Genomic DNA, 126,309 nt, shown 5'->3' with positions numbered 1-126,309 from the left:
TTTATATTTTTTTTTCTATTATTGGACTAGTTTAACAGTTTTTTCGGACTTCAAATATGTTTGCGCGACGAATAGAGTCGTTGGAAAGGATTTTACGCGACGAACATGTCATTCTCCGTCGCGGCAACATGGTCTTATAATTTTTGGAAATTCATTATAATTTTTATTATTGTGAAGTACCTTTTGCGACGAGCATATTCGTCGCGCAAAGTCATCATTGCGACAAGGGTTCCCTATCCGTCGCGCAAAGAGTTTCCTTATAAATTTTCCATATTTTATATATTTTTGCGCAACGACTGATATTCGTCCCTAAATCTGTCATCCTGCGACGGAATAGGGGCCTCTCGTCGCGCAAGGGTCACTAAGAATTTTCACCATTTGGAGATATTTTCTATTGTGCGCGACTAATCTCTACGTCCCGCAAACCATCCATGCGCGACGCAATAATCTTCTTCGTCGTAGGAAATAGGCAACCGGTCGGAGAGACGCGACGACCGGTCGATTTTTTACAGAGTCTACGGGGAAAATTCACTTGTATGTCAAAAAATTATGTTATTGCGCGATGACGATATTCGTCCCGCAAAGTCATCTAGCGCGACGCTAACACATTGTTCGTCGCGCAAAAAGGTCATTTGATTCTTCCCGCAAAGATTTTGGCTCCTTCGCTGTTAGTGATTCTTGCTTAGAAGCATGATGTACTGTTTTGCTGATTTTCTTAATGAGGTTCTACGATTTTGATAAATTAAAATAAATACATAAATATAAACAAGAGGACAACCTTCAAATAATACTATTGTTCACATGATATTGAAAAGGACAGGAAATTTGACTTCAATTTTGAATTGACGATTCAAACGTAAATTGAACTGATATAAAGAATTCAAATAATACTATTGTTGACATGATATTGAAAAGGACAGGAAAATTTCACTTCAATAATCATTATTTTAGTTGAAAGGGAAAAAGGGAAAATTTGCTCTATTAATGTGCGTGCTAGAAGCTCCAAATACCGTATAAAAGACGTTAACTTCTTTGTAATGTGAAGCTTACAAAGACCTTGACCAAAACATGTTCAATCAATGTGCGTGCTAGAAGCTCCAAATTATGGGGGTGATAAAAAAGACTTGGAATTAATCTCAAAGACTTGGAAAGGTGGAAGAAGACTCTGAGTAAATTAACAAGGCAATTGCATTTGCTTCCCTTCTAAATTAGTTTATTTCCTTTAATTTTCTTCCCTTTTTTTTCTGCTTTCCACAATGGCTAAGTTCAACCTAGTTGGCAAAAGTCCTTCCATGGCAATTCGCACAAATAACAAGTATATATATTCAAACAAGCATACGTTGCCAAAATCTTTACACTAACATTATGAAATTACAAATAATTTCACATTACTATGTTTTACATGGCAATTCGCAAATAAATTACATTATTCATCATCCGAACTATAGTAATCTTCGTTATCGTCGCTGTGATCACTTTGGGTCTCCCAATCCTCGTCCTCGTCCTCCTCCTCATCCTCCTCCTCATCCTCATCCTCCTCCTCCTCCTCCTCCTCCTCCTCCATAAGTACATCATCATCGTTGTTCGGGGCCGTGGTTGGATCGTATCGCGGAAGAAAACCGAGGTCAATTGTAATTGACTGAATCGGTATTTCTCTTGAAGACACTCCTTCAAGCTGAAAGGGTTCTTGTACGACATTTGTATCTAGAAGTGTTTCTGCATCATGTTCCATGGAAGATTCGAAACGTTGGTCAGCGACGTCGTTGTCAGATGGGTCTTGTTCTGGTATAGCATACACATTCCTCTGATCCATCTGCTGAACAACTTTCCACCCGCTCCCTGATTTAGGGTCATCTAGATAGACAATCTGTTTTGCCATGTTTGCCAAAATATAAGGGTCGTCATCATACCAAGTTTTGTTGATGTTCACAGATAGTAACCCATGATCAATTTTAACACTTCCCTGCCTATTTGGGTTCGTATCAAACCATCGACACTTAAACATGATCACTTGGTATCGGTCTTTGTAAAGCAATTGCACGACAGTTGTGAGTTTGCCATAGAAATTAATGTCCGTACTTTCGCCTCCACCCGGAACAAGGACACCGCTGTTTTGCGTACACAACTTGTCATCTTGTGCAGTCCCCAAAAACTTGACGCCGTTAACATGACAACCCGAGAACAATTCAGCCATAATTGGGCCGAATGCTAAGTTATATAACTCTTCACTGTAAGAGGGGGAATTCTCTGATTTCAACTTATTCACCTAATATTAATTAAAAACATTCACATATTAGTTTCAGAAAAATAAATACTACAATATATATGTCAAATACAAAACACTTATAACTTACATATTCCAAAAACCATTTTGGAAACAATTCACGGTGTTTCTTGGAATACAAATGTGATGGATGTTCTCGCTTCATCATCTCTTCATGCTCCTCTAAGTATGCTATTATCTCATCACAATTGTTCAATACGAACCAATGAGCTACCTCCATGTCATTCCTGGAAAACGACTCTCCTCGTACAGGATCTCCAAAGGGTCGTGCACTTTGGGCAAAAATAGAAAGTTGCTCATTTCTCACACCGCCGTCATTATTGCGCTGAGGTCGATTGAAAGCTGTGTCTACATCCTTTAAATACATTGCACAGAAAGTAAGCGCCTCATATTGAACCCAAGCCTCTATAATGGATCCTTCGGGCTTCGCTCTGTTGCGTACGGTTTTTTTCAACTCACCAAGAAGCCTGTCAAATTAAAACGAAAATATGCAAATTAGCAAGTAACAAACATGTGATAAACATGCATACAGAAATAATAATGATTATATACCTTTCTACTGGATACATCCAGCGATAGTTGACTGGACCAGCGAGCAATGCCTCTTCTGGCAAGTGAACCATCACGTGAATCATACTCGTGAAGAAAGCCGGAGGGAATATCATCTCAAACTTGCATAAGACTTGGACAATGTCATGGCGCAATTGATCAATGTCTGTCTTTCGCAACGTTTTTGCCGTCAGTTGGGAAAAAAATCTGGACAACAATATGATTGGCTTGACTACATCTTCCGGCAATAAGTGTCGAATCCCCACAGGAAGTAGGCGTTGCATAAACACATGGCAGTCATGGCTCTTGAGTCCAGTAAACTTACCCCCGTCAACATTCACGCAACGGGCGATATTAGAAGCATACCCGTCAGGAAACTGTACAGACGATACAAACTGTAGAAACTCTTTTTTGTCATTCGGTTTCATGGAAAAAAATGCAAGATCCCTTATAACTTTATCACTGGCTCTTTTCAGCCATAAACCTCTTCGTATGCCCATTCTTTCTAAATCAAGACGAGCTTTTATCGTGTCCTTGGTCTTCTCCTTGATATCTAGAATCGTTCCAATCAATGTGTCAAACACATTTTTCTCAACATGCATAACGTCGAGATTGTGCCTCATTTTTAGTTTCGACCAATATGGGAGCTCAAAAAACATAGACTTGTGCGTCCAGTTCATATGTGTAGCAGGTCTGGTCCGACTAACTGTTTTCCCGAACGGAGCAAAATCCAAACGGTTCAGCTGTTCCAAGATCTGATCACCGGACGATTCTCTAGGTCTTGCGCGACGCTCTTTGTTCCCGTCAAACTCTTTATCCTTTTCCCGCCACTCGTGGTCCCATGGCAACCATCTTCGATGTCCAAGATAACACACTTTTCCAGCGTGCCAACCAGAAGTGACATCTTTCTTGCATACAGGGCATGCCATATAACCCTTTGTGCTCCACCCCGACACCATTGCATATGCGGGAAAATCATTCACAGTCCACATAACTGCCGCCCGCAAAGTGAACATCTTCCCGGTGGATTTATCGTACGTGCGCACACCGTTTATCCATAAATTCTTGAGCTCATCAACCAACGGCCTTAAGTACACATCGATTGACCTGCCAGGATCCTCAGTTATCAAAACAGTCATCATCATGTACTCTTTTTTCATGCATTTCCAAGGCGGCAAATTATATGGGAATACGAAAATCGGCCAAGTGCTGTGGTGTTGGTTTAGAACCCCGTACGGATTGAATCCGTCTGTGGCAAGTCCCAATCTAACATTCCGGGGATCAGCAGCAAACTCGGGGAACGTTCGATCGAACTCTTTCCATGCCTCCCCATCTGCAGGATGCCGCATCACATCGTCGTCTACCTGTTTTTCCTTATGCCATCTCATGTCTGTGGCAGTATGCGTCGACATATACAATCGCTGCAATCTTGGTTTTAGGGGCAAATAACACATGACTTTTTGGGGAACCTTAGTCATTCTATTATGAGACGTCTGTTTGAACCTCGACTCATTGCATATAGGGCATGTATCCAACGTTTCATACTCTTTGTAGAATAACATGCAATTATTTTTGCAAGCGTGGATTTTTTCATAACCCAATCCAAGACCACTCAACATCTTCTGCGCCGCCCTGTGGTCTTTCGGCAAACAATTGTCCTTTGTAAGCATTTTCTTGAAAACCCCCAAAAAGTAATCGAAACACAGATTCGACATACGATACTTTATTTTTCCCTGCATTAGCTCCACAATCGCCGTCAGAACGGAAAAGCTCTCGCACCCCGGGTATAACTCTTGGTTGGCATTTCTTAACAGGTTTTCATACTGTTCGAACTCTGCACTGTCCATTTCTGTAGGCACGTCATCTTCCCCTTCCTGATTGCTGCTGGTCGATGCAAATGGAAATGCATCATTTATAATATCCCTAACTTGTTCATTAGGATCAACACTAGCTTCAACATTATCACTGGCTCTTGTGGCCCTTGAAGACGAAGCAATGTCTAATTGTTCCCCGTGATGGTTCCAAGTGATGTATGTCTCAATCATTCCATTACTCACTAAATGAAATCGAACATTTTCAATTGTGTCCCACAACGTGTTGTTACAGCTCCTACAAGGACAACGGATTCTAGTTGCACCCGGGTTGTGTGTCCGTGCAAAGTCAATGAAATCCTCGATTCCATCCAAGTATTTGTCTGCGCACCTATTCGGGTTCTGTATCCACCTTCTGCTCATAATTCCTGGAACCACAATCACAATACAACAATTATGTTGTATTCTTAGAAAATCATAACGTCACCTTATGCCTCCGGTAAGGGCCCTATCCCATTCGGAAATGCATAGTCATGCCACGTAATTTACAGCTACATGAGATTAGATTTCGACGTGGATGAATTTCGGCAGCATCTCGCTACAGTTCTTGAGGTGTACTGTAGATATCAAATACCTACGTACCACCCGAAGAACGTACCGAGATGACACCAAAATCTCCACAATCGAAACCTAATCCTGTAGCTGTAAACTACGTGACACGACTATACATTTCCAAACTGTCCAAAATATGGGACAATTCAAGAATTAATTGGACCGTAGTCGTGGTTTACCCACCCATGCGCGGTCCAACTAACCTCGAACGGGAACTAAGCTTTACAATAAAAAATGTATGAAGTTAATTTCAATTAACTTCGTACATTGCCGTGCATAATTTAACAACAGAATACAAATATATTTTCACAAAAACAATATATAAATAAATTAAATTGATATTTTAAATAAATACAAAACTAATAAAATACCTTCTTTAATATGTCCTGAACTGATTTGCAGCTGAGAAAATGGAGAAAACGGAGAGAGAGAGGGGCAGAAGCAGAGGAGGCAAAACTGATTTTTCAGTTTGCCTCTGCAATGGCTGAAATGAATCTGTTAAAGAAGACGACTTTGCGCGACGAACGATTAATTCGTCGCGCAAAGACATAAGTCGCGCAAATTCCACTTCAGCGACGTGCAAACTCGTGCCGCCATCACATCTTTGCGCGACGAACATTTTTTCGTCGCACATAGAAATTCCGTTGCGCAAAATCGACATGCTTGGCGCGTAAACACGTGCCGACATCACACCTTTGCGCGACGAACATATTTTTTCGTCGCACTATGCAACTTCCGTCGCGCAAAATCTACATGCTTGGCGCGCAAACACGTGCCGACATCACACCTTTGCGCGACGAAACAATCATTTCGTCGCATATGATCTTAGTCGCGTAATTGAGAATTTCCGTCGCGCAAAAGCCCAGTTTGACGCCAAGATAACCACCGTGCGCGACTAATTTTCAGTTTCGTCGCGCAAAGTTGTGGCGTGAAACAACTGGAACACTGTTTGTTTTCCCGCTATTTATCTTGTGCGACGTCTTGGTTTTTTGGTCGCGCTAATCATCATTTGGCGACGAACATACATTCGTCGCGCAAGGATTTGCCGCGCAAACGTCATCATTTATAACCATTGAGTATTTTGTCCCATTTCTAGATCTCTGAATATTTGTTATTTGCGATTTTTGGGGTATACAATCTCACAGTATATACAAACACGTTTAACGGTTGGATCGTTGAAATTAGTTCTGTAGAGTTGAATGAACACTTTTTAGTTTCAAAACATATTTCGTGTTGTTCTCTTTGTAGGGAAATTGATAACCCTGAAATTTATTCGTATGGAGGTTGATAACCATACAAAAAGATTCTCCTCTACCATTCTCATAATTAAAAGGGTATGAATGATGATCTTCACTAAAATCAATGAAAAATATATGATTTAGATGGCAAAATTAAAATTAAGGCTTAGGATTAATGGGTTTGTATATCGTACCTTGCGCGACGGATATTGTTTTGTCGCACAAAGATGTCATGTGCGACGAGTTTAGTCGTCGCGCAAGAATTAGGCGCCAGAATATTTGTTCGCGGTGTTTTCCCCTTGTTTTACGCGACGGTCGTTTTTTTCTTGTTGCGCGAAATTGTTTTGCGCGATGACAGTTATTGGTCGCTCTGTTTTGCGCTACGCATATTATTGTCCGTCGCGCGATGATCTTTTATACGACGAAACTTTTTCGTCGCGGGAGTGAGCGCTACACATATGATTGTCCGTCGCGCGATGATCTTTTATGCGACGAAATTTCTTCGTCGCTCTATTCTACGCTACACATATTATTATTCGTCGCGCGATGACCTTTTATGCGACGATTTGTCCTTCGTCACGCAAACTATCGTCGCGCAAATAGAAAAATGTAGTAGTGATCCCACATCGCTCGGGGAGGGAAAGGTGAAGTGCTTTATATGTGTGGGCACTTCTCTTCCTAGCAAGAGGCCTTTTGGGCAAGATAGCATTAGCTTGAGCCCAAGAACAAAACCGTGAGGGGGGAGGCCCAAAGCGGACAATATCTTGCTAGGGGAGTCGGGTCGTGACATACCCCGCTTCACACAGCAGCCCTTCAACTTGTACAATTAATTTTATTGGTGGGTCATATTTATTGGGGGAATCTTACAATTTTCTTCCCTCAATTTGTTGTTATTGAAATTTGGGGATGTTTTAAGGGTTAGGGATTTGCAATTAGGTTTTGTATGTATGGTAAATTTTGTTAAAAATGTGCCATAGGAGCCAATACATTTGATGTAAAAAATACATTTCGTACATGATGTATAAAGGGCAAACTTATTTTGTTATCTTTTACATCGGTTAAAGAAACAAAGTCCGGGGAATACTAAATATGAGATAAAGCAATCTAAAGAAGATTAGATTCAAGAGACCTTTGATCTCTAACTATAGTATCCCAAAATATTCCTAATCATAGGATTATCAAATGAGCATTGATAAACCGTCAACATTAGCAGATATTATGTATGCTCAATAAGGGGGATGGTTAGTCTCAAACCATTTGTGTAGTTGACACGAATGCAAGTGTGTAGGTGCTCATAAGTGAATGAGTACACTGAAAGCGATCAACTGTAGTTCTCGTATGGAGTTTTATCTACATGTCAAACGAGAACTCATAGTTGCAATAATGCAAATTAGTCCTTAGACCTAAGGCATCATGGTTGTCCTGTGATGCATTATTGATCTTTAATAGCTCTTAAAGGCAAGCCGTAAAAAATTTGTCTTAAGTGTTGTTGGGGTCTCTTAATTCATCATAGGGGCATGTGAATGCACAATAATGAATCTCTACCTTCGATAAAGAAGGAGAATATTTCAAGATTTGATTCAACAAATCTTTAGCCAAAGTATTTTGAGCTTGATTTAGAATGTTGTTCTTAAACATGTTCTTTTGGATCACATGAGGTTATGGGTTTGACATAATCAATCTGTACCCTAATAATATGATTTGAAACATTGTATAAGAAAAGGACCATATTGCATTGCAATTCCAACTGAATAGGTTCTTCATCTATTATGGTTAGCTTGGGTAGCCTTGATATATTGCTAGATGTCACTCTTGGCTTGTGGAAGTCCTAGGATTGATTGTGATCAATTCATATAAAGGAAGAATTAAAATGGGGTTTCAATTCCAGTTGATAAGAAAGAGTTTTAATATTTTTCCAGTGCCTTGCTAATTAGAACCTAATAGATCGCACACCTTAAATGGTTAACTTTGAGTAATACAAATCAGAATGAGGAAATCAATTTGATTGATTTGATGTGGATGATTTACTATGTGTAAAACTGTATTTGGGCCTCAGTAATAGTTAACGGGAAGCCCAAATGGTTGGGTATCAAGCCCAAGGGCTTAAGACACCTAAATATTATGATTTAAGTGTCACAAGGCCCAAAATTGGAAGCCCATTGGGGTTTGGCTAAAAATTCTTAAGTAAATGTGTATGAGAATTGTTTCCATAAGCTAATGGACACACAAACACAATCCAATATCAACCAAATAAGTTTGGGAGATCAAAGAGAGATAAAAGAGAGTTTTCAAGAGTGAAACACTTTCATCTTTCAAAGGGTTTAGATTGAAACCAATCTTGAGAATCATGCACTAGCATCCTTGTATTCTCAAGATACTTCCTCTCATCTCAAGGTTCCATTGGTGTGGAGACTTAGAGGCCATATACTTTTGTGGCTCACATGGAGGAGAAAGATCAAGGGGCAAAGATCAAATATCAAAGAGGAAATCATCAAGAGAAGAGCAAACACAAATTGGTTCATATAATTGCTTCGGCTAATTAGATCTTATCATTTCTCTTGAACTTTCTATTTATGAAAAATATATCAATGTTCATGGCTTAAGATACTTGGAAGAAGTTTTGTTTTTGAATTTAAACAACCACCATAGACTTCGGCTGCGATTAATTTGTTTTAATGCATGTTAATATTCAAATGAACTTCTTAAAAATGTTTTAAATCCTACAAATTTAGCCCACCCCATTTTGAAATCATGAGTCCGTCCCTTATATTGGAGCTTTTCAAAATAAAAACAACAAGGGACCGGTCACTGGTAATAGACGACTGGTCGGTATCGGTTCTGTTTGATCGACGACCGGTTGATTCGTTGCTGGGTTGCCTTTTTGAAGCACCTTTTGAGTTTTTGGATGTGTCTCTTGATGCCTAAATGTTTGAAACAGTTCATATACAATTTAAACATAAAGACACACTCTTACATGAAGAGAACTGTCCTTATTGAAGAGTTGCAATCCAAGAGATGCATAGTTTCTAAATTAAACTTACACCAATTCAGAAAAGACACAAACACCTTTATAAAAATAGGAGAATTCTCTGCAAAAAAGTAGATACATTCAATCTTGTTCATTCAAAAATCTCATCCTTCATATTTCATAAAGCAAAAACCATCTATAGACTATAATCTAGACATTCTTGAGTAATATCCTTGCCAATTCTAAAGTGTGTTTGGAGTTTGTCTTCGAGTGTGCAACTCATTGACAGACAACACAGTTATAGGCCAGGCTTCATTGTATCCACAAGACTTATTTGTGTATCCCTTTGCACCCAAGTTTTGAGGCCAAATAAAGTCTGAAAGATAGTGTTTACGTGCCTTGAAGCAACCTTTCATAGCTTTCATCTTCCATAGCCATTCCCATAAGAGATACACATATCTAACACCTTATTCAAAACCAATGAGAAGTTGCTTGCGTATGCTTGTGTGGATCCAGCTGTTGTTTAATTGCTATGTATTAATAAATAAAATGTATGTTATAACAAAGATGAATCGATAACACTAAGTGGCAATGTTACAATCACACTGTAAAATTTCTACTTCTTAATGCTATCTCTCATTGTACCAAAAGAAATAAAATTGAAAATGTAACATCCTGACCCAAAAATATAAATATTCTTGAGTTTAATTAAATTTAAATCTGAATTTACAATTTTGCCCTCGGGGTAGAGGTAATTTGGTCACTTTTAATCCGGAAGAAATTTGGGGAAATGACTGGTATTTTTGTGTAGCTCGTACCGAGATTAGTCCGTAGACACGTAGTGGGCTCGAATTGGAGTTGTAACGAAAAAGATACAATCAAATTACACTCAGTGGCATAACTGTAAATAATTCAAAATTGATTTTAATAAAAATCAGAAATCTCTCTCTCTCTCTCTCTCTCTACCCGTGCGCAGCTTCCCTTCCCTTTCGATTTTTTTTCCTGCATAGCCGGTGGCTCGGTGAGCCACCGCCACCACCACCACCATCGACCTCCATTCTTGGCGGCACTAGTCCCAAAAGGACCTCATCACTCTCCTCTTCTAGTCCCAACCCAGCCTAGCCGCCATCACCGCCGGTTTTGGCCGGAAAAACGAGAAAAGTGGTCGGTTTTAACTCTTTTTTTCTCAAGCTCGTTCGAATGATTTCGGGCACCAAATCTTGCAATCTACGTATGATTTCTCATCCTCTCGAGGTGTTTATAGCTGCTGGTTGTGGTATTTAGGAGAAATTTCTACATTTTGGGGGTTAAATAAGCGATAGAAGTTTTGGCCGGTTTCAGCCTCCGATTTTGGCCACTTCCGTCGACTTTTGGGGATAGGTCCAAGAACAAAAGTTGCTCCACTCTATGTGCTGATCATATAGGTATAAGTCTTGACCGGCGGTTTGGAGATTTTCTGATCGCCATTATCGCTTTAGACACCCACGCGCTGCCGGAGCGTGTGATGGACCGTGGGCCACTTTTTGGCCTCTCCTTGAGTCCTAAAATCATCCCGAGCATGACAGTATGCTCAAATATGAATTTGGTTATCGTTTGATCGTCGATCTGATATCTCATATTAGGCGTTAGCCAGGTTCGATACGTTCGGACCGTGGATCGACTCTATTTTATTATATGTTGATCTAGACATCCCTAAGATTGTGTAGGAATTCGCATATTGCGAATCGGAGCCCCGGATGTCCCGATTTAATAACTTAAAGTTTGCGTTAAATGATAACCGTTCGATCTTGCGATCGCGAGTGATTCGACCATTCGATTCGGACCAAACGTGCAGGACGAGTATTCTAAACCTTGTTGAACCCATAAGAACTTTGGGATTGTAAATCGGAGGTTGTGGGCCATGTGGGCTCGGTTGACCAAGTTTGGGCAATTTGACCCTCGATTGACAGTGAGTCTTCCGAGATAGTTTCACCTTTCGAGGAGTACTAAAACGACCTTATTGATGAGTCTTGACCGTTATTTGAGTTATGTTGATTACGTGGGATTATGAGATTATTTTATTGTTTTAAATTGGGGGATTATCATATGTTATATTGTTATTTGAAGTTTATGCAATATATATGAAATTTGGAATATATGATTATTAAGAAGTGAGTGGACTTTGTTTTGAAAGTGCATTGATTTTATCGATTGAATTAATATGCATTAAATATAGATTGTTCGGATTATGGGATACATATATATATATATATATATATTGCTTAAAAAGTGGAAGTTTTACTCTTTCGATTTTGAGGATCTTGGTTGGTTGGAATATGGATTTATGCTTGAGTAATTGCGTTCCATTTTATGATGAAGTATTTGGGCAAAATATTAATATGAGTTTGGGGTACTTTATTGATTTGGTTATGTGAAACTGTGATTACACTATGCTAAGTACCCTCCCTTGGTTGTTGGACCCACACGTGGCGTTGGATGATTCCGACGTGTGATAAAGTTGTTTGCAAGCTTAGAACTTAGTTTTATGGTACCCACATGTGGCGTTGGAGGATCCAGCATGCGGGCATATGTGGTTTGGTTGGGCCACACGTGGCGTTGGATGTTCCGGCGTGTGTGCTCATTGGGACATTGGCTACTTTACCACACGTGGCGTTGGATTATCTGGCATGTGGTAAAAGATCCGTACACTTGGGTTACTGTTACTTTACTATGCATGGCGTTGGACCTTCTAGCGTGTCGTAAAGTAACAGGGAGAGGAAAAAGGGACTCTGATACTATGCCGGGGAAAGTTTAATGTTTAAAAAGGATTATGATGGGTATGACGTGATATAAAGTAAAGGGAAAGGGATAATTCTAGAATTTACTTATTAGTATTGCTAAAATTGATTGTATGTTATTTGAACCGGGATTTTTGTATGCAGAACTACGTGTAGCTTGAACCCTCAGTAAGGGTACGTAAGTAGCCTGGGGTCTCACCTCTAGGTGCAGCCATGAGATAAACTATATTTTTGGATTAGTTGAGTTTGGTGAAAATGTGTTGGTGGTAGTGACGGGGCTGAAACCCGTTTTGGATTGTTGTATGATTTGGGCCGAGTCCTTAATCTACTTGCGATTGTGTTTGGTTGTTATACATCACATGATGGATTTTGGGAGGATATTTTATGTTAGTTTCGGAGAGCATGCATAAATTAATTTGAGTTCATTAATTGCTTTGTTTAAGTTCATTTTTGACTTAAGAGCATTGCTGGTGGTTCTGCTTCAAATTATTTGAAGGCTAGAGGCCATCTAAGTAAACTGCATGAATTTATCTTGTGCATGCTGCCGGTTGGTGATATTAAATGTGTTTTTAACAGGTTGAGAAATTTTGGCAAATGTCCGTTTTTCAAGGGAGACTTTGTCGAAATTTTGGCAGAAAGTCTTGACCCTCTTTTCCTCTGTTTTTGGAGAAGAGGATAATGTTAGTAAGTAGGTCCGGCATCGGGTGGATGTCGGAAATATTACAAGATTCGCCGCAGATTCCAAGGAATTCGAGGCGAGTCCTGTCAGAAAACGGGTGCTTTCATTACATTATGTACTTTTTCCCTTATTTGGTCCCGTGCTCAACCGCTGTGCAGCCAAGCTTAAGTTGTAGCTAGTAGTGCCAGACATGACAATGAAGAAGAAAGTTTTATCATGGTATTTTACTAATGCCAGACACAAACACATCTATAAGAAAAACCCTTTTTACTAAGCAAAGGAAAATCCCAATGTATAGGATAAATTCTTGGCAACAACGTTTGTATACAACATTTCTACTCACGAAATACTAGGCCAACCTCAGACTTGATTGACGAATTAGTTAACCAAGAACTTGATGATGAAACAAAACTAATTATAGGACTGGATTGGAAGAAAAACTGAAACTATTAGAACTCAATTGAAAAAGAATATCAGAACACAAAATGGATGTTCTACCCAATTTTTATGTCGTTTTCGCATATGAAAATGTATAGTGAAAAATGGAAAGGGGTTGACTAATTAGTATATGCACACATAATCTAACAATACTGGAAAAAAAAAAAAGTAAAGTGCAAGTCGCTTTCAAAGTTGACTAATTATAAAGTGAAGACTCTACATCATATATATGTTTCTTTAGTCGCATTGTAGCATATGACGTATGACATGCAATTTGGACTGCACAGGCAGGCAGGATGTGTCGTTGCGGGGGGAGGCATTTGTTATGAAACTATCAACTTGTCTGTTTCTTTATCAGCTTTCTCTCGACGTTTGTTGTGTGCCGGCCATTACTGTCTTTTATTCCATCATCATCTAATGATAGAAGATTGTATTTCATACGTTTCTTTAATGCCATATGGCGCCATATAATATATTCGGGTAATTAGCTGAATAAATTACCTGAACTTCACATTGCAAAGGATGTGTAGTTGTGGGGGAATTCTATGTGTCTTATATGAAGGGGTCAAGGTTGTGGTGTTTGTTATGAAACTCTAGTGTCGAGCAAGATGGGTTTAGGGATCACGGTTGAAGTCATTCACAAGGAAACAATTAAACCATCATCTCCAACTCCTCACCACCTTAAAAACACCAACCTCTCTGTTTTTGATCAGTTTCTTCCAGACATTTATGTCCCAATCCTTCTCTTCTATCCCAACAATAATTGTGAAGAGGTCAATAATACTACTAATCACCATTCTAATTTGGTAGCTGAGAGATCCAAGCTTCTAAAAACATCATTATCTGAGACCCTCACTCACTTCTATCCCTTTGCAGGAAAGTTTCAATATAATGATTCAATATGTTGCAATGACCATGGGGCTGCATTTCTTGAAACCCAAGTCAACTGTCCCGTATCGAAGATTTTGGAAAAACCCGATTTCGTGATGCTAAAACAGTTTCTTCCAGCTGATATGGAATCCAGACAAGAAGGCGCAAGCTATCTGGTACAAGTCCAGGCCAACTTCTTTGGCTGTGGTGGAATGGCAATTGGAGTATGCATTTCGCATAAGGTATCTGATGCATCTACAATCAGCAAATTCATTAGTAGCTGGGCTGCAATTTCCCTTGGCTCCAATGGCACTACTCCTTTGGTGCTTCCTGCAGAATTTGGTGTTGCATCTTCTCTCTTCCCACCACTAGATTTCCTAAACACACCCCAACCCCCCATCGAGTATGATAAAGAAAACTGGATCACAAGGAGATTTGTGTTTGATGCCTCAAAGATCGCTGCTCTCAAGTCCAAAGCTGCCACTGCCACTGTGCCAAACCCAACGCGTGTTGAAGTTGTGTCAGCGCTCATTTGGAAGTGTGCCTTCGAAGCATCGAGATCAAACTTGGGTTCTGTAAGGCCATCAGAGTGGTTTCAATTTGTGAACATGCGAAAAATATTGGTGCAGCCCTTGGCAGAAAACGTAGCGGGGAATGCCTTGGCGTTGGTTTCAGCAAAGACTCATGGAAGTAAAGTAGATGGTAATGTTCAAAGCTTGGTTGCTAAACTCAGGAAATGCTTTAAGGAGTATAAAGTAAAATATGCTAATGCTGTCAGTGGGGAAGATGTATGTGAATTCTTCAAAGATTATTGGAAACTCATCGATCAGGATGATGTAGACACCTATACTTGCAGCAGTTGGTGCAGATTTCCTTTCTATGCCATTGATTTCGGATGGGGAAGGCCATCATGGGTGAGCCAGAGCATGGAATACAGGAATCTCATTGTATTGATGGATACAAGAGATGGGGATGGCATAGAGGCATGCTTGACTCTCGATGAAGAAGAAATGGCCATATTTGAAGTAGACAAGGAATTGCTTGAATATGCAGCTTTGAATCCAACTTTAGTTTAGTTTGCTTACTTTAGATGGATATTGCTGGACCTTTGATGATCTCTCAATGTTTGATGCTTGTATTCAGTTTGTACCAAAAATAAATTTAAGACGTGTGCTTTCATAAATTACAAAAAGCATGTCATTAGTTTGGTCACTAAATTGTCGGAGGTGAGATTCGAACGAAGAGAAAGAGAAACCCCCTGAATTAGTCACTAGTTGGTACAACCTATAATTTCAGGGCTCATTTGCTAGTGCTTCTTCAATGCTTATAAACAGGAGTGCATTTGCTAGTGCTTCTTCAATGCTTATGAACATGAGTGCTTCCTTTAGAGGCAATCCCAAATGAGCCCTGAAATTATATTTCTTGTAGTGTTATTAACTTTGTTGAATAAAGTGGAGGCTGCATGCTAACTATACCAAATGATCTTATTATTATTATTACTGATTAAAAAAAAAAAATTTAAAACCTTTTGTTCCGAAATGAGCAATGAATTTTTCAATTGGCCTGGTTATTTCAAAATGGGATCATAATCAATCTAGAAGGCTTGTTTAATTATTAACTTTAATTACTTTATTATTATATGAGAACAGTGGAATTGCGATCGGAGTCTACATTAGTCATAAGGTCGCTGATGCGTCTACAATCAGCAAATTCATTACTAGCTGGGCTGCAGCTTTCCCTGGCACAGTCAGTGCTACTGATCAAGTAGTACTTCCTGCAACAGATTTTGGTGCTGCAGTTTCTCTTCTCCCACCACTAGGTTTTCTCAACTCACCTCTACCCATGGTGGAATTTGCTGAAGAAAAGTGGACAACAAGAAGAATTGTGTTTGATGCCTCAGAGATTGCTGCTCTCAAGTGTAAAGTTTCCACTGCCATCCTGCCAAAGCCTACACGCGTTGAAGTATTGTCCGCGCTCATTTGGAAGTGTGCCACTGAATCATCACGATCCAAATTGGGTTCTATAAGGCCATCAGTGTGGCTTCCATTCGTGAACATGTGGAAAGTATTGGTGCAGCCCTTAGCAGAAAACTTTGGAGACGAAAATATTTGCTCCCACAGGGATGGCATAGAAGCGTCCATGACTTTGAATGAAGAAGTCATGGCCATATTTGAAACAGACCCACCCCCCTTCTTGTTTTTTTTTGTTGCGACGGCAGCAACTTTGCCAAGCCACTGCCGCCACCACACGCCTCCACTTGGGGCGGCACCGGTCCCAAAAGTGTTGGAAAAATGGCTCACCTAAAAGGATACAAAGTTTTTTGGCGCTCAAAGGATGATTTTGAATCTGAGCGACCGGTCGCTGGACATTTGCGACCGGTCGTTTTGAAGCAGATTCGAAGTCTCGTAAGAAATCGACGAGCGACCGGTCGCTAGTTCTTTGCGACCGGTCGCAGGAACACGAGCGACCGGTCGCTTGACATTTGCGACCGGTCGCTTAGAAGCAGATTCGACGTCTGTAGGAAAAACTTCTGGCGACCGGTCGCCCATTCCTGACGACCGGTCGCTTCAGTCGTGCTGTGATGTTTTGCTTACGTATTTTCAACTGTCTTTTCAATGGCTATCGCTTTCCACAAGTTTGCAGGTGCTTAATGGGTCACTTCTGAGGTAAATGAAGGTTGACTACTTGCTGGATAGTTGGGAGAGCACTCATGGCTAATTGGTTATCTTGTTTTGAATAATCTCCTCTCCATTTTCTGGTTTAATGGAGGTGGCTGAGTGAGATTGTATTACCTACCTGATCTGACCCTTAGTCTAAGTGGTGACTAAAAGGAAAGAACGTGGAGGACAATCAGATATCCTATCTCTTGTCCATTGGCTTGTGTAGGTAATGGAATGAAGTAAGATAACACAAGGGAGAAAGCATGTTGAACATATGTAGTGGCAAAAGCTGGAAACAATTAGAGTTTTCTGTGAGAGTTTCAGAAAAGCCAAGGGTGAGAGCAAGAGAGTTCTCTACGTGTATCAAGGTGTTGAGCAAGGGTGTGAGAGAAAAAGATTGTGAGGGTAGTGTTCTAAGGGGGTTTCCTTTGTAAACCAAAGTTGTAACATATCTTCATTAGTGAAATTTCTCAAGGTGATCACCAAAGAGGATGTAGGCAATTTGCTGAACCTCTATAAACACTTGTGTCATTTGTGCTTGGTTAATTTCTGTGTGTGTGTGTAAGACTCATCCATCATTGAGTTCTTTGTCTAAAGTCCATCAACAACAAGATCTTAAAAGGGCAGTGAGTTAGTCATTAATTCACTACAAGTGGTATCAGAGCTGTGTTTGGCAGCTGGAGCTAGTTCTTCTCTTGGAGTGCTAGTGTGTTGAAGATGGCAAGTGACATGGAAGCTGAGAGTGGTAGCAGTTCACAGCATATGAAGCAACCACAAGTAGCAAGCATGAAGGTGGAGTTAAAGCCTTTCACAGGGAAGGAGAACTTCACTCTTTGGCAACGAAGGATGAAGTCAGCTCTTACACAACAACAACTCCATGTTGTGTTGGTTGGCAAGGAGAAGAAGCCAGCAAGCATGACGGATGATGAGTGGGGAGTTCTTGACGAGTTAGCCAGATGAGCTATCGAAAACTATCTCTCCGATGAGGTGCTCATCAACGTGATAAAGGACACAGCGAAGCAAACATGGGAGAAGCTCGAAGAGATGTTTGCAGGGAAATCGTTGTCCAACAAACTCTTCCTCAAGGAAGAGCTCCTGAATCTTAAGATGGAGGAGGGAGGAAATCTAATGGAACATCTAAGTAGTTTCAATAGATGTGTTGCTGACTTGCAGAGAATGGATGTGAATTATAGTCCGGAGGATAAGGCTCTCATGTTGTTGACATCCTTACCTTCGTCCTATAAACACTTCCGAACCACTCTTATGTTCGGAAAGGTTACTCTTGATTTTGAGCCTGTGGTGCAAGACATCATGACACACCATAGGATGACTCAACGTTCGGGAGAAAACTCTCAAGGCGAAGGTCTAGTTGCAAAGACCGGAGAGAGAGGTCGTTCAAAGAGGCGTGAAGGCAAGAAAGGCAATAGAGGAAGGTCCAAATCCAAGGCGAAAGATGGTTGTTTCGAGTGTGGGTCAAAGGAGCATTGGAAAAAGAATTGCCCCATATGGAAGGAGAAGAAGAACAAAGGGAAGAATGCAGCAAACACAGCGGAGGATGTCACGGAAAGTGATGGTGAGCTTTTGTGTGTTAATAGCAATGTTAAAACAAATGCATTGGCTAATTCTTCAAGGTGTTCCTCTTCCGATTGGATTTTGGATTCCGGATGCTCATATCATATGTGCTCAAACAAGGAGTGGTTTGACACGTATGAGAAAGAAGATAGCAGTGAAGTGATGATGGGGGATGGCTCAATGTGTAGAGTCAAAGGAACCGGTACAATCAAGGTGAAGATGCATGATGGGGCTATTAGGACGCTTGGAATGGTAAGGCATATTCCAAAGTTGCGTAAGAATCTCATTTCCCTTGGAACTCTTGATAAGAATGGTTATTCATTCAAAGCAAATGGAGGGAAACTCATAGTCTCAAAAGGTTCACTTGTGATTATGAAGGGAGATATTCAACCTAATTGTCTATATAGGTTGTGTGGTACAACAATCATAGGTGGAGCAGCTGTATCTACAAGCAAGGACTCGGAAGATGAAACTCAGCTTTGGCATTTGAGGCTAGTGTTGTTAATATTATGTTAACTCGCAATTGTACGGGGCAATTAGTAGTATAGCAAGACAAGTACGAGGTCGTACCCACGAAGACTGAGAAGTTAAAACTAGTTATGTACTTAGATTACCAAATTCAAGAAAGTAGGAGGTTATGTCTAAAACAGAATTTAAAACAAGAGTGGTTGTGATTGTTGAACAAAAGAAGCAAAATGAAATTGCAAACAAAAACAAGTAAACAAATGTAACAAAGAGTGGTTTTAAGAGTTGGAAAACAGATTTTGAGACTAGGGCATTCGAATCACCATAACAATTCAATTCTGGGTTATAAAGATTCAAGTAACAAGTCTAATTCAGATTCAAAGATTGATTCTAGCTAAAGTATGATTAGGCCATGGTGTTTGGTCCTAACCTTGTGTTCCTAATTCCCTAATTTGATCATTTGTTGTCTAACCTAAAATTAAGCATTAGGAACCCATTAAGCATAGAAGAACATTTTAAACAACCAAGTATGTATCTAATCCCTGTTGTCGAATGTCCATACATACTCTTCCTATTCATAGTTCAATTCGAATTAAAGCATGGTGTATACTCTTAATTCAAACCAAGATAGTTAACAAACAAGTTCTAATGGTGATCAATCATTCAAACAAGCATGTTAACTTATAAGCATAATGAATAAGAACATGAATCATGAATCAAACTTGAAACTCCAAACTTATAAACCCAGAATATTCATGTTAGGTTACATCGAAGCCCTAGTTATGGATTTAGCTACTCATAATGGAAAAGAGACTTGAACAGAAATGAGAAAACATAATGAATACAATAAGAGTAGAAAAACCCTTTTTCTGAAGTTCTTGTGGTGTCCAAGGCTTCTCCAAGTGCTTCTCCACTTCTAATGCTTCTCCAAGAGCTTCCCCACTTCTAGAAAGATGTATGAAGGATATGGAGGTGATTTGGGATGAGTTTGAGTGAGTGGTGATGGCTAAGGAAGATGAAATTCGTAGGGAAATGGAAGAGAGGTTTGCTGGAGTTGTTTTGGTGATTGTTGGAGTGTTTGGGATTTTGAGAGTGTTTGAGGATGGTTGGAGTGAATTGTGGGGGTTGTGAATCTCAGGATTTGTTGTGTCTTGAATGTGGAATGGATGTGGCATTTATAGGGAGAGGGGAGTGACAAATCTGAATTCAATATGGCTAATGCATACAACACTTGCATTATAAAAGATGAATTGGTTGATGCACTTCACTAATGCATACAACACTTGCATTATAAAATCTGAATTGGTTGATGCACTTCACCAATAGATCCCACCAGCAGCCCTAGCTCATCTTCATGTCACCATGACCAAGCTTCCAATCAGAAATGATAGCTCATACCTAGCTCACCATGACCAAGCATCCAACCAGCACATGCTGAGGTCAGCATAACCAGCAACTTCAAGGGCTTACAACTTGGGCTTCTCTTAATCAAATTAGGACTTTAAGCACTCGAAATTGAAGTTCAGAATGTCTTCTTTCCAGCCATATATCATTTGGGCCAATCCAAGGTCGGAGGAGGAAGTTAAGGCCAAAACAAATTGCTAACTCATTTTGCGCGCTGATAAAATCCATCCTGAGCATGAATCTGTGTTTGCTAGGTAACAGACTCCATATTTATCCAATGGGGCTGACTTTTGGATATGTTATAGTACACACCCATTGGAACAACTTTCATGAAGAATGCTGCCTCATCCGAGCTGTGTAGGTTGCTGAAACAAAGCTTGCAATATGACCTACGGAACTGGACTGGCAGGGGGCTGTAGCCAAAATGAGTTTGTCTTTTAAGCTCTTCTTCCATTCATCCAAATTAGGCCTTAACATGCTTGAATTGCATGAATTATGCTCTCTTGCTCTATTGGCCTACAAAACACACAAAGGGAGGGAAATAACTTAGAATTATAGGAACTAAGCAAAAGAAGTAAGTAAATTGGGCATGTATATGTATGAAATTATGAGCTTAACACACCCCCAAACTTAGATTTTGCTAGTCCTCGAGCAAAACAAAAGAGAAACAAAGATAAAAACAAAACAAGAAGTTAACTAGACCACTTTCGTAGGTAACTCGATTGCATTGAGCGTATGCAACAAGCCTTTAAACCTCTAGGCATCCCTAGTAGGAGGAGTTGTGTCTCCTGAGGGTTTAACAGATACGATACCCACAAACGTTTTTCTAACTCTACAAAACAAAATGGTTAGAAAAACAACTTTGAAATCAACTAATGAAAATGAAAGAAAGTTTTAGTCATACCTCCAACACCATAGAGTTGCCAAGATAGGTCATCAATCAGTGTGTACAAGTGGAAGCTATAGCTCAAAGGCACACAGTTTCAAAGCAAGCACACTCAAACCTTGAATAGAGAACATGCTTCGACTCTAATTCTCACAGATAACACTCAATCACTCAGAACCTATGTTTTAATTCTCTCAAGAAAGCATAAGTGAGTGTATGAAATAGAAGCACAAATTTGGTTAGATCTCATGAAAGGAATTAAATACTAAGAATAGAGATACACACATACTTACCAGCACCCATGAATACATCCTCAAAGATCAGCTAGGTCTTTCACAATGTTGTAATGAAAGGCTAAGGTTTAGGGGAAATGGAAGAATTGGAAGGAAAAACAAATAACTTAAGAACATACCAAGGTTGCATGCTTCATTAATCTGCAAGGCATCATTGATTTAGATTGGCATGGCAGCAAACTTCATGGTATCTCCTGGCATAGACTTTATTTTTCACACTTAGATCAAATCGAAACACTTTCATCTTCGTTGATTTGATCTGCATCTTCATTAACTTCATTGCACAGATTCACATCATCTTTATTTAGGTACATGGCTGCAACTTCCTTGCTTCAAACTTTATCTTGGCACACCTTGGTATATTTCTAAGCTATAGGGTATGGCTACAATAGGTCAAGTATCTCAGATTGAGATACAAAGGTTGGGAAATGATGAGGGTGATAGAAGAAAAGGCTTTAAGTGTTTGGCTTCAAGAGGGTTGATGGAACACACATATAGGTAGGGTGAAAAGAAAGCACATAGAATGGTTATGCACACATAGCCTAGCATCACTTCAATGAGTTCATTCATGAATGAGAGCAAGCACATGATATCTGCAAAAGAGAATCATCCTTAGTATTCAATCAAAATGGAATAATGAGATCAATTAGAGTGAATTGAAGAAAATAAGTATGGATTAGAAATAGAACACTTTAAACCCTCTCAAGAAAGCAATTAGGCTCGATATAGCTCACTAGGGTAGTCTCCACTATTTTCCTTCAAGAATTTGAGCGTGGTACTTTAGCCACCAGAATTCTAAGAGCAAAAGCTTTGTGAAGTGCAAAATTCTGATATGAAAACCTCAAATAGCAGCTCCATAGCATTGATTGTATGACATTCTTTAAAAAAAATAAAAATAAAAAATAAAAAAAATAAAAAAAATATAAAAAAAAATTGTGACAAGAGAACGAAAATTGAAAACACAAATGGATAAGAAAATTGAAATTGAAAACCTTCCCCCCCAGACCTGAATTGAACATTGTCCTCAATGTGAAAGCATACAAAAGATGATTGAGAACAAACAAATGATAAAGGGAAAAGTTTAGAAGAAGGTTTAGGAAAAATAAAAAATAAAAAAATGAATATATAAGCAACTCATGGATGACCAGTTAAGGGCCTCAGAAAACACAGCCAGGGGATCCGGGAAGGTTGGAGGGGTCACAATGGTCCCGCTTAAAACCCAAACTTCTTAGACACCGAAGGTGTCGCCTAAAGAACTCCTAGACACTGTATTGACGGAAGTGCTCACTGGAGTTACCATAAGTTAGCTCATATGAAAAATCTTTTTAAATTTTTAAAATTTTTTATTTTTTTTAAATTTTTATAAAAAAAAAAACAGAAATTTAAAATAATAACAAGTAAAGAGAAAGGATTGAAATGCTCCCCCTTGATGCGATTAGGTCGATTGCTACCAAGCACCTTCTTCTTGAACACATGGGTTGCCTCCCAAGAAGCGCCTTAGTTACTGTCTTGGCAAGACATTGTGCAATCAGCTAAGTTGATGGTACGAAGGGAAGTTGATCTACCACATGGCCAGTTTGGATGCCAGCTGAAACTCCCTCATAGAATGGCTTTAAACGTTGTCCATTTACTTTGAAAGTCGAGCCATCTTTAGGGTTTTGAATCTCCACAGCTCCATAGGGAGAAACATTGACCACGGTGAATGGGCCTTGCCATCTAGACTTCAATTTTCCTGGAAAGAGACGCAAACGTGAGTTAAACAAAAGAACTGACATACCTTTGGAGAACTCTTTCCGTTGAATGTTTCTGTCATGGTAACTCTTGGTTCGTTCTTTGTAAAGCTTTGCATTCTCATAAGACTCATGTCTAATTTCTTCCAATTCATTCAGCTGAAACTTTCTTGCATGGCCTGCCTTGTCTAGATCAAAATTTAACTTCTTGATGGCCCAAAAAGCATTGTGTTCAAGCTCCATTGGCAGGTGACAAGCTTTCCCAAACACAAGACGATAAGGGCTCATTCCAATGGGAGTCTTATATGCTGTCCTATAAGCCCATAATGCATCATTGAGCTTGGCTGCCCAATCTTTCCTTGTATTGTTCACCACCTTCTCCAGGATGTGCTTAATTTCTCTATTGCTTATTTCCACTTGACCAGAAGTTTGCGGATGATATGGTGTAGAGACTCGATGGGTGATGTTGTACTTCTTCATGAGTGCTTCGAATGGCTTGTTACAGAAGTGGCTGCCTCCATCACTAATGACAGCCCTTGGAGTACCAAACCTTGTGAAAATATTATCCTTCAAGAACTTCAGCACCACCTTATAATCATTGGTTTTGGTGGCTATGGCTTCCACCCATTTAGACACATAATCAACAGCAACAAGTATGTAAGTATAACCAAAGGAAGATGGGAATGGTCCCATGAAATCAATACCCCACACATCGAAGAGCTCCACAACAAGCATGTTATTCAATGGCATTTCATTCCTGCGACTTATGTTCCCCATCCTTTGGCACCTATCACACTTAACACAAAAATTAAATGCATCTTTAAATAGAGTGGGCCAAAAGAAACCAGATTGCAGAATTTTAAGTGCTGTTTTCTTAGCTCCAAAGTGACCTCCACAGGCCAATTCGTGGCTATGCCTAAGTATGCTTTCTTGCTCTTCTTCTGGAACACATCTTCTGATGAGTTGATCCGGGCAATGCTTGAATAAGAAAGGTTCATCCCATACATAATGTTTCACCATGGAAAAGAACTTCTTCTTATCCTGAGAAGTTAGATCATTTCTAAGAACACCACAAGCAAGATAATTAACAAAATCAGCATACCATGGCTCTTTGACTTGGGCAGCATATAGTTGTTCATCAGGGAAAGTCTCATTCAAGGGTAGCACAGCTCCTCCTTTTTCTTCAACCACAATTCTGCTCAAATGATCAGCTACCACATTCTCACATCCCTTCTTATCTCGAATCTCCAAATCGAATTCTTGCAGCAAGAGAATCCATCTAATCAAGCGTGGTTTGGCATCCTTCTTAGTGAGCAAGTATCTAAGGGCTGCATGGTCAGAATAAACAATTACTTTAGAACCAACAAGGTAAGAACGAAATTTTTCTAAAGCAAAAACCACAGCAAGCAACTCCTTCTCTGTTGTGGAGTAGTTGATTTGAGCATCATTCAAGGTCCGGCTAGCATAATGAATCACATGGGGCAGCTTGTTCTTCTTTTGACCTAAAACTGCACCAATAGCAAAGTCAGAGGCATCACACATTATTTCAAATGGTAAAGACCAATCCGGAGCTATGATAATAGGGGCTGAAGTTAGCTCCCTCTTCAAGGTAGAAAAAGCTTCCATGCAAGCTTCATTAAACTCAAAAACAGCATCCTTAGCAAGGAGATTACACAATGGCCTTGTAATGCTTGAGAAATTTTTGATGAACCTTCTATAGAATCCAGCATGACCTAGAAAGCTTCTAATTCCTTTAACAGAGGTAGGGGGTGGAAGATTTGAGATGAGGTCGATCTTGGCTTTATCCACTTCGATTCCCTTGCTTGAAATCACATGGCCTAGTACAATGCCTTGTCTCACCATGAAGTGACACTTCTCCCAATTCAAAATCAGATTTGTTTCCTGGCATCTTTTAAGCACTAGAGACAAGTGGTGAAGACAATTATCAAAAGAGGAACCAAAAACTGAAAAATCATCCATAAATACCTCAATGAATCGTTCCACCATATCTGAAAAGATTGACATCATGCATCTTTGGAAAGTTGCTGGGGCATTGCATAAACCGAATGGCATCCTTCTATAAGCAAACGTACCAAATGGGCATGTGAATGTGGTTTTCTCTTGGTCTTCCGGAGCAATGGGAATTTGATTATAACCTGAAAAACCATCAAGAAAACAATAGTAAGCATGGCCAGATAAACGTTCAAGCATTTGATCAATAAAAGGTAAGGGGAAATGATCTTTTCTAGTGGATGTGTTCAACTTCCTGTAATCAATGCAAACTCTCCAACCAGTGACAGTTCGTGTAGGAACTAGCTCATTCTTCTCATTCTTCACAACGGTGATTCCGGACTTCTTTGGAACAACTTGCACAGGGCTCACCCACTTAGAATCTGAAATTGGGTAGATGATTCCTACATCGAGTAGCTTTAAAACTTCAGCTCTAACCACCTCTTTCATGTTGGGATTTAGCCTCCTTTGGGCATCACGAGATGGTTTGCTGTCTTCTTCCATTAAAATCCGGTGCATGCACATGCTTGGACTAATTCCTTTGATGTCTGCTATGGTCCACCCAATGGCTGTTTTATGCTCTTTTAGAACTTTAATTAAGCTCTCTTCTTCATGTGAGGAGAGACCTGCAGCAATTATAACAGGGAGAGTTTCGTTAGCACCCAAATATGTATATTTAAGATTATTGGGAAGAGGTTTAAGTTCTAGCTTTGGTGGGATGACAATGGATGGCTCCAATTTCGTGGATGATGGTCCAAGAGGCTCGATTGGTGGCCTAAAGGATGGTGGGTATGGCGGAAACACTTCTAAGGCAGCCACCACTTCTTGGAACTCCGGTTCACAAAGATCTTCCTCTTCTTGTGTTAAGACAGCTTCTAGAGCATCATTAGACTTTCTCTGCAAAATTTTGGAAGAAACCTCATGATCCACAACATCAATTGAAAAGCAAGAATCAAGAGAGATAGAAGGTTGAGATAGAGCATTAAGCATTTTAAATTCAACAGTTTCACCCAAAACAGTCATGGAGAGAGTGCTATCTTTCACTTTGATGATTGTGTCTGCAGTGGCCATGAATGGCCTGCCTAGGAGAATGGGATCAACACGATCTCCATTTGGATTGTCTTCCATGTCCATCACTACACAATCAGCAGGGAGAATTAGTGTATTAACTTGAACTAGAATATCTTCTACAATACCTTTTGGATATTTTATAGAATGATCAGCTAGTTCAAGTCGCATTGAAGTCTTCTTCATCCCTTCTAAGCCAAGCTCTTGATAAACTGAATATGGCAAAACATTGATGCTTGCTCCCAAGTCCAACATGGCTCTTCCAACCTTCTTGCCTCCAATGTTAATGGGAATGTCAAAGCTGCCAGGATCATCTAGTTTTGGTGGAAGCTTCCTTTGCAATACAGCACTTACATTCTGGTCGAGCTTTACTCCTTCATTTGGAGCGAAATTGAGCTTGTGAGTTTTCAAGTCCTTGATGAATTTTCCATATGCAGGAATCTGTTCAATAAGATCAAGCAAAGGCAAATTGATATTAACTTTACTCAAAATATCATAAATCTCTTTAAAAGCCTTATCTTGCTTTGCTTTCTTAAGACGGCCTGGAAATGGAATCTGTGGAACATATGGAGCGGGTGGCACGTATCTATCTTCTTGAAGATGTGGTGGCACAAATTTGTCATCCCTTTTATGCAATTGGAATTGATCGGATTTCTGAGAATCTGATTTGGCCTTAGGAGCAGATTGAGAAGTTTTGAGTTGTTCTCCTTCCGTGGCCATGGTCTCCTCCTCTTCATTTTCTACAATCACAACATCATTTGAAAGATTAGAATCATCTTTATTATCAATGATCTTACCTGATCTGAGCACATGAATGGCCTTGGCTTCTGGGTTCTTTGGATTGATCTCAGTTTGGCTTGGCCATTTCCCAGGCACTCTTTGAGTTATTTCAGCAGCTATTTGGCCTAATTGGACTTCCAATTTGGAGATGGCAGCTTGTGTAGTTTGCTGAAAATTGGATTGGTTGATTGCCATCTGCTTCACTATATCTTCCAATGATGATGATGATTGTTGTGGCCTTTGGAATGAAGGGGGATTTGCTTGATTCTGGGTATTTCTCCATGAAAAGTTTGGATGATTCCTCCAACCTGGATTATAACTTTGAGAGTATGGATCATTTCTTGGACCTTGGTTGTAGGAATTTACCAACTTAGCTTGCTCTTGCACAAATTCTGGATATCCAGCCCCAAGTGGACAAGCTGTGGTAGCATGGTCATGAGATTCACAAATGCTACACACTTCCTTCGGAGGGCTTCTTGAGTTTAATGCAAGAAGAGCATCTAGCTTTTGTTCCAGTTTTGAAATCTGCACACTAGAAGCATCATTAGAACCACTAATAACACGTTTACCTCTTGTATCCGTATGTTGGGTCTCCATTGCTATCTCCTCAAAGAGTTCGTACGTTTCTTCTGGAGTTTTGGTTTTAAAAGAACCACCTGCAAAATTGGTGACTATATTATGACTAGAAGGGGTTAGTCCTTTATAAAACATACGCATTTGAAGCTTCAATGGAATCCCATGATGAGGACATTGGTTGAGCAACCCATTGAATTTCTCCCATGCTTCACAAAACGATTCATCATCTTGCTGTGCAAATAACAAGATCTTGTCCCTAAGCATGTCGGTCTTTTGCGTGGAGAAGTATTTTTCCAGGAACTTCTTTTGAATGGCAGACCATGTAGTGAGTGAACCAGGCTTCAAAGAATTCAACCAATACTTCGCCTTATCCTTTAAAGTGTATGGAAACACTCTCATTCGAAGTTGATCTTCTGTCACACCTGTCAAGGGAAAAGAACTCACAACATTAAAAATATCCTTTATATGAGTCAATGGATCTTCATTAGGTAAACCATAAAAGGAAGGCAGCATATTAAGATGAGAAGATTTAAGCTCATAATTTCGAGCTACAGTGGGCAGCAAAATGCTTGAAGGAGATGCTGGAATTGTTGGGATATCAAGTTCTCCCATGAACTCAATGGCAGCCATCATTTCTTCTTCTTCTTGGTCTGAACTTGCTTCCGAATTTGAAAGTGAAGAACCGGGAAGTTCAGTGTGGAGAGCAAGACTTGTAAATGTAGCAAGAGCTTGCTCTTTTGCAGTTGACAACTCCCTTTCTAGACGATTCTGAATTTCAGAGGTCACTCGTCTGGGTTGCAATGATGGTCCTGCGTTCAAAGATCTAGAACGTTGGAACGAAGACCTCACTTGTTCAAGTAATGGATTTTTAGACATAAACTACCTGAAACAGAAAATTAGATTAATTAGAAACACTAAAAAGAATAGGGTAACCTTGGGCACATAACCAGGGAAGAACTTTCGTTCAGTCCCCGGCAACGGCGCCAAAATTTGTTGTTAATATTATGTTAACTCGCAATTGTACGGGGCAATTAGTAGTATAGCAAGACAAGTACGAGGTCGTACCCACGAAGACTGAGAAGTTAAAACTAGTTATGTACTTAGATTACCAAATTCAAGAAAGTAGGAGGTTATGTCTAAAACAGAATTTAAAACAAGAGTGGTTGTGATTGTTGAACAAAAGAAGCAAAATGAAATTGCAAACAAAAACAAGTAAACAAATGTAACAAAGAGTGGTTTTAAGAGTTGGAAAACAGATTTTGAGACTAGGGCATTCGAATCACCATAACAATTCAATTCTGGGTTATAAAGATTCAAGTAACAAGTCTAATTCAGATTCAAAGATTGATTCTAGCTAAAGTATGATTAGGCCATGGTGTTTGGTCCTAACCTTGTGTTCCTAATTCCCTAATTTGATCATTTGTTGTCTAACCTAAAATTAAGCATTAGGAACCCATTAAGCATAGAAGAACATTTTAAACAACCAAGTATGTATCTAATCCCTGTTGTCGAATGTCCATACATACTCTTCCTATTCATAGTTCAATTCGAATTAAAGCATGGTGTATACTCTTAATTCAAACCAAGATAGTTAACAAACAAGTTCTAATGGTGATCAATCATTCAAACAAGCATGTTAACTTATAAGCATAATGAATAAGAACATGAATCATGAATCAAACTTGAAACTCCAAACTTATAAACCCAGAATATTCATGTTAGGTTACATCGAAGCCCTAGTTATGGATTTAGCTACTCATAATGGAAAAGAGACTTGAACAGAAATGAGAAAACATAATGAATACAATAAGAGTAGAAAAACCCTTTTTCTGAAGTTCTTGTGGTGTCCAAGGCTTCTCCAAGTGCTTCTCCACTTCTAATGCTTCTCCAAGAGCTTCCCCACTTCTAGAAAGATGTATGAAGGATATGGAGGTGATTTGGGATGAGTTTGAGTGAGTGGTGATGGCTAAGGAAGATGAAATTCGTAGGGAAATGGAAGAGAGGTTTGCTGGAGTTGTTTTGGTGATTGTTGGAGTGTTTGGGATTTTGAGAGTGTTTGAGGATGGTTGGAGTGAATTGTGGGGGTTGTGAATCTCAGGATTTGTTGTGTCTTGAATGTGGAATGGATGTGGCATTTATAGGGAGAGGGGAGTGACAAATCTGAATTCAATATGGCTAATGCATACAACACTTGCATTATAAAAGATGAATTGGTTGATGCACTTCACTAATGCATACAACACTTGCATTATAAAATCTGAATTGGTTGATGCACTTCACCAATAGATCCCACCAGCAGCCCTAGCTCATCTTCATGTCACCATGACCAAGCTTCCAATCAGAAATGATAGCTCATACCTAGCTCACCATGACCAAGCATCCAACCAGCACATGCTGAGGTCAGCATAACCAGCAACTTCAAGGGCTTACAACTTGGGCTTCTCTTAATCAAATTAGGACTTTAAGCACTCGAAATTGAAGTTCAGAATGTCTTCTTTCCAGCCATATATCATTTGGGCCAATCCAAGGTCGGAGGAGGAAGTTAAGGCCAAAACAAATTGCTAACTCATTTTGCGCGCTGATAAAATCCATCCTGAGCATGAATCTGTGTTTGCTAGGTAACAGACTCCATATTTATCCAATGGGGCTGACTTTTGGATATGTTATAGTACACACCCATTGGAACAACTTTCATGAAGAATGCTGCCTCATCCGAGCTGTGTAGGTTGCTGAAACAAAGCTTGCAATATGACCTACGGAACTGGACTGGCAGGGGGCTGTAGCCAAAATGAGTTTGTCTTTTAAGCTCTTCTTCCATTCATCCAAATTAGGCCTTAACATGCTTGAATTGCATGAATTATGCTCTCTTGCTCTATTGGCCTACAAAACACACAAAGGGAGGGAAATAACTTAGAATTATAGGAACTAAGCAAAAGAAGTAAGTAAATTGGGCATGTATATGTATGAAATTATGAGCTTAACAGCTAGGGCACATGAGTGAGAGGGGCATGCAGGAACTACACAACAGAAAGTTGTTGAAAGGTGTTCAAAGTTGCAAGCTTGAGTTCTGCAGATTTTGTACCATGGGAAAGCAATCAAAAATAGCTTTCAAGCAGCGAAACAAAGAGGAAGAAAGCACGGGTGTGCTAGATTATATTCACACGGATGTATGGGGGCCATCACCGGTTAAATCGAAGGGTGGAGCTCGCTATTTTGTGACTTTCTTGGATGATTTTTCCAGGAAGGTTTGGGTCTACTTCATGAAGGAGAAATCTGAGGTCTTCACCAAATTCAAAGAGTGGAAGGCGGAAGTAGAGAACCTAACCGGAAGAAAGATCAAGATCCTAAAGAGTGACAATGGTGGTGAATATAAGGACAGCAAGTTCCTTGAGTTTTGCAAAAGTGAAGGCATTAAGAGGCACTTTACCGTGAAGAAGACACCCCAACAAAATGGAGCTGCGGAGAGGATGAACCAAACTCTCATGGAGCGTGAGAGATGTATGAGAATTCATGCAGGGTTGCCCGAATCTTTTTGGGCAGAAACGGTTAACCACGCTGCCTATTTGGTTAACCGATCGCCTTCAAGAAATCTTGAGTTCAAGTGTGCAGAGGAGGTATGGTCTAATAAGTCAATTGATTATTCGAATCTTAAGGTGTTTGGGTGCAGTGCATTTGCACTTATTCCTAGTGATGAAAGATCCAAGTTGAAGCCAAAGTCTCTTGAATGTATTTTCATTGGATTTGAGAGTGGTGTGAAGGGCTACAAGCTGTGGGATCCAGTGAACCACAAGAAGATACTCAGCAGAAATGTTGTGTTTGATGAGAAGACCATACCTATGAACAAAGTCAAGAATTCAGAGGCAAAGGAGGATGTTGTTGAGAAAGAAACAACCATTGAAGTTCCACTCAAGAAGGTGTCAAGAAAGACTTCACGGAAACAGCCAACTGAAGACGTTCAGGAGGAGGTGGAGTCTGACATTGAAGAGGAAGAAGCTGGGCAGCTTCAACAACACACTCAAGAAGAAGAAGAGGCTCAAGAACAGGTGGAGCCATCATCTATAGCTCGGTCCAGACCCAAGAGAACCATCAAACCACCTCAAAGGTTTGGATGGGAGACGGATGTAGTTCACTATGCCCTAAATGCTAGTGAAGAAGAACCAACCACGTTCCAAGAAGCTGTTGAGAACAAGGAACGGGAAAGTTGGATGGAAGCTATGATGCAAGAGATGGAATCTCTACACCAAAACTCAGTTTGGGAGTTAGTTCCTAAACCCAAAGGTCGCAAGGTTATTGGCTGCAAATGGGTGTTTAGGAAGAAAGAAGAAATGCATGAGAAGGGTGCCACTTTATTCAAAGCTCGGTTGGTGGCAAAAGGATTCTTACAAAAGGAGGGAGTTGATTATGATGAAATCTTCTCTCCGGTGGTGAAACATACTTCTATACGACTACTACTCTCCATAGTAGCACAAGAGGACATGGAGGTGGAGCAAATGGATGTGAAGACTGCTTTCCTTCATGGTGAATTGGAGGAAGACATCTACATGAGCCAACCTCAAGGGTTCATTGAAGCAGGGAAGGAAAATCTGGTTTGCAAGTTGAAGAAGTCTTTGTATGGGCTGAAGCAATCTCCAAGGCAGTGGAACAAGTGCTTTGATTCTTACATGATAAAGATTGGGTATAGAAGATGTGAATCTGATTGTTGTGTTTACTCTCATGCATTCAAGGATGGTAACTTCATCCTTTTGCTTCTTTATGTTGATGACATGCTAATTGCATGTAAGGACATGTCAAAAATCCAGAATTTGAAGACATTGCTTGGAAAGGAGTTTGACATGAAGGATCTTGGTGCTGCACAAAAGATCCTAGGAATGGAGATAAGGAGAGACAGAAAGGAAGGCAAGTTGTGGCTGTCACAATGCAAGTACATTTCCAAGGTACTTGAAAGGTTCAATATGATGGATTGCAAACCGGTGTCTACTCCTTTGGCGGAGCATTTTAAGTTAAGTGCAAAAGAATGTCCTTCTACGAATGTGGAGAAGGAAGAAATGAGTAAAGTTCCATATGCAAGCTTGGTAGGGTGTCTCATGTATGCAATGGTGTGCACACGCCCCGACTTAGCCCAAGCCGTTAGTGTGGTGTCAAGGTATATGGCGAATCCTGGAAGGCAACATTGGACAGCAGCAAAATGGATTCTCAGGTACTTGAAGGGCACCAAAAGGCTTGGGATATTGTTTGAAAGACAACAAGGAAATGCATGTGTGTCGGGGTATGTAGATTCTGATTATGCAGGAGATTTAGACAAGAGGAGATCCACCACAGGATATGTCTTCACTTGTGGTGGAGGACCGATTAGTTGGAGAGCAGTGTTACAATCGGTTAGTGCCTTGTCTACTACGGAAGCGGAGTATATGGCGTTAACGGAAGCTTCAAAAGAAGCGGTATGGTTGAAGAGATTGGCAAAGGAATTCGGGATAGCTCAAGACTTGGTGGTGATTCTAAGTGACAGTCAAAGTGCTATTTGCTTAGTGAAGAATCAAGTGTTACATGGGAGGTCCAAACACATTGATGTGAGATACCACCGGATAAGGGATTGGGTGAATGATGGAGACATCACAATAATGAAGGTTCATACAAATGAGAACGCTTCAGATTGCCTAACAAAGCCAGTCACAACAGCAAAGTTCAAGCGTTGTTTGAGCTTGCTCAATCTTGTTACATGCTAAAGATTGAGGTGGAGTTCTTGAGAGTTATCAGGGCGATTCTCAAGACATTACAGATGTCCTGGAAGGCAATGATGTCCACAAGGAGTATTAGGCTCCCCATGGTGGAGATTGTTGGAAAAATGGCTCACCTAAAAGGATACAAAGTTTTTTGGCGCTCAAAGGATGATTTTGAATCTGCCTAAAAGCGACCGGTCGCTGGACATTTGTGACCGGTCGTTTTGAAGCAGATTCGAAGTCTCGTAAGAAATCGACGAGCGACCGGTCGCTAGTTCTTTGCGACCGGTCGCAGGAACACGAGCGACCGGTCGCTTGACATTTGCGACCGGTCGCTTAGAAGCAGATTCGACGTCTGTAGGAAAAACTTCTGGTGACCGGTCACCCATTCCTGACGACCGGTCGCTTCAGTCGTGCTGTGATGTTTTGCTTACGTATTTTCAACTGTCTTTTCAATGGCTATCGCTTTCCACAAGTTTGCAGGTGCTTAATGGGTCACTTCTGAGGTAAATGAAGGTTGACTACTTGCTGGATAGTTGGGAGAGCACTCATGGCTAATTGGTTATCTTGTTTTGAATAATCTCCTCTCCATTTTCTGGTTTAATGGAGGTGGCTGAGTGAGATTGTATTACCTACCTGATCTGACCCTTAGTCTAAGTGGTGACTAAAAGGAAAGAACGTGGAGGACAATCAGATGTCCTATCTCTTGTCCATTGGCTTGTGTAGGTAATGGAATGAAGTAAGATAACACAAGGGAGAAAGCATGTTGAACATATGTAGTGGCAAAAGCTGGAAACAATTAGAGTTTTCTGTGAGAGTTTCAGAAAAGCCAAGGATGAGAGCAAGAGAGTTCTCTAAGTGTATCAAGGTGTTGAGCAAGGGTGTGAGAGAAACAGATTGTGAGGGTAGTGTTCTAAGGGGGTTTCCTTTGTAAACCAAAGTTGTAACATATCTTCATTAGTGAAATTTCTCAAGGTGATCACCAAAGAGGATGTAGGCAATTTGCTGAACCTCTATAAACACTTGTGTCATTTGTGCTTGGTTAATTTCTGTGTGTGTGTGTAAGACTCATCCATCATTGAGTTCTTTGTCTAAAGTCCATCAACAACAAGATCTTAAAAGGGCAGTAAGTTAGTCATTAATTCACTACAAAAAGGACTACCACACTTCCCTCTTCCAGTTCCAGCCTATCCTCGCCCTGATCCGCCGTTGTGGTCGCTGAAACAGGCGGGTTTTGGACAATTTTTTCACAAACTTTCAGGAGCTTGTTCGGACACCTCCGGCCACCAAATCTTTCAAATTTGGTATGCTTTTCTATCCTTTCAATGTAATCTAGCTGCTGGTTGTGTTATTTAGGATAAATTTCTGCATTTTAAAACTAAAATAAGCGATAGAAGTTTTGGCCGGTTTCGGTCTCTGATTTCGGCCACTTCCTTCAACCTTTTGGGGTAAGTTCAAGAACAAAAGTTGCTTCACTCTATGTGGTGATCATGTATGTATAAGTCTTGACCGGCAGTGTGGAGTTTTTCCAATCGTCGGAATTTGATTTGGACACCCACGCACCCAATTTAGTCAGTAAATTTAGTCAATAAAATTGTTAACTTAATGACATGACAAGGGCTTTTTAGTAATTTAAGCATTTAAAAGTTTTAATAAAATAATTTTTTTGTCTAAATTTAAATAAAATATTAAAATTAATTTTTTTTTTTGCAATAGTTTAAAAAAAACAAAAAAACACCCAGCAGCCCCTCCTCCCCCTTCCCCCCTCTCCACCCTCCACCCTCCTCCCCCCTCTCCCCAACCACCAGCCGCAACCACCTTTCCCCCATCCACCTCTCCACCTGTGCAACCCCTCCTTGGGCCCCTCCCCAACTCATTAATCAAAGAGATAAGTTCATATATGGTCGAAGGACTAACTGGGGTCGAACTCAAGTCCCCAACTAAAGTCCAGAGCTAATGGGGTTGAAGGAACGATTGGTTGTAGTTGTAGGAGATCAAGTCCAGATTTGGTCGGGGTTTGGGGTGAGGGTGCTGGGTTGTGTTGGCGAAGAGGGTTGGGGGCAGAGAGGGAGAGAGAGAGAGAGAGAGAGAGAGAGAGAGAGAAAGTGGGGATGGAGGGTGATGGGTGGTGGGTTGAGAGTGATGGAGGTGGCTGGGTGGAGAGGTCGGGTCGTTGAGAGAAGGGGAGTTGTTGGTTTTTTTTAATTAGTTGTGATAATGTTATTTTATTTTGTTTATTGATTTGTAACTAATAATTTTTTGGATTCTAAAGAGTAAAAAGAGATTAAAACTATTTTAAACTGTTTTTAATATTTAATTAAACATATTTTTAACTATTATTTATATTTAATTTGAATTTTAAAACTTTTAAATACTAAAATTATTAAAAGAATACATGCCACGTCATCAAGTTAACAGTCTTAACGACCAAATTGACAGAATGGGGGAATGGAGGACACGAAACTAAAGCACAAAGGGCATAATGACCCAGTTTGGATTGTAGGGTCAACATGGGATTTTCGGTGAAGCACATGGCACATTGATAATTAAACCTATATTATCCACTTACCCAAAAAAAAAAAAAAAATAGCGTCCCTGTAGATATGATGAATGTTGCACGTTCAGCCAGTCACTTTCCAAAGAGGACAATTAGACAATTATGATAATGGTCAGATTTTTCTAATATTATTGTTAACAGATAATAATGTCCAGCAAGAAAGCACATGCTTTGAAGTTGTGCCAATTAGAATATCTATATATATAAAGCAAAAAGCAGAGAATAGTGAAACATTTAAAATACCAAAAAATGCCCTTGGTTATTAATGTAAATATTAAGAATTGAAATTCTTAATTAAATGAGGATAATATGGTAAATTCATACTTTTTTATATTAAAAAAATAAAAATAAAAATCAGATAATGGATCCTATTTTTATAGAACACAACTACCCATCAATAGCCTATTATCAAACAAAATCTAAAAGAGATCAGTATCGCACTTTAGATAAAAATTCGAAAAAATACAGATGGATCCTCCTTTAATAATTTTTCCTTTCCGCGAGTCACGTATGGAAGAGTAAACAATGGACGGTGCCATAAATGATAGAAGTATTTCCAATTACAGAGGAGCTGCCGTTGACTCTGCATCTTTATGTGAAAGGTCTTGTTATGAAAATCTAGGTGTGGAGCAAAAGATGGCTTCAGAGATCAAGGTTGAAATCATCCACAAGGAAACAATTAAACCATCCTCTCCAACTCCTCACCATCTTGCAAATTCCAAGCTCTCTATTTTTGATCAGATAACTCCTGAAATTTATGTCCCACTACTTCTCTTCTATCCCAGCAACAAAAGTGATGATGAGTTTGATCACCATTCTTTGTTTTCTGAAAGATCACACCTTCTAAAAACATCATTATCTGAAGCCCTCACTCACTTCTATGCCTTTGCAGGGGAATTTGAATATAATATCTCAATCAGCTGCAATGACCATGGGGCTGGATTTATTGAATCCCAAGTCAGCTGTCCCATATCGAAGGTTTTGGAGAAACCCGATTTCGGGATCCTGAAACAGTTGATTCCAACTGCAATAGAATCCAAACAAGCTGAGGCTGGCCATCTTCTTCTAGTCCAAGTCAACTTGTTTGAATGTGGCGGATTGACAATTGGGGTCAGCATTTCACATAAGGTCGCCGATGCCTCGACACTGAGCACATTCATCAAAAGCTGGGCTGCAATTGCCCTTGGCTTAGCCAGTACTACTGATCGTGTTCTGCTTCCTACAGAGTTTGGTGTTGCATCTACTCTCTTCCCACCACAAGATTTTTTCAACTCAAGCCAACCAACTGTGGAATTCGCTATAGAAAATTGTGTAACAAAGAGAATTGTGTTTGATGCCTCAAAGATTGCTGCTCTCAAGTCCAAAGCTACCAGTGACACCGTGCCAAATCCCACGCGAGTTGAAGCAGTGTCGGCACTCATTTGGAAATGCGCAATGCAAGCATCAAGATCAAACTTGGGTTATATAAAACCATCGGTGTGGTGTCAAGTGGTGAACATGAGGACAAGATCAGGACTGTCCTTGACAGAAAACATATTGGGGAATTTTGTGTGGTACTTCGCTGCAACGACCATAGAGAGTGAATTGGACTTTAAAAGCTTGGTTGCTAAGTTCAGGAAAGGCATTGAGGAATATAAAGAAAAGTATCCTAATGGAGTTACTGGGGAGGATGCATTTCAATTCATCAAAGAGTCTGGGAACCTCTTGGCGAAGGATCATGTAGAAACCTACAGTTGCAGCAGTTGGTGCAGGTTTCCCTTTTACGAAGCCAATTTTGGTTGGGGAAAGCCGTCATGGGTGAGTATCCGTAGTATTGAATTCAAGAACACGATTATGTTAATGGACATGAGTGATGGTGTAGGCATAGAAGCGTGCTTGACTTTCAAAGAAGAAGACATGGTCCTAATTGAAAGCAATGAGGACCTGCTTGCCTATGCTTCTCTGGTTTAATTAGTCTCTCCTCTTGTGCTTCTTAGATGAATGCTATGGCGGATCTCTGACGATGATCACTTAAAACAGTTTGTATGCTTGTATTGTTTGTGCTTTCATTGCATTTTCCCTTTCATTGGTGCTGTACTGTTTTTCAATAAAATTGTTTGTTTTTCAATAAAATTGTTTGTTTTTCAATTATGTACTACGGTATATATGAATGATGAGATTTGTTTCACCCCTTGAGCATGGATTAAATCATGACCTACCGAACTTGTTAACCAAATCCTACAAACCTCATTTGTAACTAATAAATTATTATTAGCTACGTATGCTTTAATTCTGGTTGGCATTACATTTTGATTGAATTCAATAGGTTAAAGAAATAAGAAAAGAATTGCAAGAGGTGAGCCAGATCCAATCACATACTTCTTTAATGCTCTAACCACATGGGGCATATGGGAGACTGGCCATACAATAAATGAATGAAGTTGACTTCCAGAAATCAACAGTGCTGAATCTGGGTCTTTTTATAATAGGGAGGGTCTTTTTTATGAAACTCAAGTTTGGACTGTTGAGGAAGAGATGGTTTCAGAAATCAAGGTTGAAGTGATTCACAAAAAAAAACAATCCAACCATCCTCTCCTACTCCTCACCACCGTAGAAATGCCAACATCTATGTTTTTTTTTATCAATTTCAACCTGAAATTGATGTCCCACTAATTCTCTTCTATCCCAGTACTAGTGATGAGGTCCATTGATCACCCTTTTTTTGTTATCTGAAGCCCTCACTCATTTCTACCTCTTTGCAGGGGAATTCGTATATAATGTTTCGATCACCTGCAATGATCATGGGGCTGCGTTTCTTGAAGCCCAAGTCAAAGATTTTGGACAAACCAGATGTTGGGTTGCTAGAACCATTGCTTCCAACTGATACATGATCCACAGTATCAGACATAGTCTATCTTCTAATTGTCCAGGCCAACTTCTACATAAGGTCGCCGATGCCTCTACCCTCGGTACATTCATCAGAAGTTGGGCTGCAATTACACTTGGTTCAGCAAGTACTAGTGAGCATGTAGAAATTGGTGGTGCATCTTCTCTTTTCCCACCCCAAGATTTGTGTTTGATGCCTCAAAGATTACTGCTCTCAAGTCGAAAGCTTCCAGTGCCACAATGCCAAACCCAACTCGCGTTGAAGTAGTGTCAGCACTCATTTGGAAATATTTTATTTTTATATCCTATGTGTATTGGAGTATATTTCCACATGTCTCATGTGTATTGGATGGTGCACCAGACAGCTGGTGTACCCGAAACATACAAAAATTACTCCACCTCTAGTATATATAGCTAGTAAAGTGGTGTGTTTAATAAGCCACCAAATTGTGGCTGAAAACCTAGCCCATAACATGGTCTCACATGACTCACTTAAAGACCACCATATTATGGGTACCAATTTGGCCCAAAAATCAATAGAAAGGCATTGAGGAATATAAGGAAAGTCCCAAAGGTGTTACTGGTGAGGATGTACTTCAAACCGCTGAAGAGTCTAGTGACCTCATGGAAAGGGATCAGCCGAATGTGGATTGGGGAAGCCATCATAGGTGAGTACTCGTAGACTCGTAGTGCAGTGAAGAATACAGTTCTGTTGATGGATTTGAGAGATGGGGATGGCATAGAATCGTCCGTGTCTTTTTTTTTTTTTTTAATCAAGTCAGCGTCCATGAATTTGAAAGAAGAAGACATGGAAATAATTGAAAGCAATGAGGAGATTCTTCTTGCAGATGCTTCTCTGAATTCGACCGTCATTTAATTAGAAGTAATATATATAGAGTAAGGATTGGAGGACACACATTTTTGACACACATTATGACACCCATTTTAGGCTATTAGATTAAAGCACATTCAATGGCTCAGATTGCATCCATTATAATAATTAATTGTGATTAATGTCTTTACTCTCATATGTGTCCCAAACGTGCTAACTTTTTTTTAAAATTAAAAACGATAATATAATTTTATTGATAACACAATAAAAAGTACAAAGTAGCCGCAATGCCAAATATGAGTACAGCATATTCAGTGACCAAACACAAAAACAAATTGGTTTGATCTGGAGAAAATTACGCATGCCAAAAAAACCTAAAACCTTCAATTCGGCAGGGAAATTTAAGATAAATTGGATTGCAACAAGTAAGCTATAAGACTAAAGTGGAACTTTGCCCAAACTATAGGGGCCAAAAACATAATACGACCTAGTATGAAGGGATTGGAACTAAAAAAGAGTGAGATAACACTACATCTGTGAATTTTTTATTGTCTAATTATTGTTATTATATTAATATTCTATAGTTACTTTTTACAAGAGGAAATTAGGAAATTTTACAATTTCAACTTAAAATGATAATTGTCGGTGGCAATATAATAATTGTCACGCAAGGAAACACATGCTCTTCGAAGTTGTGACAGTAGAAATTAGAATATACATTTTTAAGATCAATAAGGCTCTTTATATAATTCAAAAAATACAGATATGGATCCAACTTTCAAAAGTCCTCTAATATTTTTCCTTTCCACGAGTGACATATGGTATACTAAAGAATGGGCAATACAATAAATGAATGAAGTTGACTTCCATTGCTCGATGAATCTGAGTCTTTTTAAATAGAGGGGAAACTCAAGTTTAGACTGGAGCAAAAGATGGTTTCAGAGATCAAGGTTGAAGTCATTCACAAGGAAACAATTGAACCATCCTATCCAACTCCTCACCACCTTAAAAAAATCAACCTCTCTGTTTTTGATCAGTTTCAACCCGAAATTTATACCCCACTACTTCTCTTCTATCCCAGTACTAGTGATGAGGGCAATATTGATCACAAATCTTTGTTTGCTGAAAAATCCAAGCTTCTAAAGAGATCATTATCTGAGGCCCTCACTCATTTTTACCCCTTTGCAGGGGAATTCGTATATAATGCCTCGATCACCTGCAATGACCACGGTGCTGCATTTCTTGACGCGCAAGTCAACTGTCCCATATCAAAGATTTTGGAGAAACCTGATTTTGAGGTCCTAAATCAATTTCTTCCAACTGCTATAGAATCCAAACAAGCCGAAGCAGGGTATATTCTACTAGTTCAGGCCAGCTTGTTTGAATGTGGTGGATTGGCAATTGGAGTCAGCATTCTACATAAGGTCGCCGATGCCTCTACCCTCAGCGCATTCATCAAAAGATGGGCTGCAATTGCACTTGGCTCGGCAAGTACTACTGATCATGTAGAATTTGGTGTTGCATCTTCTCTTTTCCCTCCCCTGGATTTCTTCAGCTCACCCCAGTTTTCAATAATACTTTCTAACAAAAACTGTATAACAAAGAGATTTGTATTTGATGCCTCAAAGATTGCTGCTCTCAAATCCAAGGCTGCCACCACAGTGCCAAACCCCACAAGGGTTGAAGTAGTGTCTGCGCTCATTTGGAAATGCATAATACAAGCATCCAGATCAAAGTTCGGTGTTATAAAGCCATCTATGTGGTGTCCGGTTGTGAATATGCGCAAGAGATCGCTGCAGGGCTTGGCAGAAAACATATTGGGGAATTTTGTGTGGGTGTTTGCAGCAATGGCAATGGAAAGTGAGGTAAAATTTGAAAGCTTGGTTGTTAAACTCAGGAAAGGCATTGAGCAATACAAGGAAAAGTATCCGAATGGTGTTACTGGTGAGGATATATTTCAAGCCATTAAAGGGTCTGGCAACCTCGCGGAAAGGGATGATTTAGAAACCAATACTTGCAGCAGCTGGTGCAGGCTTCCCTTGTACGAAACAGAATTTGGATGGGGAAAGCCATCGTGGGTGAGTACTCGTAGTACAGTCAAGAATACAATTATGTTGATGGATTTGAGTGATGGGGAAGGCATAGAAGCGTCAGTGACGTTGAAAGAAGAAGACATGATCATAATTGAAAGCAATGAGGAGCTGCTTGCATACGCTTCTCTAAATCCAACTGTCATTTAATTATTAGTAGCAAAAAATATGCCTGCAATTTAGTTTCCTTGGGTAGTTGTGTTGTAGCCTTTCATTTCTTCTAAGCAATCAATTAAAAAATAAACTTGAGCTTTCTCACTTAAACACTGAGCAAAGAATGCATGGCCTTGTTTGAGAGCAACTCGGAGCTGCTTGCATATGCTTCTGCAAATCCAAGTGTCACCTGGTGACATAGAGCCTCCTCTGCTATTAATTGTCTATGCGTGTTTGAATAAAATTGCAGTGTTTTGGGTTTTGAGTTTTGATGCATAGGATGATCTTGTCTTTGTGGTTTAAAAATGTGATCCAAAGAATATTAGTGATCAACTTACCTCACTATACAGAACAGAAGACAAAAAAATTTAGAGAATATATTTGCACTACATCAATTGAGATTAATCGGTGGTTTGCAACATCACTACAACAACCATGTGTTGTTAGATGACTTTTACTTTTAGGATTTGAGGAGTGGATAGATTAAATCAGACTCATCCAATACTATCATGATGCTCATCATCATGACCAATTAATAGTGGTGACCAACTCTATTTTCAAAATTTTAAAGAGGTTGGCAATGTTAGGTAAATACTCTTATGGAAAATACTTGCATCATGCCCATGTAAGTAGAACTTGTACACATGTATGCAAATTTTGTTTTTGTGTGTGTGTTTTTTTAATGAATTATTTTGCATGTGTCAAACTGTGATTAATTTACATGAATGAGGCAAGCAATGTTCAAATCTTATTGCGCATAAAACGTATCTACATACAATTAATGATAATGGCCAACTAGCTATTAGCCTAAGAGTTTCCTTTTCACAATGTCAAAAAAGGTATCATATTCGAATCCCGCCCTCTCAAGAGATTAAAAGAAAACTGCTAGCATATGGATTTTCGGTAGTGATTAGCCATAATAGCCAAGCAACTGCTAGGGACTGCTACCTATATAGCACAGCCGCCTAATTGCTCCAGAAATTAACTCAACTGTCCAGTTGACTTAATTGTATCCCAGTGCAATTGGATAATCAACTACAAAATTCCACAAAAGTAGGTAGTTCTTCAATGTTTAAGGCAGGCCATGCCGCGGTCTAATATTCATGACATTATTTTCCACACTTTACAGAATCTACTATCAAGATACGGCCACAGAGCATCAAGGTTGAAATCTTTAAGAGGCAGCCAGTAGTGGGGCTTTTGCCTACAAAGTAGTTCTAGTTATATTCAATTCAATGTTGAACCCGATCCATTATAAGGTAGACCATCCCCATTGTTCCAATTCACAGTTTGTGCTTGCATCACTTGAAATCAAGGTTGAGCAAAATGGCCACAGAAATCAAGGTTGAAATCATCCAGAGGCAAACAGTTAAACCATCCTCCCCAACTCCTCATCACCTTAGAAATTATAAGCTCTCTATTTTGGATCAGATGGCCCTTCAAACCTACATCCCAATCCTTTTCTTCTATCCCAATGCTGCTGATGCTACTAGCAACAATGTCATGGCCACCAATGAAAGATGTCAGCATCTAATGCAATCCTTAGCTAAAACTCTCACTCACTTCTACCCTTTGGCAGGAAGAATCAAAGGTGGTGCCGTGATTGAATGTAACGATGATGGAGCTGAGTTTGTGGAAGCCCGAGTCAAGTGTTCCTTATCGGAGATTTTCGAACACCCAGATGCCGAGATGTTAAGACGATTCCTACCAGTTGAACCCGAATCCAGAGAAGCGGGCACAGGCACGTTGCTTCTTGTTCAAGTCAACTTGTTTGAGTGTGGTGGAATGGCAATTGGGTTTAGCATTTCTCATAAGTTTGGTGATGCCGCAACATTAAACACGTTCATCAATTGTTGGACTGCAACTGCCCATGATCAGTCAAATATGTTAATGCTTCCCAAATTTGGTGCTGCGTCTCTGTTTTCACCACTAAATTTCTCTAACTCGGACCCACTGCTATCCGTGGAAGTCAAAAAGGAAAAGTTCATGACAAGGAGGTTTGTGTTTGATGCCTCAAAGATTGCTGCTCTCCAATCTAAGGTAACCAGCTCAGTTGTGCCCAAACCAACAAGAGTAGAAGCAGCTTCAGCACTCATTTGGAAATGCAAAATTGAAGCATCAGCCAGATCGTCATGAAACATGCTGGGGACTAGTCTAATAAGGCCATCAGTCTTCTCTCACACTGTGAACATGCGTAAAATGGCAGTGCCAGCGTTGCCAGAAAACTTGGTTGGGAATCTAGTAGATTTTTCGACAACAAACTATTCTCACTCTGGAGAGAATACCACTGTGATAGATTTGAAAGGCTTGGTGGCAAAAATAAGGGGAGGACTTGAAGAAACAAAAGAACGTTATGCTGCAGTAGTAGTATTTGATTCTATCGAAGCAGGGCAAAAAATGAAATGGTACAAAAACCTGTTGAAAAATGATGACATAGACAAGTTTATCTGCTCAAGTTGGTGTAGGTTTCCATTTTATGAAGCCAATTTCGGGTGGGGAAAGCCATCATGGGTGAGCTACGTTGCTGTTGCACAGAAAAATGTAACTGTTTTGATGGACAAAAGAGATGGCAATGGAATAGAAGCTTGGGTGACTCTGAGCCAAGAGAACATGGCCTTATTTGAAAGCAACAAGGAGCTGCTTGCATATGCTTCTCTGAATCCTAGGGTCACCAACTGAGTACTGATAAGAGAGCTGGCCATTAGTACCGTCCTCCTCTGCCATGGTTGTGATATCAATAAAATTGTAGGCTAGCCTTTGATAGCTTGCTTATTTTCTAGCACAATAAAACAGTAGAATTGTTGGAAACTTGGAGTCAAGTGAATGGAGTCACTAGTCATGAGAAGTAACGCACTTTCATTATTCATTTGGCATCAAATCTTTTTTTTTTTTTTTTTTTTTTCAGGGAGAGAAACTTATTGATAAGAAAAGTAGAAAATTTGGCATAAGTCCAATTATGAGGAGAGATTTTGGGTGCAATCCACACAGAAATTGTTGTTGATCCAAGTTCTTTGACTTTTGCGCCACATAAGATTACATGCCTTTTTCAATTTATTGATATTTACTTTTTTTTATTTTTTTATTTTTTGTTCCAGTTATGCACCTAAAACATAAATAAGGTAAATTATGAATTCGTAAAACTGGTAAGTTATTGATTTGTAGGATATTAATTATCATATTTGATTTGAATTTAATTGCAAATCTATTTATTGAATTCTGAAATTTTCCCAAGGTATACCTACATCAAAATTTGTAATAAGAGTTCATAAAAACTTCATACCTTAACAATAGGTAAGGTACCTATGCATACACCTCGTATGCAGTATGCAGGTAATTAAACCCATAAATTACCTCTGGTCCAGGTAATTAAATCCATAAATTACCTCTAGTCTAGGTAGTTATACCCTCTAGCCTAGCTAATTGAACTCATATAATATCTTGGTATGGATCTTTAAACTCAACTGAGATAAAAATCCATACAAAATTTCTTTAGGAAAAAAAAAAAACTATTAAATGGAAGACATGTACGTATGTATATAAATATGAAGCTCCAGAAAAAACTGCTTAATAAAACTCAAGAGATTAAAAGAAAACTGCTAGCATATGGATTTTCAGTAGTGATTAGCCATAATAGTCAAGCAACTGCTAGGGACTGCTACCTATATAGCACAGCCGCCTAATTGCTCCAGAAATTAACTCAACTGTCCAGTTGACTTAATTGTATCCCAGTGCAATTGGATAATCAACTACAAAATTCCACAAAAGTAGGTAGTTCTTCAATGTTTAAGGCAGGCCATGCCGCGGTCTAATATTCATGACATTATTTTCCACACTTTACAGAATCTACTATCAAGATACGGCCACAGAGCATGAAGGTTGAAATCTTTAAGAGGCAGCCAGTAGTGGGGCTTTTGCCTACAAAGTAGTTCTAGTCCCACTTGTTGTGCGAAAACACTTCCAAGACCTTGTCGTTGATGGACTACGCAACAATCACAACACAAGCTACGCAAAGATAAATCGCACACGAAACCACAAAAGCAAACACACATAAGAACACACAAGAATTTATAGAGGTTCGGCGTCGTGCCTACGTCCTCTCCGGTGATCCCCGAGAAAATTCACTAGTATGAGTAAAATCCACGAAACCACAAAAGCAAACACACACAAGAACACACAAGAATTTATAGAGGTTCGGCGTCGTGCCTACGTCCTCTCTGGTGATCCCCGAGAAAATTCACTAGTATGAGTAAAATCCCTTTGGTTACAATAAAGAACTCCCTTTGATCTCTCTCTCTCTAGATCTCTTTTTCTCTCACCCTAGGTTTGTATATCTTGAACCTCTCCTAAACCCTAGTCTAAAGTACCTATTTATATGTATAGGCCTTTAGCACAATCATACAAGGAATAGGAAACTAAAAAACCTCCCAAAACTAGGCCAAAAACCGACCTGTTTTGAAACAGGAAATCGCGATCCGCTCAAGCGCCTGCAGGTCCGCTCGAGCGCCTGCGCCAAGATGCCTCTGCCGCTCGAGCGCCTGCAGTTTCCGCTCGAGCGCCTACATGCTGGGCTGCTTCCTTCTTTCCTTCGTTTAGTCGAGCCAACTCCAACAATCTCCACCTTGGCGAGCCTAAACACCTTTGTGAAAACCATTGATCCCTAGAACATCTTCAAACCTCTTGGAAATCGTTCTAGTAACTCCCAAGAGCTCCACCTCAATCTTCAGCACGTAACAAGATTGAGCAAGCTCAAACAATGTCTGAACTTCTCAGCTGTAACTGGCTTGGTCAAGCAATCTGAAGCGTTCTCATCTGTATGAACCTTCTCTATCGCAATGTCCCCATCGTTCACCCGATCCCTTATCCGATGGTACCGTACATGAATATGTTTGGATCTTCCATGATACACTTGGTTCTTGGCCAAACATATAGCACTTTGATTGTCACACTTAATCACCACCAGGTCTTGAGCTATCCCGAACTCTTGTGCCAATCTTTGCAACCATAATGCTTCCTTAGAAGCCTCCGTTAGTGCCATATACTCCGCTTCAGTAGTAGACAATGCAGTGACTGATTGTAGCACCGATCTCCAGCTAATCGGTCCTCCACCACAAACGAAAATATATCCTGTGGTGGACCTTCTCTTGTCTAAGTCTCCCGCATAATCTGAATCCACATATCCCAACACACATGCCTTTCTTTGTTGTCTTTCAAACAAAATCCCAAACCTCTTGGTGCCCTTCAAATACCTGAAAATCCACTTCACCGCATTCTAGTGTTGTTTGCCCGGATTTGCCATGTATCTTGAAACTACACTCACAGCTTGAGCCAAGTCGGGACGTGTGCAAACCATTGCGTACATGAGACACCCTACTGCGCTTGCATACGGAACCTTACTCGTCTCATCCTTCTCTTTGTCAATAGAAGGACTCTCTTGGGCACTTAGCCTGAAGTGCTCCGCCAAAGGAGTAGACACGGGCTTGCAATCCAATATATTGAATCTTTCAAGTACCTTAGCTATGTACTTGCTTTGTGACAGCCACAACTTGCGCTAATCTCGGTCTCTCCTTATTTCCATTCCTAGGATCTTTTGTGCGGGTCCAAGATCCTTCATGTCAAATTCCTTCCCAAGTTGGATCTTCAACTCTTGAACCTTTGACATATCTTGACACGCAATCAGCATATCATCCACATAAAGTAGTAACAGAATGATCTTCCCATCCTTGAACACATGAGAATACACACAGCAATCCGATTCACATCTTCTATACCCAATCCGCAGCATATAAGTGTCAAAGTGCTTGTACCATTGTCTTGGAGATTGCTTGAGCCCATACAAGACTTCTTCAACCTGCAAACCAGATTTCCCTTACTTGCTTCAACGAACCCTTGAGGTTGACTCATGTAGATATCTTCCTCTAAGTCTCCATGGAGAAAAGATGTCTTCACATCCATTTGCTCCACCTCCATGTCCCACTGTGCCGCTATGGAGAGCAATAACCGTATAAAAGTATGATTTACAACCGGGGAAAAAATCTCATCATAATCAATTCCTTCCTTCTGTAAGTATCCCTTCGCCACTAGACGAGCTTTGAATCTAGTTGGCTCCTTCTCACATATTCCTTCCTTCTTCCTAAACACCCACTTGCAGCCAATCACCTTTGTCTTTGGGTTTAGGGACCAACTCCCAAACGGAGTTCCGGTGTAGAGATTCCATCTCATCCATCATAGCACTCATCCAACTTTCCCGCTCCGCACTCTCAACTGCTTCTTGGAACGTAGTTGGGTCTCCTTCACTTATGTTTAGAGCATAGTGAACTGCGTCCGTCTCCCATCCAAACCGTTGAGGAGGTTTGATGGTTCTCTTGGGCCTGGACCTTGCTATGGATGGTGGCTCCACCTGATCTTGAGCCTCTTCTTCTTCTTCATCTTGAGTCTGTTGTTGTTGCCCAAATTCCTCCACCTCAGTGTCGGACTCCACTGCTTCATGGACGTCTCCAATTGGCTGCAAACTCGGAGTACCCCCGAACACTCTACTAGATGATTCTGTAATGGTTGTTTCTGTCCCAACAACATTCTCCTTCACCTCTGGTTTCTTGACTTTAATCATAGGCATAGTCTTCTCGTCAAAGACAACGTCTCTACTGAGTATCTTCTTCCGGTTCATTGGATCCCATAGCTTGAAACCCTTCACACCACTCTCAAACCCGAGGAATATGCATTCAAGAGACTTTGGCTTCAACTTGGTTCTCTCATCACTAGGTATAAGAGCATAGGCACTGCATCCAAATACTTTCAAAATAGAATACTCAATAGACTTGTTAGACCATACCTCTTCCACACACTTGAAATCATGATACTTTGATGGTGACCGGTTAACCAAATAGGAAGCGTGGTTAACCGCCTCCGCCCAAAATGGCTCGGGCAAGCCTGCATGAATCCTCATGCACCTCTCACGCTCCATGAGAGTTCTGTTCATCCTCTCTGCGGCTCCATTCTATTGGGGCGTCTTCTTCACGGTAAAATGCCTCTTGATACCTTCGCTCTTGCAAAACTCCAGAAATTTGCTATCTTTATATTCCCCCCCATTGTCACTCCTAAGGACCTTGATCTTCCTTCCTGTCAGGGTCTCTACTTCTGCCTTCCACACCTTGAATTTTGTGAAGACTTCGGATTTCTCCTTCATGAAATAGACCCAAACCTTTCTAGAAAAATCATCCAAGAAAGTAACATAGTACCGAGCTCCACCCAATAACTTAATTGGCGCGGGCCCCCATACATCCGAGTGAATATAGTCAAGCACTCCCATGCTCCTCTTTTCCTTGTCTTGCAGCTTGAATGTCACTTTCGACTGCTTCCCCATGGTACAATACTTGCAGAACTCAAGTTTGCAACTGTGCACGCCCTTTTGAAGCTTCCGTTTGTGCAACTCTTGCATGGCTCGCTCACTCATGTGTTGTGAATTGAGCACGAAACTCAACTCTACACTCCCCTAAGGATCTTGTTGTTGATGGACTTAGTGACACACACAATGAATGGATGAATCACATACACACACTTGAGAAACTAACCAAGCACAAAGTGACACAAGTATTTTAGAGGTTCAGCAAATGCCTACATCCTCTTGGTGATCCCCTTGAGAAATTCACTTCATGAAAGAATAAGTTACAACTTTGGTTTTACACAGAAAACCCCCTTAGAACTCTATTCTCTCTCTAAGCTCTCTTTTCTCTCACACCCCTTGCTCAACACTTTGATACCCTTGTGAACACTCTCACAACCCTTGGTGTTTTCCCCCTTTGGTGTCTAGACACTTAAGACTACAACTCAGCTCTAACTTGAACTGATTGCTCTCTCTCACGTTCTCCCTTGGTGAGATAACCTCCCTTTGCACACAATAGCTCCCAGCTACTTGACAACTTTGAGATTAACCACTTATGCACTTAACAACTTATTAACATTCTCTTGCTTCCTCTTCTCTCTTATATAAGCCTTTGGACTCCAAGATAAGGTATCATTAAGTTATGCACGTTCTTGCTTTAGTTATCCAACTTTAGACACCTGTTATGGCAGCTCACAAAGCAAGTGATCAATGGCTGCTATAGCTGCCATCAATCTCTTGAACCAAGAGAGAATTCACTCATTGAAGCAAGTCATCAATTTGCCAAAGTGTTCTCCCCAACTTTCCAGCTGCTTGCCACCTCTTATTACCTCAGAAGTGATCAGAAAAATCCTTGCAAGTCGATAGAAAGTGGTAGTACACCAAGGAGGACTTGAAAACGCGTAGGAAAAAACAGCACAGCACGTCTGGCGACCGGTCGCGGATACCTTGCGACCGGTCGCTGATACATTTTGGATACCTTGCGACCGGTCGCGGATACCTTGCGACCGGTCGCTTCTTGCGATTTCTCCAGACTTCGAATCTGTGGAAAAACGACCGGTCGCCCAAACCTTGCGACCGGTCGCTCACTCCTTCACTTGCATACTAAATGTGAGCCATTTTTACAACAATCTCCACCTTGGCGAACCATTTAATCACCCCGTAAACCATTGTTGACCTCTAGAACCTCTTCAATCTCTTAGAAATCGTTCTAGTAATTTCCAAGAACTCCACCATGGCAATACACCTCTTGCCTCAATGCACCTTTGGTGGAAGGTGCTCCTCTCAAGCCTAGACTTGAGTAACCTGGACCTCTTGTGCAGAAAAGAGTTCCCCCATGCCAAATTCGTTGCTCCTTGCCTCCTTGGAACCTTGAATCATGGACTTCCTTTGATATGCAAACCACATACCAAACCTTTGTTCACTAAATCCCCACTTAGCACTCCTTGCTCTTGGATTTAAGAACACCTTTCTTTTCATCTATGCACCTCTCCAACTTTCCCGCTTCATGCTCCCTTCAGCACTCCGAAACGTGGCTGGAACTTCTTGGTCCATCCATCCAAAACCTAGGGATGGTTTGATGGATTCCTTGGGCCCGGACCTTGCACTTGATGATGGCTCCACCTCAAGTAGAACCACTTTGTGAGTTGTTGTTGTTGCCCTCCTTCTTCAGCCCTTATGTCAAGCTCCACCTCAAATGGAGACTCCTCCATGACCACCTTGGCAAGAAGTTTCCCTTCAACAACATTCTCCTCCTCATCCCTTGTCTTGACTTCACTTTCTGCACCTTTGAAATCAAGCACCCTTGATGATGAACTTGCATGCAAGAAGAACTTGCTATGACTTCCTTTCCTCATATGTGTCAAACATCAACTTATTTGCACACACATGATATGAGCACCCGGAATCACAAAATCCAACTTGAAGTAGAACTTGAACCCTTACCCGAAGAGCTAGCCATGACTTCCCCGTTACTCTCCTCCGTAACCGTCAAGAGTTCATCATATGTGTCCTCATCACACACGTTGACTGAACCTTTGGCTTTCTTCATCTTGTTCAGCTTCTCCTTCCATACTGGACAATCTCGCCTCCAATGATCAGTAGATCCACACTCGAAGCACCCTTCATTGTCCTTGGACTTAGCATTCCACCCTTTGCTACCCTTGCTTCCACGCTTGCTTGAACGGCTCCATGCGATCAATCCAGCATCTTGAGAGTTCTCCTCCGAACGTTGAGACATCCTGTGGTGCGTCATCACATCTTGCACCACGTCCTCAAACTTCAAGGTACTCTTTCCGAACATAAGCGTCGTTCGGAAATGCTTATAAGACAGAGGCAAGGATGTAAGAAACATGAGTGCCTTATCCTCCGTATTATACAACACTTCCATTCTTTGCAAGTCAGCAACACATCTATTGAAGCTGCTCAAATGCTCCATTAGATTACCTTCTTCCTCCATCCGAAGATTTAGGAGTTCTTCCTTGAGGAAGAGCTTGTTGGACAGCGACTTCCCTGCAAACATCTCTTCGAGCTTCTCCCATGTTTGCTGCGCTGTGTCCTTCATCACGTTGATGAGCACCTCATCTGTGAGATAGTTTTCGATGGCTCCTCTAGCCAACTCGTCTAGCACACCCCACTCCGCATCTGTCATGGTTGCAGGCTTCTTCTCCTTGCCTCCCAAGACAACACAGAGATTTTGTTGTGTAAGGGCTGACTTCATCCTTCTTTGCCACAAGGTGAAGTTCTCCTTCCCTGTGAAGGGCTTTAACTCCACCTTCATGCTGACAGATTGTGGCAGCCTCTGCATAGAGCTACTTTCAACTTCAGCTTCCTTGTCACTTGCCATCTTCAACACACTAGCAACTTGCTGCTCCAACACAGCTCTGATACCACTTGTTGTGAATTGAGCACGAAACTCAACTCTACACTCCCCTAAGGATCTTGTTGTTGATGGACTTAGTGACACACACAATGAATGGATGAATCACATACACACACTTGAGAAACTAACCAAGCACAAAGTGACACAAGTATTTTAGAGGTTCAGCAAATGCCTACATCCTCTTGGTGATTCCCTTGAGAAATTCACTTCATGAAAGAATAAGTTACAACTTTGGTTTTACACAGAAAACCCCCTTAGAACTCTATTCTCTCTCTAAGCTCTCTTTTCTCTCACACCCCTTGCTCAACACTTTGATACCCTTGTGAACACTCTCACAACCCTTGGTGTTTTCCCCCTTTGGTGTCTAGACACTTAAGACTACAACTCAGCTCTAACTTGAACTGATTGCTCTCTCTCACGTTCTCCCTTGGTGAGATAACCTCCCTTTGCACACAATAGCTCCCAGCTACTTGACAACTTTGAGATTAACCACTTATGCACTTAACAACTTATTAACATTCTCTTGCTTCATCTTCTCTCTTATATAAGCCTTTGGACTCCAAGATAAGGTATCATTAAGTTATGCACGTTCTTGCTTTAGTTATCCAACTTTAGACACCTGTTATGGCAGCTCACAAAGCAAGTGATCAATGGCTGCTATAGCTGCCATCAATCTCTTGAACCAAGAGAGAATTCACTCATTGAAGCAAGTCATCAATTTGCCAAAGTGTTCTCCCCAACTTTCCAGCTGCTTGCCACCTCTTATTACCTCAGAAGTGATCAGAAAAATCCTTGCAAGTCGATAGAAAGTGGTAGTACACCAAGGAGGACTTGAAAACGCGTAGGAAAAAACAGCACAGCACGTCTGGCGACCGGTCGCGGATACCTTGCGACCGGTCGCTGATACATTTTGGATACCTTGCGACCGGTCGCGGATACCTTGCGACCGGTCGCTTCTTGCGATTTCTCCAGACTTCGAATCTGTGGAAAAACGACCGGTCGCCCAAACCTTGCGACCGGTCGCTCACTCCTTCACTTGCATACTAAATGTGAGCCATTTTTACAACATCATGTGCCCTAGCCTCAAATGCCAAAGCTGAGTATCATCTTCTGAGTTCTTCTTGGTAGATATAGCTGCTCCACCGGTCACTGTTGTACCACATAGTCGATACAGGCAGTTAGGTTGAATCTCCCCTTTCATAATCACGAGTGAACCCTTCGAAATTATGAGCTTTCCTCCCATACACTTATACGAATAACCATTCTTGTCAAAAGTACCCAGGGAGATGAGATTCTTCTTCAGCTTAGGTATGTACCTAACCATACCCAATGTTCTAACCACGCCGTCATGCATCTTCAATTTGATTGTACCTGTTCCTTCGACTCTACAAACTAAGCCGTCCCCCATCATAACTTCGCCGCCAATGTCCGTCTCATATGTGTCAAACCAAGACTTGTTTGAACACATGTGATACGAGCACCCGGAATCCAAAATCCAATCAGAAGCAGAAACCCTGGAAGTAATAGCAAGTGCATCAGTATTAACAATGCTATTAGTAAGTAAAAGCTCACCGTCGCTCTCTTCCGCGACCCCGGCTTCATCCGGCTTCTTCCCTTTGTTTCTCTTCTCTCTCCATGTAGGGCAATTCTTCTTCCAATGATCCTTTGACCCACACTCGAAACAACCATCTTTCGCCTTGGATTTTGACCTTCCCTTATTGCTCTTCTTGCCCTCACGCTTGCTCGATCTACCTCTCTCTCCGGACTTGACCACAAGACCTTCACCTTGAGAGACTCCATCGGAACGTTGAACCATTCTGTCATGTGTCAGGATGTCTTGCATGACCTCTTCATACTTCAAGGTTCCCTTCCCGAACATAAGCGTCGTGCGAAAGTGTTTATAAGACGGTGGCAAGGATGTCAACAACATCACGGCCTTGTCTTCCGACTTATAAACCTCATCCATTCTCTGCAAGTCAGCAATACACCTATTAAAGGCGCTTACGTGCTCCATCATGCTTGCGCCCTCCTCCATCTTAAGAGAGTAAAGCTCTTCCTTCAAGAAAAGCTTGTTGGACAATGATTTTGACGCAAACATCTCTTCTAGCTTTTCCCATGTTTGCTTTGCGGTGTCTTCCATCGCATTACACAACACCTCATCGGTTAGATGTTGTTCGATGGATCCTCTAGCAAGCTCATCTAGGTCATCCCACTCTGCATCTGTCATGGTTACCGGCTTCTTTTCCTTGCCTTCCAAAACTTTGCTGAGACCTTGCTGCTTAAAAACATACTTCATTCTTCTTTGCCAAAGCGTGAAGTTCTCCTTACCGATGAACGGCTTTAACTCCACCTTTGTGCTTGATACCTGTTGTGACTTAGTACCGGAACATTCTTCGTCCTTGTCACCTGCCATCTTCAACACACCGCCGCTCTTAAAGTTATAAGAGCACTTGGGCATAAACCAATGCCCGCCGCAACCAGGCTCTGATACCACTTGTTGTGCGAAAACACTTCCAAGACCTTGTCGTTGATGGACTACGCAACAATCACAACACAAGCTATGCAAAGATAAATCGCACACGAAACCACAAAAGCAAACACACACAAGAACACACAAGAATTTATAGAGGTTCGGCGTCGTGCCTACGTCCTCTCTGGTGATCCCCGAGAAAATTCACTAGTATGAGTAAAATCCCTTTGGTTACAATAAAGAACTCCCTTTGATCTCTCTCTCTCTCTAGATCTTTTTTTCTCTCACCCTAGGTTTGTATATCTTGAACCTCTCCTAAACCCTAGTCTAAAGTACCTATTTATATGTATAGGCCTTTAGCACAATCATACAAGGAATAGGAAACTAAAAAACCTCCCAAAACTAGGCCAAAAACCGACCTGTTTTGAAACAGGAAATCGCGATCCGCTCGAGCGCCTGCGCCAAGATGCCTCTGCCGCTCGAGCGCCTGCATGCTGGGCTGCTTCCTTCTTTCCATCGTTTAGTCGAGCCAACTCCAACAATATTCAATTCAATGTTGAACCCGATCCATTATGAGGTAGACCATCCCCATTGTTCCAATTCACAGTTTGTGCTTGCATCGCTTGAAATCAAGGTTGAGCAAAATGGCCACAGAAATCAAGGTTGAAATCATCCAGAGGCAAACAGTTAAACCATCCTCCCCAACTCCTCATCACCTTAGAAATTATAAGCTCTCTATTTTGGATCAGATGGCCCTTCAAACCTACATCCCAATCCTTTTCTTCTATCCCAATGCTGCTGATGCTACTAGCAACAATGTCATGGCCACTAATGAAAGATGTCAGCATCTAATGCAATCCTTAGCTAAAACTCTCACTCACTTCTACCCTTTGGCAGGAAGAATCAAAGGTGGTGCCGTGATTGAATGTAACGATGATGGAGCTGAGTTTGTGGAAGCCCGAGTCAAGTGTTCCTTATCGGAGATTTTCGAACACCCAGATGCCGAGATGTTAAGACGATTCCTACCAGTTGAACCCGAATCCAGAGAAGCGGGCACAGGCACGTTGCTTCTTGTTCAAGTCAACTTGTTTGAGTGTGGTGGAATGGCAATTGGGTTTAGCATTTCTCATAAGTTTGGTGATGCCGCAACATTAAACACGTTCATCAATTGTTGGACTGCAACTGCCCATGATCAGTCAAATATGTTAATGCTTCCCAAATTTGGTGCTGCGTCTCTGTTTTCACCACTAAATTTCTCTAACTCGGACCCACTGCTATCCGTGGAAGTCAAAAAGGAAAAGTTCATGACAAGGAGGTTTGTGTTTGATGCCTCAAAGATTGCTGCTCTCCAATCTAAGGTAACCAGCTCAGTTGTGCCCAAACCAACAAGAGTAGAAGCAGCTTCAGCACTCATTTGGAAATGCAAAATTGAAGCATCAGCCAGATCGTCATCAAACATGCTGGGGACTAGTCTAATAAGGCCATCAGTCTTCTCTCACACTGTGAACATGCGTAAAATGGCAGTGCCAGCGTTGCCAGAAAACTTGGTTGGGAATCTAGTAGATTTTTCGACAACAAACTATTCTCACTCTGGAGAGAATACCACTGTGATAGATTTGAAAGGCTTGGTGGCAAAAATAAGGGGAGGACTTGAAGAAACAAAAGAACGTTATGCTGCAGTAGTAGTATTTGATTCTATCGAAGCAGGGCAAAAAATGAAATGGTACAAAAACCAGTTGAAAAATGATGACATAGACAAGTTTATCTGCTCAAGTTGGTGTAGGTTTCCATTTTATGAAGCCAATTTCGGGTGGGGAAAGCCATCATGGGTGAGCTACGTTGCTATTGCACAGAAAAATGTAACTATTTTGATGGACAAAAGAGATGGCAATGGAATAGAAGCTTGGGTGACGCTGAGCCAAGAGAACATGGCCTTATTTGAAAGCAACAAGGAGCTGCTTGCATATGCTTCTCTGAACCCTAGGGTCACCAACTGAGTACTGATAAGAGAGCTGGTCATTAGTACCGTCCTCCTCTGCCATGGTTGTGATATCAATAAAATTGTAGGCTAGCCTTTGACAGCTTGCTTATTTTCTAGCACAATAAAACAGTAGAATTGTTGGAAACTTGTAGTCAAGTGAATGGAGTCACTAGTCATGAGAAGTTACGCACTTTCATTATTCATTTGGCATCAAATCTTTTTCTTTTCTTTTTTCAGGGAGAGAAACTTATTGATAAGAAAAACAATTACAAGGAGAGGTAGGCCACAGTGTGGCCTAAAATCAACTTAAATTGCAAAAGCGTCAAGAAGCCTTATAGGTTTTAACGCCAACTATTTTTTCATAAGCTTCAGAAGCAAACCGAACAAACTGAACCTGACCTGAGCTTCATTAGTTTGGTTTGGGTTGGTTTCTTAATAACACTTGCTCAATTTCGGGTGTGAAATGTTACAACCTGATTGAATCGGGCTAGTTGATGAATTAAGCACAAACTTGCAGAACCGACCCGACCCGTACCCACCCTTCGTCGAAGGGAGGTGTTGTTGTGAAAAAATGGACAAACACTTTCACTCACTCCCCTAATGATCTTGTTGTTGATGGATGATCGGTTCATAATTGTATATCATTTTGTACCCTTCTAGCTTATGATTTGGTTATGTTATTGAGTTAAACTTGTGCTTTTAATCCATTTTCTGTTTTGATAAGTCCATAATTTCATACACTTGCTTGCCTTCTTTACTTGGTGATTTTGCTTAGTTTCTCTTTATTTTGAGTCACTTACCTCTATTTGTGTGTTTTGTAGGTTAAGATAGCAAGAGATCACATTTGATGCAATCCATGCATGTTAAGGGCTGATTGGCAAAGAGCAAGAGCTTAAAGACAAAACCAAAGTTGGGCCACACTTCTTGTCAGTCCAGTTTCGTAAGTCACCTTGCAGGTCTCATTTCGGCAATCTGCACAACTCGGATGAGGAGACATTCTTCATAGAAGTTGTTCAATTGGGTGTCTAGTATAACATATCCAAAATTCAGCCCAATTGAACATATGTGGAGTCCTTAGCCCGTCCAACACTGAACCATGCTTAGGAGGATTTGCAGCTGCCAGCTTTGAGCCTTGTCTCCTCCTTTAAGCCATGTGCCTCACCCATGCTGCAACTGACTTTGGATCCAACATAATGAGTGAAGTGGGGAGGCATTCCAGCTATGAAATTCTAAAGGAGCAAGTTGGTACATGCTGGAGCTATTATAGAGAAAGCATGTGCATGCATGTAAAGCAAAGAAATGAAATGAAGTCAATTCCAGTCTCTGTTCGGCTGCCAACTTGCAAGGCCCAAAACGCACACTTCTACTGCTCCGATGGGAATACTTTCTTCATAGAAGTTGTTCCAATGGGTGTCTAGTATAACATATCCAAATTTGAGCACCATTGGATACGTTTTGAAACCTCTGGCCTTCCTACACCAAGACTGGTTCAGAAAACTCGTTTTTCAGCAACCAAAAGGCAACCACATGGGTTGGCAACCAAAAGGAAACCACATGGGTTGGCAGCAAAGGCAGCCACAACTGATCACCTTTGAACCCATGTGAAGATGCTTGAGGTGCAGCAGCAAAAGATGAAGGATGGTGTGGGAATCCATCATGATGTTCCTCCCTCTTAGCCCTATAAATAGAGAAGCCTTCAAGCTTCAAAACACACCCCAAGGGGGGGAGCTCTCAAACACTTCTCTAGAGCTCCCTTCCCTTCTCTCCCTCAAATTCTCTTAGTTTCCTTTCTAGTTTTCAATTGTTGTAATGAAATATTTGTGCTGAAATTCTCCTTAAGTTTTTCAAGTTCTACTTTACTTTTATTTGTAATGTACATTCTTTCTTAAGTATTCAAGTTTAATTAGTTTCCAAGTTTCAATTATGATTTTTGTTCTTATTCATTATGCTTATAAGTTAATATGCTAGTTTGAATGATTGATCACCATTTAGGCTTGCATGTTAGCTATCTTGGTTTGAATTAAGAGTAGACACCATGCTTTAATTCGAATTGAACTATGAATAGGAAGAGTATGTATGGACATTCGACAACAGGGATTAGATACATGTTTGGTTGTTTAAATTGTTCTTCTATGCTTAATGGGTTCCTAATGCTTAGTTTTAGGTTAGACAACAAATGATCAAATTAGGGAATTAGGAACACAAGGTTATGACCAAACACCATGGCTTAATCATACTTTAGCTAGAATCAATCCGTTAATCTAATTGAACTTGGGAACTTATTTGCTTGAGTTATTTCATTCTTTCTTGTTTTATTTATTTTCTTTTTTTTAATTTCTATTTTGTGTAGGGGAAACAAATTGGATCATTCAATCACCAATCCTCGTGGGATCGACCTCGCACTTACATATGCTATACTACCAAACGGCTCGTGCACTTGCGAGTATCACAAGTTGAGGATGCAGTTGAAACCATTTTGGTGCAGCTGAATCGAAGCAACAATGGACTTTGTGAAACACACAATGATGGATGAATCACACACACACACTTGAGACAACAACCAAGCACAAAGTGACACAAGAATTTATAGAGGTTCAGCAATTGCCTACATCCTCTTGGTGATCCCCTTGAGAAATTCACTTCATGAAAGAATAAGTTACAACTTTGGTTTTACACAGAAAACCCCCTTAGAACTCTATTCTCTCCCCAAGCTCTCTTTTCTCTCACACCCTTTGCTCAACACTTTGATGCACTTGTGAACACTCTCACAACCCTTGGTGTTTCCCTCCTTGGTGTCTAGACTCTCAAGACCCCAACTCAGCTCCTAACTTGAACTGATTGCTCTCCCTCACGTTCTCCCTTGGTGAGTTAACCTCCTTTGAACACAATAGCACCCAGCTACTTGACCACCTTGAGATTAACCACACCTAACTTCAACTTGCTTTCTCATCTTATAATGTCTTGCTTCATTCCCCATTACTTACACAGACCAATGGACATAAGATAAGGCACCATCTTGTCTTCCACGTTCCTTCCTTTAGTCTCCCACTTAGACTAAAGATCAGATCATGCAAGTAAACAACTCCCACTTCAGCCACCTTCCACTAAAACAGAAAATGGAGAGTGAATCCTTCAAAGCAAGACAAACAATTGGCAATGAGTGCTCTCCCAACTATCCAGCAGGTAGTCCACCTTCTTTTACCTCAGAAGTGACCCATTAAGCACCTGCAATCTTGTGGAAAGCGATAGCCACCGAAAAAGTAGTTGAAAACACGTAAGAAACCATCAGCACAGCACAGGGGCGACCGGTCGCGGATACCTTGCGACCGGTCGCTGAGACATTTTGGATACCAAACGACCGGTCGCAGATACCTTGCGACCGGTCGCTTCCTGCGAATTTTCCAGATTTCGACTCTGTCCAAAAACGACCGGTCGCCCAAACCTTGCGACCGGTCGCTGCCTCCTTCACTTGCAACCTTAATGTGAGCCAAATTTCCAACAGGTGTCACTTTCAAATTTAGTCATGACTTCCTAACGTATGCCTCTACTCCACCAGGCTCCTTGGTGTCGAGGAAAACTATTATGTCCTTCACGGGCAGTGGCGGTAAGCTCACCCATGTAGGTCTTCCCCAACCAAAATCATTATCATAGAGAGGAAATTGGCACAAACTACTGTGGTAAGAAGTAACCACCTCCCCTTTGCTAGCACTTTGAGCAAGCCGGCCGATCAAACTCAGCTGCTCATCACCATGTTGTAGTCTTTTCACGAAGTCCTTGTCAATCTTGCTTATTGCTTCTCGTACCCGCCTTACCATGCCATAAGAAGATTCTTGATCACCATCATCATCATCCCCATTACTTAAGAAGGGAGCAGTCAAAGAATTACCATAAATATTTCCAAAAGAATATGGAGACAACGGTGGATCAATCAGTGGACGCAAGTCCACAGAGTGGATCAGGCTATGCAACTTATTCTTATCATTATGATCATCCTTGGTAGCTCCCACAAATCGCCTCCACATGAAAGCCGATAAGGCCTCGACAGGCGACGGTTGTTTCTCATTGTTTTGCAAGCCTGTATATTTTGCTATGAGATCCTCTATCGTGGGGGCATCGAACACAAACCTCTTTGTTACTTTCTTCGTTGCGATACCAGCGCCCCAATTATAGCCGGTGATCTCCTTGGGTGGGAAGAGTGTGGCGGAAACAAATTGGGGACGCTGTATTTCAGCTTCATCACGGGCAATGGCAGCCCAAGCTTTGGTGAACATGAGCATGCATAGCAAATCAGCAAGCTTGTGGGAAGTGCATAGACCAATGGAAAAGCCTCCTTCAAACATATTGAGCTGGACACCGAGGGCAATTTCATTTGCAATGTGCTCATCTTGCGCAAATGGGATAAATTTATTGAGTTCAACAGGGAGCGGATTGTTGAGAAAATCACAAAGCCGGCAGTTGGTTACTCAAGCCTCAAGGTAGACAATTCCCTCATCATTGCAGTCCACAAAATGATCATCGATTTTCACTCGTCCGGCTAGCGGGTAGAAAAGGGTTAAGACCTTGGCTAAGGACTTCTTAAGGTGCTTTGATACTTCATTAATGGCGGGTTGGGTCTCGCCATTAAATTCATAGAAAAAGACCAAAGAGGTATACGATGGGGGAGTTAGTTGATCAAGAAAAGATAACTTGTAATGGCGAAGAGGGTTTGGGGTTGGAGAAGAGGGTTTGATGATCTCCTTGGAGATAACTTCCACTTGAACGTTCATTTTCTCTAAATATGTTGATAGTGTGGTTCTTATATTTTGCATGGCATATATATATATATATGTATCACAAAGAGTTGAAACGATTAGTAATACTAATAATGTAAGTTTGATGACCAGTTAAGCAAAGGACCAAATTATTAGGCAGTAATTAAGGATTAAATCTTTACACATGGGGCGTACTCAATATATATATATACACAGTCCCGTTCTCTTGGACCCCTGCAGTCCAAGGAGTTCGTGGTCACTCACCCTTGGATCTAATCTAAGGGTGTAGAAAAACTGATTTAAAAATTCATATACATATTTATATTAATTTACTTACCCAAAATATGTTTTCTGAAAAAAGAAAAAAAGAAAAAGAAGAAGAAGAACACGTTTCTTCTTTGTTCTGTCGCTCATGAACATCCATGATTGTTCACAGCCTCCTCCATCCAAAAGGGTGACCAACCCATCATTAAACATCCATGATTACTCAGAACTAGAGCCCAAATCGACAACACTATTGCAGTCGAAGATCAACAAGTCTTGATCTTGGGCGGTCTCTGAGGTCGTATCTCTCGTACCCAAATCGATAAATTAATTGCTGAGTTCATCTTTTGATGATTGTCAGAAGAGAAAGCTGTAAAACCATGAGATTTATTCCCATCGATGAAAACAAAGGACAGTCAACCTTGAACATTGCTGCACGCCATTGCAATCAAACCCAGAAGAAAACTACAACATTAGAAGAAAATCTATTGTGGTTTACTATCTGTAACCGAGGAAAATAGTATCTGAAAACTAAAGATGAATATGTATGAGAGTTTCGTGGATGTTCAATGACACGTTGGTCACACTTTTTGGAATCGGCGACGCTAGGTTGTGTAATTGAAGCCGCACCTCCCTCCACTGCGATGGCAGAATCTGAGGAGGAGGGCAGCGGCTACAAGCTTCTTGAGCGACAGAACAAAAAAGCAAGAGGTGTATTCTTTTTTTATTTTTTTATTTTCAGAAAACGTATTTTGGGTAAGTTAAAATAATATAAATATTTATATGATTTTTTAAATTAATTTTTTCTACACCTTTAGATTAGATCCAAGGGTGAGTGACCACAAACTCTTTGGACCACAAGGGTCCAGGAGAATGGGACTGTCTCGTTCTCTTGGACCCCTGTGGTCCAAGAAAACTGTGGTCAACTCTAATCTAAGGGTTGAGAGAAAAAACTGATTTAAAAATTCTAATTGTATCATCAAAACACTATTTTGATTATTAAAAATAAGTTTAAAAAAAAAAAACCAAACAACCACAACCATCCTCCGATTGAAAAAAGGCATAACTTTCCACCACCGGGAGATCAATTTCCACCATCTCCTTCATACAACGGAGAAGATCAACCTCCAACTCCACCTTTAGAAAATTCTAAATAAAATCTTTAAAAACAAGATCTCTATAATAAATAAATAAAGGCAGCCCCACACCAAGTCTCCCCATTCCTTGTTCCAGAAGCACATCAACCCGCCCCTCTCTATGTGTTTGTCTCCATGAGACTCTCTGTCATGTGGATGGGTGTGGTGAGAAGAAAGACCAGTACATCTAGCCACCCACCCAACAGCGAATTGCTTGTCGTATCTCGCCCCTCCTCTCGGCCAGATTGCCGCCAATGACCAGATTCTCTCATGGGTCGGGTCCTTCATCTTCACCATTCAAATGGGTCAGTTTTCGGATCCTGTTGAGGCCATCGAGCTCACTTCCCCGAGTTTGTTGTAATTTCAACCGGAGTTGGGTGGCTGTGAACGTCGATGGATGCAAGGGCATGTTCTTCGTTTTCTCCAGAGAGCGTGTTTTGCTTTCTTTTACTTTTTTAATTTTAATTTTTGTTAAATAAAATTAATATAAAATGATAACATATTGATTTTTAAACTTGTTTTTGCTGAACCATTAGATTAGATCTAATGGTGGGTGACCACAGTTTCCTTGGACTATAGGGGTCCAAGAGAACGGGACTGTATATATGGATATGTATTAAGAGTCCCGATCTCTTGGACCACAGGAGTCCAAGAAATTGTGGTCACCCACCGTTGGATATTAATCCAATGGTTCAAAAAAGTTTCTTAAAAGGAGTGCAAGAGTGAGTGAACCGTTGAATTTACATCTAACGGTGAGTGACCACAAATCTCTTGGACTCATGTAGTCCAAGAGATCGGGACTGTATGTATTAATAGTCCTTGTTAGTGTAGTTTTGTCAATTCATAGACCTTATACGTGTCAAAGTGAAAACCGTATTAAGTAGCAAGGAATTAGCCAACTCACCAAAAAGAAAAGAATAGGATTGGAGGAGTTGGAAGAGTCACAAAGACATTCTTCCTTATCTACTATATATATTACTTGGATAGGAAGTATATATATCAACCGCCATTACACCATCCAATAGGAAGTCATTTACTGCCGACTTTTTTCCATATATATATATAGGACGTGAGTTGCACAGCAAATGAAAAAAAAACAACGTGAGAAATAATAGTAGAGGAAGTAAGAATAAGAGTGAGAAACTGAGTTTGTGAATGTAGTGGAAATTTGGGAAACACCTTACATTTCTAGCAAAAACTTTGGTGTCAAGGTAGGGGTTTCTTAGGGGCCTTTTTTTTTTTTCTTTTCAGAGATTGATTTCATTAAATTTTGTGAGCATTATATTATGCGTGGTACAGTTTGATTGACGTTCCTTGTATTGGGTGTTTACATACTCTTAACTATTTGAACAATGTTGACATAATTATATATGCATTGGTGATGTTTTAAATGGCTACATCGTTGTGAATGGCATAATTATATCATGTCATGGAATTTGGCTAGAATTGTTGGATGGAGAAAATAATAATGGAAAAGAGAGTAATGGAAATAGTCTTTCGTGTAGTTGAGTCTAACTCTTGGCAGGTACCAGGTCTCAGGGATCCCACGGTGCACAGATTTTTATTGGGTGATTCGGGACTGGCGATAGGGAGTTAGACAAGATGACTAACAAAAGGGGAATTTTGGGATGATTTAGATGAGTGTTAGTTCATATAAATGGGCATTCGGGACCAAGTGGTATAACCATGGTATGGGACGTGCATGTCTGCTTGTCCAGTTATATAAATTAACGGGATTAGATGAAGAGCATTCATGCATTATTATTAATAATATGATATTTGGCTGTGTGATTGTATGTCACTTAATTTAATTATATCGATTTCCTACAAAAAGGTTTATGGCCCTATTGAGCTGTGGTTTCGCTCACCCCCTTATAGATTTTGCAGGTACCAAAATTGAAATCTAGAGCTTGTGATGATTTTGGCATATCTATAGAGTGCATTGTGCACTTAATTTGTGGATGAATAATGAGCTACTCTTTTAGTGAACTCTAGAGTAGTTCTAACTTGTAAAATAATGTAAAAAATTTAAGATTTCACTTGTTGTCGTTTCCGCTGAATATCCTATGTGAAATATTTATTTTATTTAAATTTTTCTTCACATTTTAGTTATAGTTTTTATTAAATTCTATTATTAAGGTGTGAATCACGTCTTAACCCAAGATTACTTAAATCCGTGGGTTCGGGCGTGACAAAATCATTACACATGGGATATATTCAAAAATATTTCAAATGGGATTGCCTAATAATATAGAATTGAACTTCGAGGATTTTAAATAGAGCCCATGCGTTGCGTGGGGAAAATATAATCTTTATATATATTGTGATCAAGATCTTCTAAGATATATATATATATATATATATATATATATATATATATATATATTCTATTGAGGAATCTCTAAAATAATTTTATTTGAGGGACACCCTTTAGGGTCCCTTATGATTTTTTTTTCAACGATACAAATCATCTATTTTTTAAGTCTACATTTATAGATTATCCTTGCAAAAAATTAGACAAATTGGAAACCATTTCGACATCTAATTGTGTCCTACAAAATCAATGAACACGATGCTTCAAGAAAGTACTAAAATTTTAATAATTAAATTGAGTGGTCAAATGATATCGGATTCAAGTCATTTTTTGTAGAGATGATCTTTGAATGAATATCTACAAAATAGACAGTTTGGATTAGTGAAATACAATACGGAGTGGGCCCTACAAGTCCCTCAAATAAACTTATTTAAGGGATCCCTCAATAGAATAGAAGCTCACTAATGGATGTTACATGTACTTGCTTGCTTATGGATGTTACATGTACTTGCTAATATTCTTTATAACTTTCAGTTTGCTTGTGTTTTAAAAGTCGTGGTACTTTTGTTTGTGTTCATTAAACCTGATTAAACCTGACTTTATGTAATCCGTAATTAACTAAGGAATTCAAGAAAATAAATGGATTGACATAATCTCTCACGTTATTCACAATTTCAAAAAAATTCTGCTCGTTTTTCAATCTCAATTGGGTAAGCACCATAACTGTGTAGGAGGTGTAGACAGAGCCATGCACAATATAAATGGCAAAGCCTTATATATGGCCCCTTAAATTGCTTCTACAACTAAACGAACCCCAAATCCTTTGCAAATGCAGGCAAATTTATAATTCAAGATCATGTTTAACTTGTGTTTGTGCCTAATAAATCACGGCCATAAGCTAGCCGAAGGAGCCCTTTCTCTCGGCCCTGGCACTTGTTCGCGGAAGCTGAAACGCAGCGTTTCGCCAGGGTACTTCGCCTTCCTAAAGATAAAAGAAGAAATGCTAAGGTATGATCATCTCGGCCTCAAGCGTAGGCCGAGGCCGAGGCCGAAAAAAATTGCGGCCAAGGCATTAAAGGCAAATCATCACGTGACAGCAGGGTCCCAGGCTTCATTTAATGAAGTAGTGCCTGTTTAATGCAGCAAACTCATTGGCCACAAAGAAGCATTTAATGCATGAGGGAAGGTGGGAAGTGGACATTCTCACAAAAATTCTGACAGCCTGAGATATTAGTTCAATAGCTATCCAGGCCATAAATGCGTCTCCACGGCCAGAAGCTCAGAACCCACGATCAAGAAGCGGCGACCGAGATTCACCGGGATTTCTGGGGTCACACCACCATGCTTCACGATCCCAAATGTCGATTGGACACCCACTTGCGCTAATCAGACTCCACTACGCGTAAATTCAGCCTCGATTACTCATCCAGGGACTCTTCCTATAAATACAAGACTCGAGCTACATTCAAAGGGTTCAACACCAAAACAAAGCCTCCCACGGAGCAACTTATTTTTTCCTGTAATGCACTTTCAATATCTTTACTTGCTTTCCTAGGAGTAGTGGTAGATTGTAAGGAAAGTCCATTCATCAATATATCATACGACCCTTGATTTTCAAGGCGCCGGAGCACCATCCTTGTTGTTCGTTCACTCACCCCATATATCACACGACCGTCGCTCCCTGAGCAGCGCGCCGGAGCACCGCCCAAAACCCACCACCAACACCATCACTCAACGGCCTTGTAGTTCAGGCCGTGAACCTAACAGCCGAGACCAGTTCCTCTCTCGGCTACAATCGTTTGACTAGGAAGACAGATCAAACAGGCGCACCACTTATCCATCCAACACTCATCAACACATCGACGCACGGTAGACCGTGCTGGCACGCCCACGCACAACCGCACCGCACCCAAAAGCAGGAAACCCCGTGTTAACGCACATCCCCTCGGCCCGGAACTCCAGGCCTTGAGATTTGCGCGGCAGACAACTCGCAGAATATGAATAATCTCATGGTCATTGTTTCCCAGCTAAGCCTGCAATGTTCAACTCAACCTGTACCATACACATGCATTTTTTTATGAGCATCTACCCATTGGAGAAGTGATCGCGTTATCTCGAGCTGTTGTACCCATTTGAGAAGAAAAAAAACTATGAAGAAGATTAATAAACTGCAATAATAACATTACACGTTGCAGGTTATTCATATATAGTTGACCCTTGATAGACGTTTAAGCCATCATCTCCAACTCCTCACCACCTTAGAAGTTTGGGCCTCTCTGGTTTTGATCAGTTTCAACCTGATATTCATATCCCACTAATTCTCTTCTATCCCAGTAGTAGTGATGAGATCGATAATTTTGATCATCATTCTTTGTTTACTGAAAAATCCAAGCTTCTGAAGAAATCGTTATCTGAAGCCCTCACTCGATTCTACGTACCCCTTTGCAGGAAAATTCGAATATAATGTTTCCATCAGCTGCAATGATCATGGAGCTGCCTTTCTTGAAGCGCAAGTCAACTGTCCCATATATATTGAAGATTTTGGACAAACCTGAATTTTCAAACCTAAATCAATTGCTTCCAGCTGCTATAGGAGCCAAACAAGCAGAAGCAGGCTATCTTCTACTAGTTCAGGCCAACTTCTTTGAATGTGGTGGATTGGCAATTGGGGTCAGCATCTCACATAAGGTCGCTGATGCCTCCACATTCAGCACATTCATCAAAAGCTGGGCTCAAATTGCCCTTGGCTGAGCCAGCACTACCGATCATGTCGTGCTTCCTGCAGAATTTGGTGTTACAGCCACTACAAAACAGAAGCCCTTTTGCGAGGGCATTTTGTAGTTGCAAAAAGCCTTTTGCCGTCGAAAATACCCTTTTTCGACGGCAAAAGTCCGTCGGAAGTCGTCGCTAAAAGGCCGGTTGCAAATACTTCATTTCCGACCATTCCGTCGGAAATAATGTATTTCCGACCATTCCGTCGGAAATAATGTATTTCCGACGCCCATGCTTCGTAGCTATTGCTTAAATTTCTATTGGAAATAGATTTTTAAAACGACCCTACATATTTATTTCCGACCATACATGTGGTCGTAATTACTTATTTGATTGTCGGAAATAGTTATTTTATCGTGATTTCTTGTTTTTGCGAATTCATATTTTCGACCAATGAGTGTCGTCAGAAATACTTTTTCCGACAATGATACATTATTTGTGAGGGCTAGATTTCGTCATAATTATTATTACCGACCAAAAGAGTTTGTGGAAAATATATAATAGCTCGTTGGAAAAGAGTATAACAAAATATTTCCGATGGCAAGAAATCTTCAACACCATAAGATAGATCGTTATGGAATAATCACTGTTAATACAACACGCAAGCTAAATACTCAAGAGCCATTCGTACTAGCAAGCCAAGCAACCCAAATTTTTTATGTGAAGGGGGTTAAAAATAAAATTTGGAGTTTTGTAGTGGAAACAAATCCAAGAAACGCTTACGAGATGACTAGTGATGAGAGTGACCCATACCAAGAAGCAGAGACTCAAAGTCAAAGCATGCATGCCATCCAAAATGATGTTGATGACAATGAAATTGATTGAAGAAGTGATGTGATTCAACTTACAACTCTGGGATGAGTTGTCATGTAATTGTGATTGTCTATTTTTTTTGTGATTGTCTATTTTTTTTTTTTTTTTGGATTGGCTATTTTCAGTTATATATTTTGGAGTGTGATTGATTATTATCAATCAAATTGTTTTTACTTATTCTATTGGGAAATTGACATTCAAACGTTTTCCTAGAGGACATATTTCTCCTCGAAAATAGTCAAACAATTCAAACGAAAGGAAAATCCCTCGGAAATAGTCAAGCAATTCCGACGGAATAAGAAGCCCCTCAGAAATTGTCAAACAGTTCTGACGGAATGAGAAACCCCTTGGAAATAATCATTCTATTTCCGTCAAACATACTTTTGGTCGTTAATAAAGTTGGCGCCAATTCTTCCCGCCAAATAAATTACATTTCCGACGACAATAGAGACTTTTTCCGAGGGTATTTCCTTTGTCGGAAATAAATTTCAGGCCCGTGACATATTTCCAACGGACAACATTTTTTGGTCGGAAAAAACACTTTTACCGAGGGAATTTCGGGGCCCTCGGAAAATGTTGGTCGGTAATGACCTCTTTTTTTGTAGTGAGCTTCTCTATTCCCACCCCAAGATTTCTTCAATTCACCCCAACCCACCGTGCACTTTCCTAAAAAGAAATGTATAACACGAAGGTTTGTGTTTGATGCCTCAAATATTGCTGCTCTCAAGGCCAAAGCGGCCAGTGCCACAATGACAAATCCTACACGAGTTGAAGCAGTGTCAGCACTGATTTGGAAATGCGCAATTGAAGTGTCAAGATCGAATTTGGGTTTTAAAAATCCATCAGTGTGTTGTCAAGCAATGGACATGAGGAAAAGATCATCAGGGTAGGCCTTTGCAGAAAATATATTGGGGAATTTTGTGTGGTGCTTCACGGCAACGGCCTTAGAGAGTGAATTTGACTTCGAAAGTTTGGTTGCTAAACTTAGAAAAAGCCTTGAGGAATATAGAGAAAAGTATCCCAATGGAGTTAGTGGTGATGTTGTATTGCAAACCATCAAAGAGTCTGGTAACCTGGCAAGGGATGATGTCGAAACCTATATGTGTACCAGTTGGTGCCGGTTTCCCTTCTACGAAACCAATTTTGGTTGGGGAAAGCCATCATGGGTGAGCATTCGTAACATCGAAATCAAGAACATGGTCGCATTGATGGATATGAGTGACGGTGTGGGCATCGAAGCATCATTGACTTTGAAGAAAGACGACATGGCCATGATTGAAAGTAGTAAGGAGTTGCTTGCATATGCAACCCTTAACCCAGCTGTGATTTAGTTAGTCCCTTCTTACTTGAATATCTCAACCGTCTATGATTAATTGTATGATTAATAAACAAATCATTGTTAATCGTACACACTCCCCACTTTGTATCCCGCCAATTCTTAAACCGGCCGGTATCTATCTTAATTTTGTTTGTATTATTGAAAATTTTGTAAAAAAACACTTGTATTAAACATGAAAAATACGTACATACGTGTACAATATGAGTATTGTACGATTGCTTTTTAAAAAAACATGTATTTTACCGAGTCTTTAAGGCGTGTATAGAAAATGAATGTATTATTGAAAAATACGTATGTACATGTATAATACGAGTATTAAACGTCAAAATGGCTAAATTCTTTATACGCGTAATAACTCTGGGAAAGTAAAAAAAAATCAAAATGGGATAATAGAGACTCGGGTAATGGCCTAATAGTAATGGATAATCAACTAAGCTACTCTTATCAATAAAAGAAAATAGGGAAAAAAATATTAAAAAATAAAAAAAGGATCCTAGTATATATATAAAGAGTATTGCCGCCCTGCTATACTATTTATTAAAAACAAAATTACCCCAATAATACCGCGCGGCTATACTATTTTAAAAATAAATAAATAAATAATACCCGAGTATAGCCGACCGGCTATACGATTTTCTTTTTAAAAAAACCTCATTACAGCCGCGCGGTCATACTATTTTAAAAAATCGCGAGTATCGCTGCCCGGCTATACTATTTGTTATAAAAAAAAGGGAACCGCCTAGCGCCTAGGAGCCCACGTGCCAAAAATAGGTATAGCCGAGCAGCGATACTGTTTGTTAATAATTACCGTAGTAAAGCCACGCGGCCAGCTCACCCCATTCGTGCTATGAAGTTCTCTGTTTCAGCTGTTGTGCGTGTTGCTGTTCAATGCAAGGTCGCTTCTGACCTCCAGAACTTATTGAAGGTCTCAAACGTCTGGCCAAGTCTGATCCTATGGTTGTCTGTTCCATTGAGGAATCTGGAGAGCACATTATTGCTGGTGCCGGTGAACTCCATCTTGAGATTTATTTGAAGGATCTACAGGATGATTTCATGGGTGGAGCTGTGATTATAAAATCTGACCCTGTTGTGTCTTTCCGTGAGACTGTCCTGGAAAAGTCTAGTCGTACTGTGATGAGCAAGTCACCCAACAAGCATAACCGTCTGTATATGGAAGCTCGACCCTTGGAGGAAGGTCTTCCTGAGGCCATTGATGATGGTCATATTGGCCCAAGAGATGATCCCAAAATTCATTCCAAAATCTTGGCTGAGGAGTTCGGTTGGGACAAGGATCTTGCTAAGAAAATCTGGTGTTTTGGCCCTGGTGGTGGATATGTGTAAGGGAGTTCAGTACCTTAATGAAATTAAGGACTCTGTTGTTGCTAGTTTCCAGTGGACTTCAAAGGAAGGTGCATTGGCAGAAGAAAACATGAGGGGTAGTTTGTGATGTGGTTCGTCAGGGCAGCCTTTCGCACAATGTGTGTTTGATCATTGGGAGATGGATCCAAGGCTGCACAGCTTGTTACAGATATCCGCAAGAGGAAGGGCTTGAAGAAGCAAATGACCCGCTATCCGCGTTTGAGGACGACAACATCAATTATTCTCTAGGATGCAAGAGGCGTATAGTAAGGATGTGGAGAGAGCTTTTGGAATTCTTCAAGCTCGTTTTGTAGTTGTCGCGAGGCCTTCGCCGTGAGTTTGAGGTTTGTGGGGGTGCTTGAGTTTCTGGAACGGATTCATACGGTGAATCATCATCTACATAAATGGATTCACTCATTGGAGAAGCGATCACAGAGGGGGAGGATTGGAACCCTTCAAAGGGTTGCCACTTATGAGCATGTTGAACAACATTCCAACAGTGGTCAAGGAGGAATGCTTTCTTGTTCCTCTCGAAAAAAAAAGTCGTTTTGCATCAATAATCTACACATATTATATGCAAGAATTTAAATTAGTTGACAAAATATTAAGTTGGCAAAATAAATTAAAAAATTAAAAAACTCACATTGTCCATTTCATTTTGGCTACTCTTGTTTAACCTTGCCACTTGAGTAAGACACTCGGAGAATTTGTTGCACATTTGGGAGATATTTGTCCAATGCGATTTCAAGCTCTTTGATATTGATCTCTTATTCGATTCCACATCGTGCCACTTGATTGACAATTCCCGATAATTGGATCTTCACTAATAATGATTATCTAAGCTCGGCATAGAGCAACATCTTCATCGATGGAGTAATTTGCACCTTTTTGCTTTGAACCTTCGGGCATTGGTGGAAAAGAGATTAACAAAAAATTAAATAAATAAATAAATAATCTAGTGAGTGAAAAAATTTAACAAATTGATCAAGAGTGATAAAGATGTTGCGGTGTGTAAAAATTATGAGAGATATGGTGGATATTTATAGGAAGAATTGAGTTGCAAATCTTTTTTTTTTTTGTTTTTTAAAAACAATATAGCTGTTGGACATAATGTAGCCGTTTATATTCGTTGGTTACACAGCTTTTGAAAAAGTGGATTAGCATGGTTGCAAACATGCTGTTGAAAAAAGAAAAAAAAGGCAAGTATGGCTTTGTACATCGCAAGGCAAGTGAGAGACCAAAACATGTGGGTGACAGCTTTTCTCCTTGCGGGACCCACTTGATTTCAAGGACTTCAACCAAGCATATAGATTTAGCTAGTGCTCCGGTTGGGCTTCAAGTTTTAAATCCTTGAATTTGCACCATTGGGGAAGCTTTTCTTAAGGAGAGTTTGTATTTATGGGAGCCTTCTGGTGGTTGAGGCCCAAATAGAGCCCCCATTGGGGATGGCCTAACAATAACAGAGGACAGAAAACCAAACAAATTAAAATAGCTAAAGACCAAAAATATGTAGCGCAATCTCCTCAGGCCAAATAGCAAGAAAAAAAAAAACTAATAGCATAGTAAAGAAGGACATGCTCGGGTGTATCAAAGAAGAACATCTCATCCTCAATAAAGGTAACATCCATAGAGACATATAGACGTCGGGTTGTAGGATGATAGCACTGAAAGCCTTTCTGATGAGGAGAGAAACCCAGAAAGACACATCGAAGAGCACAGGGGTCTAGCTTACTCTGATTCTGATGGAGGTGAACATATAGACAACACAACCAAACACCTTTGGAGACAGAGTCAGCATAAAAGAGGTAGAGATATGATGGGTCAGTACCTGCATAGGAGTTCGGAAATCCAAAACTCGTGAAGGTAGACGATTCAAGAGATAGACTACATAGGTAACAGCATCCATCTAGAACCGCTTTGAAACTGACGCACTAAGCAGCATAGCACGGGCAGCAGTAAGGATTTGCTCATTTTTACATTCAGCAACCCCATTCTGTTGTGGTGTTTGAGGGCAAGTAGTCTCATGGAGTGCACCCTTAGTGTGAAAAAAATGGGATAACGTTGAATTAACAAATTCTCCACCATTATCAGATCAAAAAACCTTGATAAGGAGCATAAATTGAGTTTGAATTATCTGATAGAAATGCTAAAAAATTTCGACCACATCACTTTTATTTTTCATCCCATATAACCACATCATACGAGTGCAATCATCCACAAATAACACAAACCAGCGAACTCCTAAGGCTGTAGAAACAAGGGAAGGTCCCTAAACATCAGAATAAACTAAATCAAATGGCATAAGCCGTTTATTACAACTGGGAGGGTAGGATACCCGATGACTCTTAGCTAAAATACAAGTCTGACATTGGAAAGCAGACTCGTAGACACCACTAAATAATGCAAGAAACAAATGCCGTAAATATCCAAAGGAGGCATGACTAAATCGGCAATGTAGCAACCAAATCTGGCGATGTTGAGAAGTTTTGGCGCTACCAGCACAAAGAACCCCACTAGTTGCCACATCATCCACATAATAAAGCCCCCCCTTTTTAGTACCACAACCAAAGATCTCCCGAGTTTGGATATCCTATAGTAAGACAAAAGATGGATACATCAATACAACGCAATTTAACTGCTCAGTAACTTGCACTACAGATAATGTTTGTGCCTGATAAATCTCGGCCATGAGCTGGCCGAATGAGCCCTTTCTCTCAGCCCTGGCACTTATTCGCAGAGGCTGAAACGCAGCGTTTCGCCAGGGCATTTCGCTTTCTTTAAAATTAAAAGAGGAAATGCCAAGGCATGATCATCTCGGCCTCAAGCATAGGCCGAGGCCGAGGTCGAACAAAATTGCGGCCAAGGCTTTAAAGGCAAATCATCACGTGACAGCAGGGTCCCAGGCTGCATTTAATGAAGTAGTGCCTGTTTAATGCAGCAAAACCCATTGGCCACGAAGTAGCATTTAATGCATGAGGGAAGGTGGGAAGTGACTGAAGTCAGGATTTGGTGATGAAGATCAGAGTGATTAGACGTAGACATTCTCACAAGGATTCTGACAGCTTGAGATGTTGGTTCACCAGCTATCCAGGCCATAAATGCGTCTCCACGGCCAGAGGTTCAGAACCCACGATCGAGAGCGGCGGCCGAGATTCACCGGGATTTCTGGAGTCTCACCACCATACTTCACGATCCCAAATGTCGATTGGACTGCCCACTTGCGCTAATCAAACTCCACTATGCATAAATTCAGCCTCGATTACTCACCCAGGAACTCTTCCTATAAATACAAGACTCAAGCTACATTCAAAGGGTTCAAACACCAAAACAAGCCTCCCACGGAGCAACTTATTTTTTTCCTGTAATGCACTTTCAATATCTTTACTTGCTTTCCTAGGAGTAGTGTTCGGTTGTAAGCAGAATCCATTCATCAATATATCATACGACCCTTGATTTTCAAGGCGCTGGAGCACCATCCTTGTTTGTTCGTTCATTCACCCCATATATCATACGACCGTCGTGTTGAGAATTAATGACTAACTCACTGCCCTTTTAAGATCTTGTTGTTGATGGACTTTGGACAAAGAACTCAATGATGGATGAGTCTTACACACACACACAGAAATTAACCAAGCACAAATGACACAAGTGTTTATAGAGGTTCAGCAAATTGCCTACATCCTCTTTGATGATCACCTTGAGAAATTTCACTAATGAAGATAGGTTACAACTTTGGTTTACAAAGGAAACCCCCTTAGAACACTACCCTCACAATCTGTTTCTCTCACACCCTTGCTCAACACCTTGATACACTTAGAGAACTCTCTTGCTCTCCCCTTAGTTTTTCTGAACACACAACTAAAACTTCAGCTCTAACTCAACTTGGAATCCCAGCTTCTTCCACTTACAATTATTCAACTTGTTTTCTCCTCTTGTGTTATCTTACTTCACCCCATTTCCTACACAAGCCAATAGACAAGAGATAAGATATCAGCTTGTCCTCCACGTTCTTCCCTTTAGTCACCACTTAGACTAAATGTCAGATCAAGTAGGTAAATAGAATCCAACTCAGCCACCTCCCACTTACACCAGAAAATGGAGAGTGATATCTTTGAAATAAGATAACCAATTAGCCATGAGTGCTCTCCCAACTATCCAGCAGGTAGTCAACGTTCATTTAACTCAGAAGTGACCCACTAAGCCTCTGAAATCTTGTGGAAAGCGATAGCCATTGAAAACACTGTTGAAAACGCGTAAGAAATCGTCACAGCACGACTGGGACGACCGGTCGCCAGGAACTGGCGACCGGTCGCTTTTGGTTTTTCCTCCAGACCTTGAATCTGCTTCTAAACGACCGGTCGCAAATGCTAAGCGACCGGTCGCTAGCTTCCTGCGACCGGTCGCAAAGAACTGGCGACCGGTCGCTCGTTGATGTTGCTCCAGACTTCGAATCTGCTTCAAAACGACCGGTCGCAAATGCCTAGCGACCGGTCGCTTTTAGGCAGATTCAAAATCTTCCTTTCAGCGCCAAAACCAACCTTGTATCCTTAGGTGAGCCATTTTCCCAACAATCTCCACCATGGCGAGCCTAATACTCCTTGTGGACATCATTGCCTTCTAGGACATCTGTAATGTCTTGAGAATCGTCCTAATAACTCTCAAGAACTCCACCTCAATCTTTAGCATGTAACAAGATTGAGCAAGCTCAAACAATGCTTGAACTTAGCTGTTGTGACTGGCTTTGTTAGGCAATCTGAAGCGTTCTCATTTGTATGAACCTTCATTATTGTGATGTCTCCATCATTCACCCAATCCCTTATCCGGTGGTATCTCACATCAATGTGTTTGGACCTCCCATGGAACACTTGATTCTTCACTAAGCAAATAGCACTTTGACTGTCACTTAGAATCACCACCAAGTCTTGAGCTATCCCGAATTCCTTTGCCAATCTCTTCAGCCATACCGCTTCTTTTGAAGCTTCCGTTAAAGCCATATACTCCGCTTCCGTAGTAGACAAGGCACTAACCGATTGTAACACTGCTCTCCAACTAATCGGTCCTCCACCACAAGTGAAGACATATCCTGTGGTGGATCTCCTCTTGTCTAGATCTCCTGCATAATCAGAATCTACATACCCCGACACACATGCCTTTCCTTGTTGTCTTTCAAACAATATCCCAAGCCTTTTGGTGCCCTTCAAGTACCTGAGAATCCATTTTGCTGCTGTCCAATGTTGCCTTCCAGGATTCGCCATATACCTTGACACCACACTAACGGCTTGGGCTAAGTCGGGGCGTGTGCACACCATTGCATACATGAGACACCCTACCAAGCTTGCATATGGAACTTTACCCATTTCCTCCTTCTCCACATTCGTAGAAGGACATTCTTTTGCACTTAACTTAAAATGCTCCGCCAAAGGAGTAGACACCGGTTTGCAATCCATCATATTAAACCTTTCAAGTACCTTGGAAATATACTTGCTTTGTGACAGCCACAACTTGCCTTCCTTTCTGTCTCTCCTTATCTCCATTCCTAGGATCTTTTGTGCAGCACCAAGATCCTTCATGTCAAACTCCCTTCCAAGTAATGTCTTCAAATTCTGGATTTTTGACATGTCCTTACATGCAATTAGCATGTCATCAACATAAAGAAGCAAAAGGATGAAGTTACCATCCTTGAATGCATGAGAGTACACACAACAATCAGATTCACATCTTCTATACCCAATCTTCATCATGTAAGAATCGAAGCACTTGTTCCACTGCCTTGGAGATTGCTTCAGTCCATACAAAGACTTCTTCAACCTGCAAACCAGATTTTCCTTCCCTGCTTCAATGAACCCTTGAGGTTGGCTCATGTAGATGTCTTCCTCCAATTCACCATGAAGGAAAGCAGTCTTCACATCCATTTGCTCCACCTCCATGTCCTCTTGTGCTACTATGGAGAGTAGTAGTCGTATAGAAGTATGTTTCACCACCGGAGAGAAGATTTCATCATAATCAACTCCCTCCTTTTGCAAGAATCCTTTTGCCACCAACCGAGCTTTGAATAAGGTGGCACCCTTCTCATGCATTTCTTCTTTCTTCCTAAACACCCATTTGCAGCCAATAACCTTGCGACCTTTGGGTTTAGGAACTAACTCCCAAACTGAGTTTTGGTGTAGAGATTCCATCTCTTGCATCATAGCTTCCATCCAACTTTCCCGTTCCTTGTTCTCAACAGCTTCTTGGAACGTGGTTGGCTCTTCTTCACTAGCATTTAGGGCATAGTGAACTGCATCCATCTCCCATCCAAACCTTTGAGGTGGTTTGATGGTTCTCTTGGGCCTGGACCGAGCTATAGATGATGGCTCCACCTGTTCTTGAGCCTCTTCTTCTTCTTGAGTGTGTTGTTGATGCTGCCCAGCTTCTTCCTCTTCAATGTCGGACTCCACCTCCTCCTGAACGTCTTCAGTTGGCTGTTTCTGAGTAGTCTTTCTTGACACCTTCTTGAGTGGAACTTCAAAGGTTGTTTCTTTCTCAACAACATCCTCCTTTGCCTCTGAATTCTTGACTTTGTTCATAGGTATGGTCTTCTCATCAAACACAACATTTCTGCTGAGTATCTTCTTGTGGTTCACTGGATCCCACAGCTTGTAGCCCTTCACACCACTCTCAAATCCAATGAAAATACATTCAAGAGACTTTGGCTTCAACTTGGATCTTTCATCACTAGGAATAAGTGCATATGCACTGCACCCAAACACCTTAAGATTCGAATAATCGATTGACCTTTTAGACCATACCTCCTCTGCACACTTGAACTCAAGATTTCTTGAAGGCGATCGGTTAACCAAATAGGCAGCGTGGTTAACCGTTTCTGCCCAAAAAGATTCGGGCAACCCTGCATGAATTCTCATACATCTCTCACGCTCCATGAGAGTTCGGTTCATCCTCTCCGCAGCTCCATTTTGTTGGGGTGTCTTCTTCACGGTAAAGTGCCTCTTAATGCCTTCACTTTTGCAAAACTCAAGGAACTTGCTGTCCTTATATTCACCACCATTGTCACTCTTTAGGATCTTGATCTTTCTTCCGGTTAGGTTCTCTACTTCCGCCTTCCACTCTTTGAATTTGGTGAAGACCTCAGATTTCTCCTTCATGAAGTAGACCCAAACCTTCCTGGAAAAATCATCCAAGAAAGTCACAAAATAGCGAGCTCCACCCTTCGATTTAACCGGTGATGGCCCCCATACATCCGTGTGAATATAATCTAGCACACCCGTGCTTTCTTCCTCTTTGTTTCGCTGCTTGAAAGCTATTTTTGATTGCTTTCCCATGGTACAAAATCTGCAGAACTCAAGCTTGCAACTTTGAACACCTTTCAACAATTTTCTGTTGTGTAGTTCCTGCATGCCCCTCTCACTCATGTGCCCTAGCCTCAAATGCCAAAGCTGAGTTTCATCTTCCGAGTCCTTGCTTGTAGATACAGCTGCTCCACCTATGATTGTTGTACCACACAACCTATATAGACAATTAGGTTGAATCTCACCCTTCATAATCACAAGTGAACCTTTTGAGACTATGAGTTTCCCTCCATTTGCTTTGAATGAATAACCATTCTTATCAAGAGTTCCAAGGGAAATGAGATTCTTACGCAACTTTGGAATGTGCCTTACCATTCCAAGCGTCCTAACAGCCCCATCATGCATCTTTACCTTGATTGTACCGGTTCCTTTGACTCTACACATTGAGCCATCCCCCATCATCACTTCACTGCTATCTTCTTTCTCATACGTGTCAAACCACTCCTTGTTTGAGCACATATGATATGAGCATCCGGAATCCAAAATCCAATCGGAAGAGGAACACCTTGAAGAATTAGCCAATGCATTTGTTTTAACATTGCTATTAACACACAAAAGCTCACCATCACTTTCCGTGACATCCTCCGCTGTGTTTGCTGCATTCTTCCCTTTGTTCTTCTTCTCCTTCCATATGGGGCAATTCTTTTTCCAATGCTCCTTTGACCCACACTCGAAACAACCATCTTTCGCCTTGGATTTGGACCTTCCTCTATTGCCTTTCTTGCCTTCACGCCTCTTTGAACGACCTCTCTCTCCGGTCTTTGCAACTAGACCTTCACCTTGAGAGTTTTCTCCCGAACGTTGAGTCATCCTATGGTGTGTCATGATGTCTTGCACCACAGGCTCAAAATCAAGAGTAACCTTTCCGAACATAAGAGTGGTTCGGAAGTGTTTATAGGACGAAGGTAAGGATGTCAACAACATGAGAGCCTTATCCTCCGGACTATAATTCACATCCATTCTCTGCAAGTCAGCAACACATCTATTGAAACTACTTAGATGTTCCATTAGATTTCCTCCCTCCTCCATCTTAAGATTCAGGAGTTCTTCCTTGAGGAAGAGTTTGTTGGACAACGATTTCCCTGCAAACATCTCTTCGAGCTTCTCCCATGTTTGCTTCGCTGTATCCTTTATCACGTTGATGAGCACCTCATCGGAGAGATAGTTTTCGATAGCTCCTCTGGCTAACTCGTCAAGAACTCCCCACTCATCATCCGTCATGCTTGCTGGCTTCTTCTCCTTGCCAACCAACACTACATGGAGCTGTTGTTGTGTAAGAGCTGACTTCATCCTTCGTTGCCAAAGAGTGAAGTTCTCCTTCCCTGTGAAAGGCTTTAACTCCACCTTCATACTTGCTGCCTGTGGTGGCTTCATATGCTGTGAACTGCTACCACTCTCAGCTTCCATGTCACTTGCCATCTTCAACACACTAGCACTCCAAGAGAAGAACTAGCTCCAGCTGCCAAACACAGCTCTGATACCACTTGTTGAGAATTAATGACTAACTCACTGCCCTTTTAAGATCTTGTTGTTGATGGACTTTGGACAAAGAACTCAATGATGGATGAGTCTTACACACACACACAGAAATTAACCAAGCACAAATGACACAAGTGTTTATAGAGGTTCAGCAAATTGCCTACATCCTCTTTGATGATCACCTTGAGAAATTTCACTAATGAAGATAGGTTACAACTTTGGTTTACAAAGGAAACCCCCTTAGAACACTACCCTCACAATCTGTTTCTCTCACACCCTTGCTCAACACCTTGATACACTTAGAGAACTCTCTTGCTCTCCCCTTAGTTTTTCTGAACACACAACTAAAACTTCAGCTCTAACTCAACTTGGAATCCCAGCTTCTTCCACTTACAATTATTCAACTTGTTTTCTCCTCTTGTGTTATCTTACTTCACCCCATTTCCTACACAAGCCAATAGACAAGAGATAAGATATCAGCTTGTCCTCCACGTTCTTCCCTTTAGTCACCACTTAGACTAAATGTCAGATCAAGTAGGTAAATAGAATCCAACTCAGCCACCTCCCACTTACACCAGAAAATGGAGAGTGATATCTTTGAAATAAGATAACCAATTAGCCATGAGTGCTCTCCCAACTATCCAGCAGGTAGTCAACGTTCATTTAACTCAGAAGTGACCCACTAAGCCTCTGAAATCTTGTGGAAAGCGATAGCCATTGAAAACACTGTTGAAAACGCGTAAGAAATCGTCACAGCACGACTGGGACGACCGGTCGCCAGGAACTGGCGACCGGTCACTTTTGGTTTTTCCTCCAGACCTTGAATCTGCTTCTAAACGACCGGTCGCAAATGCTAAGCGACCGGTCGCTAGCTTCCTGCGACCGGTCGCAAAGAACTGGCGACCGGTCGCTCGTTGATGTTGCTCCAGACTTCGAATCTGCTTCAAAACGACCGGTCGCAAATGCCTAGCGACCGGTCGCTTTTAGGCAGATTCAAAATCTTCCTTTCAGCGCCAAAACCAACCTTGTATCCTTAGGTGAGCCATTTTCCCAACACGTCGCTCCCTGAGCAGCGCGCCGGAGCACCGCCCAAAATCCACCACCAACACCATCACTCGACGGCCTTGTAGTTCAGGCCGTGAACCTAACAGCCGAGACCAGTTCCTCTCTCGGCTACAATCGTTTGACCAGGAAGACAGATCAAACAGGCGCACCATTCATCCATCCAAAACTCATCGAAACATCAACGCACGGTAAACCGTGCTGGCACGCCCGCGCACAACTTCACCGCACCCAAAAGCAGGAAACCCCGTGTTAACGCACATCCCCTCGGCCCGGAACTCCAGGCCGTGAGATTTGCGCGGCAGACAGATAATTAATTACTAGACAAAGATGGAACCAGTAACGCTTTGTCCAATGGTAAAACAGGTGTCAAGAGTACAGAACCGGCCCCCGTGACAGGAGCGGCATCATTATTAGCATTCAGAACATGATCACGATGAGGAGGAAGAGTAGTAGAGAATAAAGTAGAATTATACATCATATGGTCAGTAACTCCTGAATCAAAATCCAACCTATATCGCGTGTATCATAGGCTTGGAAAGCCTTGCCAAAATTACCTAGAGGCGGACATGTTGGAGTGCTTGAGACAGTGGTCAAGGTCGGAGGAGGAGTAGTAGTAAGGTGGCCGTGCCCAGTGGTGATGTCAGCCACAGAAGTGGGGGCAATAGCCACATGAGCTTTGTCGTCCAGTTGTTCCTTTTTTAAATACCTCCACTCCTTCTCCCAATCTGGTACCCCATGTAATGCCCAGTAGGTGTCGATAGTATGTCACTTTTCACCACAGTGATCACACTTCAGTTTGTCTTTTTTACCGAAATCAGGCGACGAGGAAGGAACAGCAGAATAGCCAGACCCTGTAGGCCGAGAAACAAGAGTAGTGTTTTTGGAAGCAAACACAACAACAAGTTCCCCAATCTTGGTATCGGATCCAAGTATAGTAATCTGGCGTTGAGCTTCTCGACGGACCATAAAAAATACATTTTCGATACTTGGAACTTTATCACTCCGTAGAATATCATGACGGACCTTGCCATAAGTATCGTCAAGGCCAACCAAAAAATCATACACACGATCTGTCATAACAACAGCCTGAAAAGTCTTCATATCCACTTCATCTGAAAAGGATGTCTCTTGTCCAATTCAAGCCAGATTGCCTTAAGTTCGGCAAAATAGGTAGAGACAGGACGACCCTCTTGCTTGACACTGGTAGCCTGGCATCGCAGTTCATAGAGCTGGGATATGTCAGAGCCATCATAAAACATCTGATTAACAACATCCCAAATTTCCTTAGCAATAGGTAGAGTATGAAACATATTCAACAAATTGGGTTCCATAGTTCGCATCATCCAACTTTTCACAATAGAATCAGCAATTTTACACATCCCAAATTTTGGGTCTTGGGAATCAGGGGCATTAGTATCGCCAGTCAGGTAACCCAATTTGCCTTGTGTAGTAGCATGGAGTTCGATCATCGAAGCCCATATCTCATAGTTGGATCCATTCAATTTGAATCCCATAGGTAGATTGGTGTGCGATTTGGTATGAACCGTCACAATAGAAGTAGAAGAAGATTCAATGACATCCGACATGGTGATAGATGGTAGTGGCAGCAGAAGATTAGGTGGCAACGACAACAGTAAGAGATATGAGACGGCGCAAGCTTAGGTGTATAGGCAGCACAGGTTTAGGTGAATAGGCTACGTGCAGCGGAAATAGGTATTTTTTAGGATTAGGGTTTTGATGTTGTAGAGACGGATTGAAACCCGCTCTGATACCAACTCAAAATAATTAGGGTTTAAACTGATCTAATTATTCTTCTCTCAAGGAGAAATATATATATACTACATACAGAGTGGGTACAAATATGAAATATGTACAAAATCTCCTAATTCTACTAAAATTAGATAATTGCAATAAAACATAAATTATATTCCTAATAGGAATGTTGACTTTGACTCATGCCAACACTTAATTGCTAGTTGTTGGCACACAGAAGTCTTGGGGAATCTTACTTTGACTCACATTCCTTTCCTTTCTTTTCCCTCTTTAACCATCTTTTTACCTATCATGTTACTCCTCACCAAAAAGACTAAAAAACTTAAGTCTATAAATCATTTTTATAGATTTCTTTAGTCCGTTTATGAAGAAGCACAATGCTAGTATAAACTAAGTTGGGTTCATAATTTCGACTAGTAAACTATACTATGCTAGACTAACAATTAACTATATCGCTTGTAATTTAAAGTATCACTTGTATCAAAACAAAATACTGGAGTCATCAATTTAACTAACTATTGATCTAGTTGTACTTCTATTTCTAAGTATCCCAAGAGATAGCTAATTGGACTGCCTCCTGTTGAGGCCCAAAAACGTCACGAGAAGCCCAAATACATTTAAAGCCCAATATAACATATAACGCTAGTCATGTGTTATTCCAAGCTGTATTTTGGGAATTAATTCATTAAATGAATAATAGTGTCCATGCCATGCGAAGCTAATAATACATTTTTCATATGTCAATCACCTATCAAGCTCACATAAACCCAAGTCATGTGGTTTACGGGGCTTGCATGAGGGATTGTGGTGTGGAAGGTTACGGAGGTCCACAAGGCCCACGGAAGCTCTTGGATAATGGAGACTTTGGGCTAGCTACTTGGGAGCACCAAAGTCCAAGCCCATTACTTAGAGTTCTCCAATGTGGGTAAGCAAATGAGATATTTTCCAAGCATTTCCTTTTATCCATAGGAAATAGTCATTTTCCAAATACCTAACTTTACCCATTGGAAACAAGCCTTTTCCAGCACTCCTTATTACGCGCTGGAAACAAGCCAATTTCAACACTCCCTTTTACCCATAGGAAATAGTCATTTTCCAATGCCTAGTTTTACCTACTAGAAAATAGCATGCCCCAGTACTCCTTTTCAACCATTGGAAATAAGCTGGTCCAGCACCTCCCTTTACCTATTGGAGATAAAGGAAAACCCTCACTCTCTATAAATTGGGAGGCATTTGCCCAGCCAAAATTAGTCTCTCTTGGTTGCTGCAAGCTTCTCAGCAACCATGAGAACTCATCTTCCTTCCTCCTTTCAGCTGCTGCAAGTGTTCCAGCGGCCATCCCAGCCATTCCTCAACCATCACAACCATGTTTCCTACTTTCTCACCCTTGAAATCCTCCATCTTTCCTATAAAGTCTCACCAAGCATAACTCCAAGTTTTTCCTTCCTCCTCATACCCTTCCAAGCTATAAACACCATAGCCTTCAAACATCAAGCTTTTCCTCTCATCCTCCTTCTCTTGAAACTCTTAAATCCATAAAGCCTCACCAAGCATAACCCCAAGCTTTTCCTTCCTTCCAAGCTATAAACACCATAGCCTTCAAATCTCAAGCTTTTCATCCCATCTTCCTCTTGAAACTCTTAAATCCCCATAGTCATAGCCACAAACAACAAATTATCAACACCCAAACTCAAGCATATCCCATACCAAGCCAAGCACATGCATTCTCATTTGCTAAACTTGTGGGTCTTTAGCTCCCACACTCCAAGCTCTCATGCCAAGCTCACACAATCTCAGTTCAATAGCAACAAGTCATCTTCAACTCTTCGTTAAGCTGTCGGAAACGTCAGCATAAAACACGCAGCCGCTGGAAGAAGAACAGAGTACTCCCTTGGGACATGCTTCTCCTTCGGGATGCTTTGGGCCTAATCCTCGCTAACTCAGAAAAAAGGGCAACGAAGGCTTGATCCACCACTCTATGGCGGTCCGAGAATCAACAAGCCCGAACGAGCCTTCCGACGGAAAAAGACCCCAATATTCAACACAGTTTGCAACTTCCAAGATACGAAACCATTCAAATCCCCAAACCAAAACTCCAAGTTACCGCACTTCCAAACTGTAGAGATGGATCGCAAAGATAATCAATCTCCTCAAGGTTTCAAAACTTGTTTGTGCCTAATAAATCACGGCCATGAGCTGGCCGAAGGAGCCCCCTTTCTCGGCCCTAGCACTTGCTCGTAAAACTGAAACGCAGCGTTTCAACAAGGTGCTTTGCCTTCCTGAAGACAAAAGAAAAATGCTAAGGCATGATCATCTCGGCCTCGAGTGTAGGCCGAGGTCGAGGCCGAGCAAAATCGCGGCCATAAATATTAAAGTCAGATCATCACGTGATAGCAGGGACCCATGCTTCATTTAATGAAGTAGTGCCTGTTTAATGCAGCAAACCCACTGGCCACAAATAAGCATTTAATGCATGAGGGAAGGTGGGAAGTGACTGAAGTCAGGGTTTGGCGACAGAAGACAGAGTGATTAGACGTAGACATTCTCACAAGAATTCTTGCAGCTTGAGAGATTAGGTCACCAGCTATCAGAGCAATAAATGCGTCTCCACGGCCAGAAGCTCAGAACCCACGATCAAGAGCGGCGGCCGAGATTCACCCGAATTTAGGGGGTCACAACACCATGCTTCACGATCCCAAATGTCGATTGGACTACCCACTTGCGCTAATCAGACTCCACTATGCGTAATTTCAGCCTCGATTACTCATCCAGGAACTCTTCCTATAAATACAAGGCTCGAGCTACATTCAAAGGGTTCAAACACCAAACAAAAGCCTCCCACGGAGCAACTTATATTTTCCTGTAATGCACTTTCAATATTTTACTTGCTTTCCTAGGAATAGTGATAGTTTGTAAGGAGAATTCATTCATCAATATATCATACGACCCTTGATTTTCAAGGCGCCGGAGCACCATCCCTGTTATTCGCTCACTCACCCCAGATATCATACGACCGTCGCTCCCTGAGCAGCGCGCCGGAGCATCGCCCAAAACCCACCAAACAGCACCACCCAACAGCCTTGTAGTTCAGGCCGTGAACCTAACAACCGAGACTAGTTCCTCTCTCGGCTACAATCGTTTGATTAGAAGACGAGTTCAAACAGGCGCACCACTCAACCATTCTATCCCCATCAACCAACTCGACGCACGGTAGACCGTGCTGGCACTCTTGCGCACAATCGCACCGCACCCAAAAGCAGGAAAACGCGTGTCAACGCTCATCCCCTCGGCCCGGAACTCCAGGCCGTGAGATTTGCACGGCAGACAAAACCTCTTTACTTCTGGTATGTTTTCGTCTTCATTTGCTAGTTGGTTATGACATATATCGCTCTCTTGGGGAATCTTACTTCGGAAATAGCTGGTGCTTATTTGCTTATTTGCTAGTTGGTGCCACACAGAACTCTTGGGGAATCTTACTTCGACTCACATTCCTTTCCCCCTTTAACCAGATTTTTACCTCTCATTTTACTCCTCAACATAAAGACTCAAAAATTTAAGCCTATAAATTACAATTATCCTTTTATAGATTTCTTTAGTTTGTTTTCTGAAGGAGCACAATACTAATATAAACTTAAGTTGGGTTTATAATTCTGACTAGTCTACTATACTATGCTAGACTAACAATTAACTATCGCTTGTAATTTAGAGTATAGCTTGTATTAAAAGAAAATACTGGAGTCAATTTAACTAACTATTGATCTAGTTGTACTTCTATTTCTCTTCCAAGTATCCCAAGAGATAGCCAATTGGACTGCCTCCCTCCACCCATTAATATTTGTTTTAAATAAATAAATAAAAAAGAGGGGGCGGGTCTCCATGGGCTCTCTGTCAGGCCCGCCAAATAGCGGGCTACAGGCCTTCCAAACTGTACAGATGGACCGCAAAGATAATCAATCTCCCCAAGGTTTCAATCAATGACCTCTTTACTTCTGCTATGTTTTCGTCTTCATTTTTTGGCTATTAGATGAGTATAATTAAAATTGAAAATGGTGCAGGTGAGACAGCTCGGATTCTGGTTGAATTCCTGGAGGTGGCAATCACTTCAATCGTTCTCCTCAAAGGAATTTACCCTCCAGGTTTGTTCTAAACCCACTTCTCGTTTTGGTTGCTGAGAAAAAAAGTTGTGGTTTTGAGTTGTGGTTTTCTTCATTATCTGGGGAACCCAGAAAGCAAAACCCAGTTTTCAAATTGCATATGAGCTTAGCGGAATAATGGGTAATTGTTGTTTTTGCATTTTCAACTGCTTTCACTGATGGTTGTTATTGGGCAAAGGTACTTTTGAAAGAAGGAAATATATGAATTTGGTGGTTCATAGCGCTCGTCACCCTGAACTCAGAGATTATATCCATTCTGCTGTCTCGGGACTTCATCCTTTCATCCAAAAGGTTGATCCTTTACTCGTTCATTTCCTTTTACTTTTTTCTTTCTTGTTTCTTCAAAAATTTCTCATATATCTCATGTGTTCGAAAATTCCGCCTAGGCGCTAGGCGGGTCTGGGCGGCTGGGCGGGGCGGGTCGGATCTTTTTTTTTTTTCTTTTTTCTTTTTGATTTTTGAAAGAAAGATGCAGTCTTTCTTATTCGTTTAATGTATTTATTCCGGTGATGTACCATTTTCACTAAAACAGACGTACATTTTACAAACTAGGGTCTGGTGGAGAGAGTAGCAGTTATTTTCTTTAACAGTGATAGCATTAGCATCCCTGTGGAAAGATTTATGTTTAAGCTCACTGTGAATCAGTCTTATGGCTCAGGGTGGAAGAAGCTGACCTGGAGTTCTCACTAAGGTCGTTTTTTATCAAGCTTCCTTTCTCAGAATCCCTTACACGGGTTCTTCCCCAGGGTAAGTTTTAAGTTTCATAGTTGACAACTGTACATTGATGTTCATTTTTTAGCTTCAGAGTTATAGTTTTGTCTTAGAATACTATTTGATATTATTTTTCAATTCTGTAGTTCCGTTTGGTTTTCGCTTTAAAATTGCTACTTTCTATCAAATGCTTTGGTTTAATTGGTTGAGTATTGACCATATGCTTGGGTGGTTGTTGAGCTCATGAACATGGTTTGGATTTTCATGTCTGCTTTCCTATAGATATTGCTGCTAGGTGTGTAAGCTTTTCCTTTGTAACAGATTGCAGGTGGGAGATAACTGCGTACTTTCGATCCCTGCCTCAAGCAAGTACAAGTAAGGATGCAGAGTTGTGGATTCCAACAGACACACAGCAATGGCAACAGCCTCCATTGATAACCCCTATTAAATCGATGTGTAGCGAACCTCTATCTGTGCAGTTATATTTGGAACATCCAGGTTTATCTGAACCAAAGGCTTAAAGGGAATAAAGCAAATGAATATCTTCCTTGATTTTACATGACAAATCATGATCACACTGTCCCATAAACATACTGCTCATGAAGTAAATTCCGCTCGCTTTCTGCATTTTGGTGTATAAACCACAATAATTCAGTGCTTAGTATTGTAAAGTTGTTATCCAATTAGAATGAGATTACAAAGGTAGAAATTTTGTGGAAGATGAAGGGTAAAGAATAAGCTGGAGGTGATTAACATATGACATTACAATTTACAGTATATTATGAGATAACAAAATTACTTTTTTGATAGCTAAATCTCTTTACCTTTTAGTTGGAAGGATTGTTGTTTGTACTCTCCCAGGTCCAGGGAAACATCAATTCAAAAGGGTTTCTACCACATTTTAGCTACTCAGCATTAGTTTATCAGCGTTTTAACAATTATCAGCATTTTAAATTATTCTAATAACTTAATTAAACAACAAATAGAATAATGAAATTAAATATGGCAGTAAATTAAAAACTGACTGTTCTTGCAAATAGAGGCTTGTAGAATTGCAATGTCCTTGAAACAGAATTTCTTCCCTACTTAGTGCTTGTAGTTCTGTAGGCGTTTGCTCCACCAGGATACAACTATCTAAATCAAAGTCCTAGTAGTAGGGCTTTGATTTCTAGCGAAATTTATGTGTTTATATCTGAGGCTATGTACATGAATGATGATATGAATGGTCTCTGTGAATTCGATGTAATTGTACAAACCCAGGGCTTGTGTTGGCTGATACCTATTCCAACAGGTATCAGATAAGGACAAACCCAATTAGACAAAAATATTATATGACATTTGAATTTTAAAAATAATCCAAATTAATTAATTAACTAATCGAGTTTAATTTAAATCACAGATCCAAAGAGCCCCAAGGCCCAAGGCCAATCTTTTGATTAATTAAATATATATATTAATTAACCATTGACCCAAGGCCCATCTTTAAGACTGGTACAAAAAAACATATGTATTATTAAAAAATACATTCGTATGTGTATAATACAAGTATTAAACGTCAAAAATGCAAAATTCTTTATATGGGTAATAACTCTGGGAAAGTAAAAAAATCAAAAGGAGACAATAGAGACTCGGGTAATGGCCTAATAGTAATGGATAATGATCTAAAATACTCTTATCGATCAAAGAAAATTGGGAATAAAAATTTAAAAAATAAAAAAAGGATTGTAGTATATATGTAAAGCGTATAGCCGCGCGGCTATACTATTTATTAAAAAATAATGGCTTAAATGTTAAAATGGTCCCCATGTTTTATTCATTTGGCCAATTTAGTCCTCGTGTTTTTAATTTGGCTAATTTAGCCCAATACCACTACACGGCTATACTATTTTGAAAAAAAAAAAAAAAACCATAGCATAGCTGTGCGGCTATACTATTTATAAAAAAAAAAAAAAAAAATGCTGCTATTTCCACCCCCTTGTCCTATTTCCCCACCCATCTTATCTTCAAAATTTTAAAGACAATTTACCCATTTGTAAAATGACTTCTAAGGACTTATAAGGAAAAAATCTCAACTAACATATCCCATCTATTCTAGGGTTTGACAAAAAGAAGGAAAAAAATTAAAGAAGAAAGCGTACATTTTTTCCCCCTCTGCAAAACCAACCAACAAAAAATTTTCACGTCTCAATAATTAATAAAAGTAAAATAAAATTGAACCAAACAAATTAAGAAAGTCTCATATTCTCTTAATGCTGGGATGCATTCCATGTATTCAGAAAACACTAAAATAGGATAGGGTATTTTAGGAATAATGGTGGGTGGAAAAATAAAATTGTATTTTTTTAAATTTATGTTGTGGGTGGAAAGATAAAGTGGATAGGAAAATAGGATAGGTGGATGGAAATAGTAACATTCTAAAATAAAAAAAATAAAAAAAAGGCAATGCGTAGTGCTTGGCGCCCATATGTGAAAACCAGTACCGCCGCGTGGCTACACCGTTTTAAAAAATAAAATAAAATATCCCGGGTATAGCCGACCGGCTATACTATTTTGAAAAATACCCAAGAGTATCGCCGGCCGGCTATACTAATTCTAGGAAAAAAAAGGGGACCCGCCTAGCGCTAGGTACCTATGTTTCAAAATAAGTACAGACGCGCGGCTATAAATTAAAAAGTGCCCACGTGTGAAAACCGATATAGCCGCGCGGCTATACTAATTTTTTCTAAAAAACACTGTTACGCCGCACGGCTATACTATTTTTAAAAAAAATAAAGAATACTCGAGTATAGCCGCGTGGCGATACTATTTATAAATAATAGAAAAGGCCCCCACCTAGCTCCTAGGTGCCCACGTGTGAAAACAAATATATCCACCAAATCTTGTTTTGCCATCTATTTTGCAAGTTTTTAACTTGCAGATGCCTAGATAAGTGCTTCAGGATTCGTTTTCTAGTGTTCTCTTTGGTTTGTCCTTCTGTCCCTTTTTGTTTGTTTTCTTTAACCTTTTACCTCTTCTTGTTTAGATATCTAGTTGGTTTTCGCTAGGTTTTTCTTTTCATCGTTCTTTTTAGTTTCTTCAAGCACTTTTTCTTTTTCTAATTTAGTTGCAGTTTTTTTCTTTCTGTTTTTTCTGATTTTCTTTTTCTCTTGTAGGTTGCTGATTTCGGTTATTTGCAATGCAATTTAGGTGAGCCGATTGAAGAAGGTTGTTTTTTTTGGTGCGAATAACCGATTGTTTTTTGGGTTCACATGCTTGTCACGTGCTGCTCGTTGACGGCATATTGGATGGAATTCTTTTGTATTTAACAGAAGGGGATAAATTGGCTATTTTTAAAATTTTCATATCCTTAATTTTCTGAAAAAATAGTTTGGGGGCTTAATTCTCAGACACATATAGTTCAGTCGGGAAAATGGAAATTTACTCTTTTTTTTAATGTCTGGATTTTTTATTGTTAGTATTGGGATTTATACTATTTGTTTGGAACTTGGATGTGAGTTCTTATATGAGGTGTGAAACAAATAATTACATGAATACAACTGATATACAATTTTAATTTCCATTGTAAATCTTCGACCAAAAATAAAAATTCATTGTAAATCAAACTAAATTACACGGACTAAAATTGCAAAAATTAAAATGATATCGACTAAGTGCCCGTTTGGCATTGCTTATTTAGGGTGATAAGTGATTTTTAAAAAATTTTGGGAAGCCTAAAAGGAAAAAGGGGCCGAACCATAACAATAAAAAGTGTACTTTAGCTAATCAATAATGCCGACAACTGCTATAGAATCCTAGATTCTCCTTTGGTGCATATCAAGATTCTCAACTACTGACACTAGTCTAAGGAACTTTGTTTAAAGCAAATGACCTGCTAGTGTAGTGGTTTGGAGCAAATGCTTTCTCAGGAAAGGTTTTTGGTTTAAGTGCTAACATCCGTGTACTGTGTGTAAGTTTAGTATGTTATCGCCCTCTCAATAAGAACGGTATAGATTCCTTTTGGAATCTTACCACATGTTTTAGCAAATTAACAAATTATTACATGCCTGCAACCCACGCAACAAGAACTAAAGAGATTTAAATACTGAAATCAAGTGGATGAATGCAAAGAAAAAAATAATGTATAGTGGCACATGCAATCGGCTCAACCAATATACAATTCCACTTTTTGTTCATGGGACAATATAAATATACATTTGTAAGATAAGCACAAAATACATAAAAACGGATCTAATAAACAATTGGATAACAGACTAGCATTATTGTTCATTAGATCAAGTCTTCTGTGTTACCAAGTCAATGTCAATGGATTCCGCAACTCTGTCCTTCTCTTTTTGTGCTCTTTATATATAGAGGGTCTTTGTTACGGAACTCAGGCTTGAAGCAAAAGATGGCTTCAGAGATCAAGGTTAAAGTCATCCACAAGGAAATAATTAAACCATCCTCTCCAACTCCTCACCACCTTAAAAACACCAGCCTCTCTGTTTTTGATCAGATCACATCTGAAGTTTATGTCCCAGTACTTCTCTTCTATCCCATCAGTAGTGATGAGGTCAATAATATTGATCACCATTCTTTGTTTCCTGAAAAATCCAACCTTCTAAAAATATCATTATCTGAAATCCTAACTCACTTCTATCCCTTGGCCGGAGAATTCGTGTATAATTCTTCAATCAGCTGCAATGACCAGGGAGCTGCATTTGTTGAAGCCAGAGTCAACTGTCCCATATCACAGATTTTGAGCCAACCAGATCTTGGGATACAGAAACAATTGGTTCCAAATGATATAGAATGCAGGACAAAATCAGGCAAAGGCTATCTTCTACTAGTTCAAGCCAACTTCTTTGAATGTGGTGGAGTGGCAATTGGAGTCAGCATTTCACACAAGATCGCTGATGCTTATACAGTAAGCAAATTCATTAATAGTTGGGCTGCAATTGCCCTTGACTCCACTACTACTACTGATGTACTGCCTCCTGCACAATTTGGTGCTGCAGCATCTCTTTTACCACCTCTGGATTTCCTCAATTCACCTCAATCTCCTGTGGAATTTGTCCAAGAAAATTGTGAAACAAGGACTTTAGTGTTTGATGCCTCAAATATTGCTGCTCTCAAGTCCAAAGCTGTCAGTGCCACCGTGCCAAACCCAACGCGCGTTGAAGTTGTGTCAGGGCTCATTTGGAAATGCATGATGGAAGCATCACGATCAAACTTGGGTTTTGTAAGGCCATCCTCGTGGTGTCAATTTGTGAACATGCGGAAAGTTTTGGTTAAGCACTCAGCAGACGACTTATTGGGAAATTTCTTCGGGCACTTTGTAGCAAAGACAGAGGAAAGTGAAGTAGATCATGATGTTCAAAGCTTGGTTGCTAAAATGAGGAAGAGCTTTGAGGAATTGAAGGTAAATTTTGCTAATGGAATTAGTGGGGAGGATGTGTTGCAGCTCTGCAAAGAGTTAGGGGAGCTCATTGGAAAGGTGGATGTAGACAACTATTGTTCCACCAGTTTGTGCAGGTTTCCCTTCTACAAAGCCAATTTCGGATGGGGAAAGCCATCATGGATGAGTATGCCAGCTGGTGCTGTAGAAATCAAGAACATAATCTCATTGATGGATGTAGGAGATGGGAATGGTATACAAGCACGCTTGAGTTTGAAAGCGGAAGACATGGCCATAGTTGAAAGTAACCGGGAGCTGCTTACATATGCTTCTTTGAACTATGAGGTTCGTCACAAACTCATACCTAAGCTTTGAAGACCCAACAATCTGGTACTCAAACTTATGGAAACCCTAAAAATAAGACCCTCCATTAACTAGACCATTAGTTGGTCTGTTAAATTCTCATGTGGCAAATGTGCGTCCCATTTTTAATCCACAATTTATGAATTTTCTTTTTCATTTTTCATTTTTCTTAGTCCGATTCTATGATCTATCTATGATTTCCCCTACGTGTGTTTTTTATGTTTATTAATCAAATTTGAATTTGCTTGCCGTTGAGTTTAGCAAGTAAGTTTCGCCCAACTGCCTTTCAAATCATGGATCCCCCACTAGTCGTCCTATAATTTTTCTTTCTTCTTTTTTTCTTTTTACTCTGGAGGAGGGAAGATTCGAACTTGGAACCTCTTCCAACAAAAAGAAATTCCACTAGACCAAGAGCTAGTCGGCAGTGTCATTGTGTAAACAATTAGTACCACTCTTGTGCTTCTAGAATTGAAATGGATGCAATGTTGTTACCTTTGATGATCTCACTCTTTACGTTTAATTATTGGTCTCAAAATTAGTTGTAGAATATTATTTTTGGACAATATGGGGTCAAGTTAACCGTCCACTTGATGATGACTTTGGCACTTTGCATAGAACTTATAGTCTGTGGAAGAATAAAGGAATAATTTTTCTCTTTCTTATTAATAATGTCATCAGTGCTCTTAATATAAGTACAAGAGCCTTTCACTATCTAACAATAAACAATGAACAATGATCATAACCAACAAACAGTCTTAGCCTAAGTCCTGTGATAGCCGTTGATTAATTAGGAGGATTATGATTGTGATGATCAGAAGATAACCTGCTTACAAAATTACTGTTTTTATACGAATATAATCAATTCACAAATGTTTACATGATCTGGAGGGCATCAGCTGGAGCAAAGTAAGAAGCCCATCAAAATAGATTAAATTGTTATGGTGTATGTACCATTTGGATAATATAATAAGCTGAATAAAACAAAGAAGTTGAATTTCGTCCCAGAGGAGCTGTAGTTGTGATGTCTTTATATGGACGGTCTGTGTTGTGAAATTTTCAAGTGTGGAGAAAAATATGACTTCAGAGATCAAGGTTGAAGTCACTCAGGAGGAAATAATTAGACCATCCTCTCCAACTCCTCACCACCTCAGAAGTTCTAACCTTTCTGTTTTTGATCAGCTTACTCCTCAAGTTTATGTCTCCGTACTTCTCTTCTACCCCAGCAATAACGGGGATAGCCATTCTTTGGCTGCTGAAAGGTCCAAGATTCTGAAAAGGTCATTATCCGAAGTCCTCACTCACTTCTATCCCTTTGCAGGAACAATCCAATCTAAGGATGTTTCAATCTGTTGCAATGACCATGGGGCTAAATTTTTTGAAGCCAGAGTCAACTGTCCCCTGTCACAGGTTTTTGATAAACCAGATCTTGGAATGCTAAAACAGTTGCATCCAAATGCAATAGAATCCGGGGCACAATCAGGCACAGGCCATCTTCTTCTGGTCCAAGCCAACTTTTTTGAATGTGGTGGGATGGCAATTGTAGTCAACATTTCACATAAGCTCATTGATGCTTATACACTCTGCAAATTCATTAATAGCTGGTCTGCAATTTCCCTCTCCTCGGTCAGTACCGATCATGTAGTGCCTCCTGTAGAATTTGGTGCTGCAGCATCTCTTTTCCCACCTCTTGATTTCCTCAGTTCAACCCGAGCTTCTGTTGGCTTTGTCAAGTACAATTGCATAACAAAGAGATTTGTGTTTGATGCCTCCAAGATTGCTACTCTCAAGCTTAAAGCTGCCAGTGCCACGGTGCCAAATCCAACGCGTGTTGAAGTAGTGTCAGCGCTCATCTGGAAATGTGCCATGGAAGCATCAAGTTCAAACTCGGGTGTCATAAGGCCATCCATATGGTGTCAATTTGTGAACATGAGGAAGATATTGCCGCAGTCCCCAGCAGAAAACTTATTGGGAAATCTTGTGGGGTACTCTGTAGCAAAGACACAGGAAAGCGAAGTAGAACATGATCTTGGAAGCTTGGTTTTTAAATTGAGGAGGGGCTTTGAAGAACTTAAGGAAAAATATGGTAACGGAATTAGTAGTGAGGATGTGTTCCAACAGTTCAATGAGTTAGGGAAGCTCATTGGAAAGGTTGATATAGACAACTATTGTTTAACCAGTTGGTGCAGGTTTCCCTTTTATGAAGCTGATTTCGGATGGGGAAAGCCATCATGGTTGAGTAATATCCCTAGCACGGCCGAACTCAAGAACATGATTTCATTGGTGGATGTAAGTGATGGCATTGGCATAGAAGCTCGCTTGACTTTGAAAGAAGAAGACATGGCCGTGATTGAAAGCAACGAGGAGCTGCTTGCATATGCTTCTCTGAATCCGTGTGTCGTGTAATTAATTAGTACAGAAAGATCTACCTCTTCTGGTTTAATGTAGAATTAATATGAATGCTATGTTGGAGTTTTTTCATGATCTCTCTAGCTGGTTACTTTCAGTGTCCAGTCAGTTTCAACGTGACATTTATATCCCACTAATTCTCTTCTATCACAGCACAGGGTGATGAGGGGCAATATTGATCAGCATTCTTTGTTTGCTGAAAAATTCAAGCTTCTAAAGAAATCATTATGTGAAGCCCTCACTCATTTGTAACCCTATGCAGGAAAATTCAAATATAATGTTTCAACGACCTGCAATGACCATGGAGCTTCATCTTGAAGCAAAAGTCAACTGTCCGATATCGAATTAACATGAATTAATTATACCACACTTGAGGAATAAAAGCAAATAGATTCCTTTCGGCATATAACAAAATGTTTTAGCAAATCAACAACGAATATATAGTGGTTCAATTTACATTTTTTAATGGGATGATATAAATATCCATTCATTTATAAGATAAGCACAAAATACTTACAAAAAAATCATAGCTAATAAACCATTTGGAGAAAAATTAGGTGAGCCTAGAATTATTGTTGATTAAATATGTGTCTTTATATGGAGGATCTCTTTGTTATTGAAGTCAAGTTAGAAGCAAAAGATGGCTACAGAGATGAAGGTTGAAGTCATTTGCAAGGAAACAATTAAACCATCCTCTCCAACTCCTCACCACCTTCGAATTTCCGACCTCTCTGTTTTTGATCAGGTCACATCTGAAGTTTATGTCCAACTACTTCTCTTCTATCCCAGCAGTAGTGATGATGTCAATAATATTGATCACCACCATTCTTTGTTTGCTGAGAGATCCATCCTTCTCAAAACATCATTATCTGAAACCCTCACTTACTTTTACCCCTTAGCCGGAGAATTCAAATACAATTCTTCAATCAGCTGCAATGACCATGGGGCTGCATTTGTTGAAGCCAGAGTCAACTGTCCCATATCACAGATTTTGGGAGAACCAGATCTTGAGATGCAGAAACAATTGGTTCCAAATCATATAGAATGCAGGACACAATCAGGCAAAGGCTATCTTCTACTAGTCCAAGCCAACTTCTTTGAATGTGGTGGAGTGGCAATTGGAGTCACCATTTCGCATAAGGCCGGTGATGCTCACACACTCAGTAAGTTCATTAATAGCTGGGCTGCAATTGCCCTTGGCTCCACTACGACTACTGATGTAGTGCCTCCTGCACAATTTGGTGCCGCAGCTTCTCTTTTACCACCTCTGGAGTTCCTCAACTCGCCACAACCTCCCTTGGAATTTGTCCACGAAAATTGTGTAACAAGGAGATTAGTGTTTGATGCCTCAAAGATTGCTGCTCTAAAGTCCAAAGCTGCCAGCACCACCGTGCCAAACCCAACACGCATAGAAGTAGTGTCAGCGCTCATTTGGAAATGCGTAATGGAAGCATCAAGATCAAACTTGGGTTCGGCGAGGCCATCCGCATGGTGTCAAGTTGTAAACATGCGGAAAATAATGGTTCCGCCCTTGAGAGTTGACTTATTGGGAAATTTCTTCGGGTACTTTGTAGCAAAGACAGAAGAAAGTGAAGTAGATCATGATGTTCAAAGCTTGGTTGCTGAAATGAGGAAGGGCTTTGAGGAATTTAAGGTAAATTTTGCTAATGGAATTAGTGGGGAGGATGTGTTGCAGCTGTGCAAAGAGTTAGGGGAGCTCATTGGAAAGGTGGATACAGACAACAACTATTGTTCCACCAGTTGGTGCAGGTTTCCCTTCTACAAAGCCAATTTCGGATGGGGAAAGCCATCCTGGATGAGTATCCCAGCTGGTGCTGTAGAAATCAAGAACATAATTTCATTGATGGATGAAAGATATGGGAATGGTATAGAAGCAAGATTGAGTTTGAAAGAGGAAAACATGGCCTTAGTTGAAAGTAACCAGGAGCTGCTTGCATACGCTTCTCTGAATCCAAGTGTTGTCATGTAATTTTTCCTTCTTTTTTTCTTTGTACTCGAGCAAAAAAAGAGAGATTCAAAGTTGGAAACTCTTCCAATAAAAGAGAAATCTCACTAGACGAAGAGCTAGTTGGCCATGTGTACGTAACTAATTAGTACCAAAATTAATATGAATTTTATGTTGTTACCTTTGATGATCTCTGTAAGACCCGTGTCTTGGGGAAACAAGAACGGTGAGCAATCCCACATCGCTCGGGGAGGGAAAGGTGAAGTGCTTAAATGTGTGGGCACTTCTCTTCCTAGCACGAGGCCTTTTGGGAGCTCACTGGCTTCGGAGTCATAGGAACTCCGAAGTTAAGCGAGTTGGGGCCAGAGCAATCCCAGGATGGGTGACCCACTGGGAAGTTGCTCATGAGCTCCCAGAAACAAAACCGTGAGGGCAGAGAGGGGGGCCCAAAGCGGACAATATCGTGCTAGGGGAGTTGGGTCGTGACAATCTCACTCATTGCTTTGATTATTGGTCTTAAAATTGTTGGCAAGTCCTTACTTAGTTAGGATTTTAGCTCCTTACTATGTTAAGATTTTGGTTACTTACCCATTTATTTAGTCCTATTATAATTGAGATTTATTTTCTATTGTAATTTGGATTTAGTTCCTATTTTATTTAGAGTTGTACTTCCTTATAAATATCTCCATATTGGAGAACAATAAAAATATGAGCATAATTGAATATTTGCCCTACTTTGTCTGATTGGTATCAAAGTCTTGGTTTTCTTGTGACATGTGCTTGTGTTCTCCTTAATATTTAAGTGTTCTCCTCCCCCGCGGGGGGGGGGGGGGGGAGGAGTGAAAACGAGTTGTTTCTCTCTGCCATGAAGATTGTGTCTATTCCTTGACTCTAACAAACCCTTCTCTTCAGGGGGAGAGGGGGAGTGAAGAGAAGTTGTGTTTGCGTGAATTAGCTAAAGTTGATATAGAAGAATTTTTCATTGCCGTTTCCACTATTGTTGTCGTTGCCGCTTGCTGCTGCCGTTGATGATGTTGCCTTTGTTTGCTTCGCTTTCCGTTGTTGTGGTCATTGTCGTTGCTATTGCTGTGGCCGTGCCCTTTGCCTTTATTTGCATTAGCTTACCTTGCTTTGCCTTGCCTTGCCTTTGCTTTACCCTATTTTTAGGGTTTGGTTTTACCTTGCCTTTGCCATGTTCACAGGGTTTCTGTGTCATTTGATGTGTTCACAGGGTTTCTGTGTTCTTTGCTTTGTCTTTGCCATGTTCACAAGGTTTCTATGTTCTTTGTTGTGTTCACAGGATTCTTGTGTCCTTTGCTTTGCCTTTGCCATGTTCACAAAGTTTCTATGTTCTTTGCCTTGCCTTTGCCGTGTTCACAGGGTTTCTGTGTTATGCTATGTGCCTTATTTTTTAGGGTTTGCTCTTGTGTTTCCGCTGCAATCATTGCTTTGGTTTGTCAATTGTTTCACTCATTGTTTACGAAAAGACCTTCTTTACAATTGTTCGATTGGTCAATGTCAAGTATAGTGTTCTATGACTCACTTGTCAAGTTGGGCATGCGAAACATCTTTGCCCCACTTGATGAAGACTTGTATAAAATCCAACATGACCATCGTAGACTTTGGAACTTTGCTTAGAATTTAAAAGGGAGTGGAAGAATAAAGGACTAATTTTCTCATTATTATTAATAATTTAATCAGTGCTCTTAATATTAATAACTTTGCTTAGAATTTAAAAGGGAGTGGAAGAATAAAGGACTAATTTTCTCATTATTATTAATAATTTAATCAGTGCTCTTAATATTAATACAAGAGCCCTTCACTATCTAAGAGCTGCCAGCTAAAGCTAAACTGTTGTGAGAAATCTGGCAATAATAACTATGATCATGACCAACTAACAGTCTTAGCCTAAGTCTTGTGATAGCCGTTGATTAGGAAGATTATAATTGTGATGATCAGAACATAACCTGCTTACAGAATTTTTGTTTATACAAATATGAACAATTCACAAATGTTTACATGATCTGCAACCAAACAAATGATCTAGAGGGCCTCAGCAGGAGCAAAGTTCGATGGCTACTAAAACAGAGGAAGACATTGTTGAGAGGGGGCAAAAAAATTTACCATCCCCGCAACTTGATGAGTTGAGAAGTTAAAAGCTCTCTTTCTTCAATCGGACGGCCATTATATTTCTTTAATCCCCTTCTAGTAATTAAATTGTTATGATGTGTATACTATTTGGATAATATAATAAGCTGAATAAAACAAAGAAGAAGAATTTCGTCCCGGATGAGCTGCAGCTGTGATGTCTTTATATGGACGGTCTGTGTTATGGAACTTTGAAAGTGCGGAGAAAAATATGACTTCAGAAATCAAGGTTGAAGTCATTCGGGAGGAAACAGTTAGACCATTTTCTCCAACTCCTCACCACCTCAGGAGTTCTAACCTTTCTGTTTTTGATCAGCTTACTCCTCAAGTTTATGTCCCACTACTTCTCTTTTATCCCAGCAATAATAGTAATCACCATTCTGCGGCTTCGGCTTCTGAAAGATCCAAGCTTCTAAAAAGGACATTATCCGAAACCCTCAGTCACTTCTATCCCTTTGCAGGAACAATCCAATCTAATGATGTTTCAATCTGTTGCAATGACCATGGGGCTACATTTGTTGAAGCCAGAGTCAACTGTCCCATGTCAAAGATATCGGAGAAGCCAGATCTTGGGATACAAAAACAGTTGCATCCAAATGAATTAGAATTCATGGCACAATCAGGCACAGGCCATCTTCTACTAGTCCAAGCCAACTTCTTTGAATGTGGTGGGGTGGCAATTGGACTCAACATTTCACATAAGATCATTGATGCTTATACGCTCTGCAAATTCATTAATAGCTGGGCTGCAATTTCCCTTGGCTCAGCCAATACTGACCATGTTGTGCCTCCTGTAGAATTTGGTGCTGCAGCATCTCTTTTCCCACCTCTGGATTTCCTCAATTCACCCCAACCTTCCATTGACTTTGTCAAGGAAAATTGCATAACAAGGAGATATGTGTTTGATGCCTCCAAGATTGCTGCTCTTAAGTCAAAAGTTGCCAGTGCTGCGGTGCCAAACCCAACTCGTGTTGAAGTAGTGTCAGCGCTCATTTGGAAATGCGTAATGGAAGCATCAAGATCAAACTCAAATTTTGCAAGGCCATCTGTGTGGTGTCAATTTGTGAACATGAGGAAGATGTTGCCGCAGGCCCCAGGGGAAAACTTATTGGGAAATCTTGTGGGGTACTCTGTAGCAAAGACAGAGGAGAGGGAAGTAGAACATGATGTTAAAAGCTTGGTTTCTAAATTGAGGAAGGGCTTGGAAGAATTTAAGGAAAAATATGGTAATGGAATTAGTACGGAGGATGTGTTCCAACAGTGCATTGAGTTATCAAAGCTCGTTGGAAAGGTTGATATAGACACCTATTGTTCCACTAGTTGGTGTAGGTTTCCCTTCTATGAAGCCGATTTTGGATGGGGAAAGCCATCATGGATGAGCATCCCTAGTACTGTAGAAATCAAGAACATGATTTCATTGGTGGATGTAAGTGATGGGATTGGCATAGAAGTGCGCTTGACTTTGAAGGACGAAGATATGGCCATAATCGAAAGCAACCAGGAGATGCTTGCATATGCTTCTCTGAATCCAAGTGTCGTGTAATTAATTAGTATACAAAAATTAATCTGCGTCTTCTGCATCTCAAGTACCATTTCTAAAGTGACGAACTTGTTTGATAAAGGAAATATCATCATGATTCTCGAAGCTTGCACATGCTTCTCTGTATCTGAGTCAGAGTGCCATCTGTTATTAATTAGTACCAAAAAGTCCTCCTCTTGCTTTTAGAATTCACACCTATGCTATGTTGGAAAATTGATGATCTCTCTTGTTACTTTGAATTGTTGGTCTGATGTCGTTCTCCATGTGGAACGATGGACAATGTGTTGCTTTCAACTAAACAGATATAATTTTCAATTACTAGCTCATTATGCATACCTTAGGACTAGTTAGCACAGTATTATTTTTGGACGATATGGGGTCAAGCTAACAATAGTAGACTTTGGTACTTTGCATAGAGTTGCTGCTAAACAAATATGTATACCGGAGGGTCTATATATGATTAGCCCACAAGTGTTTACATGAACCAGGAAGGCATCAGCTGGAGCAAAGTAAGATGGCCACAGAAACCAAGGTACAAATTATCGAGAGGCAAACAATTAAACCATCCTCCGCAACTCCTCCTCACTTGAGAAGTTTTAAGCTCTCTTTTTTCGATCAGACAGCTATTGTAATTTACATCCCAATCCTACTCTACTATCCCAATACTAGTTCTACTAGTAAGGTCAGAACTGGTCACCATGACCATGTCGTGGCCATCAATGAAAGATGTCAGCATCTAATTGAATCATTAAGCAAAACTCTCACTCACTTCTGCCCTTTAGCAGGAAGGATTATTGAAGGTAAAGCCATGGTTGAATGCAATGATGCAGGAGCTGAATTTGTCAAAGCACGAATCAATTGTTCCTTATCGGAGATTTTGGAACACCCAGATGCTCAGATGTTGAAACAATTCCTTCCAATTGAATATGAATCCAAAGAAGCAAGCACAGGCCGGTTGCTTCTTGTACAAGTCAACTGTTTTGAGTGTGGTGGAATGACAATTGGGTTGAGCATTTCACATAGGATTGCTGATGCATCCACACTATCCACTTTCATCAAGTGTTGGACCACAATAGCCTTTGGGTCCAGAGACAGTGATCAGGTACTACTAGTGCTTCCAAAATTTGGTGCTGCATCTATGTTTCCACCAATAGATTTCTCTAACTCCACACAACCACCAGCCAGGGAAGTTATCATAGCAGAAAACTGCATAACAAAGAGGTTTGTGTTTGATGCGTCAAAGATCGCTGCTCTCCAATCTGAATCAACCAGTTCAGTCATGCCCAAACCTACACGTGTAGAAGCGGTTTCAGCACTGATTTGGAAATGTGCAATGGAAGCGTCATCAAGATCAAAGTTGGGGACTCAAAGACAATGTGTGTTCTGTCAAGATGTGAACTTGCGCAAAAGGGTTGTGCCACCCTTGCCAGAAAACTTGGTTGGGAATGTTGTGGGCTCTTTTACATCAAAGGCTGAAGAGGGTACCATAGATCTAAAAGACTTGGTTGCTAAATTGAGGGAAGGAATCGATGAACTGAAAGAAAAGTATGCTAAAACACTTGTCTTTGATTCTAATGAGGCATGGCAAGGGATCAAAGATAAGCACAGTAAGCTGAAAAATGATGATGAAATGGAGATTTATAGCTGCACAAGTTGGTGTAGGTTTCCTTTCTATGAAGCCGATTTCGGATGGGGAAAGCCATTATGGGTGAGTGTAATTAGCATTGCAATTAAGAATATAATTGTTTTGATGGATAAAGGAGATTGCAATGGAATTGAAGCTTGGTTGACTATGAGCCAAGAAAGCATGGCCTTATTTGAAAGTAATGTGGAACTGCTCGGATATGCTTCTGTAAATCCAAGTGTGATCACCACTTAATTGTGTCCTTAAATAAATTGAAAAAAAAAAAAAGGAAGGAACAAACATTGATAGCTTATCTACTGTCTTCAAGCATATGATCTTGTCTATGTACTGTGAAAGTAATTGGCCAAATACATCCAGTCCCCATTTGAATCATGTTCTATATACTCAATTATTGGTACGATGCTTTCCCACCCTGTTCATTAGTTGAATGAGATAGTTTATGAACAAGTTTCCAATTTTTCATTTATAAATAAATTGACACCATTTCTTTCCTTATCATGTACCCAACCATTCCATTTGTCTTCATATTAAAGGTCAAGTTTTGTTGATATATATATATATTATTTATTTATTTATACAAGTGATCTTGAGAAAGGGGGAATCGAACCTAGGACCTCGGATGCACAGATAAATGCTTTTAACCACTTGAGCTGCAAACCCATTGCATATGTTTTAATATTTATATTTATATAGAACTTATACTATGGTTAACTCATGATAATATGATTTATATATAGCTAAAGACAATAGCTTAACGATACTCTCAAGAAATTACTTGATATTATAATGGTAAATATTCAAATAACCCATAAACTACTCCTACCCATTTGGTTGCCGTAATCTCGGATAATGATTTTAACACGTCATTCTAACCTTCTTCTAATGTTGGAAGATATTTCAAATTCGAATCTCCCATTCCTATTGATCCAAAAAGATAAAAAAAAATCGCACAGTCCCATTTGAAAATCATTGATACTAGGCTAGTATGTAAATTTTATAATTTACAAGGTTTTTTCTTTCTTTTTTAAACAAACTAATGTCCTCTAGTTAGTTTATACATTTTTAATTTTCGACGCCATTGTTTACTTCATCATGTCCCAAGTTCCCACCTACTCCATTTGTCTTCGTATTAAAAGTCAAGGTAGTTGCTTAAGGATACAATGCTTATTAAATTTTTCTGAATAGAATGCTTAAGGGATAATCTTTTTTATTCATAGCTAATAGCAATTATAGGACCTTGTACATACATATATCACTATTGGAAGCACGACTTCGCCTATGCTTCACATATTTTATTTGTATGATGAATATTATTCATAACTCCAAAAGATACAAACAAATTATAATGCTTCAAATTCAATAGCTCTTAGATGCTGCCGGCCTTAGCCTATTCGTTGAATTTTTCTTTTTTGATTTTAATAATTGTCGTTCATGAGAAATGAACTTTTTTTAAAATTGTTATAGAATTTAGAAAGATGTAATCTCAAACTAAATTTCTTTCTATTTTATATTGATCTCAATTCCGTGGCAGGCTTTCCCTACAGACACTTTTTGTTCACTTTGGAAAAGCATTTTGATTCTTTTCAGCCTGAACTACCTCTGGCCGGCATCTTTTGTTAACTTTTGAAGCTTTTCAACCTTGTTGCCTAATTTGAGTTGACTTTTACAGCTCTTTTTTCTTGTTTTTTATTAACTTTTACAGCTCTTTATGCCACCCGAATTTTATTTTACGACTTTTTCATTGCATGGCCTAGTTGACAATTGCATAAGTCACACGTCTGTTTGAATTATATTACATAAACACAAATACAGACAGACACCTGTCTGTCTAGATCATATTACATAACATTCACACATCTGTCAGGCCAAATTGTTCTTATAAGCAAGCAACATTCATGCAACCCAATTGTTCAATTGTTCTGTGTGTTGTCAGTCTTGTGAATTGTGATTCACCAAAGAGAAGTTGAAGCGGATCATGGAGTTCGAAATAATCAAGAGAGAAACCATAAAACCATCCTCTCCAACTCCCCATTATCTTAGAAACTTCAAGCTTTCACTTTTGGATCAACTTGGTCCTGTTGCTTATGAACCCCTGGTCCTCTTCTACCCCAAAAATGGCATTGCAACCCCCGAAAAATCCGTCTGGATCATCAAGAAATCACTGTCCGAAACCTTAACTCGCTTCTACCCGCTTGCCGGAAGAATCAAAGGTAACATCTCCATTGATTGCAATGACCATGGGGTTGACTATGTGGAAGCTAGAGTCAATGGCCTTCTGTCTACCTTTCTCTCAAAACCTGATGCTCAGACACTGAGAAAGCTCCTTCCTGTAGACGCAGAGTCCCCTGAAGCAGGCAGGGGACCTCTGCTTCTTGTTCAGGCCAATGTCTTTGATTGTGGTGGATTGGCAATTGGGGTTTGTATGTCACATAAGTTGGCCGATGCAGCCTCATTAAGCACATTCATTATGGCCTGGTCAGCCACTGCCCTTGGATTTAGTCAAGCTCTACTTCCAGATTTCTCTGCATCGTTCCAATTTCCACCAACTGATCACGCCTCCTCATTCCAGCAGTCTTCAGTGGATGTGAAGAGAGTGAATTTTGTTACAAAGAGGTTTGTTTTTTATGCATCCAAGATTGCAGGTCTTAGGACTAAAGCGGCCAGTGCAATCGTGGATCAGCCTACGCATGCCGAAGCTGTGACAGCCCTCATCTGGAGATGTGCAGTGGCTGCTGCATCAAGATCATCAAGCTCACTGCAGTCTCCTAAGCTATCTGTCTTGTCCCAATCTGTGGACATCCGCAAAAGGGTCGTGCCACCTTTGTCAGATGACTCAATTGGGAACCTTGTGGGATACTTTGCTGCACATACAGATGAGACTGAGTTGGAGCTGCAATGCTTGGTTGCTAAACTGAGGAAAGGAATAAAAGAATTGAGCAACAGTTATGCCAAAAGACTTCAAAAAGATCAGGCATTGCAGGTGGTTTGTAAGTCTTTCAAAGAGGCAGATGAGTTGATCAAAAGAGATGACATTATTAACTTTTATGTGGGCACGGATTTGTGTAATTATAAGTTATTGTATGGGGTAAGTTTTGGGTGGGGAAAGCCAATCTGGCTTAGTAAAGTCCCTGCTGCTTCAAACAATAATGTTGCCTCTTTGGTGAGCACAAGAGAGGATGGTGGCATAGAGGCTTGGGTGACTTTGAGTGAGGAAGACATGGCTGCTTTTGAACAGGATCAGGAACTTCTTGCTTTTGCTTTCATGAATCCAAGTGTCTTAGAAGTAGAACCCATTACAAGGAAGTCTGCTCTGTAAATTTTTCACATGCTGTTGTTTGCTTGCTGAATTATCCAATATTAGAGCTTAGCATTTGGGTCTCTCTGCTGATCTGAGGTTGAATTTTTTGTTCTGTAAGCTTAAGATCAATAATTGTAAAGCTGTTATGAGTTCAGTCGGGATCGAATTTTAGTGGAATTTGACTTTCACTGCACAAGATTCCACCCTAAACTCTTTATAAGCCCTTGATAGGTTTCTAAACTTTCTAATGTGGCACATTTCACCTTCAATTTTCCAAGCTTCCGGTTCTTTCTCAACCTGTTCGCTTGCGGGGTATGTGTTTTGCATGATCTGTAGGGAATAATAATCATTATGTAACGTTTGTATGCTGCCATTCAATTGAATATGTAACCAAGGCAGCTTGATTTCAGCAGCAACGTCGACGAATTGAATGACCCGCGTGTTAAGATTCCGGCAGGGTTGGGATATTGTCGAACTGGATGTGCGTTTCTCCCAATGGCAGTGATTGTAATTTTCTTAACTATCTCTGGGTGAATGAAAACTGATCATAATCCTAGTGATTGGGTCGCGAATCATCAATTCAAATACTTGGGTTATACCCAACATTGTCATCAAGAATTGGGCCTGTATTGAGAAGCCTTTTAATGCCAACTATTTTTTGAAAAGCTTCATTAGTTTCTTTTGGGTTCGTTTCTTATTACAAACGGCTGCTTTTGGGTATGAATTTTGTAACATGATTCAACAGGGCCGGTTGACGAATTAAGCTTGAATCAGCAGCAGAACCAAACCAGCTCATGCTCACCCGTCGTCGAAGGAAAGGGTCACTTTCGAATTTAGTCATGACTTCCTCCGACAGGGTAACGTAAGCCTCTATTCCACCAGCCTCTTTGGTGTCCAGGAAAAGTATTAGGTCATTTATGGGCAGTGGTGGTAAACCCACCCATGTAGGTCTTCCCCAACCAAAATCAATATCATAGACAGGAAATTGGCACAAACTAGTGTAGGAAGAAGTAACCACCTCCCCTGTGCTAGAACTTTGAGCAAGCCGGTCCATGACCCTCAAGTGCTCACCACCGTGTTGTAGTGTTTTCATGTCCTTGTCAACCTTGCTTAGTGCTTCTCGTACCCTCCTTACCATGCCATAACAAGATTCTTGATCCTCATCATCCCAACTAGAACTTTTACCTAATAAGGGAGCAGTCAAGGAAATACGACAAATATTTCCAAAAGAGTAATGAGGCAACGGTGGTTCAATCCGTGGACGCAAGTTCACAGTATAGATCACTCTGTGCATCTTATTATCATCATCATGATCAGCCTTGGTAGCTCCCACAATTCGCCTCCACATGAAAGCTAACAAGGTCTCAACACGTGATGGGTGTTTCTCATTCTTTTGCAAGTCTGTATATTTTGCTCTGAGGTCCTCTATCGTAGAGGCATCGAAAACAAACCTCTTTGTTACTTTATTCTTTGTGATACCGGCACGCGAATCATAGCCGGTGATCTCCTTGGGTGGGAAGAGTGTGGCCGAAACAAATTGGGGACGCCCTATTTTGGCTTCATCGGTCTCTCCACGGGCAATAGCAGCCCAAGTTTTGGTGAACATGAGCATGGACAGTCCATCTGCAAGCTTGTGAGAAATGCATAGTGTTAGTTTGTAGGAGGTGTGTGATGAGTGTTGCTCTGATACCACTGTTGGGTTTAGTAGGTGTGTGATGTGTTGCTCTGATACCACTTGCTGGATTGTAGGGGAAACATAGTGATTTTATTAAATTTGGAGGAGAATAGTACATAGGTGAGGTATAGGCTAATTGGCCTTCTTCATAGCTTATTGGCATATTGGCCACCACACTTGATCTAGATTAGTTTGGGCTATTTGGCCCTTACACTTTAATTGGTGAGCTTATTGGCTCCTCAACATAGCTTTAATTTGGGTAGCTCTTGGCTCCCTAATGGTTTGGGAGTTCTCTTGTTACACTCCCACATGGATTGGGAGTTGGTGGATGACTCCACATTTCATTGTGGTTGCATGCCTATTTATAGGCATTCTCTTGTTCTAGAAAGTTCTTCAAGCTTGCTTTTGTTCCACCTCCTTATTCTTTTCTCCACAACTCTAGATTCTTCTACCAACTTGATCTCTTTACTCCATAAGTGTGTGGCTTTCTCTAGATAATTCTCCAATAGTTTAGGCTCATCTCAAAGCTTCTAGATTTTTCCACACATTTCTTTAGCACAAATGTGCATTAATTTCAACACATAGACCAATGGCAAAGCCACCGCAATCAAACATATTGAGCTGGACACCGAGGGCAAATTCTTTTGCAATATGCTCGTCCAGTGAAAATGGGATAAATTTATTGAGTTCATCAGGGAACAGATTGTTGAGAACATCTTGAAGTCGGTAGTTGGTTACTTGAGCTTCAAGGTAGGGGATGCCCTCATTGTTGCATTCTACAAAATGGTCGTGGATTTTCACCCGCCCGGCTAGTGGGTAGAAAAGCGTTAAGACCTCGGCTAAGGACTGCTTAAGGTGTTTTGATGTTTCAGTAATGGCGGGTTGGGTCTCTCTGTTGAATTCATAGAAAAGAACAATAGACGTATATAATGGGGGAGATATTTGATCAAGAAAAGACAATTTGTAATGGCGAAGATGGTTTGGGGTTGGAGAAGAGGGTTTGATGATCTCCTTGGAGATAACTTCAACTTGAACATTCATTTTCTCTAAATATTTGTTGATAGTTTGGTTCTCACTTCTGTGTGGTGGTGGGTATATGATTATATTCACACAAACAATAGGCTGTTAGATAAGTGTTTAGACAATTCAAATTATTGGGCAGTAATTAAGAATTAAATATCTACACATGCGTTGCGTGTGGATTTTAAATAATCCTTATATACATTGTGATTCAAATCTTCTCATCTTTATATAATAATTTGTTGATTTTTCAAATCTTGCAAATTTGTAATTCAAAACATGTATCTTGCAGAATATGAATAATCTCAGGTCATTGTTTCCCAGCTAAGCCTGCAATTTTCAAGCCAACCTGTGCCAAACGCAAACGTAGCTGGAGGCAGTGCATGCAGGCAGTGCATGCAACCTCACTCCACATTTATTTAAATAAAAACATTACGTTGCACAACATTCATATAGTTGAGTATGGATTATAAAAGCACTTTTCTAAGCAGGTGTTTCTTCGAGTAGCATTGATCTGAGGGTGTCACTGGCAGGCAGCACCACTCTCCCTCGCTAGCTGCAGAATTGTTCTCAGCTCATTGTTTGTTGCTCATCCACAGCTCAACCCCAAATCCTTATTTGTTGATAGTGTGGTTCTCACTTCCTCCAAATCCGTATTTTCTTGCAATGTAGGCAAATTGATTTAAAATGTAAAAACATGTTTCTTGCAGAATATGAATAATCTCAAGTCATTTTTTTCCAGCTATATTGATCAAGTCAACTAGGCTGTGCCAAACACATACAATTTGTGATGAGCATCTCCACCTAAAACGCATATAATATGTGATGAGCATCTACCTAGGTGGAGGCAGTGCAACCTCGTTACCCAGCATTTCAAATGTTTAGGCCTTATAGCTTTGAGATTGTTAGCCATTTATTTTTTTTCTTGAGAAGCAATCCAAATAAACCTGAGCCCGACCAAAATTTCATTGGTTTGATTTGGGTTGGTCTCTTAACCATACTTGGTGGGATATGGGTGTGAAAATTTGCAGCCTGATTAAACCTGGATGGTTGATGGTTTAAGCTCGAACTTGATCATTATCAAAATCCTAAAGAGATCAAAGACTTTTTGGAATTTTTTTTGTTATCAATGAAATTCACAAAAGTGCATAACAAGGAGGTATGTGTTTGATGCGTCAAAAATTTCTACTACAATCTAATGTAGCCAGTTCAGTTGTTCCAAAACCTACACGTGTGGAAGCGGGTTTCAGCACTCATTTGGAAATGTGCAATGGAAGCATCGAGATCAAACTTGGGTATGTCTCTAAGGCCATGCTCCGTCACACTGTAAACTTGCGTAAAAGGGTCACTCTGCTCTTGCCATAAAACTTGGCTGGGAATGTTGTGGGTTACTTTACATCAAGGGCTGAAGAGAGTTTGATAGATCTAAAAGACTTGGCTTCTAAAATCAGGAAAGGGAGCGAACAAGTGAAAGAAAAATATGCTGCAAAAGTAGGATTTGATTCTAAGGAGACATGTCAAGAGCTAAAAGACTACTACAGAGACCTGGTAGATAATGAAGACATAGACAACTATAACTGCACAACCTTCTGTAGGTTTACTTTCTATGAAACTGATTTTGGATGGGGAAAGCCGGCATGGGTGAGCTTCGCTAGTTTTCAGATTAAGAATGTAATTGTTGTCTTGGTGCATAGGATGATCTTGTCTTTGTAATGTGGTTTAAAAATGTGATCCTTTATGATCGTTTTAGATGCTTTGGATCTTTCACATCCAAAGAATATTAGTGATTCACTGACCTCACTATAACCGGAACAGAAGACAAAAAAATTTAAAGAATATATTTGCACTACATCAATTGAGATTAGTCGATGGTTTGCAACATCACTACAACACCCATGTGTTGTTAGATGAGTTTTACTTTTAGGATTTGAGGAGTGGATAGATTAAATCACACTCATCCAATACTATCGCGATATGATCATGACCAATTAATGGTAGTGACCAACTCTATTCTCAAAATTTTAAAAAGGTTGGTAATGTTGGGTAAATAATGTACAAAGGTTTCCACTTGTCACAATATGGCAATGTTAGGTAAATAATCACAGTTTGACTAATTCGTACTATAAATACTCTTACGGAAAATACTTGCATCATGCCCATGTAAGTAGAACTTGTACTCCTGTCAATCACAGTTTGACATGTATGCAAATTTTTTTTTTTTTGTGTGTGTGTGTTTTTAATTAATTATTTTGCATGTATCAAAACTGTGATTAATTTACATGAATGATGAGGCAAGCAATGTCCTAATCTTATTGCGCGTAAAACGTATCTACATACAATTAATGATAATGGCCAACTAGCTATTAGCCTAAGAGTTTCCTTTTCACAATGCCAAAAAAAGGTATCATAGCCCTCTCAAGAGTTTCCTTTCACAATGTCAAAAAAGGTAGCGTATGGATTTTCGGTAATGATTAGCCATAATAGCCAAGCAACTGCTAGGGACTGCTACCTGTATAGCACAGCCGCCTAATTGCTCCAGAAATTAACTCAACTGTCCAGTTGACTTAATTGTATCCCAGTACAATTGGATAATAAACTACAAAATTCCACAAAAGTAGGTAGTTCTTCAATGTTTAAGGCAGGCCATGCCGCGGTCTAATATTCATGACATTATTTTCCACACTTTACAGAATCTACTATCAAGATACGGCCACAGAGCATCAAGGTTGAAATCTTTAAGAGGCAGCCAGTAGTGGGGCTTTTGCCTACAAAGTAGTTCTAGTTATATTCAATTCAATGTAGAACCCGATCCATTATAAGGTAGACCAGCCCCATTGTTCCAATTCACAGTTTGTGCTTGCATCACTTGAAATCAAGGTTGAGCAAAATGGCCACAGAAATCAAGGTTGAAATCATCCAGAGGCAAACAGTTAAACCATCCTCCCCAACTCCTCATCACCTTAGAAATTATAAGCTCTCTATTTTGGATCAGATGGCCGTTCAAACCTACATCCCAATCCTTCTTTTCTATCCCAATGCTGCTGATGCTACTAGCAACAATGTCTTGGCCACCAATGAAAGATGTCAGCATCTAATGCAATCCTTAGCTAAAACTCTCACTCACTTCTACCCTTTGGCAGGAAGAATCAAAGGTGGTGCCGTGATTGAATGTAACGATGATGGAGCTGAGTTTGTGGAAGCCCGAGTCAAGTGTTCCTTATCGGAGATTTTCGAACACCCAGATGCCGAGATGTTAAGACGATTCCTACCAGTTGAACCCGAGTCCAGAGAAGCGGGCACAGGCACGTTGCTTCTTGTTCAAGTCAACTTGTTTGAATGTGGTGGAATGGCAATTGGGTTTAGCATTTCTCATAAGTTTGGTGATGCCGCAACATTAAACACATTCATCAATTGTTGGACTGCAACTGCCCATGATCAGTCAAATATGTTAATGCTTCCCAAATTTGGTGCTGCGTCTCTGTTTTCACCACTAAATTTCTCTAACTCAGACCCACTGCTATCCACGGAAGTCAAAAAGGAAAAGTTCATGACAAGGAGGTTTGTGTTTGATGCCTCAAAGATTGCTGCTCTCCAATCTAAGGTAACCAGCTCAGTTGTGCCCAAACCAACAAGAGTAGAAGCAGCTTCAGCACTCATTTGGAAATGCAAAATTGAAGCATCAGCCAGATCATCATCAAACATGCTGGGGACTAGTCTAATAAGGCCATCAGTCTTCTCTCACACTGTGAACATGCGTAAAATGTCAGTGCCAGCCTTGCCAGAAAACTTGGTTGGGAATCTAGTAGATTTTTCGACAACAAACTATTCTCACTCTGGAGAGAATACCACTGTGATAGATTTGAAAGGCTTGGTGGCAAAAATAAGGGGAGGACTTGAAGAAACAAAAGAACGTTATGCTGCAGCAGTAGTATTTGATTCTAACGAAGCAGGGCAAAAAATGAAATGGTACATAAACCTGTTGAAAAATGATGACATAGACAAGTTTATCTGCTCAAGTTGGTGTAGGTTTCCATTTTATGAAGCCAATTTCGGGTGGGGAAAGCCATCATGGGTGTGCTACGTTGCTGTTGCACAGAAAAATGTAACTGTTTTGATGGACAAAAGAGATGGCAATGGAATAGAAGCTTGGGTGACTCTGAGCCAAGAGAACATGGCCTTATTTGAAAGCAACAAGGAGCTGCTTGCATATGCTTCTCTGAACCCTAGGGTCACCAACTGAGTACTGATAAGAGAGCTGGCCATTAGTACCGTCCTCCTCTGCCATGGTTGTGATATCAATAAAATTGTAGGGCAGCCTTTGATAGCTTGCTTATTTTCTAGCACAATAAAACAGTAGAATTGTTGGAAACTTGTAGTCAAGTGAATGGAGTCACTAGTCATGAGAAGTTACGCACTTTCATTATTCATTTGGCATCAAATCTTTTTCTTTTCTTTTTTTCAGGGAGAGAAACTTATTGATAAGAAAAACAATTACAAGGAGAGGTAGGCCACAGTGTGGCCTAAAATCAACTTAAATTGCAAAAGCGTCAAGAAGCCTTATAGGTTTTAATGCCAACTATTTTTTCATAAGCTTCAGAAGCAAACCGAACAAACTGAACCTGACCCAAGCTTCATTAGTTTGGTTTGGGTTGGTTTCTTAATAACACTTGCTCGATTTCGGGTGTGAAATGTTACAACCTGATTGAATCGGGCTGGTTGATGAATTAAGCACGAACTTGCAGAACCGACCCGACCCGTACCCACCCTTCGTCGGAGGGAGGTGTCACTTTCAAATTTAGTCATGACTTCCTTGGCAAGGCTAACGTATGCCTCTACTCCACCAGGCTCCTTGGCGTCGAGGAAAACTATTATGTCCTTCACGGGCAGTGGTGGTAAGCTCACCCATGTAGGTCTTCCCCAACCAAAATCATTATCATAGAGAGGAAATTGGCACAAACTACTGTGGTAAGAAGTAACCACCTCCCCTTTGCTAGCACTTTGAGCAAGCCGGCCGATCAAACTCAGCTGCTCATCACCATGTTGTAGTCTTTTCACGAAGTCCTTGTCAATCTTGCTTATTGCTTCTCGTACCCGCCTTACCATGCCATAAGAAGATTCTTGATCACCATCATCATCATCCCCACTACTTAAGAAGGGAGCAGTCAAAGAATTACCATAAATATTTCCAAAAGAATATGGAGACAACGGTGGATCAATCAGTGGACGGAAGTCCACAGAGTGGATCAGGCTATGCAACTTATTCTTATCATCATTATCATCCTTGGTAGCTCCCACAAATCGCCTCCACATGAAAGCCGATAAGGCCTCGACAGGCGACGGTTGTTTCTCATTGTTTTGCAAGCCTGTATATTTTGCTATGAGATCCTCTATCGTGGGGGCATCGAACACAAACCTCTTTGTTACTTTCTTCGTCGCGATACCAGCGCCCCAATTATAGCCGGTGATCTCCTTGGGTGGGAAGATGTTGTGAATTGAGCACAAAACTCAACTCACCCTCCCCTAATGATCTTGTTGTTGATGGACTTTGTGACAAACACAACTATGGATGAATCACACACACTACACTTGAGAAACCAACCGAGCACAAAATGACACAAGAATTTATAGAGGTTCAGCAATTGCCTACATCCTCTTGGTGATCCCCTTGAGAAATTCACTAATGAAAGAATAAGTTACAACTTTGGTTTACAAAGAAACCCCCTTAGAACTCTATTCTCTCCCCAAGCTCTCTTTTCTCTCTCACCCCTTGCTCTACACTTTGATACACTAGAGAACTCTTAAGCCATGATTTGCTTCTTGCATGCTAAACCCCTTTATATAGCCAAATATGCAAGAGTGTGAATGCAACCTCACACTATTCAAATGTTGGCTACCAAACTTAACCATGGATGGCTACCAAACATTCCACCATTTTGTGCCACCAAACAAGTCACCTATTTTTGACAAAGATGGCAAGCCAATATTTACTCACATGGGCAACTCCAAAATTCATCTAGAAATGAGTCAACCATGTCATGGAATTTAGGTAGAAATCCATAGCACACAAAAGAGGACTTTGTATCCTTAGGTGAGCCAAATTTCCAACAATCTCCACCTTGGCGAACCTTTAATCACCTCGTGAACCATTGTTATCCTCTAGAACCTCTTCAACCTCTTAGAAATCGTTCTAGTAATTTCCAAAAGCTCCACCATGGCAATTAACCTCTTGCCTCAATGTACCTTTGGTGGAAGGTGCTCTACCCAAGTCTAAACTTGAGTAACTTGGACCTCCTGTGCAGAAGAGAGATCCCCCATGCCAAATTCGTTGCTCCTTGCCTTCTTGGAACCTTGAATCTTGGACATGCCTTGATAGGCGAACCACATACCAAACCTTTGTTCACTAAATCCCCACATAGCCAACCTTGCTCTTGGATTTAAGAACACACTTCTTTTCATCAATGCACCTCTCCAACTTTCCCGCTTCATGCTCCCTATAGCACTCTGAAACGTGGCTGGAACTTCTTGGTCCATCCATCCAAAACCTAGGGACGGTTTGATGGATTCCTTGGGCCCGGACCTTGCATTTGATGATGGCTCCACCTCAAGTAGAACCCCTTTGTGAGTTTGTTGTTGTTGCCTTCCTTCTTCAGCCCTTGTGTCAAGCTCCACCTCAAATGGAGTCCCTTCCATGACCACCTTGGCAAGAAGCTTCTCTTCAACAACATCCTCCCCATCATTCCTTGTCTTGATTTTACCTTTGTGGATATTCCTCTCCACACTTTCTGCAGCTTTGAAATCAAGCACCTTTGATGATGAACCGTTAGTCATACAACCTTGACTAACCTTCCTTGCCCAACTTCTCTTGAGCACACTTGCAGCTACATTATGTTGGACCGTCTCCTTGACATTATGACTTGTTGCTTGCTCTTCCTTGGTACAAATCTCTGCACCACCCAAGAGCTTGTATGTGTTGTTTGGTTGAATCTCCCCCCTCATAACCACAACAGAACCTTGTGTGATCATGAGCTTCCCTCCTTTGGCCTTGTAAGAGCAACCTTCTCTATCCAAAGAACCAAGAGAGACTAGATTCGTTCTTAGTGCAGGTACAAACCTTACCTCACTAAGAGTCCAAACTTCACCACCTTGCAACTTGATCTTCACAGTCCCTATGCCCAAAACTTCACATGTAGTTTTGTCTCCCAACATAATCTTGCATGCATCCTTATCCTCATACGTGTCAAACATCAACTTATTTGCACACACATGATATGAGCACCCGGAATCTAAAATCCAACTTGAAGAAGAATTCTTACACGAAGAACTTGCCATGACTTCCCCGTTACTTTCCTCCGTAACCGTCAAGAGTTCATCACATGTGTCCTTATCACACACGTGGGCTGAACTTCCAGCTTTCTTCATCTTGTTCAGCTTCTCCTTCCATACCGGACAATCTCGCCTCCAATGATCCATAGATCCACACTCGAAGCACCCTTCATTGTCCTTGGACTTAGCATTCCTCTCGTTGCTTCTCTTGCCTTCACGCTTGCTTGAACGACTCCTTGCGATCAAACCAGCATCTTGAGAGTTCTCCTCCGAACGTTGAGACATCCTGTGATGCGTCATCACATCTTGCACCACCTCCTCAAAATTCAAAGTACTCTTCCCAAACATAAGTGTCGTTCGGAAATGCTTATAAGACGGAGGCAAGGATGTTAGAAACTTGAGTGCCTTATCCTCCGTATTATACAACACGTCCATTCTCTGCAAGTCAGCAACACATCTATTGAAGCTGCTCAAATGCTCCATTAGATTTCCTTCCTCCGCCATCCGAAGATTTAGGAGTTCCTCCTTGAGGAAGAGCTTGTTGGACAGCGACTTCCCTGCAAACATCTCTTCGAGCTTCTCCCGTGTTTGCTTCGCTGTATCCTTCAACACGTTGATGAGCACCTCATCGGAGAGGTAGTTTTCGATGGCTCCTCTGGCTAACTCGTCAAGTACACCCCACTCATCATCTGTCATACCTGTTGGCTTCTTTTCCTTGCCCACCAACACAACATGGAGATGTTGTTGTGTAAGGGCTGACTTCATCCTCCTTTGCCAAAGCATGAAGTTCTCCTTCCCTGTGAAGGGCTTTAACTCCACCTTCATGTTGACAGATTGTGGCAGCCTCTGCAGCATAGAGCTACTTTCACCTTCAGCTTCCTTGTCACCTGCCATCTTCAACACTCTAGCAACTTGCTGCTCCAACACAGCTCTGATACCACTTGTTGTGAATTGAGCACAAAACTCAACTCACCCTCCCCTAATGATCTTGTTGTTGATGGACTTTGTGACAAACACAACTATGAATGAATCACACACACTACACTTGAGAAACCAACCGAGCACAAAATGACACAAGAATTTATAGAGGTTCAGCAATTGCCTACATCCTCTTGGTGATCCCCTTGAGAAATTCACTAATGAAAGAATAAGTTACAACTTTGGTTTACAAAGAAACCCCCTTAGAACTCTATTCTCTCCCCAAGCTCTCTTTTCTCTCTCACCCCTTGCTCTACACTTTGATACACTAGAGAACTCTTAAGCCATGATTTGCTTCTTGCATGCTAAACCCCTTTATATAGCCAAATATGCAAGAGTGTGAATGCAACCTCACACTATTCAAATGTTGGCTACCAAACTTAACCATGGATGGCTACCAAACATTCCACCAGTTTGTGCCACCAAACAAGTCACCTATTTTTGACAAAGATGGCAAGCCAATATTTACTCACATGGGCAACTCCAAAATTCATCTAGAAATGAGTCAACCATGTCATGGAATTTAGGTAGAAATCCATAGCACACAAAAGAGGACTTTGTATCCTTAGGTGAGCCAAATTTCCAACAGAAGAGTGTGGCGGAAACAAACTGGGGACGCTGTATTTCAGCTTCATCACGGGCAATGGCAGCCCAAGCTTTGGTGAACATGAGCATGCATAGAAAATCAGCAAGCTTGTGGGAAGTGCATAGACCAATGGCAAAGCCTCCTTCAAACATATTGAGCTGGACACCGAGGGCAATTTCATTTGCAATATGCTCATCTTGCGCAAATGGGATAAATTTATTGAGTTCATCAGGGAGCGGATTGTTGAGAAAATCACAAAGCCGGCAGTTGGTTACTTTAGCCTCAAGGTAGGCAATTCCCTCATCATTGCAGTCCACAAAATGATCATTGATTTTCACTCGTCCGGCTAGCGGATAGAAAAGGGTTAAGACCTTGGCTAAGGACTTCTTAAGGTGCTTTGATACTTCATTAATGGCGGGTTGGGTCTCGCCATTAAATTCATAGAAAAACACCAAAGAGGTATACGATGGGGGAGTTAGTTGATCAAGAAAAGATAACTTGTAATGGCGAAGAGGGTTTGGGGTTGGAGAAGAGGGTTTGATGATCTCCTTGGAGATAACTTCCACTTGAACGTTCATTTTCTCTAAATATGTTGATAGTGTGGTTCTTATATTTTGCATGGCATATGCATATATATATATATATATATATATATATATATATATATACACACACAATAGGCTGGTAGATAAGTATTTATTTAATTATCACAAAGAGTTGAAACGATTAGTAATACTAATAATGTAATAAGTGTTTGATTAGCAAAGGACCAAATTATTGGGCAGTAATTAAGGATTAAATCATTACACATGGGACGTATTCAAAAATATTTCAAATGGGATTGCCTAATAATATAGAATTGAACTTCGAGGATTTTAAATAGAGCCCATGCGTTGCGTGGGGAAAATATAATCTTTATATATATTGTGATCAAGATCTTCTAAGATCTATACATATATATATATATATATATATATTGAGGAATCTCTAAAATAATTTTATTTGAGGGGCACCTTTTAGGGTCCCCTACAAATTTTTTTTCAACGATCCAAACCATCTATTTTTTAAGTCTACATTCATAGATTATCCTTGCAAAAAATTAGATAAATCGGAAACCGTTTCGACATCTAATTGTGTCCTACAAAATCAATGAACATGGTGCTCAAGAAAGTACTAAAATTTCAATAATTAAATTGAGTGGTCAAATGATATCGGATTCAAGTCATTTTTTGTAGAGATGATCTTTGAATGAATATCTACAAAATAGACATTTTGGATTAGTGAAATACAATACGGAGTGGGCCCTACAAGTCCCTCAAATAAACTTATTTAAGGGATCCCTGAATAGAAGCTCACTGATGGATGTTACATGTACTTGCTTGCTTGCTTGCTTATGGATGTTACATGTACTTGCTAATTTTCTTTATAACTTCTAGTTTGCTTGTGTTTTAAAAGTCGTGGTACTTTTGTTTGTGTTCATTAAACCTGATTAAACCCGACTTTATGTAATCCGTAATTAACTACGGAATTCACGAAAGTAAATGGATTGACATAATCTCTCACGTTATTCACAATTTTCAAAAAAAAATCTGCTGGTTTTTCGATCTCAATTGGGTAAGCACCATACCTGTGTAGGGGGGTGTACACAACACAAAGACATGCACAATATAAATGGCAAAGCCTTATATATATGGCCCCTTAAATTTCCTCTACAACTCAACAACCCCAAAATCCTTTGCAAATGCAGGCAAATTTATAATTCAAGATCATGTTTAACTTGCAGAATATGAATAATCTCAAGTCATTGAATTCCCAACTAAGCCGGCAATGTTCAAGTCAACCTGTACCATACACATGCATTTTTTTATGAGCATCTAACCATTTGAGACGTGATCGCGTTGTCTCGAGCTGTTGTACCCACTTGAGATTAAAAAAAAAAAAAACTATGAAGAAGATTAATAAACTGCAAATAATAACATTACGTTTCAGATTATTCATATATAGTTGACCCTTGATAGACGAATCTTCTTTTTCTTTTTTTTTCTTTTCTGAGAACCTTTCCTATTGAGAGAGGTAATATACTAAATTCACACACACTACATGAACACACGCATCTTCTTTATGAACTTGTGAGCACACCGTTCTTTTTCTTTTGGAAAGTGAAAGAAAAATCCTTTTTAGCACAGAGAAACCCTTGCCGGTCAAGCAACCTGCGACACTCTATCGATTTCATGCAAGAGATCTCTTGAGTCGCCACAAAATAATTATGTAAGAACCAAACGCAGTCTGATTTAGGAAAATTTGCACTGCTTTTTTTGGCATTTGGAATGGCTAAAAGTGTTTTTAACGACAGTTGTTAGAAAAACTTATAAGTGATATATTAGGGGAAGGACCCTAGGGAATCAAAGAAAGGATATATGGATAAATGTTATTGCATTATGTTGGGCTTTTGGAATGGCTAAAAGCCTTTTAATATAACAAAAAGTGCTTTTGATAGCATTTGGAGGCAAAACAAGTGGTTATAGATTATAAAATCACTTTTAGTGCTATCTAGAGAGTAGGTGCTTCTTAAGAAACACTTAACGTTTTCGGAGAATGTTTACTGAGAATATTTTTAGAGAATGAAAACGAGAAAACAAATTTGCATTTTTAGGATTTGAAAATGTGTTTGGTAGATTAATTGGACAACATATTTAGAAAATAAAAAACAGTGAAAACGTGTCTCGTAGTACAATTTGAAAATAATAATAATATGTGAGTTATTTTTCAAGTCTATTTTTGCTAATTTATGTTCTAAAAAAGATTTTTTTTTTAATTTTGATATTTTTTTAAAGGCTAAAATTATTATAAACAATGAAAAAAAAATTAGGATATTTTCTAAAGGCCCTAAAACTATCTTATCTCCTTTCTTTTTTCTTTTTTCTCCTTTTCTTTCTTTCTTCCTCTTTTCTTCTTCCTTTCCTTCCGAGGCCCGTTTCTTTTTTCTTTCTTTCTTTCTTTCTTCCTCTTCTCTCTCCTTTCTCTTTTCTTCTTCCTTCCCTCTTTTCACTCTCTCTTCATGTCGCCACACCCACTCTTTCCTTCCATGGCATGAATCCCATCAACCCATCCACCTTTTCTCTCTCTCTGGTTCTACTAATTAATGGTTGTGGTAGTTCGATTGGGTGGTGATGATGATTGAGCTGGGTATGTGGTGGTTCTTCTTCTTCCTGTCTCTAGTTTTTTTTCTCAGTTGCAAATTTGTGTGATTATGGGTTTTTTTTTCTTGAAATTTTGGGGTTGATTATGGTTGGAAGGAGGAGATTTGACTGTTTTGGATATAATTTAATTTGACTGTTGCGCATCTGACGGAGAAGAGTCTTTGATAGGGAGACTGAAAACGAAAACGACTTTTTGGCGTCTTCAACATTTGTTCATACTTTTGGATTCATTCTAAAAAAAATATATGTATATATATACACACACATATATATTCCAGCTTGTTTCTCAAAATAACCCACAATACGTTTTCATGTGAAAACAGAAAATGGCTCTTGAAAATGATATTGAATAGGCCCTTACGTTATGAGAAAATGAGTTAACAATGTATATCAAACTTACAAGTTACAACTGGATGATTCTCCCTCATTGCGTAGTATTGGAATTACTGATAAATAAGTTTTTGTTTATTAGCATGAGGCTGGTAAATGATTTATAACAGTTCAATAATAAGCTGACCTGCAAATCATTAAAATATTGGGTAATGATGAGAATTAAATAAGCACACCATCTGTGGGAATTGAAATAAAATAAATAGCCTATGTGTTGCGTGGGAAATATATATGTCAAAAGATTTAAAAGTTTTCATCTCTCACATTACAATTCAAAAAAATTTCAATGTCAAGTGGGTGGTAGCACAACTCAACAACAACAAATCCTTCTTTGTTGCCAGACCAATTTATAAACTCAACTATATCTTTCTTGCAGACTATGAATAATCTTAACTGATTGTCTCCAAGAAGTCAACATTACCCTGCCAAACACATTTTGTGATCCCTTCCCGAACCTTGGAATCACAGACGACATGTTTGGTCTATCACAGGCACGTTGTTGCACACATAACAGACTCACATGAAGACAGTGGCGGATCCAGAAATTTTCATTCCGGGGGTCAATCTTTTCATAGTCCTCGAGCAAACAAAAAACTAGAACAAGACTCAAAACAATCTTTCCGAACATTTTCCACATTAAAAAAGAGAGGAAGCAAGGGACTGCATTAAATTTAAATTTTAAAAAAAAAATACAACATCATGGCGCACTTCCTGACTCCACAATGGGCTAAGTATGAAAAATGATTTTTCGGCATAATAATTTTCTCAAGATAATTTTTGGCGGCTTTTATTCCTTACACATCAAATAAGAAAACTTGATTTTATGGGATTTTATTATGACGTATATATTGACTTAATGAGCCATCATTTTTAGCATAAATCGTATTTTGTACTAAAACCGATTTTTCATATTTTGATATGGTGAGAATTTGATTTTCTAGTATTTTTATTTGAATCCAAATGGGGGTACTTCCTTATTTACATTGTAAACTTAAGTAAATGGAGTAATATAAAAATAAATAAAAGTAAAAGGACAAAGAAATTTACTTAAATGCTGAAAATGAAAATAAGGAAATCTGCATTGTTTCATAACTCTCTATATACAAATTACAAACTAACATAACTCTGAGTTGGTTTGGGGAGGGAATTATCAAGCAGGCAGCGACGACATCGTTTTGACATCGAGCGAAAAGAAAAAAGAAGAGGACGCGCGTGCGCTGGGTGCTGCGCGCAAGGATGCGCTGCGCAAAGGCTGGAGCTGCACACAAGTTGCCCCTTTGGGGCATTTCGTCGAACACCTTGCGAGGGTCAAGTTTGGCTACTCTAATGGAGGATTTCAGAGGTTGCAGGGGTCAATTGACCACCCTTGCTCCTCTGTGGATCCGCCCCTGCATGAAGACACATTAAAATTTCGGATATGTTTTTTTATTGATAAGAAAAGCAATTTTACAAGGTTAGATAGGTCCAAATTTAAATTTAAGCCATATTATAGCCTCGACTCAAGTTTCGATGGTTTGATTTGAATTGGTTTCTTAATTACACTCGACCAATTTTGGGAGTGAAATTTCGCGACCTGGTTAAATCGGGCTGGTTGATGGGCTAAACTTGAAATGGCAGTATCAAACCGGCCCATGCGCACCCGTCTTTGAAGGAAGGGGTCACTTTCGAATTTAGTCATGACTTCCTCCTCAAGGGTAACGTATGCCTCTATTCCACCAGCCTCTTTGGTGTCCAAGAAGACTGTTAGGTTGTTCAAGGGCAGTGGCGGTATGCCCACCCATGTAGGTCTCCCCCAACCAAAATCGTTATCATAAAGAGGAAATCTGCACAAATTAGTAAAGTTAGACGTCTCCACCTCACCTCATGTAAAACTATGAGGAAGTGGATTGACTGAAATCAACTCCTCATCACCCTCTTGTAGCCTTTTCATGTAGTCCTTGTCAATCTTGTTTATTTCTTCTCGTACCCGCCTTACCATGCCATAACAAGATTCTTCATCATCTATCTTCATCTTCATCTTCATCATCCCCACCACTTAAAAAGGGAGCAGTCATGGCCAGGCGAAAAATATTTCCAAAAGTATGTCGAGGCAATGGGGGATCAATCAGTGGACGCAGGTTCACAGCATGGATCACTCTATGCACTTGTTGTGGTCATCATCCTTAATAGCTTCCACAAATCGCCTCCATATGAAGGCAGATAAGGTCTCAACGCGCGAAATTGGGGGTTTCATGATCACATCCTTTTCTGATAGGCTTGTGTATTTCTCTCTGAGATCCTCTATGTTAGAGGCACCAAAACACAAACCTCTTAGTTACTTTGTTCTTATCGATAACAGGCTTGGCAATTGCATCACACGTACTAAAATGATTCAAATCCTTTGGTGGGAAGAGCTTAGCTGAGACAAATTCTGGACCCTCCATTTCCACTTGATCGCGATCTCCACGGGCCGTGGCAGCCCAAGTTCTGCTGAACATGAGCATTGATAATCCATTTGCAAGCTTGTGAGTAGTGGACAAACCAATAGCGAAGCCTCCACATTCAAACATATTGAGTTGGACGCCGAAGGCAATTTCATCGTCAGCAATAACATCATCTAGTTGAAATGGGACGAGTTTATTGAGTTCACCAGGGATTGGATTCTCCAAAACATCTCGAACCCGGCAATTGGTTACTTGAGCTTCAAGGTAGGGCACGCCCTCATCATTGCAATCTACAAAATGGTTGTCGAATCTGATCTGTCCGGCAAGTGGATAGTAAAGGGTTAATACCTCGGCTAAGGACTTCTTAAGGTGATTGGATATTTCCATAATGGTGGGTTGTGTCTCGCCATTGAATTCATAGAAGAAGACCACATAGGCGTACACTGGATGATGTGCTTGATCAAGAAAGGAGAAGTGGTAATTGCGAAGATGGTATGGGGTTGGAGAAGATGGCACTACAAAACAGAAGCCCTTTTGCAAGGGCATTTTGTCGTTGCAAAAAGCCTTTTGTCGTCGAAAATACCCTTTTTCGATGGCAAATGTCCGTTGGAAGTCGTTGCTAAAAGGCCGGTTGCAAATACTTCATTTCCGACACCCATGCTTCGTAGCTATTGCTTACATTTCTATCGGAAATGGATTTTTAAAACAACCCTACATATTTATTTCCAACCATACATGTGGTCGTAATTACTTATTTGATTGTCGAAAATAGTTCTTTTGTCGTGATTTCTTGTTTTTGCGAATTCATATCTTTGACCAATGAGTGTCGTCAGAAATACTTTTTCCGACAATGATATATTATTTGTGAGGGCTAGATTTCATCGCAATTATCATTACCGACCAGAAGAGTTTGTGGAAAATATATATTAGCTCGTCGGAAATGAGTATAACAAAATATTTCCGATGGGCAAGTTACGTCGGAAATATATATTTCCAATCACATTTATTCGTCGCAAAGTTTGTCACAAATAGATTAATCCTATCGGAAAATATTTTCAACGAACAAGTGGTCAGAAATATAATTGTTTCGACCCGATTATGTCGTGGGGAATGTTGTCGGAAATATGTAATTATTGTCGGAAAGTATTTCCGATGATAAAGTGTTTGTTGGAAATATGCATTACCGAGAGGGAAATGCGGTCAAACAATGTAATTATTTTATTTTAAAAAATTAATAAAATGAAATTTGAATTATAATATTTGCCAGAAATAGTTTTCTAATCATCCGTATTTAATTGGTAATTAAAAAAAAAATCATACGACACCATACTGTACTAAAATTTTAAGCATTCAATTAAAATTATTCTAAATAGTTAAAACATAAACAATGCCCATCATCCTTAAAACATATAAGCAATCCGCAAATATATTAAAACCTTGAAATTCAAAATACATATTGTAGCAAAATACAATTGATGTTGCACTACTCGTCTTCGAGGTGAGCATCTGAACAACTTTCTACATTGTCCTGTCGAATAAAAGATAATAATTAATAAGACATAAATCGTTTGAGAATAAAAATAACAAATACAATATTTAACAGTGAGCAAAATATTGAAATGAGAAGAAAAGAGTTCGCCATTGAAGCGGATTGTCTTGAGCGTGCATAAGTATTTGAGTTGTTTTCCCTCATACTTTGAACTAGATCTTTCAATTCATACAGCACACTTTTCAAGTTCTTCACTTCCTCCTTTAATTTCTCATGCTCTTCTTCACGTTCTAAGCATATACGTTTATTACAACCTTGGTCATCTAAGGGATACACATCTTTTGTACTATAGCCACCACCCAATCCAAGGATACAACCGTGACTTGACCCACCAATAACCTCCTTGTATATATCCCAATCATCTACTTCATTCTCGTCTTCCGTTGCAGCAACCTTTTTATTCTCCAGTTTTTCCTTCAATGAAATAGTAGAAATATAAACATGGATATAAAAAAATGCCATGTGAATAAAATTTAAAAAAAAAAAAGAGAAACAAAGTAGGGGCAGCGTACAAAAAGTTCTTTAGCCTTTTCACTTGGCCAACTTTCTTCTCCT

The 126,309-nt window shown here is 40.2% G+C and overlaps 11 protein-coding genes, 1 long non-coding RNA gene, 1 other non-coding gene and 9 pseudogenes across 14 annotated transcripts; 16 read left to right on the top strand and 6 right to left on the bottom strand.

Moving 5' to 3' along the window:
* Positions 1-13,880: 13,880 nt before the first annotated feature.
* Positions 13,881-15,593, top strand: LOC110768030 (akuammiline synthase 1 pseudogene; annotated as a pseudogene).
* A 12,234-nt stretch (positions 15,594-27,827) lies between these two features.
* On the top strand, positions 27,828-27,934 carry LOC148295153 (small nucleolar RNA R71). Its single transcript, XR_015835642.1, has one exon. It is a non-coding gene; the product is annotated as a small nucleolar RNA R71 (small nucleolar RNA).
* An 8,437-nt stretch (positions 27,935-36,371) lies between these two features.
* LOC110774125 (cocaine synthase-like) lies at positions 36,372-38,114 on the top strand. Its single transcript, XM_021978661.2, has one exon. The coding sequence runs from the start codon at positions 36,470-36,472 to the stop codon at positions 37,892-37,894; it is 1,425 nt and encodes a 474-aa protein (XP_021834353.1). The 5' UTR covers positions 36,372-36,469; the 3' UTR covers positions 37,895-38,114.
* A 2,383-nt stretch (positions 38,115-40,497) lies between these two features.
* On the top strand, positions 40,498-42,119 carry LOC110774124 (akuammiline synthase 1-like). Its single transcript, XM_021978660.2, has one exon. It carries the CDS (start codon positions 40,574-40,576, stop codon positions 41,879-41,881), a length of 1,308 nt encoding a protein of 435 aa, XP_021834352.2. The 5' UTR covers positions 40,498-40,573; the 3' UTR covers positions 41,882-42,119.
* Positions 42,120-43,136: 1,017 nt separating this feature from the next.
* On the top strand, positions 43,137-44,895 carry LOC110774122 (cocaine synthase-like; annotated as a pseudogene).
* A 10,346-nt stretch (positions 44,896-55,241) lies between these two features.
* LOC148295152 (cocaine synthase-like) lies at positions 55,242-56,790 on the top strand. Its single transcript, XM_088251610.1, has one exon. It carries the CDS (start codon positions 55,258-55,260, stop codon positions 56,608-56,610), a length of 1,353 nt encoding a protein of 450 aa, XP_088107736.1. The 5' UTR covers positions 55,242-55,257; the 3' UTR covers positions 56,611-56,790.
* A 3,281-nt stretch (positions 56,791-60,071) lies between these two features.
* Positions 60,072-61,360, bottom strand: LOC110747168 (stemmadenine O-acetyltransferase-like; annotated as a pseudogene).
* Positions 61,361-64,540: 3,180 nt separating this feature from the next.
* LOC110772533 (BAHD acyltransferase At5g47980-like) lies at positions 64,541-69,975 on the top strand (annotated as a pseudogene).
* A 335-nt stretch (positions 69,976-70,310) lies between these two features.
* Positions 70,311-71,879, top strand: LOC110771646 (elongation factor 2 pseudogene; annotated as a pseudogene).
* Positions 71,880-82,329: 10,450 nt separating this feature from the next.
* On the bottom strand, positions 82,330-82,818 carry LOC148295151 (uncharacterized). The gene has a single exon (XM_088252403.1). The coding sequence runs from the start codon at positions 82,816-82,818 to the stop codon at positions 82,330-82,332; it is 489 nt and encodes a 162-aa protein (XP_088108529.1).
* A 4,067-nt stretch (positions 82,819-86,885) lies between these two features.
* On the top strand, positions 86,886-88,681 carry LOC110772551 (DNA polymerase zeta processivity subunit-like; annotated as a pseudogene). The gene is made up of 5 exons (XR_015835365.1): positions 86,886-86,969; positions 87,061-87,141; positions 87,338-87,450; positions 87,712-87,906; positions 88,192-88,681. The product of XR_015835365.1 is annotated as a DNA polymerase zeta processivity subunit-like (transcript).
* A 3,474-nt stretch (positions 88,682-92,155) lies between these two features.
* LOC110772584 (akuammiline synthase 1-like) lies at positions 92,156-93,813 on the top strand. The gene has a single exon (XM_021977030.2). It carries the CDS (start codon positions 92,258-92,260, stop codon positions 93,617-93,619), a length of 1,362 nt encoding a protein of 453 aa, XP_021832722.2. The 5' UTR covers positions 92,156-92,257; the 3' UTR covers positions 93,620-93,813.
* A 681-nt stretch (positions 93,814-94,494) lies between these two features.
* On the top strand, positions 94,495-96,090 carry LOC110771975 (akuammiline synthase 1-like). Its single transcript, XM_021976343.2, has one exon. The coding sequence runs from the start codon at positions 94,682-94,684 to the stop codon at positions 96,008-96,010; it is 1,329 nt and encodes a 442-aa protein (XP_021832035.1). The 5' UTR covers positions 94,495-94,681; the 3' UTR covers positions 96,011-96,090.
* A 477-nt stretch (positions 96,091-96,567) lies between these two features.
* Positions 96,568-98,513, top strand: LOC110772607 (akuammiline synthase 1 pseudogene; annotated as a pseudogene).
* A 1,764-nt stretch (positions 98,514-100,277) lies between these two features.
* Positions 100,278-101,887, top strand: LOC110747094 (akuammiline synthase 1-like). The gene has a single exon (XM_021947298.2). It carries the CDS (start codon positions 100,285-100,287, stop codon positions 101,668-101,670), a length of 1,386 nt encoding a protein of 461 aa, XP_021802990.2. The 5' UTR covers positions 100,278-100,284; the 3' UTR covers positions 101,671-101,887.
* A 168-nt stretch (positions 101,888-102,055) lies between these two features.
* Positions 102,056-103,769, top strand: LOC110747801 (cocaine synthase pseudogene; annotated as a pseudogene).
* Positions 103,770-105,109: 1,340 nt separating this feature from the next.
* LOC148295150 (epi-neemfruitin B 7-O-acetyltransferse L7AT-like) lies at positions 105,110-106,690 on the top strand. Its single transcript, XM_088251427.1, has one exon. It carries the CDS (start codon positions 105,288-105,290, stop codon positions 106,626-106,628), a length of 1,341 nt encoding a protein of 446 aa, XP_088107553.1. The 5' UTR covers positions 105,110-105,287; the 3' UTR covers positions 106,629-106,690.
* Positions 106,691-107,045: 355 nt separating this feature from the next.
* LOC110771654 (stemmadenine O-acetyltransferase-like) lies at positions 107,046-109,326 on the bottom strand. Its single transcript, XM_021975995.2, has 2 exons — positions 108,864-109,326; positions 107,046-108,251 (listed from the first exon to the last, which is right to left on the bottom strand). The coding sequence occupies exons 1-2, from the start codon at positions 109,324-109,326 to the stop codon at positions 107,308-107,310; spliced, it is 1,407 nt and encodes a 468-aa protein (XP_021831687.2). The 3' UTR covers positions 107,046-107,307.
* Positions 109,327-112,074: 2,748 nt separating this feature from the next.
* Positions 112,075-113,766, top strand: LOC110771501 (cocaine synthase-like). Its single transcript, XM_021975813.2, has one exon. The coding sequence runs from the start codon at positions 112,193-112,195 to the stop codon at positions 113,543-113,545; it is 1,353 nt and encodes a 450-aa protein (XP_021831505.2). The 5' UTR covers positions 112,075-112,192; the 3' UTR covers positions 113,546-113,766.
* Positions 113,767-113,785: 19 nt separating this feature from the next.
* LOC148295149 (stemmadenine O-acetyltransferase-like) lies at positions 113,786-118,770 on the bottom strand. Its single transcript, XM_088252782.1, has 2 exons — positions 118,194-118,770; positions 113,786-114,809 (listed from the first exon to the last, which is right to left on the bottom strand). Exons 1-2 carry the CDS (start codon positions 118,768-118,770, stop codon positions 113,899-113,901), a joined length of 1,488 nt encoding a protein of 495 aa, XP_088108908.1. The 3' UTR covers positions 113,786-113,898.
* A 4,498-nt stretch (positions 118,771-123,268) lies between these two features.
* LOC110771699 (limonoid 21-O-acetyltransferse-like) lies at positions 123,269-124,751 on the bottom strand (annotated as a pseudogene).
* Positions 124,752-125,535: 784 nt separating this feature from the next.
* LOC148295148 (uncharacterized) lies at positions 125,536-126,048 on the bottom strand. Its single transcript, XR_015835102.1, has 2 exons — positions 125,845-126,048; positions 125,536-125,733 (listed from the first exon to the last, which is right to left on the bottom strand). It is a non-coding gene; the product is annotated as an uncharacterized LOC148295148 (long non-coding RNA).
* Between the last annotated feature and the right edge of the window lie 261 nt (positions 126,049-126,309).

Source organism: Prunus avium, chromosome 4 (assembly GCF_965620075.1).
Source record: "Prunus avium chromosome 4, drPruAviu1.hap1.1, whole genome shotgun sequence".
Lineage (NCBI taxonomy): Eukaryota > Viridiplantae > Streptophyta > Magnoliopsida > Rosales > Rosaceae > Prunus > Prunus avium.
Note: the sequence above shows the minus strand (reverse complement) of the source record. Positions and strands in the feature narration are given on the sequence as shown.

Bases quoted from the DNA above. Each gene is read 5' to 3' on its own strand.
- LOC110774124 (XM_021978660.2), top strand. From the start codon at position 40,574: ATGGTTTCAGAGATCAAGGTTGAAGTCATTCACAAGGAAACAATTGAA.
- LOC110774125 (XM_021978661.2), top strand. From the start codon at position 36,470: ATGGACGGTGCCATAAATGATAGAAGTATTTCCAATTACAGAGGAGCT.
- LOC110772584 (XM_021977030.2), top strand. From the start codon at position 92,258: ATGGCTTCAGAGATCAAGGTTAAAGTCATCCACAAGGAAATAATTAAA.
- LOC148295151 (XM_088252403.1), bottom strand. From the start codon at position 82,818: ATGTCGGATGTCATTGAATCTTCTTCTACTTCTATTGTGACGGTTCAT.
- LOC110747094 (XM_021947298.2), top strand. From the start codon at position 100,285: ATGTCTTTATATGGACGGTCTGTGTTATGGAACTTTGAAAGTGCGGAG.
- LOC148295152 (XM_088251610.1), top strand. From the start codon at position 55,258: ATGGCCACAGAAATCAAGGTTGAAATCATCCAGAGGCAAACAGTTAAA.
- LOC148295149 (XM_088252782.1), bottom strand. From the start codon at position 118,770: ATGAACGTTCAAGTGGAAGTTATCTCCAAGGAGATCATCAAACCCTCT. The intron at 114,810-118,193 runs GTTGGAAATTTG...GGGTGAGTTGAG, and splicing joins TGTTTCCGCCACACTCTTCT to TTTTGTGCTCAATTCACAAC.
- LOC110771975 (XM_021976343.2), top strand. From the start codon at position 94,682: ATGACTTCAGAGATCAAGGTTGAAGTCACTCAGGAGGAAATAATTAGA.
- LOC148295150 (XM_088251427.1), top strand. From the start codon at position 105,288: ATGGAGTTCGAAATAATCAAGAGAGAAACCATAAAACCATCCTCTCCA.
- LOC110771654 (XM_021975995.2), bottom strand. From the start codon at position 109,326: ATGAATGTTCAAGTTGAAGTTATCTCCAAGGAGATCATCAAACCCTCT. The intron at 108,252-108,863 runs TTGAAATTAATG...TAACACTATGCA, and splicing joins CTTTGCCATTGGTCTATGTG to TTTCTCACAAGCTTGCAGAT.
- LOC110771501 (XM_021975813.2), top strand. From the start codon at position 112,193: ATGGCCACAGAAATCAAGGTTGAAATCATCCAGAGGCAAACAGTTAAA.